The sequence below is a fragment of the Halichoerus grypus genome, chromosome 4, assembly GCF_964656455.1.
Source record: "Halichoerus grypus chromosome 4, mHalGry1.hap1.1, whole genome shotgun sequence".
NCBI lineage: Eukaryota > Metazoa > Chordata > Mammalia > Carnivora > Phocidae > Halichoerus > Halichoerus grypus.
This window is the reverse complement of record NC_135715.1, coordinates 54,662,834-54,807,012: the sequence shown is the minus strand read 5'-3', so window position 1 is coordinate 54,807,012 and position 144,179 is coordinate 54,662,834. Positions and strand designations below refer to the sequence as shown.

General features: G+C 42.7%; 2 protein-coding genes and 1 non-coding gene across 10 annotated transcripts in view; all 3 read left to right on the top strand.

Moving 5' to 3' along the window:
* Nucleotides 1-46,345, top strand: part of NUFIP1 (nuclear FMR1 interacting protein 1) — a 47,387-nt gene extending 1,042 nt beyond the window's left edge. The window contains exons 2-10 of the mRNA XM_036071699.2: nt 1,348-1,430; nt 3,272-3,370; nt 4,115-4,177; nt 4,980-5,056; nt 18,488-18,580; nt 28,380-28,573; nt 37,772-37,888; nt 44,422-44,639; nt 46,050-46,345. Coding sequence (XP_035927592.1) covers nt 1,348-1,430; nt 3,272-3,370; nt 4,115-4,177; nt 4,980-5,056; nt 18,488-18,580; nt 28,380-28,573; nt 37,772-37,888; nt 44,422-44,639; nt 46,050-46,166 — 1,061 coding nt within the window. The 3' untranslated portion in view covers nt 46,167-46,345. The remainder of the gene's footprint in view (nt 1-1,347; nt 1,431-3,271; nt 3,371-4,114; nt 4,178-4,979; nt 5,057-18,487; nt 18,581-28,379; nt 28,574-37,771; nt 37,889-44,421; nt 44,640-46,049) is intronic.
* A 23,879-nt stretch (nt 46,346-70,224) lies between these two features.
* Nucleotides 70,225-132,573, top strand: LOC144381572 (uncharacterized). Of its 8 annotated transcripts, XR_013446952.1 has the most exons (6): nt 70,225-70,624; nt 75,668-75,795; nt 78,471-78,642; nt 97,383-97,501; nt 101,884-101,970; nt 132,314-132,573. XR_013446952.1 is itself a non-coding variant. In XM_078070339.1 (5 exons), the coding sequence occupies exons 1-5, from the start codon at nt 70,506-70,508 to the stop codon at nt 132,344-132,346; spliced, it is 486 nt and encodes a 161-aa protein (XP_077926465.1). In that variant the 5' UTR covers nt 70,225-70,505; the 3' UTR covers nt 132,347-132,573. The 8 variants fall into 8 exon arrangements, 1 of the variants encoding a protein (XP_077926465.1); XR_013446953.1 differs by lacking the exon at nt 78,471-78,642 and having other exon boundaries at nt 70,225-71,023; XR_013446954.1 differs by lacking the exons at nt 78,471-78,642; nt 101,884-101,970; nt 132,314-132,573 and adding exons at nt 123,978-124,083; nt 124,182-125,208.
* On the top strand, nt 70,712-70,783 carry TRNAE-UUC (transfer RNA glutamic acid (anticodon UUC)). Its single transcript has one exon. It is a non-coding gene; the product is annotated as a tRNA-Glu (tRNA).
* Nucleotides 132,574-144,179: the final 11,606 nt, after the last annotated feature.

The window sequence follows — 144,179 nt, the reverse complement described above, 5'->3', positions numbered from 1 at the left end:
TAGCTACTGATGGGAATCCACTTAAAGGGAAACGAATTGAGAAGCTTTTGCAAGGTATCCGAGTGAGAGATACTGGGGGCTTGGACCAGGATGGAGCTCAGGAGGTGATGAGAAGTGTTGGATTCTAGATCTGTTTTGAAGGTAGGGTAGGGCCAACACGATTTGCTGAAGGATCAGATATAAGGTGTGAGGTAAAAATGAGACAAGAATAACTTAAAGTTTTTTGCCAAACAAGCAGAAAGGATGGGAGTGGAATAGATTTGGAAGGAAGACCAGGAGTTGAGTTTGTGTCAAATAGAGATATTGAATAATAGGCTGTTAGTTTGTACTTTCCAGGGGAGATTTGTGGCTGGAGCTGTGAATTTGGGTGTCATCAGCATATAGATCATATTTAAAGCCATGAGATTGTTAACTTAAAACTGTTCTCTAACTGCATAAGATTTAATTTACATTAACTTTAATCCAAATCACTGTTTACTGTGTGCCAAATGCTGGGAATAGGAATGTGCCTAAAACAGTTCTAAGTCAGATGAGATGGGCTCATAAATGTAAATCAACGCATCGTGACTGGTGATGGAGGCATATGAAAGGTGATTTCAGAGTTTAGAGGAAGTTGGGGAAAGCTTTTGGAAGAAGTGTCTTGGGAGATGTTTAGGATTTAGGAAGAGATCCTTTTTAGACGGGGGCAAAGAGATGTGAGTACAAGGTGAGTTCTGAGAATTGCACTGTTCTGGTGTGACTGAAGCAAAGTAAGTGGAGGTATGGGGGGAAGAGTAGGATGAGAAAATAAACCGGGTTCTCATTAAAGGACTCTGGGAATCATTTATAGATTTTCCAGCACGATTGTGACCAGTGGAGGATTATTTTTGTGGTGTCAGTGTGCAGGGTCTGTTGGAAGAGAGGGCTTAGGAACTGGAAGACAATGGGGGAGGCTGTCAGAGTAATCAAGGTGAAAGATAAGGGTTTCAGAGTCGGATCATGGCAGTAATATTTCACAAGGCTCTGTTTTCCTGGTATAAAATTGATGCTGAAAGCACTATATTGGGATTTTATTGTTTACATTTCTAATGTTTGAAAGAACTACAAGAAATTTCATCAGGTTAGAGTGGCTATTCCTTTCTTTACTCTGACACCTAAAGCATGTATGGATATGTAATCTTACCAATTACGTATTCATTTGAAAAATATTTATTTGGTAGACTAGTCTTAATCTTTGTTAATTTGTTTGAACTACTTTTCTTCTTAGAAGAGGTAGTTTTTATTCAAGTATTTGTGACATGTTAGGGTAAATAAAAATTTAAAAATTGTGTATTTGCAAATATTTATGGATTTCTTTTTGTTTTTTAGTTAAACATCCTTATTTTCCACGAAAATATGATCCAAAGTTCACTGATGTCAACTTCCCTCCCAGTAGAAAACAGAAAAAAAAGGTATTTTTAAAGATATTCTTGAATGTGACACTTGGGTCCCTGTGTCACTGTTTCATGCCTTTTGTTTCTATTACAACGGTCTCAGTGTTTTGCATCCGTTTTTGACACAGTGAGGCCTTGCTGTAATAGGATCTTTAAGGATCTTAGCTTTAAGTAAAAACTTTAAGCAAAATCTTTTTGAGAAATAAATGGAGGAATTGTAGAAAAAGAAAGCATTCAGTCCATTTCAGTATATTTTCATGAATAAATATAATTGAGAACTATGATTACTAGTAAATGTAAATGTTATTAAACCTTAGTGAACAAAAAAAATATATATGTATATATATGTACATGTACATTAGCGAATTGGGACAGGAAGGATGGAATTTAGGGAGAAGAATGGAAATCCAAACTCTTCTCTTGTAAAATTGAAAGTATGGAGTTAAGAACAAATTACAATGACACAAACCTTTTATTTTTTACGATTTTTCTTTATGACATGGATCTTTTAGGAACAAATATTTCTGTGATTAAAAAAAGCATTTGCAGGAGTTTTTCTTGAGTCAAATTCAATTAAAATTAAATTTAATGTTAATTTAAAATAGTTTATCTTCTATGCCTGAAGTAATGTCTGAAATTGTTCAGAGTTTTTTTGTGTTATTATTGTTATTTATTATTTATCTTAACTCATTGTAATGCTTCAATTCTTTTCAGTAGTGGATATTTATCATTTTTATGAAAAAAGTTGTTATTTTTTTAAAATCAGGATCAACTCTTGGTTATGCTTCAGAGATCAAATCTTAAAATAGGCTTGTTTTATTCTTTTTTTTTTTTTTTAAGATTTATTTATTTACTTTAGAGAGGGAGAAAGAGAGAGAGAGAGAGCTTGTGCACATGTGTGCACAGGGGGAAGGGACAGAGGGAGAGAGAATCTCAAGCCGACTCCCCACTGAGCACTGAGCAGACCGCGGCGCGATCTCAAGACCCTGAGATCATGACCTGAGCTGAGATCAAGAGTCCTGGACACTGAGCCACCCAGGTGTCCCAGGCTTCTTTTATTCTGATGAAGCTTATAAATGTGGTCTATTTTAAGGTGTATAAATGTCAGGGTGCCTGGCTGGCTCAGTTGGTAGAGCATGTGACTCTTGATCTTGGGGTTGTAAGTTTGAGCCCCACATTGGGTGTAGAGATTACTTAAAATCTTAAAAAACAGTAATGTCATTATTTTAGAATGAGTTGAATAAAGTCTATAGCATGAAATTAGTATCGTTCATTTTGGCATGGCAACTGTGTAGCTAATACTAAGAAAATATTGCGCATATCTAATGTATTAACATAATCCCAACATTAAACAATGGGAGGCCATTTCCTATGTACTCTATCATTGTAGTAATCTTTTTTGTTTTATGTTTAAGCATAAAAATAGCAAATTTGGAATAAATAACTGACCTTTACTAAATGATTGTTTTTTTCCTTTTTGGGGTTTAAAAAAATGTGATATATTTGTTTTTCCTAAAAGTTGAAATGCTGTTTTTACCATGAATATTGACTATTAGATCATTTTGACATATGCTGTACTTTTAATTAGATTACCAATTTGAAATCTACTCACAGATTATATTAGCTGTACTCAGATTTAAAATTTCTTTATCATGCCTGGCTTTTCCTAATATACTTCCTAAAAATAAAATAAAAGAAACAGGATTATCCCTTCATTAGAAATGTATTCAGAAGTTTCTCCCACATGCAGGGGTTATGTGAAAAATCAAAGTACATACCACTGGAAGGATAGTTATATTTTTATTATTGATTAAACATTTTTTATCAAAAGCCTAATGTCTCTCTGTTTTTGTTTGCAGAAAAGAAAGGAACCAGTTTTTCATTGTTTTTGTGATACCTGTGATCGTGGTTTTAAAAATCAAGAAAAGTATGATAAACACATGTCTGAACATATGAAAGTAGGTTTTTCTTGGTTGCCCTGAAATTTATAGAAAAATGGGTATATTTGGTAGAAATTCTGAGCTTTTTTCCTTAAAAGTTTATAGTTCTCATAGAAAAGTTGTTTGATTACTTGACAAATTGAGACCGAGACCCTGGGATGTGCGGTTTGAGGGTGGGGAGCCCACTGCTTCAGGAAGAGGCAAGATGGCAGCAAAGAAGGGAGGTCTGACAGCTGTGTGTGTGCACCTCCCCTGCTTTGTAAGAGTGTTGGGCCTCACCTCCAGCTCCTCTATGCACCTTTGTGTGTTTTTTCCCCTTTAAGGCTGCCCTTGACCATTTAATCACACCGTAATTTGCGTGGCCCATCACTCTCTAAGGATGGTCTGGACCTTATTAAGTACTTTTAAGAAATTTTTAATCAGAATGTTCTTAATTTGGAAAGGTTCTTTTCAGTTAATAGGAATGCCCCTTCAACTTTAGGAATTAAGAAAATTTTATAATGTTGCTGATGTCATGCATTTACTAAGTAGAGAAGTAATTGATATATATTACTGTTCTATATGTTTTGAGGATGTCATTCCTTTTTAAATACAATCCTATTTTGGAGTGCTGTTTGTTTTGCTATGGACGTAAGTATGGGATGATAACACGACGTAGATGGGATAACTATGTAATTCAACCAGATTATGTCTGAATATGTAGTAGTTGGGTAAATTTAATATGGAAAACATTGAATGATCTTTTTTTTTAAACTCTTGCAGTGTCCTGAAGTAGATTGTTCTTTTAGTGCCCATGAGAAGATTGTCCAATTCCATTGGAGAAATGTAAGTTCTTGTGTGGGGTTTTTTTTTTTTTAATTCATGCTCTTTTTATTTCATTGATTTGCTATCTTCACAGCTCTTCATTTACATAGCCTAATAATAAGTAACATTCAAGGAGTACTTTGTACTTTGTATTATTCAATTTTATCCTCACAAACCACTATGTGAAGTAGATAAATATTGGCCAGAGTTAATAGATTAAAAAAAAATGACTGCCCAGGGCCTTAGCACTAACTCTTGCACTTGAGTTTCTTGACCACACATTCTGTACTTGTTTTATTACACTGTGCTGCTTCAAATCGTTCTGTGTATTCATTATTTCTTTAGCTACCTCAGTCAGTTTTGGTTGGTAGGTCATTCATTTGGGTATTTGATGTCAGTTGAGAAACGGTGACATACCTACTTTGTAACCAGAGTTATGTTACTCCTTTTTTTCTTTATCAGTAGCACTAATCTAAATAAGAAATTACTCTTTTTCCTTTAAAGGAGAAGTCATAATAATGGATAGATAAAACCTGCTTACTTTGTTTTAAAATTGTCTCTGCTAGTAAATTTAATGTTGAGTACAGAGTCTCCATTATCCCCCATGATACTGGAAATTTAGTTAGAAACATACAATATGAGGGTGCCTGGCTGGTTCAGTCGGTGTAGCATGTGACTGTTGATCTCAGGGTTGTGAGTTCAAGCCCCATGTGGACATGGAGCCTACTTTAAAAAACAAAAAGTTAAAAAAACAACAACAACAACAAAAATGACCAACACATACAATATGCTTCCTGATGTTCAGCAGGCTTTTTCTCCCTAGATGCATGCTCCTGGTATGAAGAAGATCAAGTTAGACACTCCAGAGGAGATTGCAAGATGGAGGGAAGAAAGAAGGAAGTGAGTCAAGAGTTCAGAACTAGTGAAATAACTTTCTTGTACTGTGGCAAGGCTGAGTACTTCCAAATAATGCCCATTCTGGCCCTAATGAGTAATTTGAAAAAGGAAATATGGTGTTTTTTAACATTGCAAATATTCCTCTGAAAATGACTAGTACTAATTTTGCTGTTCTTCAGAGTTGGTATATAGTGAATTTGAGATTGTTACTTGATGTTTTAAAAATAAGCATACAATTTTTACTAGGGTAGTTTTGATTCATTGAGTTCCCTTACAATGTTGGTACTAGGGAATGTGGCTGTGAGCTATATTATATGAGGTTATTATTGAATAAGTTTTGAGAGGACCTAATACGAACTTTTTGTAAATAACTGGTGTCATAATGGGACCGTACCCTACTCTTTGAGGGGAGCTACTACATGCCAGCTATGTTAGATGTTCAGTGCTCAGACAATCATGAGTGGGTGCTCTTATTAAAAAAAATACATAATACTTTGCTATGTTTTTCTTTTGATTTTTTTTTCCCCCAACAAAAATTTGTTGAATGACTGCAGTATGCTAGGTAGAGAAAGTATAGCAATGATACGTGGGTTTATCCTTAATTAAAAAAAGACCAGGAATTCTTTCCTATGAGTAATGGCTAAGAAAATTGAGCCACAATGTGACTTGTGGCTTTATGCTTATCAGGGAAGAAAGTTTCATAGAGGTCTAGCTAGAATATACTCATGAAAAATCCCAGGAGGACATTGTTTTACTGTCTTCTCAGAAGGGAATATGACAGCTCACCCTGAAGCCAAAACTAGGCAGAATTATTAGAATGGTCAGATGCATTTTAAGTCAGGTGATGTTTTTCTGGAATTAAAAAATGAGGAGAGCCTGAGATGAGAAAGGGGATAGTTATCTTCTGAGGTCAAGAAAAATACTTAAAACTCTTTGGACCGGCAGGTCAAATTTTTGCTTTGTTCAACTTAATTTTTTAGTTTATTTTTAAATTCAACATTTTTATTTATAACGAATAATTTGAGACCGTGTTGACGTTATGAAAAGAGGATGTTAGTAAAATTATGGGTATTTATTATCACCACTGTCATCATCCTCAAAGTCTTGGGTATGTGAGTAAGATAAGCTTGTCAGATGCCCAGCAAACAATAAAACATGACATGGCATGTTTTATTAGTTTGTTAATATGTGCTGTGGGTACAGTGTGAGGTGAGTAAATGTATCAATGAAATACACCCTAGGGTATCTTAATGCTTTTATATAGCACTCACTGTCTCATTTTTAAACCTCTTAAAATACATGTTTTTGTTTTTTTTTAATATTTGAGTATAGTTGGCACATACTGTCATATTGGTTTCAGGTATACAGTGTAGTAATTCAACAAGTCTGTGCGTTATGCTGTGCTCACAAGTGTAGCTACCGTCTGTCACCATACAACACTTATAATACCACTGACTACATTCCTATGCTGTACCTTTTATCCCAGTGACTTTCTCATTCCATAACTGGAAGCCTGTGTCTCCCACTCCCCTTCACCCATTTTGCCCATCCCTCCACCCACCTCCCCTCCAGCAACCATGAGTTTGTTCTCTGTATCTATAGGTTTGACTCTGCTTTTTGTTTATTATTTAATTTGTATTATTTTTCAGATTCCACATATAAATGAGATCATGTGGTATTTGTCTTTCTCTTTCTGACTTATTCCACTTACCATCATTCCCTCTAGGTCCATCCATGGTATCTTAAATTTTTAGTTTAGATCCATTTACATATGTGGTGTTGTGGCAGATATTATACTGTTAGGTGAAAAAGTTAGTGACTGCCCTTTAAAACTATAGAGGTAATTCTGTGGGAAGCCAGCATAAACATAAAGATTTAGAACCAACTGAGAACAAATAGAATTTAGTCAATGTGTATATAAGTATGAGTTATGAATACTGTAAAATGCAGGATGGATGAGGGTGAAGGGACAATCAGAAGAATTTAATTTTTAAGCGATTAGAGTCTAGCCAGTCAGCATGGACTTGGTGGATTTAATAGAATTTTAGTCACATCTTTGGCTAACAAATGAAGGAGTTTAGGCCACCAGGAGTAGAGTATACTAGAATGCCTTTTTCTCTTTATCTCCTTGGCAGAATCTTATTATCTTGAAAGACCTGTTTCAAATGTCCCCTGATTTATCACTCTCTTCTTAATCTTCATTTTCTTTATCTCAGTGCTGCCAGGGTGCTAGTCTGTAATAAGATGAGGCACTTGTATCAGAATGTAAATTGATACATTACTTTTTTTACTGAGAGAAAATCTTTGTAGGAAAAGATGTCAGCTGATTAAATATTTTACTTTGTAACATTGTTGGTTTATATTCTGGCATCAGCATGTGGATTGGCTGCCAGTCCTTGGACCACCCTACCCTAAGGCACTATTTACTACCTCATTTGTGACTAGGTAGCTTATGAATACAACCACAGTAGCATCTGTTGCATTATATCAGTTATCCCTAGTCTTGGAGATCTTTGGTTCTGCTGCACTTCGGGCTGTTCCTGGAATTTAGTATGTGGAGAATAAATAGTTGTGGATTGACTTTCTGTTAAATGGTGCAGGGTAGTAAGACCCAGTCTCAGCATGAAGGGAGCCTAGCCAATTGCATGGTCAAACTTAGAAGTCAGAGTAGTTAGGCCCATGACGTGGTTTGACTTAGTGAAGAATTCTGAAGCATGGCATATTGAAGCACCCTGCTCCATTTAGCTGGCTTCTTTATATATACAATTTTTTTCTCCTCACAACTCCCTAAGTATATGGTTATTTTGTTTTGTTTTTTGCTTTGCTTCTTTGTTTTTATCAGTAGGTTATATGTTTTTATCACTTTACACAGAAAAATAATAAAACAAGAAGAATTAACTCCATTTCCTGTTTGATACTTAGTTTTTGAAGAGCAGATGCTGACGGTGTTGAAGATTGTATCCTGCTAGGTGGGGTGGAAGTGACCTAAGTGCTAAAACAGTAGGCTGTTCCCCTTGCAACTTAGCCCTGACTTTGATCAGTTGGAAGTTAGTGCAGCTTAGTGGTGCCAGGCCCTTTTATAAATGTTTAATTCTTTTGAAGAGGATGACAATGACTGCTAGTCAGCATAGATTATAAAGCAGTTAGGAAGTTAACTAAACTTAGTTGTTGAATCTTGCAAGTTTTGAGTTCACTTAAGTCAGTAGGAAAGGTCTGAGATGAGTTTCTAATTTGCCAGCTTTGCTTTTTTTATCTCTAGTGGCTGTGTAAATTGAATCATGAACTCTGAGAAAATTAGACCACTATTAATAATGGTCACCACTTTCAGTGACTCTGTTCTACAAGTCCAGCTATTTCACTCCCTCACAATCCTTCCCTCCTCAGCATGTAGTCTGGAGGAGTGCAGTGTTTCTTGGCAAAGGGAGGTTGAGCTGAACTCAGATCTAACTAGGAAAAGATGAGGGGAGGCAGGGATAGTATCCAGATGGATTGGCATGTTCAAGGAACTTGAGTATAGGTAAGAGATGATAGAAGTTTTTGGAAGATGGCAGTGATACAGACAGAAAGAACTAGGTGGATATAGAACATTTGGGAGGTAAATGGGCACTGTTTGGAGATTGAATGATAAGAGGTTGAAGAGGAAAGGTTTTGAGGAAACTTCCGGGTTCCTGATGTGAGCCCCTCTGAATAGTGAATCCTGGAAGAGGGTTTGGATGTATTGATTTTGGACATTGTTGAGTATGAGGAGATTCTGAGATATTTATTTGAAGATGTTGCATAGACGTTGGGTCTTGGACCAGACTGGGCTGGAGATATATATTTTTAAATCATAAGGTTATAAATGTAAAGACATAGAGTGAAAGAAGACAGCCTAACAGAGTAAAAATCAGTAAGACTGCCAAGTGAGAGCTGGAGAGGTAGAAGAAAACTAGGAATATGACATGTCATGGAAGCCAGTAGAGGGGAGGATTTCAAGAAGGAAGATGTGATTAGTAGTAGCAGTGTAGTTTGCCGTGGAAAGGTGAAATAAAACAAGAAAAATGACTGATTTTGTGACATGTAGGGCCTACTTGATGTGGATGCAGATGATTGCTTCTTCACCCTTCTTTGAATTTCCTGCCATCTGTCTACACAGCTCTCTGCAGTTCTAACACCCTCCCCAGTGATTCGTAACAAGATGGGTTGCAGTGGGTTGCAGTTACCTTTGCCACCTGCCGGTGGCATATTAGATGCTCCAACAGAAGCGTGTATACTTTGAATTCCCCTGACTTTTTGAGGCTCATACCTTATAATAAATAGTTCATTAGGGCCTTTTTATATTCAGATTTCCTTCACCTTCATGCAATTTTAGCCACTCACTTCCATGATCACAGTCTGGATTTTATACTCTGGATTTTTGCCCTGGAAATTCTAAAGCTAGGCATACTAGTCTTTCTATAAATTAAAAAAAAATTTTTTTTGTTTTGTTTTTAAGTAATTTCTACACCCAATGTGGGGCTTGAACTCACAACCTTGATCAAGAGTCACATGCTCTACTGACTGAGCCAGCCAGGTGCCCTTGGGCATATTCCTCTTTGATCATAACTTCCATTCTATCCAGCTCTCACTGTCACCTCTACCTAGTCTCGCACTAGTTGAGACCTCGCATCCTTTACCCCCTTTACTTTCTTCTGTTATCCCCTCTGTCTTCACCTCCCTACCCAGTTTGTTTATTTATTTATTTAAAAGATTTATTTACTTATTTATTGATTTGTCAGAGAGAGAGAGAGTGAGCACAAGGAGGGGGAATGGCAGGCAGAGGGAGAAGCAGGCTTCCTGCTGAGCATGGAGCCTGATTCGGGACTCGATCCCAGGACACTAAGATATGATCTGAGCCAAAGGCAGATGCTTAAGCGACTGAGCCACCCAGGCATCCCTTTATTTATTTTTAAAAAAGATTCATTTATTTTAGAGAAAACGCGCGCATGCATGCATGAGTTGGGGGAGGGGCAGAGGGAGAGAATCTTCAAGCAGACTCCCCACTGACTGTGGAGCCCCATTTGGGGCTTGATCTCATGACCCATGAGATCATGACCTGAGCCAAAACCAAGAGTCTTACACTCAACCGACTGTGCCACCCAGGCACCTCTCCCTGCCCAGTTTAACTCACTTCAGCTACTCTGGTCAGTATCCCAGCTCCCTTATTCCTTTATCCTTCATTGCACCTACCTGGCAAAATCTCAGCTCTGGCTCAGTTGCTAAGTGCTGTTCAAGAAAATCACACAATTGAAGTGTTCTTTGGAAGCGAATACTCAGCAGTGCTATCACGCTTAAGGAACTGACTTGACTGATGAGAAGGTTATGTTATTTTCTTTGTACTTGTGCAAAATTATATGTTCAATAGGCATATATTTCTTAGTTATATAGGTGTAGAATAAAATATAAAAATAAAGTCGTTAAACTCATTTTATTTGTTTTCGCCAACTAAAATGCCAGTGAAGACAAAGCTCCTTGAAACTGGCAGTCAGGATTCTGTAATGTGGGCTTAACATGTCTTTTCTGATTATTCCTACATTACTTGCTCATAAGAGCTCTTTCTCCTAGCCAGACTTGTTATTTAGCATATCCCAAACAGGGTTTTTGACCTTTCAGCCTCAGTTTTGCTCATGCTCTTGCTTCTAGAATGTCTTACCTTCTCCATCTTTGAGTTTTGCCCTTAGACCAGCTGAAATCCTGATGCTTGAGGGTTTTTTTTTTCACCCAATCTGGCTAGAGGAATATCTTGTCGTCCTTTTCCATCTGCCACTTTGGTATAGATGTCCTTTATGATCCTGTTAATGAACTTCTTTGCATATGTGTCTTTAAAAAAAAACTAAATTATTGTCTTTAGAAATATAAGAATTATTTTTTATGTGACTGTTTATATTCCCTGGTGCCATAGATGTAAGGGATGGTTGTAAATGTTGGTATATGTAAATGTGGCTTGATAATGTTTTTATTATGGGTGTAATTCTATTTTGGTATAACCAAGTAAGTGGTTGTGGATATCTTGCTGAGACTTATGTTTTTAATTCATGTTTCAAACTATACCTTTGTCATTTTAATTTTTAATTTTTTTACCTTTGTTTTTAGTTTTTACTTTTTTAAGATTTTATTTATTTATTTATTTGTCAGAGAGAGAGAGAGAGAGAGTGTGTGCGTGCACAAGCAGGGGGAGCAGCAGGCAGAAGGAGAAGCAGGCTCCCTGCTGAGCAAGGAGCCCGATGCGGGACTCGATCCCAGGACCCTGGGATCATGACCTGAGCCGAGGGCAGACGCTTAACCGACTGAGCTGCCCAGGCATCCTACCTTTGTTGTTTTTAAAGAAATTGGGTAAAAGTGTGTTGATCTGATTAATAATTGTGGTTGGAAATCAGTAATAATAGCTAATGATACTTAAACTGCTGTGGTTTTGAACATTAAATTCTCACCACATAGGACAGAGCATCACTAGACAAACCAAATTAATCTGTGTTTGAATGCATTACTTTCTAGAGTAGCTTTCCCTGTGTGAATATGAACTATGCCCCCTTGTGGTTTTGTGTAAAAAGTGCTTTAAAGGAAAAAAATTACACAGGCTAAAGAAACTTAAGGTCTATTAATATTTGAAGACAAAAACCAGCTTAGGTAGCAAGTGTAAAGGCTCTGGTAGAAGGCTAGTTTGATTTTCTAATGTTAGCAAGAAATCTTAGTAACCTTTGAATTTATATTATGTTAATGTAAATTATGATATGTTAGGATACTTTATGTTAATGTATGTTAGGATACCTTTGGCCAACTTCTTGACAGTCGTTTAGCTTAAAAATTAGAGGTAAACATTTAGTATTTGAAAAGGCAAGGATTTTATTCTATATGGCTGAGGTCACCAAAAACATATAGGAGTAGATACTGACTTGCCTTTAAGACTCTTACCCTAATATGAGATATAAGATAAATATATGTGAGATGGCCATGAGACCACAGGCAACTGAAGCAATAATTTTAACCATGTAGGGATAATAATGTCTGGTCAAGGGGTACTTGGAATCTTTGGAAGGCAGGGCTACTAATTTGTTTTGCAAGACTTCTTGTAGGAGGTATAGTGCCTGCCCACCCATCCTCCCCATTTATTTTAAGATATGTTACACATACAGTGAAATTCATCTTTTTTAATACGTAGTTCTGACAGATGTATATCATCATGTAATCACGGCCACAATCAAGGCATAGGACTATTCTTTTAACCCCCCAAAATTCCCTCATGCCCTTTGTGGTCAGCTTCTACCCCCAGCTCTAGCGCCTGATAACCACTGATCTTTTTCCTGCTCCTATATTCATATCTTTGCAGAACATGATGTAAATGGAATCATTCAGTGTGTGGCTTTTGGAGTCTGACTCTGACTTAGCTATAGTGCATTCGAGATTCATTTATGTTGTTGCATGTAGCAGTAGTCTGTTCCTATTCTGTTCCATTATATGGATGTACCACAGTTTGTTCATTTATTTCCCAGTTGAGGGACATTTGGGATGTTACCCGTATTTGGCGAATATGAGTGAAGCCTTTGTAAACATTATATACAGGTTTTTGTTTTGTTTATACTTTTTTTTTTGACTTGGGTAAATAGCTGGGAGTGGGATTGTTTTGTCGTATAATAAGTATAACTTTATAAGAAGCATATGGTTAACTTTCTAAGAAACTGCTTTTAGGAGGCAAGTTTTTAAATCAAGATATGCCTAGTAGGGCTTGGACAGCATTCTGATTAAAGAGGATGGCTAGGATGCAGTGGTGCTTGCATCAGTTAGGATCCTGTTTCAGTAAATGGAACAGCGACCCTACTACCTTAGCTTAGCACAAAGAGGGCTATTTTTCCCAGGTAGAAAAAAGTCCTGGGCTACTGTATCAGGCACATTTTCTTGCTTGTTGCTTGTTAGTAGGTGGCTTTCATCTTCATGTCCACCAGGAGGTTCCTGCATATCCAAATATTAAGCCCTCATTCTAGGCAGGACGATGAGAAAAAGGCAAAAGGCACACAAAGCTGAATTCGCCTCTTTTCATTGGGACAACAATAGCTTTATTTTTTATATCCAGTGGGGAGACTTCCACATAGCTCTCATTGGCTACAAGTGGGTTGCTTGACCACCTTTAGTGACAACAGAGTTGATGGAATATCCGCAAACAAAATTGGTTTTTTTTTTTAAGATTTTATTTATATATTTGAGAGAGAGAGAATGAGAGAGAGCGAGCACATGGGGGGGAGGGGTCAGAGGAAGAAGCAGACTCCCTGCTGAGCAGGGAGCCCGACGCAGGACTCGATCCAGGGACTCCAGGATCATGACCTGAGCCAAAGGCAGTCGCCCAACCGACTGAGCCACCCAGGTGCCCCGCAAACAAAATTGTTAAGGAAAGGGGGGATAACAGGCAGTTAGTAGTTTGCCTCAGTGCTTGGTGGCAGAGTTTAAAGCTCATTGTATTTCAAAACTCTTTTAAAGATTTTTTTTTAAAGATTTTATTTATTTATTTGATAGAGAGAGAGACAGCGAGAGAGGGAACACAAGCAGGGGGAGTGGGAGAGGGTGAAGCAGGCTTCCCGCGGAGCAGGGAGCCCGATGCGGGGCTCGATCCCAGGACCCTGGGATCATGACCTGAGCCAAAGGCAGACGCTCAACGACTGAGCCACCCAGGCGCCCCTGTATTTCAAAACTCTTTTTTTTTTTTTTAAAGATTTTATTTATTTATTTGAGACAGAGAGAATGAGAGAGAGAGAGCACATGAGAGGGGGGAGGGTCAGAGGGAGAAGCAGGCTCCCTGCCCAGCAGGGAGCCCGATGCGGGACTCGATCCAGGGACTCCAGGATCATGACCTGAGCCGAAGGCAGTTGCTTAACCAACTGAGCCACCTAGGCGCCCTATTTCAAAACTCTTTTAAGTGGTATTTGGAAGCAGGTCTGTCTTGAAAAAGGAATAAACTTGAGCAAGTGTTTAATATGCTTATTGGTGATGATTTTTATGTAAGATAGGTGAGGGCACAGGGGATAGGATAGAGTGTAGTTCAAGTTTCTAGAATGTAGACTGAAGGTATACTGTGATAGTGGACAGAAATGTCTTGGAAGAGGAATGGGCAAAACCTTTGAAGTGAATAAATGAGATTACAGATTTGTGAAATTTAGAGATGGTTAGAGAGAATGAGGAAATTGGGTGAGGATGACTATTTGGGATGAAGTTTATTGGTCCCTGTGATATGACCTTGTTAATACAGTGTTCTGAAATTATCGCTTGGTGCTTGCTGATTCATCTGAGGTTATTCCATATCTTGTTTCTGAAGTTCTTTTGCTGTAACATGCTCATACATTATTTCTATAAATGTACTTTGTTAATAAAAGTATGGGAAACGTTTCTCTTGGCACATTTGATACATTTCTCAAGAATACATTAACATTCTCTCCACTAGCAGTTTCTAAAAAACCTATTATAAAAATATATTTACTTTATAAATTTCTATCGTTCTGAATTTTAAAAAAATGTTCTTTGAAGGCCTGAAAAGAATAAATTTAATGTTGATGTGGCAGAATAGTCCTTATGTCTTGAATTTTCTTTTGAGGGCCACATTCTTTCTGAGGAAGGCACTGTATTCTTTAATATGCAGGAAAGATAAGATCTTTATGTAATTGTTATGTTAGAAAACCTTGTAAAAGACTTTAATATAGCAAGAATTTTAGAGTTGGAAGAAAATGCTAAAGATTTACTTGGTATATTGTCCTTTAAGGAAGGCACATCTTTGCTCTTATTCCTTTATCTAGCCAAACCCAGAGATGCCCACTGTGTTTAATTAAAAACTTTAAGGCTTTCTAATAAGAACTTTCAACCCATCCCTCACCCCTCACTCCACCTCACCCTGCCAGAAGTGATTCTTTCTTTTTTTTTTTTTTTTTTTTAAAGATTTTATTTATTTATTTATTTGAGAGAGAGTGAATGAGAGAGAGAGTGCACACATGAGAGGGGGGAGGGTCAGAGGGAGAAGCAGACTCCCTGCTGAGCAGGGAGCCCGATGCGGGACTCAACCCCGGGACTCCAGGATCATGACCTGAGCCGAAGGCAGTCGCTTAACCAACTGAGCCACCCAGGCATCCCAGAAGTGATTCTTTCTTAATTCCAGATCTGTGAGGTACAAATGCTGTATGATTGGGCATTATAGAAAATACTGGTAGAAGTTTGCTAGAAACATTGAAACGTATTTTACATAGATTGTGAGTCCACTAGGTGGAGTAGTTTTGTGATCTATATTTCAATGGTTACTGTGGTGCTGAGGAAATCCTTCTAAACTGTATCTCCATTTCTTTCAGAATTCCGACAGAGGGGGTTGGCTTCTAAAAAATGCTATGTCTTTTTGAAGTTCAGAAAGACTTTGAAATAAAAATACAGTGGTATGGCTTGTGTTGAAGCAGTTGTGGGTCAGTGCCATTAAAGAGGAATTGTGTTTTTATAGCGAATAGGCTTAGGGGAAAAGTCAATAAGTGGGTGGTGATTTGAGAGGGAGAGTCAGAGGATAATGTAACCAAAATGATATGGGCAAGGGTCAGAGTTGGCACAGTTTTGCCCATTTATTGATGGTAGTGCTTAAGGATTGTCACTGCAGACTTAAGGCTTAGGCAAGGGGAGGGCAAAGAATAGGGAAGACATGAAAGGAGGAGAAGGAGAAGAGACATACAGTTTCAGGGCCAGTTCCTCGTGGAGTATTGGGGAAAGATGGAAGTATAGGGAAAAAGTGATTTTAGCAGGTAAAAGCAGAGAAACCAACTGTGAAAATAGCACTTGTCACAGGCTTTATAAGTTCATAATACCCATTCTCTAACAGGAGACACTGGACTAAGTTTCATCTGTATGTAATTGTGTAACGTAAGACAGTTTGTGATTTTTTTCTCAGCAGTCTTTGGATTTATTTCAAGTGTACTTTAGAAACTTTAACTGTGTTTCATTTTTTTGTTTATCAAAGCTCCAGACTTTCCCTTATTCTTGTATTTCAGTATCATGTTGCTGGAGGGGGCTTTCTGATTTTTTTTTTTTAACATGTAACAAGGTTTTGTGTTTCTGATTTCCTTTTTTTTTGGATCATTTGCTTACCTTTGTTTTTCCTAGTTTTTAGTCTCTAGGTTCTGTGTAAATAAGAATGGTATACATTTTGGAAGAGGGTTTTATTTTAAGCACTGAAAAATGGCATCTTCTAGCTTTGCAAGGGATATTGAAAGATCCCATACCTTTCAGGAAGTGTTACTTTGATCTGCCAGAAAGAGAAAGTGAGCTGTTTGAAAAGACTTCCACCAAAGGAGATTGCACAACATCTTTGATATCTTATTTAAGGAATTCTTTCTCAGATCTCATGTAAAATCTACTTGCTATGACAAACATTGACATTTTTTACCTTTGGGACACACTTAGGTAGCATCTGCTCGCTTGTACATGGTACACTCTAGTACCACATCTTTATTGTTCAGCATATGGCTCAACATGTTAAGGGTCTGCAATACTCAGAAGAAAAATGTTGAAGAGACCCCAGTAGTAAGAATAAGTGCATTTCAGAGATGTGAAGGGTATTGAGTAGCTGTGAGTTATATGCCTAGACAGCGCGGGGCCTGTGAAAGTCATCACTGATTTTCTCACCATTTCTGCTTCTGCATATTTCTGTCTTCAGATTGAGACCAGCTGGCTACCATCCTTTCTGTAAGAGCATTTACTGTCACTTCTCTTCCTCTTTTAGAGGCTGCAAATAGTTCCAGTTCCTTTCATCTTTCCTCAGAGGTTTTAGTTTTCAGCCTGTTAATCATCTTTGAGTCTCTTCTGAATCCCATCCAAGTTTTATTTTTCCTTAACATTCCTTTTCAGTTTAGAAGCACAAAACTGAACACAGTGCCCTGAGAGTTTCTGACCCCTTTCGAGTACTACCAGAGGAAGATTTCACACTTGGACATGGGCCAGACTTCATTTCACATAACCTTAGATGATGTTTGCTTTCCAAAAGTCCAGTCATATGGTGCTGACTGGCTGTCAGATTTTTATCTCTTATGACCTTGATCTTTCCCTCTTATGTTTATTTATAGCTTGTACATTCATCATCTTTTATTTATGGAGTTTACTTTTCTTGGCTGGATAGATCTTGGCTAGATTGCTTTGCACTGTCCTCATGAAATTCATTGCCTCTTTTTCTAATTACTTCACCACTTACTCAGTGTCATTTCCATGCTTATCTTCCAGTGTGGCCAACCCAAAGGCTTCATATTGTCTGTGCTATTCAAGTCATTGATGCAGATGTTAAAAAAAGAAAAAAAAAAGAAGGGAGGGGGAACAATGTCCTAGAAACAATGGCAGAACACGTTGGTGTTTCTTAAAATTTACTCTGATGACTAGCCAAGCTTAGTGGTAGAGGGCTGCCTATGTTTCCCCTCCATTTGTACTTTCATACTCCTAGGATCTCTTCCCCTTACTGCCAGTTTGGTGCTCACATCTCCATACATCTGTGCCAAGGAACAAAGAAAGCTTTGTCAGAGCAGTTCACCTTGCACACTGTTGTCAGATTTAATCTTAATCACTGCCTTGTACGTATCTCTCCCTGTTCATAACTTTCAGTGGCTCCCAATTGTCACTGAATTAAATATAAAATTTCTAATCTGATATTCAAGGCACATTATTTAATGGCCTTAGCCTCCCTTTCTGTCTGATTGCTTGTAACTATACAAAACGAACCACTTGCCATTCCCTGGATATCTTGCACACCTTCTGAGGCCTTGGTTTGTTTGCATTGTTTGCTCTACTTAGAACCCTGAAGCTTTTCCATCTAATTTCTGTTTATTAACACCATGTAAGATCAATTTCTTCCATCTTTCTTTTTGGATTTCTGGATTTCTCCAGCTAGATATGATCTTTTCTTCCCACCTCATCTTTATACTCTTTGGGGCACTTTTATTATGTTTTGATCTTTGTTATAGTTATTTGTGTGCTTTTCTCATCCTTCTACCAGACTACCTTTTTTGAGAACTTTTTCTTCCTCATTTTGGTAACTTTGGGTGTACCTAGTATGTATTTGCATAAGTATTTGCATAGACTTACTTTTTTTTAATAGTATTTATGGGTATATGGCAAATAAATGAACTGTATCAGTTTGAGCACATTTTATGATATTTGATTCAAATTCTAGTGTAAGCTCCTTACCTACTCATAGACTGGTAGCAAAGTTTGCGGACTGACAGCTGGTCTACATTTTGAGTAGTATTGGCACAGTCAACTTTTTTCCCCTTAAAAAAATTCTAGAAAGTATTAAAGTTTTAAAATGATTTATTGTATTAGTCATTAATTAAACAAAAGTTGCTAAATGCAGTAATTGCTTGATTGCATAATTAAATTTGTATTCTAAAAGCCCTTTTATAATTGACTTTTATTGTTTCCTAGAAACTACCCAACTCTGGCCAATATTGAAAGAAAGAAAAAGTTAAAACTTGAAAAGGAAAAGAGAGGAGCAGTTTTGACAACGACACAGTATGGGTAAGTTCCTTAAAATTGCTTGCATTCTCCATGCTTATTTCAAACGAGTATTCTTACAGATAATAAACAAGAACATGTACCAAACAAAATCTTAAAATTTCTGCACTCCTAATTCTGAAATCTTTGCTTTTATAACGTTTTTTACTTCAAAATTTCTTTAAATTATATTTTTAAATAAGTAGTACCCTATATTCATGTGGTTTTCAAAAAGATACAATAAATCTTTTGTCTTTGTCTCCTAACTAAACAGTTCTCCTCCCCAGAGACAACCCATTTTATCCTTCCAGAGATACTTCATGTGTATATAGCACATAAGATAATAGTCTTTTTTTTCCTTTTTGACACTATTCTATACTTTGCTTTTTTTAGCCAAATGATATACTTAGAGATATTAATGCATAACTAGCCTTCTCATTCTTCAAGGATGTGTAGAACCCTAAGGGTGTCCCACAGCGTTGGTTTTTTTTTTTTTAACCAATTTCCTATTGACAGATACTTAAGTTCTTACCAGTCTTTTACTAATAAAAATTTGCCATTACTGCCCTGTACATACATTTTACACATATGCAAGTATTCCTGAGGTTGGATTGCGAGAAGTGGATTTGCTGAGTCAAAAGATAATATGTATATTTGTTTTGTTTTTTTTTAAATAATTTTTAATTTATTTTTTGATTTTTTAATTTATTTTATTTTTTTAATTTATTTATTTGACAGAGAGAGACACAGTGAGAGAGGGAACACAAGCAGGGGGAGTGGGAGAGGGAGAAGCAGGCTTCCCGCAGAGCAGGGAGCCTGATGTGGGGCTCGACACTGAGCCGAAGGCAGATGCTTAACGACTGAGCCACCCAGGGGCCCCTCTTTTTTTTTTTTTTAAATATTTATTTATTTATTAGAGAGGGGGAGAGAGCATGGCAGGGAGGGGCAAAGGGAGGGGGAGAGGAAGAGAATCCCAAACAGACTCCCCACTGAGCGTGGAGTCTGACTTGAGGCTCAGTCCCACGACCCTGAGACCATGACCTGAGCTGCAGTCAAGAGTTGGAAGCTTAACTGACTGAGCCATCTGGGCACCCCATATATATTTGTATTTGTAATATTAATGGCTAATTGCCAAATATCTATCATAGTTAACTCTCCCACCAGCAGTGTGTGAGACACCCTATTTTCCCCAATCCCTCACCTTCATAGAATTTTTTTCAGAATTTTTTCCATTTTTTTACTGAAGTTCATTTTTAATATAAATGAAAGATACAAATCTCAAATGTACAATTCAAATTTATACACATACACACACCTACACACCCATGTAACCTCCACACAGATTAATAATATTCAAAACATCTTCACCTTATAAATTTTTCTTAAGCTCTCCCTAGTTCATTGCCTCCCCACAAAGATGACCTCTTTTCTGATTTCTGTAATCATAGATTTATCTTTCGTGCTCTTGGAACCATATATAAGTAGAATCATATGATGTGTATTCTTTGGTGTGTGATTTCTATGGTTTGGAATTGTTTTGTGGTATTCACCCATATTGTGTGTAGCTCTAAACTGTTCATTCTTGTTGTGTAGAACTCATTTGTGAGAATATCCATTCTACTGTTGGACATTTGGGTTGTTTCCAGTTTGGGTTATTATGAATAAAGCTGCAATGGACATTTTTTTACATGTCTTTTGGGGATATAAGTACTCGTTTTCACTGGTCATACATATATGCTGAATCATTGGGCATCTATATATTTAGTTCTAATAGATAAAGCCAAACGATTTTCCATAAAGGTTGTACCAGTTTACGCTCCTACTGATTGTGCATCTAATTGCTCTGTCTTTGGTTCATGCTTGGTTACACCTTTTCCTTATGTCCTCCCATTTCCCTCTTGACTAATGATGTTGGACACCTTTTTATTTTTTGTTTTTTAATTTTTTAAAAGATTTTATTTATTTATTTGAGAGAGAGAATGAGATAGAGAGAGCATGAGAAGGGGGAGGGTCAGAGGGAGAAGCAGACTCTCCGCCCAGCAGGGAGCCCGACGATCCCCGGACTCCAGGATCATGACCTGAGCTGAAGGCAGTCGCTCAACCAACTGAGCCACCCAGGCGCCCAGTTGGACACCTTTTTATATGCTTATCAGCCATTTTGATATTTCCTTGTGAAGTGCCAGTTCAAGTTTTTGACCAGTTTTTAATTGGGTTGCTTTTCTTGATTTGTAGGAGTGATTTACTTAGACACAAATCCTTTCTTGAGTAGATAGATATATTGCAAATATACCTTCACAGTTTGTGACTTGCCTTTTTACTCTCTTAATGGGTGTCCTTTCCCCCCCCATATAGTAGTAAGTATTAATTGTTCCGACATCTGGGGTCATGTGGGGTTCAGTTAAACATATCTGCTGATCTTGACAAGGCTCAGTCACAGCTGGGGGTTGGTTAGCTGATGGCTAATCTAGCCTGGCTGAAGGCTGAGATACTTACAGTTACCATTTCTGGTACACTTCATTCTTTAGTGTTGATCCACCATCTGATAGCATTTTCCTTTTGCCTAAAAGGAAAGTTTTTCTTTGGCATTTCTTGTAGTGAGGATCTGCTGGAGGTCTAAAAAGGTCTTTTTCTTTTTGAAAGATATTTTTTTTTTTTAATTTTTTTATTGTTATGTTAATCCCCATACATTACATCATTAGTTTTATATATAGTGTTCCATGATTCATTGTTTGTGCATAACACCCAGTGCTCCATGCAGAACGTGCCCTCCTCAATACCCATCACCAGGCTAACCCATCCTCCCACCCCCCTCCCCTCTAGAACCCTCATTTTGTTTTTCAGAGTCCATTGTCTCTCATGGTTCTTCTCCCCCTCCGATTTCCCCCCCTTCATTCTTCCCCTCCTGCTACATTCTTCTTCTTTTTTTCTTTCTTAACATATATTGCATTATTTGTTTCAGAGGTACAGATCTGAGATTCAACAGTCTTGCACAATTCACAGCGCTTACCAGAACACATACCCTCCCCAGTGTCCATCACCCAGTCACCCCATCCCTCCCACCCCACCCCCCACTCCAGCAACCCTCAGTTTGTTTCCTGAGATTAAGAATTCCTCATATCAGTGAGGTCATATGATACATGTCTTTCTCTGTTTGACTTATTTCGCTCAGCATAATACCCTCCAGTTCCATCCACGTCGTTGCAAATGGCAAGATCTTATTCCTTTTGATGGCTGCATAATATTCCATTGTATATATATACCACATCTTCTTTATCCATTCATCTGTCGATGGACATCTTGGCTCTTTCCACAGTTTGGCTATTGTGGACATTGCTGCTATAAACATCGGGGTGCACGTAGCCTTTCAGGTCCCTACTTTTGTATCTTTGGGGTAAATACCCAGTAGTGCAATTGCTGGATCATATGGTAGCTCTATTTTCAACTTTTTGAGGAACCTCCACACTGTTTTCCAGAGTGGCTGCACCAGCTTGCATTCCCACCAACAGTGTAGGAGGGTTCCCCTCTTTTTGAAAGATATTTTTGCTGGTTATGCAATTCTACACTAACAGGTTGTTTTGTTTAGTTTTAGTTTTTTGTTTTTTGTTTTTTAATTTAAGGATTTTGCTCCATTGTGTTTTCACTTGCATTGTTTCCAAAGAAATCTGCTGTTACCATTATTTTGTTCCTATATATAAAATGCTTTTTTTCACTAGCTCCTTTTAATATTTCTTTATTGCTGGCTTAAACAATTTGATAATGTGCCTTTGTATTATTTTCTTCATGTTTCTTGTGCTTGGGATTTGTTGAAATTCTTGGTTTATGGGTTTATAGTTTTTATCAATTTTGGAAAAACTTTGACCATTATTTCTTAAAATATTTTTTTCTTTCTCTGTCCTTCAGAGACTCCATTTAAATGCATATTAGGCTGCTTGAAGTTGTTCCTTAGCTTCCTGATGCTCTTTTCACTTTTTAAAATTCTTTTTCTCTTTGTCTCATTTTGGATAGTTTCTGTTGCTATGTCTTTATGTTCATTAATCTTTTCTAGGCAGTATCTAATCTTCCATTAATCTCTTGGTGTATATTTTGCATCTTTTACCACAAACATTGTGGTTTTCATCTTAAGTTTGACTTGGATCTTTTAAAAATATCTTCCATGTCTCTATTTTAAATTTTTTGAACATTTTGGAGTATAGTTATAATAGCTTTTAATGTCTTTTTTTTGCTAATTCTAATATTTGTGTCTGTTCTAGATTCATTTTGATTGATTTTTCTCTTCATGATGGGTCATATTTTCCTGCCTTTTTTGCATGCCTGGTAATTTTTTATTGGGTAGTAGACATTAGGGACTTTATCTTGTTGGGTATTTTCATATTTCAATAAATATTCTTGAACTTTTTCCTAGGAACACAGCTAAATTACTTAAAAACAGTTTGATCCTTTAGGTATCTTGGTTTCTCTAGGATCTTAACTCTGTTTTCTCAATTCAGGGAGTCTGCCAGATGCAAGGTTCTCTTGCTGCACTGTGATCTGAAACCTTCTAAGGCAGTAAGATAGGGTAGTCATAGGGCTCACTGCTCATTTATTTCTTATTTTCCCCACATTCACTGCTCTTGTTACCTGATGTCCAGTGTCTTAAAAACTGTTGTTTCTGTGTTTTGCCTAGATTTTTGGTTGTTTGAGGTGGGAGAATAAATCTAGCCCCTGTTACTTTATTTTGGCCTTAAACAGAGGTCCCTAATGGTGTCTTTTGATAATAAAAGTTCTTAATTTTCATGAAGTCCAGTTCATAACCAGTGCTGTTTATGTTCTGCTTAAGAAGTCTTTGCTTACAGCAAGGTCATGAAGCTATTCTTCTGTGTTTTCTTTTAGATTTATTTCTTTACTATTCACATTTGTGTCTTGAATTAATTTTTATATACAGCATAGGGATTAAGGTTCTTCTCCCCTCCCCATATGAACTGTGGTTAATCCAGCACCAATTTTGCTATACCATGCAAACAAAAGTAACCTGATACAATGGTATTAATATCAAAGTAGATGTTAAAGAAAGAAGTGTTACTGGAGATACATATGAATATTTTATTTTATTTAAGGTTTTATTTATTTATTTCACAGAGAGAGAGGCAGCGAGAGAGGGAACACAAGCAGGGGGAGTGGGAGAGGGAGAAGCAGGCTTCCCGTTGAGCAGGAAGCCTGACACGGGGCTCGATTCCAGGACCCTGGGATCATGACTTGAGCTGAAGGCAGACGCTTAATGACTGAGCCACCCAGGCGCCCCCATATGGATATTTTGTAATATTAAAAGGAACAGGAAGCAACAGGAAGACAGAATAAGCTGTAAATCTATATGCAGCTAATAACATAACTTTAAAATACATAAAGCAAAAATTATTGACTGCCTCAAAGGAGAACCAGATAAATTCACAGAGTTGAAGATTTTTAACACACCTTTCCCTGTATTTATTAGAAAGTGATCTATAGGATTTTAGAAGATTTGAATACAACCAGTCTAATCTAGAATATTTATATTCCCAACAACTTTTTGTTTATACAAAGAATATACATTGTATCAAGCAGATCACAAAACAAATATCAATAAATTCCAAAGGATTGAAACAATACAAAACAATTTTATTTTGACCAACATAAAAATAAGCTAAAAATCAATAACAAAAAGATAGCTAAAAAAAACTCCAATGCTTAGAAATTAGACATTTATTTACTTAATTTATTTTAAGCAGTACATTTAAAATGTAACTTATTAAACTGACTCCAAAAATCAGAATAGTTTTATATTTGTTAGCAAAACTAAATCCGTAATTAAAAACTTTTTTACAAAAAATTCTGTACATTTATAAAGAACAAATGTCAGTCTTACAAAAAGTTTTCCAGCAAATAGAAAATAAGGGAACACTTCCCAACTCATTTTAAATTTTTAAAATTTTTTCTTTTCAGAGAGAAAGAGCGGGGGGGGGGCAGGGATGGGACAGAGGGAGAGAGAGGGAATCTCAAGCAGGCTCCACATCCAATGCAGAGCCCGACTCAGGGCTTGATCTCACAACCCCAAGATCATGACCTGAGCTGAAATCAAGATTTGGAAGCTTAACCAACTGAGCCACCCAGGCGCCCCTCCAACTCATTTTAAGAGTCCAGTATAGTCTAGATAACAAAACCTGACATTACAATAAAGGAAAATCAGAAGCAAATATCTGTTGAGCAGAGACACAAAAGTCCTAAACAAAATGTTAGCAAATCAGTCTGGAAGTAGGAAAAAAGTATATACATCATTACCAAGTGGGATTTATTCCAGGAGCAAGGTTAGTTTGGTATTTGAAAATCAAAAGTTATTCATCACGTGAACAAAATAGAGTAAAATGATATGATTATCTTAATAAATAACAAAAAAATTTTGATGAAATTCAATATCCAGTTATGAAAAAAACTTTTGACAAACTAGGAATAAAAGATAATTCCCTTAATCTAATAAAAGATATCTACAAACAACCTATAGCCAGATTATACTTAGTAGTGAAATACTGATTGTTTTCCCCCTGAGATTGAGAATAAGACAGAGATGGCCACTATTACCACTTTTATTCAACATTATAATGGAGGTCTTGGACAGTATAATAAAGCCAAAAAAAAAAAAAATAGGACATACAAAATTTGAAAAGGAAGAAGTAACGGTCAGTTGTTAAAAGTTGACATGATTGTGTGTGTAAAAACATATCCAAACAAATCTATAATGAGAGTTAATAAAGTGAACTTAGTGAGGGTGCTGAATACATATAAAATCAATATTTTAAAAAATTAGTTGTATTTTTACATGCTAACAGTAATTAGGAAATGAAAATTTAGGAGATACTATTTATGATAGCATCAAAACATCAAATACCTAGGAATACATCTAATGAAAGACTTGTAAGACCTCTATACTAAAAATTGTGAAGTGTTGCTCAAAAATAAAGGCCTAAATAAATGGAGTTTATTGTTCATGGACTAGAAGACGCTATATGATTTTCTCTCCAAATTTATCCCAATCAAAATGCCAGCAAGTTTTGTTTTGTAGGGTGGTAGAAGCAGTTAGTATTGATAAGCTTTAAAATTTATATGAAAATCCAAAGGATCTAGACAGCTAAGAAAGAGATGAAGGTAGTGTAGCATTGTCCAAGGATAGGTAAACAGAACAGAATACAGTCCACAAAAGATCCTCTGGTCAACAGTCACCTGACTTATGGCTGGTGGCAATATGGTGCAGTGGGGAAAGGAAAGCATTTTCAACCCTTTCTTTTTAAATTTTCGTATCCATATATTTAAAAGTGTATTTCTTAAAGAATATATAATTTGGTCTTATTTTTTATTATCTAGGCCAACAATCTTTATCTTTTAATTACATTTAAAGTAATTACTAATATAGTTGGGTTTCAGTCTACCATTGTCCTGTTTGCTTTTTTTTAATATGTCCTTTTTGTTCTTTTGTTGTTTGTTCCTTGCCTTTTGTTTGTTTGTTTTTTGTTGTTGTTGTAGCCTCCATGCCCAGCCCCAAGAAGGGGCTTGAACTCACGACCCTGAGATCAAGACCTGAGTGGAGATCAAGAGTTGGACACTTAACTGACTGAGCCACTCAGGCGCCCCCCCTTCCTTCTTTTGGATTAATTGAATAATTTTTTAATATTCTACTTCTCCTCTGTTAGCTTTTTAGTTATAATTATTCCTTAATCTCTCTACTCCATGTGTAGCTACATCTTTACTTACATTATACCTTGTGTAAGTATTTTTCAATGTTGATTAAATAAACTTTTTCTTTTAAATGATTGTCAATCAGCAGTGTAAAGGAACTACTTCCTCAAAGGTAGGGGTAGTATAAATACCAGATATACCACTTTCAATGAAGTCATATTGATCTGATCAGGTAAATGTCATTCAAGGGGTGTCTGGCTGGCTTAGTTGGTAGAGCATGAGACTTGATCTTGGGTTTGTGAGTATCTAGCCCCATGTTGAGTGTAGAGATTACTTAGAAAAAATAAAATATTAGGGCACCTGGGTGGCTCAATCGGTTAAGCATCAGCCTTTGGCTCAGGTCATGATCCCAGGGTTCTGGGATTGAGTCCCACATCAGACTCCCTGCTCAGCAGGGAGTCTACTTCTTCCTCTCCCTCTTCACCTCCCCCTGATTTGTTCCGTCTCTCTCTCTCTAATAAAAAAATTAAATCTTTAAAAGAAATAAAATCTCAAAAAAAAAAAAGTCATTCTGACCCATCACTAATGTGAATACCTTAAGATGATCATTTAAAAGCCATCTGTGGTCAGGTGCTATAGGAGCAGGATACAGGGAAGGCATCTGTGAATGGGAGCCTAAGGAAAGTGGCATCTCTTCATTATCCTCATGGGGCCGGTGGGCCGGAGGCCGAAACTACCTGTTTTGCCTGTGATGACACTGTCGAGGCCTGACTTCTGTGGTTGCACATTGGAAATTGGTCCATGGTTTTCTGCAAAATTTGGAGTATATATATGATTTTTTGGAACGAGACTCTGTAAGGATCATGGCGACCCTAAAAGGATTAAGAACCTTTGGATTGCAGAAATATTAACCGAATATGTTGGTTTAGAAAATTATTTAGAAATTGTTAGGGGGCGCCTGGGTGGCTCAAATGGTTGAGCGTCTGCCTTTGGCTCAGGTCATGATCCCAGGGTCCTGGGGTTGAGTCCCGCATTGGGCTCCCTGCTCGGTGCAGAGCCTGCTTCTCCCTCTCCCTCTGCCATTCCCTCTGTTTGTGCTCTTCTGTCTGTCTCTCTGTCAAATAAATAAATAAAATCTTAAAAAAAAAAAAAAAGAGATTGTTATGATAATAACTACCATTTATTAAGGGCTCAATGTGGCACTTTATATTAACTCTATGTCTCTATGATTCCCTTTCTACAAATGGGGGAGTAAACAGACGCAGGGATATCAATATTGTCCAAGAGGCACAGCTAGTAAGTGCAAAATTGGGATTTGAACCCAGATTCCTAATTTCTGTATTCCTAACTGTAGCCTCCATTATTAATGGAAAAAAAAAAAAAAAGAATTCTGCCAATAAATGACAAGTTAGGAAAAACATGTATTTTTGTGAAAACTCAGCCCTACCAAAGGATGCCTTGTATTGTTGTCTATTGAGAATGTATAATGAACCTTTTTTTGAAAATTTGTTCCTACACAGTTTACCTTAGAATATGCTCATACAAGCATTTGTTTTCCTTCTAAGAGGAGTAATTATAGTTGTTGAGAGGGCACTTGATTTGAGGTAGCTGTGAAATTGTGCTCAGTTTATGATCTTTAAGTTTATCCTATAAAGTGAAGAGAATAGTACCTGTCTAATCTACTTTCAAAGAGTTATCGTGAAGATCAAACAAGGCAGTATATTTGTAAATGCATCAGAAACTTGAAGACTCCTGGAGAATGAAGAGACAACAGTTAACACACTTTAAAATCTAAGAAACACTTATTTTATGTACAATCAGAATGAAAGAATTCTGGTTAAATTGACCTGCTGTTGATCATACAACATAGACCATTTTCAGAGGGGTTAAAATATGGGAGGAAATATGCATCTCAGAATTGATAAAGTATAGTATATTGTGGTATATTATTCTTTTAAAGATCTACCATAAAGTTCTCTGTCTTTGGAAGCCATTGAGTTTATTTATTTTGATTTCTTTAATATACTAGGCTACAAATAATTGATATGGCAGCTAAGTTTCTTTTGCATTCAGTACACTCCTTTCGATTTTTCTTGAGAGGTCAGTGCCTTTTATATATAGAATTGCATTTTTCTCACTCCAGCAAGATGAAGGGGATGTCCAGACATTCACAGATGGCAAAGATCAGAAGTCCTGGCAGGCATCACAAGTGGAAAAATGACCGTGTTGGACAGAAAGCAGCCATTGGATCTGGGAATTGCTTGCGTGATTCGAAGCCTGAAGATCCACCTGAGGCAAATGCAGACCCTCTGGGTGTTTTGGTAAACACTGATTCTGGTAAGTTAAAAGGAAAGTAGCATGTTTATAAGTGTATAGATCGTGATGCTGAAGTTGATTCTTCACAGCATTGTTTGTGGAGAATTTAATGGCAAATATGTTAAAAAGAAAAAAAAAGAACAATGCTTTTGTTTTTATTCCTAGGAGGAGTGTCTTGTCAAAACCCTCATTTCAGGACATCTTTTCTGAATCTTGGGGAGTGGGTGCATGAGGCAGGCAGGATGTGGAAGAAAGATGATATTGGGTAATTTTCATAGTATGGTGTAATCTTGGAAATGTTCTTAAGATTGTTCTGTATGGGGGCCCCTGGGTGACTCAGTTGGTTAAACCTCTGACTCTTGATTTTCGGCTCGGGTCATGATCTCAGGGTCATGAGATGGAGCCCCATGTCGGGCTCTGCATTCAGAGGGGAGTCTGCTTGGGATTCTCTCTCTCTCTCCCTCTGCTGCTCCCCCTCCCCCCACGCTCTCACTCTCTCTCTAAAATAAATCTTTAAAAAAAAAAAAAAAAAGATTGTTTTGAATGTATTGATGCTGTAGATTCAAATTTGCTCAATTATGTTAATTTTTCCCCACCTATGAGGTGGGTAATTTCAGTGAAAGCCAGTATTATTTATGCTGCTGAGCATTAATACGATCTCTTTGGGTAAATAATAATATTTCATTGTATTTGATACTATTCTTCCTCAGCACATAGAATATATTTATATTAGCTTTGAATTCCCTGACTCTTGCTTAATAAGTTGAAAAATTAAAGGACCAGAATGCTGCTAACCACACAGAGATATTATCCAGCCTCTGAGACTCCATTTTCCCTTCTGAAAAATGAAAATGTGGATGTAAATATTTCTACCATCTTTCCTTCAAATAACATCATGAGGCTTTATCTTACTGTATGTATTTTCTCTTCTGCAAAGGAGTAGTATTAGTGGTGAACTGATGCTGGTAGGCTCTGTTTAGCTTGGAAGACAATGACTTCTATGATAAGCACATGGCAAATAATTAAACTTATGGGTGGCAAGAAATGGGATAACTAATTCAATGACTGAATTAGGATGGAAAGGATCTTGGCATAGGGAGTGTTGGGCTAAATAATAAGATATAATTTAGTTAGAATAATAGTAATTATTTTAACACCTGCTAACACTTAATTGAGGAAGGTTCTTAAGGTGCTCTACATGCTTTATACGTGTTAACTCTTTTCCTTCTACAATGCAAATGTACTGTTGCTACTTGCATTTTAGAACTGGGAAACACAGGGTAAGTAATTTACCTTAGCCCAGCTGTTAGTTGGCAGCAGTGCCAGAGTTTGAATTTAAGAATCGAATTCCACTAGACACTGCTTCTTTTTTTTTTTTTTTTAAAGATTTTATTTATGTATTTGACAGAGACACAGCGAGAGAGGGAACACAAGCAGGGGGAGTGGGAGACCGAGAAGCAGGCTTCCTGCGGAGCAGGGATCCCAATGTGGGGCTCGATCCCAGGACGCTGGGATCATGACCTGAGCCGAAGGCAGCCGCTTAATGACTGAGCCACCCAGGCACCCCTAGATTAACTGCTTCTTCTAAATGTGAAGTCTGAATTTATCTAAAAAAAAAATATTGTATGAGCCTAGGATAGTTGAGATGTGGAAGAGAGTTTAGAAAAGGCATCTTTTTATCCTTGCTGATAGCAAGGAAAAGGCAGATGATATTTGGGGCCAGCACTGAGTTTACTCTTGGGCACTGATTTTTTTCCTTCAAAAGATGTTAGAGCCCACACACTTCTTCAGATTTAAAATGTGTGACCTTGATGATAAAAACCATCTGTACCCAAATATAAATTTTCATGTCATTAAAATACTTGAAACACAAATACAAACACTACTGTTATAATTAGTAAGTTACTAATCTGAAAATTATGTAATTCTTCACTTCATGCCATTCTCTAAATGAGCATTCAAGGGACTCTGTAATGTTGAATAGTCTTCATTCTGTTAGCTTGAGAGGTCAGTGCCTTTGGTAGATGGGTAGTTCTGTTCTCTTTCTCTCTCTCTTTCTTTCTTTTTTTTTTTTTTTTTGTTAAAGTAATCTCTACACCCAACATGGGGCTTGAACTCATGAACCTGAGATTGAGAGTTGCATGCTCTATGGGCTGAGCCCCCCTCTGTTTTCTCATTTTTATTTTTATTTTTTTAAGATTTTATTTAGAGAGAGAAGGGGGTGGGGAGAGAGGGAGAGCACAGAGGGAGAGGGAGATGCAGGCTCCCTGCTGAGCAGGGAGTCTGTTGTGGGATTCGATCCCAGGACCCTGAGATCATGCCCTGAGCTGAAGGCAGATGATTAACTGAGTGAACCACCCAGGTGCCCCTGTTTTCTCTTATTTATTTATTTATTTATTTATTTTTAAGATTTTATTTATTTATTTGACAGAGAGAGAGACAGCGAGAGAGGGAACACAAGCAGGGGGAGTGGGAGAGGGAGAAGCAGGCTCTCCCCTGAGCAGGGAGCCCGATGCGGCACTCGATCCCAGGACCCTGAGATCATGACCTGAGCTGAAGGCAGACGCTTAAGGACTGAGCCACCCAGGCGCCCCTGTTTTCTCATTTTTAAAGAAGTATTTCAGTATGTGGTAATCTGGCGAAATACCAACAAAAAGATGATTATATATTTTGCTCTATTTAAGCCTGTATCTAGTTCTTTAGGAGATGCTTTAGATGTGAGAAACAGTAGTATCTTTCATCCTCATGGTAGAAAGCGTTTAGTCAGATTCCTAGGTGCAATTGTATGAGAGACCTCAAGTAATTTTGTTTTGGTATAAATGTGGAAACCTTTACCTATACTGAGGGTCAAAGATAGGAATTTACCTATATTGAGGGTCAAAGATGATTATGTAAGTCTTGAATATAAAAATCTTACAAGTAAGTTACAAATTTACAATACTATTCTTTAAGGAAGTCAACCAGTGATCAAGTTAGGGTAACTAAATTTTGTAGGAAGGATTTCATTTAAATTTATGTTATCCTTTACCTGGGATTTCTTCTGGACATTTACATTTTCCAAATCAATGTTTAGACCATTGGTTCTTCAACTTTTCACTCCAGGTATAGCTACAAAAAACTATGTGGACCATTTTTTCACATGCTCATTTCACATTTCTCAGCATGTCTACTCTCTAATCTGTCCGTCTTACACTTGTTTGGAGGCAGCTTCCTTCTCCCTGGGCCAGAGCGAGCCAACCTTAAGATCAGTTGTTGTGCTCATTATTCAGCTTGTCACTGGCGGGGCAGCACTGCAGTGATGTGGCCCTGTTCGTGCTCTCAGGTGGCAGTTAATACTTTTCATCACTAATTTCACTTTTAAAATGAAGATCTCCTGATGCCTTACATTTTCTTCCCTTTTTTTTTTTTTTTTCTTTTTGGCTTGGAACCTTATCTAGATAACAGCATTCATATTTTAAACAAGACAACAGTTCTTGAGGATCTTTACAGACTTCAGATCATGCTTAGAAAATCAGTATTTTTTGTGATAGTTGGTACTGTGTGAACTCTCAGTAATTGTATAGGTGCTTTAAACTGGGGATTAGTATTGTTTCAAAGGGAAAGCCTCTCATTTGGAGTCTCCCAATTTATCAGTTTTGAATATGGCCTGTTTTTACTAGATGTCCTTAATGGCGCCATGTTTTTTTTTAGTTCCTTGTATGTTCTGCTAACTAGTGTCCTCAAGTTGTTGTTGTTGTTTGGGGCACCTGGGTGGCTCAGTCGTTAGGCGTCTGCCTTCGGCTCAGGTCATGATCCCGGGGTCCTGGGATCGAGCCCTGCATAGGGCTCCCTGCTCTGCGGGAAGCCTGCTTCTCCCTCTCCCACTCCCCCAGCTTGTGTTCCCTCTCCCACTGTGTCTCTCTCTGTCAAATAAATAGATAAAATCTTAAAAAAAAAAAAAAAAGAAAAAAGATGTTGTTGTTTTAAATCTTTTTTTGGTATTTCATTAGTTAGCACCATATTTATTTCGTGGCTGTTGTTTAAATGTATCTACATGTTTTATGACTTTCCTGACCTGTGGTTTTAATAAGTGTCGTCTGAGCTAGAAAGAGGAGCTGGTCAGTAATGTGCATCAGGCATCAATGACTGAAGTGCCTCAGCATCCACAAAATGAAGAAGATCCAATTTGTTAGTCATTCGTTATAGTATAAATACAGCTGTTGTCATAGAACACTGGGGAACATCATGTATGCACGGACATTGAGCTAGGTGGGCTTCTGGTGTTTAAAAGGTAGATGTTAAAATAAGAATATAAACTAGCACATCAGCTGTCATGTTAATGTTTGTTTTTGAGAGTTGGATACCATAAAGCAAGGTTTCCATTTTTTAGAGTGACTTTTTCAATATACTGCATTTTCTTTAGGGTACTTAATCTATCTGTAGATGTTTTTGGGGCTAGAGCATGTAATTGTGTTTCGCTTCATAAAGGCAATAAGAAATACTAGGGGGATGAAGAGGGAGAGACAAGTAAAGAAATAAGTTGTAGAAAGAATCCAGATGGGAAGCTTTTACAACTAGTGTTTATACTTATGCAAGACTTAAAAAGGGCAGGTTTTTTTTCTTTTTTCATTTCAGTAGGGATTTACTTGAGGTCCTATATTCTCTTTGTCCATCATTGTAATTCAGAGAAGTTTCTCCCTGACTTCAAGAAATTCATAGTCCAATGATAAATTTTAGATTTATATATATTTACATATATATATATATATATTCAGAGGGCACATGGTATGTATGTATGAGAGAGAGGTGAGATTTACTCTAAGAGAAGTATTGCTAGGGTTTTAACAGTAAGAGAAATTATTTGAGCTGGTATTTTATAATCATTTTGAAGTTTGATTTTATCATCTTCATTGCTCCTATCTTTATACTGGCATTTTTAGTTGAGAGAGGTGTTTTGGCTGTTTTTGTTAAAAAGTGAGTGAATTTTCTTCAGTATTATTTTGTCAGCCAGTACAGTGCTGTCAACATAATCTTTCCAACTGCTGAAAATGCCTATATTCGAACTGCTAGTAGATCCAAGGGACTTTGGGAACAGGCTCCCCGCCCCCCCCCCCCCCCGTTTTTCAGATGAAAAGTCACTATAGAGGGTGTTTTAACAGGGCCAAAAGGACGATACCTCTTTTCAAAGTGTTATTACATGTCATAGATTCCTGAAATATAACTGAGGGAGAACGACCTAGGGGAGCAATTGTTCATTTGTGTGAACTCCTAACTCTTACCCATGGGGAGACATTCAAATATAGTGAACTTTGTGACATTTCTGGTAATGAGTACACCAAGCATCCAGATTGTGGTTTTACCATTCTCCAGTTGAAGAGACCAGGGCCTTTTGGAGAAATGATTGATTGTAGAGCTGGGACAGAGAAAATACAAAGTGAACCTAAGAGCATCTTAATAGTGCCAGAAGGTTAGAAAGTGCTCAGAAAACAATCAGGATTGTGGGCGTGTCAGAAGGATATAGGGACCAACTGGAAAATGCCCCGAATAGCCAAAGTTGGAACAAGTCAAGCCACAAAATAAATAATAATAGATTATAACCCAAAGAATAAAATAAATATCCACAAGTCCATACTGATATAAATAAGAAATGGGGAAGGAGGGACAGATCTTTCGGAAAAACTCTAATTAATAAATGTAGAAGACATGAAGGAAATAAAAAGTCACCATTAAAATACCACAGTAATAATTGTTTCAGGCAAGACCCACTGATGAATGGTAAAATTAGTGACAAAACTTTAAAACAGGGTATTATGTAGTTTCAAAATATCTCCCCCTAAATATTAGTTACTGTGGTAGTTTTAACATGTCTAAATTTCTTTTATATTCCTTACTCTTAAGAGGGGGGAGCTTAATTCCCTTCCCCTTGAATGTGGGCTAGACTTAATGAATCATTAAAAAAAAAAAAAGAACAATGGAAGAGAAAAATCATAACTTTATAGCAAAGAAACCAGGCCGACTACCAAGAGCCCAAGGTTAACATCACTAGTAGTAAGTCATGTTGACGTCATGGACTCCTGGTATGATGTGACGAGAAGGGCACTACCTAAAATCCACAGCCTCCGTGTAATCATCAAAAAATATCAGATAGACGCTAGCCTAAGAGCCATTCTACAATAACTGACCAGTAGTCTTCAAAAGTGTCAAGTTCATTAAAGACAAGGAAATACTGACAGATTGTCACAGATTTAGAGAAGACGCAGATAAGGCGTCATGATGAGTAAATGTATAATGTGATGGATTGGATCCTGAAGCAAGAAAAGGGTATTAGTGAAAAACTAGTGAAATCACAATAGAGTCTGTAGTTTCGGTAGTATTGTACCAGTGTTAATTTGGTAGCTATGTTAATGTGCCCTGGTTATGTAAGGGGGAAGCTAGATGGTAGGGTATATGGAAGTTCTCTGTACTATCTTTGCAACATTTGTATAAATCTAAAATTGTTTCAAATATAAAGTTTTCAAAAAAGGGAAGGCAGGAAAAGGGGCGATATGTAGGCCTATTAAAGCCTTGCCCTCCACTTCTTGAATTGAATTGTGAGGAAATAACTTTCCTCACAATTTTTTTTTCTGATTTTCCTATGTTTTTCTATTATATTCTGATTATAAAAACAGAAAAAACTGAAGATCATTTAAAAAACCTCCGCTTAACTTACAGAGACAGCCACTGCTCACATTTTGTTGTATATCCTTTTAATATTTTTCGTATCACGTGTATATGATTTTTAAAAATAAAATGGAATCATGTTATTAAAGAAAAGAAAGAAAGAAAGAAAAAGGAGCTTTAAATCCAGACAGAACTAGGTTTGTGTTGTGGCTTCACCTTTTCCTAGCCCTGTCGTTCTGTACCTTTGTTTGTTTGTTTTTGTTTAGATTTTTAAAATTTATTTATTTGAGAGAATGAGACAGAGAGAGAGAGCATGAGAGGGGGGAGGATCAGAGGGAGAAGCAGACTCCCTGCTGAGCAGGGAGTCCGATGCGGGACTCGATCCCGGGACTCTAGGATCATGACCTGAGCCGAAGGCAGTCGCTTAACCAACTGAGCCACCCAGGCGCCCCCAGTTAGCCTTTTTGAACTCGTCTTTACTCATTCATGCAACAGTTTGTTCTTCAAATATTTGTTCAGCACTTACGTACTGTTCTAGGCTCAGAGGTTACAGTACTGAACAAAGCCAAACCCTTCCCTCCTGTAGCTTGTACTTGTTTACGTTTGAGTACATCAGATAGTTGTTTAGAGTTTTGCTATAACAGGGAACAGAGAAATGGAACCGTAGCTGGAAGAAGACATTTATTAGCATTATTACTGACCATAGAGACATTTTGGTAGGATGGCTTCATCTTAATAAAAGGACTTTATGTATCTGTAGGAGAGATTCTAGCCCATTAGTTAGAAATTGGGATTTGGATTCAGAGTTTTGCTGTAACAGGGAACAGAGAAACGGAACTATAGCTGGAAGAAGACATTTATTAGCATTATTATTGACCATAGAGACATTTTGGTAGGATGGCTTCATTTTAATATGAGGACTTTATATATCTGTAGGAGAGATTCTAGCCCATTAGTTAAGAATTGGGATTTGGAGTCAGATAGCCCAGATTTAACTTTACTTTGTCCAACTGTTGTATAATTTTGTTACCTGAAGGAAAAGTTACTCAGATTCTCTGAATTTTGGTTTCATCATCTGTAATTAATAGTGAAAATGATGCCTCCTAAGGATTAAATAAGATTGTACTTTTAAAGAGCATTATAGTCAACTGTATTATGCTTTTTAGTATCTCTCTTTGGGTCTTCGAAGGAAATAATAGTTTGGCTTACCATCATTCAGTGAGATGAACAGTCTCCGTATTAATACTGTTGTAGATTTCTGTTTAGTCCACTAGTAATTTGTATGTAGAACTGCATTATTTTTCTTTCCTCTTATCAGTTCATGAGAAAAGATAGTAAGTTAGCTTAAAATCGACAAGGAGCAGTTTGCAGAGGGCGTGGTGCTGGGTAGCGTGGATGGGTGGAGGAGAGGGGATTTAACTTCATCCACCACCAGGCGGTAGGTCTATATTCACATGGAAGTACCCCCATTCCTACTGGCCTGTTTTGTTTTCCCCTGGACTGACTTGGTGAATGTTAAATGCTGTCTTGAAACGTTTCATATTGGTTGTGGGATGAGCTGGTACATTACATAGACAGGTTACTTCCTGTCTTCATTCTTCAGTGAGGCTCTGTTTTTTATTGGTTGTTTAGACTAGATTGAATACATTTTTAGAGCTGCCAAAAACAAATGTAATAGGTGGTATCCTGAGGCTACAACTAGGCTCACTGGGCTCTGATCAAACACTACCTTTGGCAGGCTCTTTGATTCTTGCCAAATTCTCTGGCTTGGCTTGTTTACTTAAGTTCTTAGAAGTTCTAAATGATAAAAACTTTGGGTGAATTCATTTCAGCATAACTCTTTGACTAAACCTTTATATATGGAATGGTTTAAATATTATTTGTGCCCTCAACACCAGTCTTAAAAACAAAAAAGGTAGGGTGCCTGGGTGGCTCAGTCAGTTAAGTGTCTGCCTTCAGCTCAGGTCATGATCCCAGGGTCCTGGGATCGAGTCCCACGTTGGGTTCCCTGCTCCGCAGGGAGTCTACGTCTCCCTCTGCCCCTCCTCCCATTCATTCTCCCAATCTCTCTCTTTCTCTCTCTCTCTCAAATAAATAAAATAAAATAAAAACAAAAAAGGTAGATATTTTTATATTATTTATTCCTAAATCTAATTTTTATAGTCAATCATCCTAATCCAGTGAAGTTAAATGAATTTCTGGCCTTGGCCTTTCTACTACCTTAATAAAATTAATTAATAGCACAATAGCCTAAATAAAAGTAGTAGCAAAGACTGTATAATTAATTTAGAGAAGGCGCAAATTCCATAACCTGTGAAGCATGGTAAGTAACTGAGCTGTGTTATAGCTTCCATTGGCCTCTGTCTTCTCTTTGGGGCAAGTAGCTTCTCTGACCACGGTGGTTTAAACCAAGGGAAAATGTTCAGGTTTCCTGAATTTTGTTTTTGGGGAAGATTAAGGAAATGATCAAAAGTGACTTTTCACTAACATATGAAGGAGTTGGGGGGGCTGTCAGCTTTCTTTTTCATGGTGGTGGATATGTTTGGTATACTGTTTTACTTCTTTCCCGGTCTGTTTCAGAGTCTGATAAAGAGGAGAAACCACCACGTACTGTCATACCTAAGGAAGTGACACCAGCCCTGTGCTCACTGATGAGCAGCTATGGCGACCTTTCAGGGTCAGAGAGTGAGCCAGAAGGTGAGTCAGAGCCTCAGAGCCTCAGTCGTTACAAGGGGGTTTGTTTTGTTTTGTTGCTTTTTGAATTTGATGTATACTGTGCCTCAGGAGCATCCTTTCATGTGTGTCTTTCTGAGGACAAGATGTGTCAAGCACATTCTTTAATCTTCACATTTTTCATTTGATGTTAGCATGGGATAAAGGGAAACTTGAAAAATGAGGAAATGTGTTGCTCAGTTGTGGGAGAAAAAGGCAAAATACTATAAATAATACAATGACAGAATAGAAAGGGGAAGAGATAATATTCCGTTAATGGAATCAAAGAAAATTCTAAAAGATACAGAAAAGAAAGTTAATGTCTTTTTTCTACTCTCAAGAGCCCTTGTCTTAACATGTTTATAGCACCTTTGGTAGGTAAAGAGAGGTCCTTTGTGACAAAGTGGATGACAGAATTCCTTACATGTATATAGAGCATTGTTTTTTTTTATGGAGCACATTTACGTAAATTACCTCATTTGGAGAACACAGTAACCCTCTACACAGTAACCCTCTACTTGTGTCGAATCAGCCTGTGTGTTTTAAAGACTGGATGAAATGGAATCCTTTCAAGGTTCTTTCTGAGTAGCCAATGATGTACAGTTCAGGATATCTGTCTAACCTTTAAAGATGACAACAAACCAGCTTAATCTAGCATCTTTTTTTAGGGTCACCTAAAAGTTGTGAGTATGTTATTGATCTGTAGTAGCGTGGCAATTCTAAACCCAGCATTCATATAGATAATCAGCATATGTTTAGTGAATAAGTCTTTGCTCTTCTGTTATGGAAACCTGGCTCTGCATGGTCAATTTATTTGGGCTTTACCAGCCAGGAGAGAATTCATGTGTCTATGTCTCTGGACAAGATGTGTAATCACAATAAGAGCTGTACTGAAGGTAAGAATACAGGGTTACAAGTGAGTGTGTAGAAAGAAGGGAAGATTTGAGTGTAATTGGATGAAGATGGCGGCACTTTTAATGTTGATTAAGCTAGAGATAATTACTGTTTGTATAGTTGGAAGATGTTGAAGGAGAAGGAGTTGGGATTTAATATGAAGGATAATGTTTAGATGTATCCGTAACATAGAGGTTTTTTTCTTCTTTTTTAATGGACCATGGTTTACTATGGTAGCTGGTTAAAAGCTACTGGAATTTTGAAATATAAACTACTTTGGTTTTATCAGCTATTTCTTAACAGATGGTTGCCTCTTCTTGTTTTTATTTTGATTTTAAGAAAAACAGTATTTATTTCTTTACTCTTTTTTCCAGTACACTGATATGAAGATGGAGTTATTTAAACACGTATTACATTTCCTGCTTATCGCTTGTATTTATGACAGGTGATAGCAATGAAAGCTATTACCAGATTACTACTGAATCTTATAAGAACAAGCTACACTAATGCTCTCTTCTCTCTCTTAAGTTAAAACATTTAATACTTTCATTCTCATGTCTTTATTTGCGTGCACACAAGCAGGGGGGTGGCAGGCAGGCAGAGAAGCAGGCTCCCTGCTGAGCAAGGAGCACATGAGGGACTTGATCCCAGGACACTGGGATCATGACCTGAGCTGAAGGCAGACACTTAACCAGCTGAGCCACCCAGGCGTCCCTCAGGTCTTCATTTTGAGGCGGCCACCATTTTTAAATTAGAAGGAAGAAAGGAAACTGAGAGGCATCTTTGAGGTCCCACTACTTCATTTGTAGAAACTTAAGCTTAAAGAAGACAAGTTTACAAAGCTAGTATGTGGGAGAGCTGATGTAAAGCCTAGGTTTAGGGACTTAAAAATCTAAAAAAAGCCAACTGTATTGCCTTTCATTATAGTCGTTCTCTGTGTTATATTTGCTGTCTTCCTGCACAGAAATGCATAGCCTTTTCTTGTAGATAAGAGAAGATAGTATCTATTAAAAGATAAATTTTATCGTATATGAAGTTTTTACTAATTGTTTAAAATGCCCTGCCTGAAGGAAAAAGCCCTTGCTTTACATTCCTAAGGCTTAAGAATTATTGTGTGCAGTTTGAATTCAGCTTTATTAAGCCATCCAGGTCTCTAGCAAGTTTCCAACTTCCATTGTAAGTTCTGGGTATAGGATAGGCTATTGACACATAGGGACTTTGGAAGAAATAAACCAAAGAAATAAAGTGGGCTTTCTCTGAACCATGAATAGCATCTAGGAGACTGCTTATTTAAGTGGATTCTAAATGGAGAGGAGCAGTTTGATTCCTCACAGATTTTAACAGTTGTATCGTCATAGTTATGATCTGTCTCAACTTAGGAAGTAATACAAAGGTGTATAGAGGATCTTAAACATGACTAGTGCTTTTCCAGAAAGAGTTTTAAACAAGGAGGGGGTCCCTCAAGAAAGACTGAAGCAAAACAAGAGGCTATGCTTGGCTCTGCGGACATCAGAATCATTAAGGTATACACAGGAAAGAAAATTTCAATGAGTAATATTTCCAAGTATTAGTTTGATATCTGTTCCGGATTTTGCATGTTAGTTTTTTGTTTTTGTTTTGCCATGTTAGAAGTTAAGCATAGTTTTGTAGCTCTCCAAAATTGTTTTTTTCAAACTGGTTTGGGCTATGACTGGGGGTCCTCCAAATTGAAAACTCATTTTAAAAGGCCACAAACCAAAAAGTGTGATTTTTAGGTTTGAAAAAATTCAATGGTTTGATAAATATTGCATTAAAATATGATACTAAGCTGGGAAATGTTGTGAGCCTCAAGAAAAATATAAAAAGTCCCAGTTCCTCATTCCTTAGCAGAAAATTGACCATGTAAGCTCTGATTCATTTGACTTTCGTATTTCTGGATTGGAAGATCAGTACTTTTTTTTTTTTTTTTTAAGATTTTATTTATCTGAGAGAGAGAGAGAAAAACCATGAGCAGGGGGAGGGGCAGAGGGTGAAGCAGACTCCCCACTGAGCAGGGAGCCCATTGCAGGGCTCTATCCCGGGACTCCAGGATTGCGACCTGAGCCGAAGGCAGACGCTTAACCAACTGAGCCACCCAGGTGCACAGAAGACTAATACTTGAAGGGGAAGGAAATAATAGAAAGTAGTACCCTGGTTTTTCTTTTTGCCTTTTGTTATTATTCCCATAGTTTTGAACTCTACCAACCACTTTGAATTCTTTGCTCCATTCTTACATGGTTACATTTCTCTAATTTTCTTTTTTCCATCACTTTGAAGGCACATCAAAACCACTGTCATCACAGCAAATTTTTTTTTTTTGTTTTTGAGATAGAGAGCATGCATGCTCATGTGCACTCGAGTGGGGTGGAGGGGGAGAGAGGATCTCAAGCAGGCTCCATGCTCAGCACAGAGCCCATCCTGGGGACTCAGTCTCACAACCCCAAGATCATGACCTGAGCTGAAATCAAGAGTTGGATGCTTAACCAACTGAGCCACCCAGGTGCCCCCATCATAGCAAATTCTTATATAGTGCTTATTCTGTGTCAGGCCCTGTTTTATGTGCTTTACTCATCTAATTATTGCAATAACCTCATGAAGCAGGTGCCATTATTTATAAGAATATTTAGGCAGAGATAAGTAGCTTGGAAGATCACAAGTAGTATGTGATGGAACTAGAACTTGAACTTAACAGTTTGGGACCAGGGTTTGTGCTTCTAACACTTACTCTGTACTTCCCTTCAAACATAATTAACACATTTGGTCCTATGTAACACTTGGGTGTAAAGGTTTTGAGGGATATGATTAGACTCCTACAGTCTTGTCCAGGCAATTGAACCCAGTCTCCAAACTTCTGGAATAGAACTCTTTATATCACATCAGCTTGTCAAAAATATAGAGTAACCATTTTAGGGTTGATAGGAGGGGATCCTTAAAACTTGTGCGTTTTCAATTAATCATACAGTTTTTCTTCTTTATTCTGTTAATATGGTGAAGTACATTGATTTTCAGGTATCAAACCAATCTTGTATTCTTGGAATAAAATCTACTTAGTCATGGTGTATTACCTTTTTAATACATTGCTGGATTTGATTTGCTAATAATTTATTAAAGATTTTTACCTCCATGTTCATGAAGGATTATTGATCTGTGTTTTCTTTTCTTGTAATGGCTTTGTCTGGATTGGGTATGAGTTGGGATCTGTTTCCTCTTCCTCTTTTTTAAGGGCTTGTGTAGGATTGGTACCATTTTTCTTGTTTGTAGAATTCAATAGCGGAGTCATCTGTACCTGGCATTTGGGGGGGGGGGTAGATTTTAAATTATGAATTAAATTTCCTTAATAGGTATAGGATTATTCAGATTTTCTGTTTTTTCTTGTTCAGCTTTGGTAATTTGTTTTTCAAAAAAATTTGTTTCATCTAAGTTGTTAAATTTATTGGCATAAGGTTGCTCACAATATTTTCTTGTGATATTGTAGGATCTATAGTGATGTCCTCTCTTTGATTCCTCATATTATTAAATGGTATTTTTTTCTTTTTTTCTTGATCAATCTTGCTAGCTGTTTATTAATTATGTTAATCTTTTCAGAGTATACCAACTTCTGGCTTTATTGATTTTTTTCTCTATTGGCTGTTTCTAATTCGTTGATTTTCACTCTGTTATTTCTTCCCTTCTCACTCTCTACCTCCTATAGTGGAAGTTCAGATAATTGATTTTAGGCTTATCTTCTTTTTTTTTTTAATTTTAAATTTTAGATTTTTTTCTCTTTTTTCTTAATTTCTAATAAAAGCAATCAAAGCTATAAATTTGCCTCCATGCATTGCTTTAGCTGCATCCTACAAATTTATGTTATGTTTTCATTTTTATTGTTTTAAAAATATTTTCTAATGTCTCTTGTGATTTGTTCTTTAACACATGGGTTATTTAGATGCATATTGTATAGTTTCCAGAGATTTGGAGGTTTTCTACATAGTTTTCTGTTAATGATTTTGCTTTAATCTGTTATGGTCAGAGAGCATATTTTTTACACTTTCAGGGTCTTTTTGTTTTTTGTTTTTCCAGTTTATTGAGACTTGTTTTATAGCCTAACACAAGTGAGTGTTTATGTGAACTTGACAAAAATGTGTATTGGGTTGAGTGTCAGTTGGAGTTGTTAGTGGTACTCAGGTCTTCTATATCCCTCCTCATTTTCTTTCCTTTTTTTAAGATTTTATTCATTTATTTGACCGAGAGAGACACAGTGAGAGAGGGAACACAAGCAGGGGGAGTGGGAGAGGGAGAAGCAGGCTTCCCGCTAAGCAGGGAACCTGATGCGGTTCTCAATCCCAGGACCCTGGGACCATGACCTGAGCCAAAGACAGATGCTTAATGACTCAGCCACCCAGGCGCCCCTCCCTGCTCATTTTCTATTTAATTGTTCTTCAGTTACTGAGAGCAGAGTGTTAAAAGTCTCCAACCTTAATAATGGATTTGTCTATTTCTTGTTTCAGCTCTGGGAGCTTTTGCTACATGTATAGTGAAACTTTGTTATTAGGTGTTACTGTTTTGCTTTCTTGATGAATTGATTTCTTTATTGTTATGAACTGTCCTTCTTTGTCCCTGGTGATAGTCCCTGTTCTGAAGTCTCCTTTGTCTGATATTGATATAGCCAATCCAGCTTTTTTATGATTGGTGTGTGCATGGTATTTTCTTTCCTCCTTTTACTTTTAACCTGTGACTGGTCACAGGCAGTCCTTGCTTTGTACTTCCTTGGTAACTGAGATTTAATCTCAGTTCTGTTTGTGAAAGCAAGAACTGCCTACAATTTAAAGTTGGTTTCTTGTAGACATTATGTAGTTGGTATGTAGTTGGTCTTGTTGTTCCCCACCACCCCACCCCAGTCTGACCACTCACCCTTTTAAGTGGGATGTTTAAACTATTTATATATATTGTAATTATTGATAAGGATTGTTTCTTTTTGTCTCACCTTTTTGTTCTGTTTTCCTTCTTTTCCTGCCTTTGGATTTATGCTGCCTTATTATTAGGGCAGTGCAAATATGGAGATTCATTGAATCTCTTTGTTTTACTTTTTAGGAGTTGGTCTATCTAGAGTTTATAGTATGCAACTTCAGTTTTTCACAGTATACTTTCAGTGATATTATACCACTTTGTATAGGATTTAAGAATTTTATAGCAATATACTTACACTCTCCTCTTCCCTTCCTTTGTGCTATTGTTCCCAGGTTTTCTTACAGATGTTATGAATCCCACATACATTGTTACTATTTTTGCTTAGACTAGTCAGTTATCTTTAAATCAGAAAAAGTGTCTTTTGTATTTATCCACATATTGACTATTTCTGACACTCTTCATTCCTTTGTGAAGTTTCCGTCTGGTATTATTTCCTTCATAGAGATCAGTTTCTGTAACTCTTTGTGGTAATCTCTTCAGTTCTTGGCAGTTATATTTCCGATTTGAAAAATATCATACTACGTTGAAAATGCCTGGTTTTTATTAATAAGTAGCCAGTATTATGGCTGCTTGGGGGAGTATTATGGCTTTTTTGGTTATTTTTAGAAGTTTACCTGTTTTTTGTTGTTAACTTTGTATTTGTGTCTCATTACATTTAGAAACTCCCATTAAGACTGAAGCAGACATTCTGGTGGAGGATGAGGTTCTTCATAGCAATACTCCTAAGAGACCAAGTCCCAGTGTTAAAGTGACTGCTAGAAAGTATGAGAGCAAAAAGAAAAGTTTTAAAAGGACAAACCCTAAGAGAAAAAAGGATTATCACAACTATCAAACGTTATTTGAACCAAGGACACACCATCCATATCTCCTGGAAATGGTAAATGATCTTTCTTACATTCTAATCTTTGTGTTCTTCTCAGATGATGAAGATAGAGCCACTGGGTTTCTGCATGGGTTTATACATGCATGTTTTTAAAGTTTACCAAAGACATTTGCTCCTTGAAGACTCATTTGTGTATCTTAATTTTGAAGCTGCATTTGGAATACAGCTGATGTTCAGTAAATGTGGAACAGTTACACTTTTCAAAACTGCTGAAAATAAAAGAATCTATAGATTTAACTGATTGGTAAGGAAATATGTATTGAGGTGTACTGACGTTTTTAAAGTTTCCATTGAAGTCACAACTAAATACAAAGGCAGACTGAAGGGAGAAAGAGGTTTTTATGTGTTTATTTTGTGCATTATTGGCTTTATTCTTAGCATGATGTGCTGAAAACTCTGTTTCTTCAAATTTTAAAAGAGGAAGCAGCACATCTTTTGATTCTAGGTAATGGACATGAGACCGTTCAAAGATCCAGTTCTTTCATGCTAAAAGTAATAGAATATTCCAAAATTTTTACTAGAGTTGTAGAACTATTGACAATGTGTGTGAAAGTTGTTTTTGCCCTGTCAGCTAAGTGTTTATGCTATAGCTAAAGTGTTCTGTGGCTGCACTCTTTGAGGTCTTACATGCAGACACAGTTGCTTCTTGTTTAAATTGATCTGAAATGGACTATTTTGTAAATTTCAGTGCTTATATAAAGTAAATTGCATTTTTAAAATACTTGTAAGTGGTAAATTAAATTATCTCTTCACTGAACGTTCATTCCTTTGTAGTGTTTCTAAACTACACTAATGACATCAGAAAATAAATTGAGTGATCTTATCCTTTTTGGCAAATCACATATGATTCCTTGGTTGTGTATTTCTTCTAAATACCAGGGATTTTTAGATTTCCTTCAGTTACAATAAGCACAAAAATGAGAAGTTGTGAAAGTCCAGGAATGTTGAGATTTTTTTACTGCTGGTTTCATCATTATTATATTTACTATATCTGCTTATCAGTTTCTGTACTGTTTGTAGGTTTGGGTTTAGGAGGGTCCTCTTTGACATGATTTGTAGATTAAAGAATTGCAGACTTTTAAACCTGTATTTCCTGTCCTTTGTTAGATACTCCTAGAGAGGACCCCAAATGTGAACATTTGTGCTGTTTAAAAAGCTAGATAGTCTTGGTATAAGTTAAAAGGAAATGTTCTTACATTATTTTTTTAACAAAATAATTTAAATATAGTATCTATTTAAATAGGTATTATATTACAAATTTATTATAAATTATAAGTATATAAATATATATATATTTTTATTGTTCTGTGTTCTTTGTATGGGGAAGACACATATAATATTTTAGATTGTGTTTCTTGGATATATTTTATTTACCAGCTAATCATTTTATTTATTATTTTTTAGCTTTTAGCTCCAGACATTCGACATGAAAGAAATGTGATTTTGCAGTGTGTTCGGTACATCATCAAAAAGGACTTTTTTGGACTTAATACTAATTCTCCAAAAACTAAAGATGTATAAGTATTTGATGTTTCAGTACTCATGTGAAATAGTCCCATCCTAACGTTAGTGGAGGAAAACCTTTTTAAAAAACAAAAAACTGGATTAGTAATTAAATTGTAGACCTCATGGGATATTATGTTGGATTTTTAATTCTTTCCTTTGAATCTATGCAAATAAATACATAACTGATTTTTTAAGACTGTGTCTGTATTGTTGGGGTTGTGCATAGTATTTGCTGGCAGAATTATATTTTTTATTTATATTTAATTGTATGTATTGCTGTCAGGTAAGGAAATCTGCTCTGGGGACAGTTAAGAATTGAAGATTCTGGTTTAGTAGTAAAGAAAAAAGTTTTAAAAAAATGTTACATTCAGCTGAGCAAAAGTGTAGGTTAGGGAGAGAAGTACAGTCATTTTGTTTTTAATGCAGGAGAGCAAGAATCATTCTTTAACTGTAGCAAGGGGGATTATTATTATTATTTTTTAATTTAAAGATTTTTATTCATTTATTTAACAGAGAGAGAGAGAGCACAAGTAAGCAGAGCGGCAGCCGGAGGGAGAGGGAGAAGCAGGCTCTCCCCTGAGCAGGGAGCCCGATGCGGGGCTCGATCCCAGGACCCTGGGATCATGACCTGAGCCGAAGGCAGCTGCTTAACTGACTGAGCCACCCAGGTGCCCTGGGATTATTTTAAAAATAAACCATATCAAATTAATATACTCAGAAGGTCTTGAAATTTAAAATTTAAATTTTAAAACTTCCCTGTTTATTTCAAAGGACATTTTGAAATTCACCTATTGGCACTAAATAAGTATTTCAAATATTGAATGTTTGGAATATTAATATAGATAGGCCTTTGTGTATGTTTAGATTCACTGAAAGTGCTTCTTTTTGGTATGGTTCAGAATTGGACCTTTTTAATTTCTCTGTTGAAAACTATATAAAGCATGTTACTTGGACTTGATGAAGTCCATCTAATTTATAGCCAAAACAGTAGTTTGTGAAATAATATAAAACCTTAAAACGAGTTTTAAGATTTAATTAAAATTCATCCTATGAGCATATTAATTGAACCCTTTTTAAATGTTTTAAATAAATAGATCTTTTTGAGTCCTTTAATACCAGAGATTTTGATCTTATGTTCTAGTCACTTGTGCTAGCCAGAGCTGGAGCCCTCCCCTTTTGATGGGGTTTTTAAAAATTAGTCTCTTGTAGTTGAAAAATTGACTTTATCTGACATTGTGATTATTGAAGTCCATGAATCTTGCCTGCAAGAAAAAGGCAAGAAAGCTGATGGCGGCCCTGAGGAAAGACCTCTTGCTCCTATATGTTTGTAAGATCCTATCCAGAATCCTAGAGCACCTGGCATGTAACACTATGATATTACAGACCTGAGATCAAAATTCATATTTAGGTCAGTGTTTCCCAACTTTGTAACCGCCATCCAGACCTTCTTACTCTGTTTCATTCTCCTCCTCCAGTGAATCCCATGTTTTAGAAAATTATCTGTCCAGCACATTACTTAATTCAGTTTATATAACACTGTTGAGTGCTTACTTATGTGCCGCCATTGTAAGCATGGATTGAAAATATAAAAATGAATGAGGCCTTGCCTGACTTTAAGGAACTCAGTTTAATTTTTATATTATTCATAGCTGTGACTCTTACACCAATTCATCTCATCAGGATGAAGTAACCAGTGTTACAAAACTGGGTTGATACTCTAAAATATGATTTAGTCTGTAGTTTTATCGTAGGTTGGCATGCAAATTCCATAGACTTTAAATACATAAAGGAATTCAGACTCCTAGGCTGCTTTCACAGACCCCTGTAACTCCAGGAATGTTCACAATCACTGCTTTAAAGTGCATTGTGCAAAAAGTTTTATTTTCAGTTTCTCTTGCTTTCTAATAAATATATTTAAGACTGAAAATGCTCTTCTGAGTACTGCCTTGGCTATGTCTGGCAGTCTTGAGCTCTGGTGACTGTTTTTTAATTTATTTCATATTTTTAAATATGTTTATATGTATTTTATATTTTAGAATTATATAATATTATGATAATATATAATTCTACCTTATATAAATTATATTTTATATTTTATTTATATTTATATATAAATATATATTTATATATTTTTTATATTTTAATATTTTTATTTATTTTTTTATTTCTAAGTGGATAATTTCAGATTCAGTTGCCTTTATATTTAACCCAGGAATTTTCCAAGTGTGTTTAAAATTTTTAAGCACCTAGAATACAGCCCATGCGGTTTCTACTTTATGGAATACATGGTCAATATTTGTAAATACTCTGTGAGTGTTTTTGGGGGGAGGGGTGCCTATTCTTGGATACAAAGTTTTTTAGATTTAGCTTGTTAATTGTTCATACAGTCTACATTCCTGTCTTACTGTTCATATAATGAATTGATTTCTGAATGTGAAAGAAAGCATTATATGATGACTCATGATGAGTTGTGCCTTTTATAACTGCGAAATACTCTTATTTGTCCTCAGTACTCTCTGCATTGACCTATTTCCCCCAGTTAATGTAGTCAAAACAGCTTTTTGGGAGTTCAGTGTAATAGTCTCTGGGGAATTTAATCCATTTATATTAATTGAAATTGTTGAAATGTTTGGACCGTCCCTACTATCTTATTTTGTATCTTACTTCAGCATTTCAGCAGCATGATTGAGTATTGTTTTTTCTCTTAGTTTTTCTTTCTAGTGCTTTGGAAAGAATTAAACCTATTGCTCTTCCTTTAGTGGTTTTTCTTTTCTCTGAGTTTGCAGATACAGTGGCTGTATCTTCCACTCTTCTCCGTTAGCATTCTTGCACTTACCCACCCGGACCTCTCCTTCTGGTGTAATCATGTGAGATTTGTTTCAGATTAATCTCTGTTATCTTGGTGTATATGTTTGTGTGTTTTAACAGTATGTGTAGTTATTTAGACAACTATAAGTTTAACTGTTTCCTTCTCACTGCTTTTTCTTTCAAGGTTAGTTTTTTGGTTTACTGCAGCATATCATCAATTAATCATCAAGTTGAATCCTCCACTTGAATTTTTTTTTAATTAAGTTTAGGGTGTTAGGTTCAAAATCCTTTCCCTTCAGAATTTTGAAACCCTAACATGATGGTTTGCTAGCATTCAGTATTGCTGATCTAAAAACCAGACACCAATCTGATTCTCTCACCTTCTCTTTTTATTTATTGATAAAACCCTGTTTTTTCAGGTTTATTGAAAAACTTCTGGGTTTTCTTTTTATGCTTTGAGTCCTAAAAGTTTTACCATTGTGTGTGTAGGTATGTGGGAATTTGTTATACCCCATGGTCCTTTCACTCTGAAGAATTGTACCATTCTTGGATGAAGGACAGTTTCTAAAATGATTTCTTTAATGACTTTCCATTTTATCGGTTTCATTTTTCTGGAACTCTTACTGAGTGAGTGTAGGACCTCCTGCCTTGATCCTCTGTCACTGGACATTTATATTTTTTCTTGGTCTTTTTGCTCTATTCTGGAAGACTTCTTCAGATGTTATTGTCCAGATCACTGATTCCCTCTTCAGGCATGTCCATTACATTAGTATTTTAGCTTTTCTATTTCATTTTAAGTTTAGTAATTTTTTTTAAATATTCAAGATTGCTTTCTTGGTCTCGTTGCTTTATTCATAGATGTGGTATACCCTTACATTTCTGGGGATATCAATTGGAATTTTCACGTTATTTTCTATTCCTTCAATTACTCGTGTTCTGTATTGCCAACTGTTTTAATTTGTTCAATTTACTAATTATCTTTACCACTATTTGTTGTCTTTAAAGGATCATTCTTCTCCATGAAAGAGATTCACTTCATTAATGTATTGGTATTGTAGATGTGGATTTTCCCCACATTGGTATAAGCCTTCTTTTCTCTAAAAGACTTTTACCTTGACTGAGAAAAGGGGGCTTGTTCACTCAGTCTTTTTAGAATACATGGATGGGGAGTGGGCAGGAGATCCAGGCTCTTGTCCCATCCTCACCCCCATCACTGGAGAGTCACCGTGTCTCTCTTTGCCAAAATACAGAGACGGCTTGATTCTGAGGATAGAGCTCTTCTCTCCAGGGCAGAACTCTCCCACTCCCACCAACCACTTGGTTTTGGAGGTGGGCAAGGTTAGGACTTGACAGTTGCAGCTGGAGGCCCCCACCTTTCTGTCACTTGTTGATTCAGGGAATCCTTGGGTTTGCTTTTTTTACCCTTTTGATTGTTGTCTCCTGGGCTGGTTGGGGCTGAGGCTCTCCACTCTTGTTTTTTGTCAGTCTGATCAGCTTTGCAGTGGTTCCCCAACTTCAGTGGACATCAGAATCACCTGAAGGGCTTGTTAAATCCAGATTGCAGGGCCCTACCCCTAAAGATTATAAATAAGGAGGTTGGGCTGTGGCCTGTGAATTTCCATTTCTAACAAGTTTACAGGTGATGCTGATGAGGTTTGTCTGGAGGACCACATTTTAAGAACCACTGTGAGGAACTTAAGAGTTTCTCAAAACCACTGGCAGCCCAATATTACCCTTTATTTAGTACTCCCTCCCTGTTGTAAATCTCCAGTTCTTTTAAAAAAAATACCATTTCAAGGAATTTGGAGCATAAGGAGAGGGGTAGTCCACTGTTTTAATCTAGACTTTTAATTTCTTCATTTGTCATATTCCTCAGTTTTAGAGTAAGCCTCTAAAAAAATTTCTCCTTTTCATGGCTTTTTCCTTTTTTAAAGATTTTATTTATTTGTGAGAGAGAGAGAGAAAGGGAGAGCAGGAGCAGGGGGAGAGGGAGAAGCAGACTCCCTGCTGAGCAGAGAGCCCAACGTGGGTCTCAGACGCTTAACTGACTGAGCTACCCAAGCACCCCATTTCCTTTTTATGGCTTTTTAAAAAGCATTTCATTTTGGAAAATGTCAAATCTATGTAAAAGTATAGAGAGTAATGCAGTGACACCCGTCTTCCCAACTGTCATGCGGCTTCGATACTTTATCATCTGATAGTGGCCAGTCTTATTTTCATCCACACCTCACCTATCCCTCCCCACCCCACCTGAGATTATTTTGAAGCAAATGCCCAGGCATCCTCTATTTTTTTTTTTCAAGATTTTATTTATTTATTTGACAGAGAGAGAGACAGCAAGAGAGGGAACACAAGCAGGGGGATTGGGAGAGGGAGAAGCAGGCTTCCCGTGGAGCAGGGAGCCCGATGTGGGTCTCGATCCCAGGACCCTGGGATCATGACCTGAGCCGAAAGCAGACGCTTAATGACTGAGCCACCCAGGCATCCCTCAGGCATCCTATTATTTTATTCCTATATATTTCATTATATATCTCTAGAAGGTAAGGACTTAAAAAAATCCCCACCATATCTTCAAAATTAATAATTCCTTAAGACCATCTACTGTCCAATCAGACAAAGGAAGTTTCTGTCACTTATTAAGATAACATAGTTGAGATCATTCTGTGTATTTCATTTTGTACCTTGTTTATATATCACAAGTGCCAGATTGGAAAAATATATTTTGGACAGATTTAAAATTTGCTCAATTTGCTTATTGTATTTACTACTATTGTCACCTTCCTCTTTTCCATGAAAAAGTAGACATTTAAATTCTGAAATGGACTACGTATCTTCATTTTAAATGCGAAAATGGCAGTGTCAAGCACAGTAGAGCTCACCACTGCTACGGTTTTGAGGGAGAGGAAGATAGGAAAGCCCTGCTGAAGGCATAGGCCAGGGCCGGGGCTTTTGCCACATATTTAATAAGCATTTGAAAGTTGCCCTACTGACTTTGCCCAGTAACGATTTGCCTGATACACAAGGCTGAAATGGACTGAATGGTCACTCTGGGAGAGGAGAAGCCACTTCGACTGGTGGAAGCAGGAGCTTCGGAGGGCAGACTTGTTCCAGAAGAGTCTCCTGTTAGCATAGCTGTGGACTTCTTGGGAGTGGCATAGGAAACGATGATTATTTCAAAACTGGGAGAAGAGAAAACCAGTAAATGTGAGTACATGGAGTAATAGAGAAGACAGATATTCAGAACATACCTGAGTTGAAATTTCCGTTCTTGATCACTGTTGCCTTAGACTGTGTCCCGCAGTGCAGTGCACCCTATGAAACCCTGTGGCTATGGTTTGCAACCCTTTCAGGGTCTTCTGTTGATCTTTTGTACCAGTTGACTGGAATGTGTCTTTGTGCACCCCCAGGACAACCTATAATGTCTTCACTTCGGAACTTTTCATAGGTTGAGTGAGGGTTTCCATATTGTGGTTTCCGGCTGTCTTTATCTGACTATTCAAGGGCAATACCACCATTTCCTGGGTCTAGTATTTGCAAACATATAGCATCTATATGTTTTTCTGGTTATTTTTCTGTTTTTATTTAATTTGTAAAGCTAAACTGTAGGCTTTATTTGTGTTTCTCCAGTCCTCCATCATGTCCTTTTTGATGATTGAGTTCAGGATACCACATTGCATGTCTCTCAGTTACCTTGTTATTCATTTTGTTGTTGTTTTTTTATGACGAGAGTAATACGCTCATTGTAAAAATTCAAATAATCCAGTAGTATATAAAATAAAAAAGTGAGGTTTGTTTTGCCTTATCCTCTTCTCATCAGATTACCCAGAGGTACCACTGTTAACAGTTTGGTGTGTATTTCCAGACTTTTAAGATACATATATTTACAAATATCTAAATATGCTCATATAAATTTTGTTTTTAAATAGAAAAATTATCATAGATAATTTTTAATTATGATTTATTTAGTTATGATTAATGATATCATAGATATAGATATTGCTTTGCAAATTTTTCACTTGACAGTATGTCATGAATATTTATGTATATATGTAAATGTATGCATGTATGCATATATATGCTTTCACTTTTTAAATCATTCCCCTATGGGGAAATTTGTTTCCAATTTTTCTCTATTGTTAATGAGACTACTGCTGAATTTACAGTGATACACACTCTGTGTGTGTGTGTGTGTGTGTGTGTGTGTATGTTTATGAATATTTCTGCAGGAGTCTTGGGCTCAAAGGTCAAATGGCCTTTAAAAGGCTATATCAAATTACATTCTTATTAAAAATATGTTTAGAAGGGGGCACCTGGGTGGCTCAGTTGGTTAAGCCACTGCCTTCAGCTCAGGTCACGATCCTGGAGTCCCAGGATCGAGCCCCGCATCATCGGGCTCCCTGCTCAGCAGGGAGTCTGCTTCTCCCTCTTCTCCCTCTGACCCTCCTCCCTCTCATGCTCTCTGTCTCTCATTCTCTCTCTCTCAAATAAATAAAAATAAAATAAAATAAAATAAAAAATAAAAATATGTTTAGAAAACATATCGAAACTTGAAATAAGGAAAATAGATTCCTGTATGCCCTTTCAGGGTCACACAAGAACAGTGGTTCTCAAAGTGTGTCCCAGGACCTTTCAGGGGACCTGTGAAATTCAAACTATTTTCATAATTCTAGGACATTATTTGCCTTTTTCACACTCATTCTTTTATGAATGGATAGTTTTTCAGAAGCTATATGATATGTGATGCTGTCATCACTATGACAGCTCATGAGAAGTGTCCATGGCTTTTCTTGTGTTGTCTAGAATTTTCTAAAGTGGTAGGTTGAGGATAAACATACATGAGTTTTTAGAGCTTAACTCAGGTTGTTCTCAGTACTCTTACTAGCTATCTTTGGTTTTGCCTGTTATAGTCTTTGTAACCTTGTAATTACTGAATTAATGTCATCAGTAAATTATTATTTTGAAATGCCAGTGATCTGGAAAACTTTAAAATGATGCCACTCAGCTCACTACTATTTTTTTGTGTTAGAAAATAGAGATTAAAAAAATGTTATTTATGTTAATATGTAAATGGTTTGTTGTTTTTAAGTGCATCAGTATGCTTAAATTTTGTTTTAATTTCTAACGCTATGTATATTAATAAATATAACCCACATAAACAAAAGTTCTTGGAGATCTCAGTAATTTTTAAGAGTGTGAAGGAGTCCTAAGACCAAAATGTTCAGAAAGTCACTGTACTAGAGCAAGTATCTAACAAATCCACCTAGTGGTTAACTAACCCTTTTTGTTTGACTGACTGATTAGGGCCCAGACTCTGTAAGGCTGGTGTTAACTTGTACAATACTGATAAGCTGCAAATGATTTTTTATTTGGTAGTGTGACCTGTTCATTTTCTCTAGGAGAAAGGAGGTCATAGTTGTTTAGCTTTGTAGGACATAATCATTTGACTTTGTAATCTTACTCCTCCATTCTCTTCCAGTATCATCTTTTATCATCCTTTGGGATCCTTTGGTAATAAGTTAAAGAAATCTTTTGACCTGTGTTTACTGTGTTTCCAACTTTTGAAAATTATTCTTTGACAAGTTCACAAGAGTTTCTTTTTATCCATGCTCTTACGAACGTATCACAGATCTTTTTACTGGTTTTGCTGATGCATGAAATGTGCCAGGGTGTTGTAAGACTTAAGGACTTAAAAGTTAAAAAAAATTTTTTTAAACATTTCCTCAGAGTTCAATGGGTCTGCTTTCTGTTCAGGGGCCTGAAGAGGATTCGAGACTCTAAGAGAAGGACTAGGTGATCCCACGTGGCGTGGACTGGGGAGGTGTGCGTTTCCTTCGAATACTCCTACCCCGGGAGGCGGTCCTGTCAGCAGCTGTCAGTCCAGAGCAGTAGTAGTAGGTCCTAAGTGTTGGACCTTTCACATGGAACACGCGTTATGTTTAGAAAACCTTGTTGAGGGACAAGAACGTCCCAAAACAGCAAATACAGTAATTTTGTTATTTTGGTTGGGTGAGAGAATGGCATCTTTTTTTGCATTTTCCTGACACTAGTTGATGTGGGAAACAAAGAAGAAAAATTATTAAATTTCCTTACTACCTACAGCCCACTGACAAGTCCTTGAAACAGGCAGAATGACCTTCCTGTAGGGACTCAACTCAATGTTAACACTTTGCTAAAAGGGCCAAAGGCGATCCTAACCCGACCCCCCCCACCCCCGCCAAGATCCTGTAAGTCTATTTTAATATATAAAAATTCCTTTAGAAATTTCCTTTATCTCTAAACCCCCCAAGATACGTGTTGGCAATCACCCCCCAAGCATGTGGCCCATCGATACACATCTGCAGGGTCTCATGACGAAGGTTTTATTAGACAGTAATAAGTGAACCTTTCCCCAACAATAGCTAGTCCCCTCAAGGTCCTGGAAACCTTGCTTCCAAATTCCTTAGAGACCTATGCTATCCCTAACCCCCTCCCAACTTGAAAGTATATAACGGGCCACTCCTCACGACCCCAGTGCAGCTCTTCCTGCCCACGGATCCTGTCCCCATGCTTTCATAAAATCACCTTTTTGCACCAAAGATGTCTCAAGAATTCTTTCTTGGCCTCAGCTGTGAACCGTAAATGTCTTTCCTACATCACTAGTGAGGCCAACCATTTTTCCTATGTTTTTTTTTTTTTGGCCATTGCATTCTGTGAATTGCGTGTTCTAAATCTTTATTTTCCTGTTGGTTGCTTGGTTTTTTCTTTCTGATTTGTATACACACTTTATGGATCTCAATCTTTTGTTAAATATTGCAGTCTCTTGCTAGTATTTTTATTTGGGGGGAAATTCATTCTATTACTTTGATGGCTTCGCGGCTTTGTGTCATCCTAAAATATATATATTTTTTTCTTCTAATACTTTTGTCATATTATATTTTGAATCTTTAATCTGTTTTGCATATAGCATGAGTTAGGCATCTGTTACTTTTTTAATTCCTTATTCTATAAAACTGTAGAAGAGGAACTTAAACTTTTTTGCTGTTCTAATCCCTTTATTTTTACAGGTAAAATGGTTTACCTTCTTGATACCACCTTCTAGTATTTGTGCTCTATAGAAGGGTTTCCGTTTTTCTTTTTTTTTTTTTGAAGATGATACCATATAATAGGAAGTAATCCATTATTATTATATAATTTCACAGTGGTTCCTTTTTAATACCGTAAGGGGCAGCTATTTAATCAAGGCCGTGTTTCCTCCCCATGCTCTTTTCCATGTCTTCAAAACTACTGACATTGTTGCCATGTCTTCCAGGAGTGGTAGCAGCAGCCACTCCCCAAATTTTGATTTTATACAAAGATAGCTGCCTCTAACCACTAAACTATCTGAAGATAACCAATAACTGGAGCCTTTTTTTATGTCACAGTGACCACCGGTTATTTTTGGCCCTTTCTCACTGGACTGTGGCCTTCTTACATCTTGAGGGAAGGAAGTCACATATTATTACCTTGTCTGAGAACACGTAAAATTACCTACAGTAGACCAGTCAGTATTATTTGCAGCTGAGCTGCATAAATCCCAGAATATGTAAGAATTCCAAAATGGGAAAATTCTTGAAAATGTTACTGCTTTAAAATGAATCTATGATGATATCTGTTCTTTCAGCTCTGAAAGTATTTTCTGGTTTTTGTTTTTCGACATAATATTGGCTCAAATTCCTCCCATATTTATTTGTGCATATATATTTAAAACAATGCTGAATCATTGTGATAGAACATCTACTTCCTTGCAGAAGCAGGAAAAAGAAAAAGTTCTGAATTAGATACATATTTGTATTCCAAGGCTGGGTGCTTCTTTGGGGACATTTTCAAGAGCAGGTTTTAGACCACAACTAAAATCACAAGGTTTGAATTTGGTAGGCACTTATAATTATAAGATCTCATACGGTGTTTGGTGGATGTGATGATAGGAAACTGTGAGATGGGAGACAGTCATCAAAAACCATCAAAATAAGAAGAGGTATCAAGTCAAAATAAAAAGGTATCAATCAAATTATGTACTGAGTCAGACTTACAGAGCCTGTGGTATTCATAGCCCTTAATTCCCTAGCAAGGAAAATGGCATTTGAAAATTTAATTTTTCACCATGTCAGTCACTATTATTTGGTATCAACAACCAGTGGCTCCCAAACCAGGCTGATCATCTGAATATAAGTTCCTACCCTGAGATTCTGGGTTTTGTTGATATTAGGATGTAGCTCAGGAATATTTTAACAAGTTCCCCAGGTGAGGTGATGAATGTGGTCTGACAGGTTTGGGAAGCCCTGGTGTCGACCACTGTGTGCAGGGCGTCTTGCTGGTTAAAATACAGATTGCTGGGTCCCCCTCCTCCCAAGTTTCTGACTCACAGGTCTCTGGTTGGGCCCGAGAATTCGCAATTGTACTAAGTTCCCAGGAGACGTTGCTGCTGCTTTTGCTGGTCCAGGGACCACACTTCTGAGTACTCCTGACATAGATCTTCCCTAAGACTTCCCAGTCCCAGACTGGTCACACTCAATAAAGACAACAAACTGGATTCTGTGGCAAGGTCTCGGGTTTCCTTGGCTCAAGTCTTTGCTTTTCTTTTTCATGTTCTACTTGGTGATTTTTCTTCCTTGGGAGTGAGCATTAATTGATGGACCTCTATCCCTAAGCATAGTTTCGAGTGGAAAGAAGATGATGTTTGCTGGTTAGGGTGGCTTGGCAGGGGAATGAAAATAGCTGAGGAGTTGTGCAGATCTGGGCAAAACTCCCTGTGCTTTGACCCTGGTTATATTGTGATCTTGGGCAGGTCCCCTAATCTGCTTTCCAGCCGTGGGAGCTCCAGCCCTGGTGCCTTGCCATGCCTCCCTCCTGCCAAGAGGCCTTTACTCTTCTCCATACCTGGAAAGCTCTTCCCTTTCCCCAATGTCTTGTTATTGCTTGCTTACACTTAGATCACTGCTCAGCAATCACGTCCTCAGAAAGCCTTTCCTGACCTCCCTAAGTAGGTCAGGTCCTTCTTTACACACTCAGCACCATGTACCTGCCCTTCCCAGCATCACCACAGTTGCATTTGTATATTTACTTGTGTCATAACTTGATTTGTCTCTCTCTACTAGACTGTAAGCCCTGGGACTTATGCTGTAAAAAGGTGGATCAGTTTGTGTTTCCTATTGTGGTCCAGCCACAAACACTGTGCCTGACACATAGTAGGTGAACGAATGGGGGCACATATACAAACAGCAGCACGGGCAGGGTGGGCATCCCAAAATTGGCTGCATTCCTGCCTATGGGTTTCTAGAAGACACTTTGTTATTCTTTTTTTTTTTTTTTTTAAGATTTATTTATTTATTTGACAGAGAGAAAGCACAAGCAGGGGGAGCAGGAGAGAGAGAAGCAGGCTTCCCGCGGAGCAGGGAGCCTGATATGGGGCTCGATCCCAGGACCCTGGGATCATGACCTGAGCAGAAGGCAGACGCTTAAGCAACTGAGCCACCCAGGCGCCCCGACACTATTGTGCACAGCTATACTCATTGGTATCTGTTATTTGAACTACAGTTTATTGAGTACTTACATATGTCAGGCACCAGCTAAAGGTAATTTTTAACTACTTGCAAACATGACTGCCCTTTCCATATAGTAGAATCTTAACAATGGGTAGCATCTGGAAAGTGTATTCATTTTATAGAGATGGGATGCTTTAGTTACTGGCCATCACAGAGTAGAGGGTAGAAATAACCAGCACAGGATTTTAATTTTTATTTATTTTTTAAAAGATTTATGTATTTGAGAGAGAGGGGCAAGGGGCGGGGAAGGGACAGAGGGAGAGAATATCCAAGTGGACTCCCGCTGAACGCGGAGCCTGAAGCAGGGCTTGATCCCAGGAGCCATGAGATCAGGACCTGAGCCAAACCCAAGAGTAGGATGCTTAACCGACTGAGCCACCCAAGTACCCCGGCACAGGATTTTTAAAAGCCTGTTTGACTAGAGGTTAGAAAATGGGAGAAGGAATCGCTTATTACCTGGGGGCAGTTGGGCAATTGCCTGAAGAGTCTCCAGCATTAACTTGAACCTAATATCTTTAGGTCAGGGAAGGGAGTAGTCACGGACAGCTAACTTGGACATCCTGTATTATTGCCTAGTACCATGGGCAATTACCTGGCCTATTTTGTGGGGTATGCTGGATGGAGGCAGGAAGAAACATGTTCATATATGATCCAGAGAGATAGGCCCACTGGCAGCTTTATTAGATTGCATACAATTTTATGAGCTTGTCATAGAGCGTGTGCAAATTCCCATGTCTGCCCGCACCCTGATAATGACTGATACCTTTTAAGAGATAGAACACCACAGATGTTTGATTATATTTCACCCATAATTTGTGGTCCACATGACTTCATTGTATATGAGCTGATTTATAAGCTGTAAAGTATAATGCAAACGAGAAGTGGTATTTATTATTTGTATGCTTTCTGGTCATTGGCTGAGTTCCAGGGAGGTTTCTGTATCCAAGAGAGGTTTTCAGAGGAGACAAAGAAAACAGAGAGCAAAGAACTTGCGTAATCAACAGAGCAGTTTTATAGTTTTAAGATTTGGCGTATATAAATGATGGCTCTCCTGAACATTCTTTTTGAAGTCAGAATTTGGACCCAGATAAATTGGACAGATATCTCAATAGAGGGCACTAGTCCATGTATTTTTGCTGTTTTAAAATGGCAGTGACTGACTTTGACTATGTCAGTATCTGAAAGTTTAATAAGACATTTTTTTCAAACTCCCTTTATTTTAATTGAATGGAATTCATTTAGAGTCTGGTACCAGAAACTGGACAAAAGCTCATGCCACACCAGACTTTCATGGTGGATAATGGTAAGGCCTGAGGTGTTGCAGACGACAATCTGGATCTAGGTAATGGGCATTGTTATAACACGGTGCTGGTCTGTCATCCTTTATTATACCTACCCAGTTTATTTTGTTGTTCCGATTAAGAATGTGGAGAGGCCTATTTCGTTGTTATTGCCTTATGACTTTTAGTTTAATAGTTATCATAAGTGAGAATTGAATCGGTAGCTGGATAAGATAGATATATATATATATAATATAATTACTATAATATCTATAATATATATAACGTAATATATATATATAATTACTTCTCAAACAGAGCTGGGAAGCTTTTTTCCCCTAAACATAGAGGAAATGCCTTTGCTATGTTTCTAAATTTAACAAGAAAGAGGGCCTGAGGAGAGAAAGATGCCTCCTGAAGTTAAACAGGTTACCAGAAACCACTCTGACTGGTGGACTGGAATTGCTTCCCACTTTCCTAAGGCAAAGGTCATCAGCCAGCAGAGCCATTCACTGACTACACACCTCTCTGGGTGGGGCACTATCCCAGGCCCTGGGCAGTCCTGGAAAAAAGGACACAGTCACTGCTGTTTATGTTAACACCATACGATAAATACGAGTGCGGGTAAACAAGTAAATGACGTGAACACTTCAGCAAGAAGGGGAACTGGAACCTTCTGGGGAGGCCTGTCATCAGGTGATTTCCAAGTGGTTTTGAGTGTAAAGGAGAGCTCTTGCTCATGCAAGGTAGGAGGGATGGTTCCGGCAAAATGGAGGGAAGAGTCCATGTTGCTGGGCCGTAGGAGAGGGGCCAGTCTGGAAAGCAGAAGGAAGGAGGAAGGAGTAGCTGGATTATGTGTCTTGGCCTGAAGAGGTGCTTTTGAAACTGCTGCAGCTACTAACTAACCCTCTTAGGAATCAGAGATTGAGTGTACAGACCGAACTCTGACCCATACCCTGCAGCAGCCTGCCGGGGAAAACCACGCATGCACTATAATGGGACACCCAGGAAGGCAGCGTGCCACGGGTCAGGCTTGTAGGAAGTCCTTCGGCTATCTCTAGGAACCACCCAGGACGCTAACACTAACCTCTGTAACAATCAGCCCCAAATGGCCAGGACTTGATTAATAACTGACAGCTTCCCTATTTTATCTCCACTTCCAACTAAGGACCCATCAGAGAAAGCTGAATAGGCACTCCCCCCCCCCCCCAATCACATGGATGACCCACTTCCAGTTAGCCTGACTCCGGCTTCCCCACGCCAACAGCCTCCAATCAGGGCACTCTGCTGCCTTCCCTCTGTTTCACCATACAACTTAACCCACTCCTCTGCCTGCGTTTGAATCTCTGCCAAAATGCAAGTGACAGAGGCTGACCACCTTGCAAATAGCCTTTGCTTCTCTCATTGGATTGGTCTTCATTTATTTCCACAGGGGTACTGCTGCTGCTGGTTCGGATTCATCTGCTGCATAGCTTCCGCCTTGCGTTTCTGTTTCTACTTGAACAAGCACCGTTTGTCCTTTGCTTGGCATTTTGCCAAGAGAAATAATAGAAAGAGATAGATTAACAGCAATGCCGATGGGAGTCTGCTTTTTGAGGGTCACTAGGAAATGCTGTTGAGTGTCTCCTTTTACGTAGGGCGGCAAGAACATGGGCTCTAATGGAATCAGCAATGGGAGACAGTGCTGTTCTGATGTGGTCTGAATAGCTTTTTAATTTTCAAGGACTGCTAAGGGGGAATTCAACTCCTCTTGGATCAGTAATCAGTAGATGACTTACCCTGCACTTAGTAGTACATCCCATTCCTCTTTATATAAGTTTTACCACTCTAAGAGTGGCTCCAAAGAAAGCTACCGTGGTTCAGTGGTGGCTAATGGTTGGGAACTGTCTGTCAGCTGCATGGAAGTTAATTATATGTTCTACTGAATGCCCCCTCCGAAAATCACATTTGCTTCAAGATTTGGGGCAATACTTACTTAGCCTGCTTTCTAATTTGCTGAGTCTCAGCCGTATATGCCTAATGGTAGTACAGGAAAATCATAATATAGCGACTGGAAGAAGAATTCCAATTTGTTCTTGAGTTTTCTTTTTATAACTTCAGTATGTGCATTGCTAAAAGCCCTAGTTCCAGCCTCCAGATGTTTGGGTTGAAGCTGCTTTTCTGTGCTTGGGAACAGTAAGTTAACACGTAACACAGGTTCCGCGAATGGTGCAGTAAATATGACTATCTGACTGAGAAGAAATCCTGACATCTACTTTCCTTATGCCCTATCGTCACAGCACGTGTTTGACACGCTGTGGTTGCAGAGCCAACTACGAATATGGTGTGGACAAATCAAGTGGGAAGTAAGGCTCCATGTGGAAGCCTTGGCTTGCATGCGAAGCTTCCTCAACCGCCTCAGCTTAACTTTTTGGCATTATCTTCTTCTGGACTTTCCCTTCCAGGCACACCGTCTTGCATGTCTTTGCTCCCAGGGTTTTGCTCATGTTCCATTCTTCCCCGCTGTGCTCTCCCCACCACCTGTACCTGCCCAGTGGTTTCTGAGCTGGGCTCAGGGGCGCCTGGGTGGCTCAGTCGGTTAAGGGGCTGGCTGCCTTCGGCTCAGGTCCTGATCCCGGGGTCCTGAGATCGAGCCCCCCGTCCGGCTCCCCCCTCAGGGGGAAGCCTGCTTCTCCCTTCCCCTCTGCCTGCCGCTCTGCCTACTTGTGCTCTCTCTGTCAAAAATAAATAAATAAAATAAAAATAAAGGCGCAGCTCAGATTCCACATACTTTTTGACATTTTTGTGATTGCCCTGACAAGAAGCGATCTTTTCCCTCTTAATTCTCATGGTGGTTATTGTCCGGACTACTCAGAGTGCCCTTCAATGCACTCTTCTGTGTAACTGTCTTCATTCGTTCACTTGCTCAATAAGTTTTTACTGAATGCCCACTAAATTCTAAGTTTTGCTCAGAGCAGGGGATCTGTCAGTGATCAAAACAGCAGAAGTGGGGCGCCTGGGTGGCTCAGTCAGTTAAGCGTCTGCCTTCGGCTCAGGTCATGATCCCAGGGTCCTGGGATTGAGCCCCCCATCGGGCTCCCTGCTCGGCGGGAGGCCTGCTTCTCCCTCTCCCGCTCCCCCTGCTGTGTTCCCTCTCTTGCTGTCTCTCTCTCTCTCTCTGTGTCAAACAAATAAAATCTTAAAAAAAAAAAAAGAATTAAAAAAAACAAAATAGCAGAAGTGTTTGCACTCTGGTAGGAAAGGCAGACAATGAGCAAGATAAATAAATACATAAAATACATAGTGTATCAAGTGCCAGTAGGTGCTCATGAGAAAATGTAAAGCAGGAAAAGGCAGGTTACTGAAATTTGTGATAGGGTGGACAGAGAAAGTCTCACTGAGAAGATAATTTCTAACGGATTTGAGAGGGGTCAGGGTGCAAGTTATGAAGGTATTCCTCTGCTAGGGAAAGCTCTCTCCTCCCCACACAAGTGCAAAGGTCCTGAGGTGGCAGCATACCTAGAGGATGTGAAGATGACAGGTGAGTGGTGTGGCTGGAGCCAAATGCACTTGGCCGAGGGGAGGGGATAATTTATGGGAGGAGGTTGTTGCCATGTAGAGCCTTGTAGGTCATTGTCAGGATTTTGATTTCTATTCTTTGTGAGATGGGAAGCCATTGGAGGGTTGTAAAGAGAGAAGTGACATGACCTGATTTGTTTTAAAAGAAGCCCTCTCCCACTCCTCTTGCTTGTGTTCCCTCTCTTGCTGTGTCTCTCTCTGTCAAACAAAACAAAACGAAAAAGGCATTAAGAAGCCCTTAGGGGTGCCTGGGTGGCTCAGTCGGTTAAGTGTCCGACTCTTGATTTCTCAGGGTCATGATCTCAGCGTTGTGAGATCAAGCCCTGTATCGGGTTCTGCGCCCAATGGTGTGTGCTGGAGATCCCCTCCACCTCCATCATGCTCTGTCTTTCGAATAAATAAATAAATCTTTAAAAGAAGCCCTCAGGGGCGCCTGGGTGGCTCAGCCTGTTAAGCGTACAACTCTTGATTTTTCAGGGTCATGGTCTCAGGGTTGTGAGATTGAGCTCTGCATCAGGTTCTGCACTCAATGGAGAGTGTGCTGGAGATCCCCTCCATCTCCATCGTGCTCTGTCTTTCAAATAAATAAATAAATCTTTAAAAGAAGCCCTCGGGCTGCAGGGTTGAGAATAGGCTGCAGGGATGGGGAGCTTGTGGGCTGAAGCAGGAGTGAGACTATTATGGTGGTCCAGGTGAGCGATGATGGGGACTTGGGCCAGAGGGATGGGGAGAGAGGTGATCAGATTCTGGATATATTTTCATGATAGAGCCAATAGGATTTCTCAAGGGACCAGATGGAGAAAAAGAGCGAGAGAATGGAATCAAGGGTGATTCCAGGATTTTTGGCTAGAGCAACTGGGAGGTTGTTGCTGCCATTAACAGAAACGGGGAAGAAGGTAGAAGGTTGCGGGGAGTGGGAGTGATGGATGCTCACGAGCTCAGTTTTTTAAAACATGTTAGGTTTGTGATGCTCCTTAGTCATCCATGCGCAGATGTCAAGTAGGTTGTGGCTTCAGAAGGACAGAATGTTTTATGCCTCATGAATCTTTGTGTCTAGGTTGTTGATTGCATGAATCAACCAATTAATCAACAGTGAACAATAATTCTGAATAGAGGTTTGGGGAAATTTCTCATCCTGGACTGTGAGAGAGGAAAAACATTAATTTGTTTTTGGATAATTGTGAAGGTGGTATGTCTGAAAACGGGAAGATGATGATGAGAGAGCAGGGACCAGGGGTATTGTCCCTGTGCCAACGTCAGCATCTGTGAAGCCTTAGATCATGAAATGTTTATTTTCATTGGTTTAAGAAGAGCCCATAACATCTTTTCTCTCCCCCGAAGATGCCATCAGGCCTCAGGATGTATGTTGTCACTGTTGCTGAAGGCATTGTCATCATTATTATTATTGCCAATGCCAGCCCCCTATTCTATGCACTATGTATAATAGTAGAGTCAGTTTGATATTAAGAGTTCAGCCACCTGGGTGGCTCAGTCGGTTAAGTGTGTGCCTTCCGCTTAGGTCGTGATCCTGGGGTCCTCGCATCGAGCTCCACATCGGGCTCCCTGCTCAGCAGGGAGCTTGCTTCTCCCTCGGCCCCTGCCTCTCTCTCTCTCTCTTTCATGAATAAATAAATAAAATCATTAAAAAAAAGAGTTTAGATTCTGGAATTCTTGAATTCTGCTTCTTCTGTTTATAAGTTGTAAAACTTTTAGCAAGTCACTTAGCCTTCCTGTGTTTCAGTTTTCTAATCTGTAAAATGGGAATAATATTAGTACCTATCTCAGCGAGTCGTTGTGAGAATTAAATTGTTAGTGTATTAAAGTGTTTAGAATGATCTGGCACATAGTGAATCCTATATATGATAGCTATTATTTTTATATCAAGCACCGTCAGATATATACTGGGCGCCATGACGAACATTGAACTTGACATAATTCCTGGCTGTGGATCTACTGATGGTAATTGAGACAGATTATCTCACATGGAAAGAAGAAAATGAGTTTAGAAAGCTCACTCAACTCAGAACTGCTGGTGGGAAGTTCAGAAATGAACCAGAAATAGTTTTAACCTCCCATCCACCTTGATTTCCACCTGGCACTTAAGTGGCAAAGTAAACTCATTGAAGGTCTCAGAGGGCCATAATGCTGGGCACATTTTCTAGATGCCAGGCCACGGAGTACCTGGACTCGTACCACTCTGTGGAGTGTGGTTCTCCAGAAAAATGAGAAAAGCTCCCTCTCTGTCCCAGGGCTAGTCCCTGGTAGGAGGACACATCCAGGGGAGTATGAGGACGGTCTGCCAAGGCTCTCCCTGTCTTCTGTGAGCAGAGCAGATGAAAGGAAGGTATTAGGAGAAAAAGAGAGTATCTGTGAGGTGGGGAAGGATATTAGCAGACAGCGATGTGGTTTCTTGTTCTATGCTGTAGTTGCTCAGATGTTGAAATTATGGTCCCCTTGAGACCTTTAGTCGCCTTGCCATTGACGTGCCACGTGAAAACCAAGACAATTCCTCTGGGACTCACTGATTCCCGAATGAATAAATGAATCAAGTAAGCAAGCAATCCAACACTGACTGAGTATCAGGAAAGATAACCGTGTTGTAGAGATTATTTGTTCCTGACAGAAGACTAGTTTCTTCCTGTTATTTGTTGATTTGAGGAAAAAAGTAACCTTCATACGTGGGTCCCCAAAGAAACAAAGATATTTTAGGAGACTGATTCATTCAGTAAATGGTTCTGTGTGCCAAGCACTGTGCTAGAAGCTGGGAATATGACAGAATAAGAACCGGACTCTGCCATCAGGAGTTTATAGACCACCACAGAGAGGGAAGCAGTGAGTTCGTCCAGCCTCATGATTTAGTGGGGTGCATGCACAGAACAGCACCTAACCCATTTTCAGGAGTTCAAGGGTATTTGCCCTGAGTCATAGGATGAGTAGGAGTTGCTAGATTTGGGGTAGAAGTGAAGGGGCAGAGTTATATAATTTAAACTAGCCCTGAGGAAACTCTGTCATCCCAGGGGCCTCCTGAGCTCAGATCCAATTTTAGAAACTGAACCTAGTGTTAGGCCATGAAGATTAACTCACCCCAACTGGTCAGCAGGGGCAGGTGCTGTTACCCAAAAGAGCTTGGAGGTTAACTTCGTGCCATAGGCTGGGTCTGTGCTGGCCAGAGCTCTCCCTGGGAGAGCAGAATTTAATTCTGGACTCGTATTTTCAGTGCCCTTAGAAAGGGTGACTTCTGGGCCCACTGAAATAGAAACCATCCCAACTCCTAAATGACTGGCAGGCGGGGGACCTGAATCGCACCCAGTGCTTTGGCTAATATAGATGCCCAGCAAGTACAATATGTTTGGGGCTTTTTCCCAGTATCAAATGAGGCGGCCTTAGATGCATGGGAACAGGAGTAGCTGTTCCTTGTGTCAACAAGGAGGCTTTTTTTGTGTGTGTGCAGAACTAAAGAAATGCAGCTCACTTACTGGTCTGGCTAAACTTCAAAAATTTGTGTTGTTTTTTTTTTTTCCTCCTCCCAGGAACATTTTGTTCATGCTGGTGGTTAAAAGGGGGCAGCTTTCACATAGAAGTACAGGAGGAAGTATTTAAGTTGGTTAAAAGGAAGGACTATTTGGTAGAATGATTGAGTGCAGGACTGGGTTCCCAGGGGGATTATGGAGTCCAATTTTTATTCATGGACTTTCCTATTAAATAACTCAAATAATAAGGATGGCAAGGCATTTTAGCCCATGTCACCACTTTTTAAAGGCCTGTGCTTCGGGATGCAGAGGAAACGGGAGTGACTTGTGACCAGGAGGACCCAAGGTGGCTTCATGGGGGTGAGCTGGCCTTGGAGTTGGGGTCAGATGTGGAAAGAAGAGTGGGGAGGGCAGTACACAGAGCAAAGGGATCAGGGCGGAAAAGCATGTGGGACAAGCGGGATGGAGCATAGAGGGTGATTTGGAATGTGGTCTCTGAAGAGGGGCACGGGAGGATAATATTAGCAGGGTATGGGACGGCTGGATTATGGAAAGCATGGAAGGCTTGGCCAGGGAATTTAGATTTTTACCTGTCAATCTAAAATTGTCAGGAGGCAACAATTAAGCAAGAGTGTTTTATTTGGGATCAAAGAATTGCAATTCAGGGTACACAGACTTGGGTAACAACCCAAATTATGTCCCACTAGGGGGCAAAAATCGGGGATTTTTAAGGCAAAAATGGAGTGCTTGTATGCATTGTTCATAAAGAATTTTTGATTGGTGTTGGTGGCAGAAAGCTAGTCTTAGCAGAATATAATTGGTTGCTAAGTCTATCACTAAACAAATTCTCTTATGGTAGCAAGTTTTGCGGGTGTTGGGGCTCAGCCCTTGGAATATTTGCAGTTTGGCTCAGTTCAAAAGTGTGTGGTTCCACCAATTAGGATGTGCATAAAGCTCATCTCCTTAATGGCCTCCTGGCTCCATTTTAAAGCCCCTTGACATAAGTGACCCCATTTCATTTCACTTTTCACATACTCAGTAGGCAACTACAAGCCTTTTTTTTTTTTTTTCAGGTTTTTGAGCAGGAAAGGGAAATGATGGACTTTTAGGGATCATCGTCTTTTAGAGACTTACAGTTTTAGGGAACTTACAGTTATGTCATTCAGTGTTTCTCAAACTCTAGTGGCATTAGAATCATTGCGGGGGGTGGGGGCCTTGTTAAAATTCAGTCTCCCAGGCCCCCGCTCCCAGAAATTCTCGTGTTGAAGTTCTGGGTGGGGATGGGAATCTGCAGATAAACTCTGCCACTGGTGATCCTGGGACCAGTGGTGAAAGACCCACACTGGGAGAACACAGCTGGCCTCCTGGTTGGAACACTGTCTAAGGACCCCAAGCACGGAAGCCTCGGGTGAAGCCACAGAGAACCATTGAGAAAGAGAGTCAGCTTTAGAACACATTCAGGCCCAGAAGGCAGGAAGCCAACTTTTGATATAGTACCAGGCCAGTAGGAACTTTCACTTCTCCATTCTCTTGCCCTCCCTACACTCCAATCTTGGAGGGCCTTGGAGTCTCAAAAGGAAGAAGGCCAAAGAAAGTGAAATAAGAAGTGGATCACACCCCGTTCCCTTGACAGTAGACCTTGGCCCGGTGTTCTGTGGGTAAATATTGAACCAGTGCACCACTGTTTTTTAAGCAGCACACCAGCTCCCGAGGTAAAAAGCCATGCCTTGCAGCATTTGCCTATTCCTGTGGTGGTAACACTCCCAGCATGGCCATCCCAGGCTACAGGCTACCCATGTGATGTCACTGAACACAGAGTGGGAAGAAGCCCACCAGCGTTCCTAGCCTGAAATCATGCTCCAGCTGGGATGAAGGGGCAGAACTATTTAGAAATGAAGATTGATCGTTGAAAAGCATATTGTCCTGCACTGCGCTTTATTATTTAAAGTGCTCATAGGGCTTTCCATTACTGCCCAAGTTTTCACCCAGTGGCAGGGGGAAAAACTGAACAGATTTCAGTTTGGGGACAGAAAGAGACAAAAATAAAATTGCATTTTGGTTATATCCTAAAGATGGTGCCTGTTCAATGTATGGGTTACACTGGGAACTTTTATCTTAAAAACTTGCAAGTTACTTTTTAAACGATTATCACTGGGGCCCCTGGGTGGCTCAGTCGGTAAAGCATCTGCCTTAGGCTAGGGTCATGATCTCGGTGTCCTGGGATGGAGCTCCACATCCGTCTGGCTCCCCACTGAGCGGGGAGTCTGCTTCTCCCTCTCCCTCTGCCCCTCTCCCTGCTCGTGCTCACTCTCTCACTCTCCAATAAATAAATTAAAAAAAAAAGATTATCATCAAATGGAAATACAGAACTGAAATGTACATGAAAAATCATGGCCCTTAATTGAGAACCACAGGATGTAAGGTATTCTGTAATTGATGAGGCTTGTTTTGGAGACTTCTCTTTAGCGTTCCCAGATGTCCCCCAAAGGAAGACAACTGTCTCATTGATTAAAAGACAAACCAATGAAACTGTTCAAAGATGCAAAGATAGTACAGGAAGGACCACCAAAGATTGGGATAAGACCTATCTCACAGGTATAATGTGAGGATTAAGTGAGCAGACATATTTGAATGTGTCTAATACCCATAGTAGATTTGCAGTCAGTAGGTTCTAGTTTTTCTTCGGAGCTTCATGAAGTTCCAGTGATGTTGGGGTATGCTCATTCCCTGTGAGGGAGCTTCATCTGGGTTAATAAATGCTAGGCAGAATAGTTTCTCTTTCGGGTCTCTGGTCGCCCCTCCCCTCTTGCTGCTGAATGTCACAATTGAAGCCTTAGAGGGCCTCAGTTAGTTCGGGGGAGAGCCAGGACCTGCACCGTTCCTTTGGCAGGTGGGGAGTGGGTTTTTCAATGGGCTCCCAAGTGTCTGCCGCTAGCAAAAACAAGTTCTGCGTAGCCTAAGCCACAACGAGGACACCAGAACCATAGCTCTCCCACCCTGGCTATCCCGAATAACTGACTCTTTGTACTTGCCTAATCCAAACAGTAGATCGCTAAGGCATAAACTGCTCCCAATGAAATGCTCCTTCAACCCCAGGACGGGTTTGGAAACCACAAAGAATTTCCACCACCAAGACTGCTTGCAGGAGGGGGCTTGCTCCAGGTTTATAAGCTACTCTTACAAACCACCATCGCCTACTTCGGGTGACACAGATCCTGCCTTTTGCCGTTGAGTCAACACAACCTGGAATGCTGCGGGCTTCCAGGCAGCCCCCGTTCTCGTTTCTGGAGAGGAAAGAGAAACTTTCCCGGGCCGGGCGGGGCCGGGGGCGAGGGCCGGGCCCAGCGCGAGCCGCGCGGCGAGGCGGCGCGGGGCGGCAGGCGGGCAGAGCCCGGCCCGGGGGCGCCGGCGCGCAGCGGGTCCAGACGCAGAGGCCCCAGCGGGGCGGAGGCCGGGCGCGGCGGGCTCCGAACGGCTGCTCCGCGGCTGGAACACCCGCTCCAGGCTGGCCTCCGCTGTGGCGGCGTGAGACTCCCCACGGCACCGGTTTCTTCTTCCCGAGTCTAACCCTCAACACCAGTCCTTTCGCACTCTGCGGGACTTCCTGTGCAGAATTAGGAACAATGACTCATCCAATCTACTCGGGTGGAGACGTGGTGTCTAGAACCAGGGGACTGGATGAGCTCACAAAGGACGCGAGGGTGGAAAGATTCCGCGGCCCTTGGCAAGGAGCGGAGCAGAGCGGGGGCCCGGAAGGGGTTAAGGGCGCCACAGGAGCCCCGCAGACGCAGAAGCAGGTCTGACGCCGGAGGACGGGGGAGGCGGCGGGCGGAAGCCGCGGGGAACGACTCAATTTACCAAGGCTTGCGACAGCCTCCGTTGTCTCCCACATGGTCTAGCGGTTAGGATTCCTGGTTTTCACCCAGGCGGCCCGGGTTCGACTCCCGGTGTGGGAACGCCGAATCTTTTAGGAAAAAGAAAAGCCGATTCAGGCCCTCCTCAGCTCAACCAGAAGGCTGGTGTTTTTAGAAAAACCTATAACCCAATTTCAGAGCAGCAGGGAAGCTTGGGCCTGAAGGGAATCCGGGCGTCCCGCCCCAAACCCGGCGCGGCTGGCGGAAGCAGGCGGAAAGGCAGTAGCTCCGACAGTGAGCAAGTTAGCTTTTGAAGTAGGGGATGGAATCCGAGTGAAGAAGGTGGGTCCGGCGCTAAAATACCTGTTCGGCTGGTACTACTGATGTAATTGCTCCTTGTTCTGTGGCTATGGAGCGGGTGACCGAACGGTGCCCTTCTTTGAAAGAAAAAGAAAAGACGCATGTGGGGACATTATAAGGCTTTTAAGTTGCCTAAAGCCATTTTATTGAGGACAGCAAGATTGCCAGAAAAGACGTATTATTAAGGGCAGAGTAGCTCCGCGTCCGGTCTGTGGGGTTAGCCGTCGGGCGAGCTCACTGAACCCGTTCTGTGGGGAGGGGAGGGAAGAAGGGGAACTTCGGTTATTGTAACTATCGAGGAGCGAGGCACGGGCCGGGAACACCACTTCCTTCTCCAGCCCCAACATGTATTTGACACATTCTGTTTTTAAAACTTCTAGAACCCATGATATGCTGAACTAGAATTAGGAATCTTAGCGTCGATGTGTCACAAGACGGCTTCCAACTGTTACCCCAAGAAGTGTTTCCTCGGCTGTAATCGTTTATCTTGCTTATCGCTCCAAACATTTGCCATTAGGAAAATCCTCAAGGCATTCAGAAGCCACACTCCTTTCCCACTGGTGTTGAATTTTTGGAAGCTTCCCCGGTTGTTCCCAGACTGCCACCAACACTGAGACATGACCGTGAAAAAGACTTGGTGTCCCTGTGACTTTGAAATTTGCTCTCCTTTAAAAGTCCTTTGGGATTCTAAGGGTCACAAAACCAAATGTCATCCTTCATGAGAAAATTACTAGGCGGAAAATATACATTTATTCAAAATCCCTAATAAAGGGCTTGGAGGAGAAATTTATCATCAGCTGATAATCTGCATTTATGGAATCAAGTAGGACAGAACTGATAAGAAGATAAAAAGCCCAATCATAACAATAGGTAATATTTATTGAGCACTTGCTATGAACCAGGCTAAATGCTTTACGTACCCTTTTCAATTTAATCCTTATTTTGTTATTAGATAATATTATTATGCCTCTATCAGCCAGGGGCCCAGTAGGAAACTGATGACAGATTCTTAGCAGAGAATTTAATAAAGGGACTATTGCAGGTTTATTTAGAGTTTAGGGAAACAAAGAATAATGCAGTCAGTCCTGGGGCTCCTAGGTCTAAATGGAGAAGGGGAGGGAGGGTCGCTGATAGAGCGGGCTGCCAGTGAGGAGTTGTGTTTTTTTTTGTTTATTTGTTTCGTTCAAAATTTGCTTTTATCTAGCAGGTGAGTTCTATTCACATGAAGGCTGTCAAATGTACTCAGCCTATGAATAATTCATTTTCATAAAATAGATTTTGGGGCTCACGGATTTGACAAAAGCTTTCTTTAGATGCCTATGATACTTGAGACTCAGAGCATAGTAGATATTTCTAAAGACATGCTTAAAAAAATGAAAGAGTTTAACTTTTTGGGGAAATGGTTGAGTTATATTCGGCATTCTCATAGCCTTGCATTTTTGCAAAACATTTTGCCATAATTTTTATTAATCATTCTCATAATCAGTCTTTAGATTCAATGACTATTTGAGCTGCAAAGGTACTTAGCAGTTATTTAATTGAGCCCCTCTTTTTAGTCATGAAGTCATGGGTCTGGGATTTTATTCCTCTGATTCCTTGGTATTGGACTTTCGATTTACCCATAAAAAATGGAGTCTCTGCATGGTGTCCTGGCCAGACACCACTCTCTCCAAATCCTGGCTTTAGGGAAGGGGCTTGGGTGCAGAAAACATGAATTTTAAAATTTTGTTATATCTGGCTTTTGGTCAGTGTTCACCAAATAGCTACATGAATATAGTCATAACAAATTTTGAGGTTTTTTTTTTTTAATTCACCATATAAACATTTCTAGACAGTGAGGATCTTTATTTGGGATATTTGAACTAGTCACAGGTTCTTGATATGCTTCCATTTTTGCATATGGTCATAAAGTCTGAGGGAGTGTGCATGAAGATTGCTGTATGCCCATCCACGTGTGTATTTATAGTCCTAGAGATTTGTAACTATGTTCCCTCAGAGATATAGGCTGCATGCAAAAAGTATCTTAAATAATCACAGCATTAAAACTTAATACAGGAAAGGGAAGGCAAATACAAAATTTAACACACCCACGTCGTAAAGCTGAATAACTTGGAAAAACACTGAATACTTGGAAAATCACTGGAACAAATAATCAAAAAATCAATTTGCAAACACCTAGAAGACCACAGGGTCCTGGGTAATCATGGCACATTGCTTTGTGAAAAACAAAGCTTATCGGATAAATCTCATTTCCTTCTGTCACAGAGTGACAGGCACGGTGGATGGGGGGAGCGGTCAAAATAATGTATCCCCATTTAAGAAACCCTGGGATTTTGCCCTTTGTTGTGTACTCGTGAAGAAAACGTAGGCTATTGCCATCTGGCAAGGACACGTCAAACCGAAGTTCAAGGCTGGGCTTCCCCCAGATGGGCAACTTACACTCAGTCTATGCAAAAATGACCTCGTCCTTTCCCAAGCCTCTGCTTGATTCCTTCAAGTGTCATTCAGGTGGTGTTGATGCAAATTACTTCATCGGTTCCTCAGTTCCCTGGACTCTAGAAGGGGGGTGATAGTAGGACCCGCGTCATGGCATTGTGGAGATGAGATCTGAAAGTGCACGCAAAGGGCTTGGCCCAGGGCGGGGCTGGTGGCCACTCGTGGCCCTCACCCTTAGTGCGAGCATCACCGTGGTTATCACGTTTGGTTCCTCTTTCTCCTCTACTTCCCATCACAACGTTACATCTGATCATTTCTACCTTTTCAGTGGTGCCCACGTATGTTGGCATCGATTTCCCCTGCTGCTGGGTCAGATCGTCTTGCTCCGTGGACTGTCGGAATAGGTGCCAAACTGGTTTCTCTGTCCCCAACTCACCCATCTCTTCATCTCACATTCTGTTGCTTGTCACATAGCTCAGAGCTGAGCACGCAGCTGCCCTGGGCCTACACCTGCGGGGCTTTGCCTACTGTGAGCTTCCAACCCACCTTTGCAGCCTAATTCCTACCTCTTCCCTCTGTGCGTCACAGATTCCCGTTAATTTCTCCCTGGGTCCTGTATCTGCCTTCACTCCATGTTTCCTCTGTGAAATGCTCTTGTGCCCTTTCTCTAAGTATCTGCGTCTTGCCCATCCTTTAAGGCTTACTTCAAGTGTCATGTCCTTCTCGGAGCTTCCCCTACCTTTCCTGCCACTGGGAACCTCTTCTGATTTCCCTTAGTGTCCTGTGTACCTGCCTTCTGATACTTATTCCTCTCTAACTTCAGGCCTTATCTTAGATGTCATTTCCTCCAAAGGTCTGCCTTGCCCCACTGACAGGTGACATGCTTGGCTCTGCATGTTTCTCTCTCATTGCATTCCCCACACCTGCCATGGTGCCCCAGGATTATGTGCTCCAAGGCCAGGGCCCTGCACATGGTAAATACTTAATAAATGTGTGTTGAGGGAAGGTGTGAGCTGGACAAGGACTGTATTGTCCTGAGGAACACCTTAGGCTCCAAGTTACAGAAAGTCACTGGAACTAGTTAGGGCCCAAGGGAATCATTAGCTTATGTAACCGAACTGTGGGAAGTGGGGGTAGTGGGATTGGCCTCAAGAACCACCAGCCCAGTGTTCTCTCTCTCTCTCTCTCTGTCAGATTTATTCTCATCTTTCATGGGCCAGCTGCTTCCACACGGCAAGGGATCTGGGCCCTGCCAGCTCCATGTTCATTCCGCACAGCTTCCCCAGGCGAGACGGAAGGCCTTTCTTAGTTTCTGTTGGAAAGTGCTGGGGAGGAATTCGGCCTCACCTCGGCCCCGTGCCCTCCTGATGGTTGATGCACGTGGGGTGTTGTGGTTGGCAGCCCTCGTCAGAATCCCATAGGGGAGAGGAAGGAGGAACAGGGATTCAAAGTAAGCCAGATAAATTAAATAGTGGTGATGGTCGCACCATTTTGTGAATGTACGAGAAACCTCTCAGTTGTGAAAGACTGAATTTTATGGTATGTGAGTTATATCCCAATAAAAAAATAATAATGAAAAGGTAAGCCAGAAATAAAATCTTGCTGGCAAAATAAACATTTTTATATTCCCTTTATTCGAGCCATTCATTTATTCAGCCAACATTTATAGTGTGCCTATGATGTGATGACCACTGATCTAGATTGACAGTTTAGTTGGGGAATCACACACACACACACACACATCAGCTAAGAAACTTGGATTTCATTCTCAGTGTGATGGGAAACCTCTGGAGGGTTAAGCATGGAGACAGTTCCACCCCAGGATGAGACTCCCTGGATTCGAGGGCCTGGCCCTCTGCTTGTGGTCGGCACTAACCACACTTTTGTTCGAAGAGGAGAATGTTTTGGCAGGTCTCGCGAGATGGCTTTATAACCTCATTTTCAGAATTTGGCAATTTTGTCATAAAATAAAGTTTCCTTTTGGGGTAACCCAGATCACATCATACTTTGTTTTCAGCCCATTTGCCCAAAGTTAACCAAACTGCAGAGTTTGAAGGCGCAGTTGCCAAGTCTGCCCTCACTTTGGACACCGACTGCGAGTTTGGGGGGCTTGCCAAAACCACCCTCAGGTTTGATGCTCTGCTAGAAGGACCCACAGAACTCACTGAAAGCTGTTATGGTTTATTACAGGGTAAGGATGCAGAATGAAATCATTCAAAGGAAGAGACACAGAGGGCAGCGTCTGGAGTGTTCCAAATGCCAAACTTCCATTGCCTTCTCTCTCCATGGAATCAGGATGCATTACCCTCCCAGTATTGGTATGTGACAATATGCATTGAATATTGCCCACCAGAGAAGCTCATCTTAGTTTTTATTGGGGCTTTATTATGTAGGCATGATTGATTGATCACCCACGTGGTTGAACTCAGTCTCTAGGTTGACTGATAACAAGCGACCCAGAGCCCTGACCCTAAATCACATGGTCTTCCTGACATGGCCAGCTTGCCCCTAAAACTATCAGGTGTGTCCAACACCTGTCCTAAGGAAAGATACTCCTATCAGGTATGACATAGATTACTTCCCAGAGGCTGAGGGCAAAGGCCAGACCTCTTTCCGGGCAAGTTCAAATTCTTTACTATGCATCATTTTTTTTTTTCTAATTTTCTCCTCATTAGATATAGAGGAGAGAGGATTGGTTATTGCCACAAACTGCCAAAACATGGGTAAGTGCTCGGGACAGCAGCTCACCCTGGCTCTGGCCGCCCTCCCAGCTTCTCTCCAGACTTCCCTAGGGGAAGTTCCAAAAAGAGGGGTTTGGAGGGGCTGTGGGGAATAGCAGTCTTTCTCCGAGGCCCACGCTCTTTGGCTGGCTGCCTCACAGCCCCGGGCTCTGATTTTAAAATGGAAACAGTGGGCCGTTGGGGTGTGTTTGATGCTTCATCAGAACCCCAGGTTAGTTTGAGGAACGTCACCTGCATTAGGATTTCCACTGGAAGCTCAAAAGCAAAAGTTACAGAATTGCATGTGGAAAATGGAGGCCTTATAAGGAATTTGTCCAGATCTGGCAGCATTTGAGAGTGGACCTGGGGAGCTCCCCCTGCCCCATACCCCCACCCCCAGGGGGTCTTGGCTACGTTGGCTGACATCTGCAGGAGTCTGGGTGCATCACCTTCCACCCTGACCTTCTCACTGTGTATAAACTTAGCGAGCCTGTTTGCCAAAGGCAGTGACCCCCACCATTTATTTCTTGCCTCTGGGTGCTTTCTGGTCTAGTGCTATTTTCCACTCTAAGCTCTAATATAGACAAATTGGAAGTGGGGGAATGGAGAGGAAGGTAGGAGATTTTGTAAGCATCAAATGTGTTCATTGAGTGGAGGTGGAGACAGTGAACCTGACAGTTATCAGAAGCCAGAGTAATTTTCCATAACCTGTGCTTGTTAATGTCCTGATTGGGGTTAATGGATTCAAGGGAGGCAGAGAGAGTGGCGCAAGGAGGGAAGGAAAGGAGGAATAATCAGGAGCTGGCAACAGCTCAGCGGTGGGGTGTGAAAGGAAGGGATGATTTGTTGACAACCCCAAGATGATAAGCATCCCCAGAGAGATGGAGAAGTGGGGCAGAGAGAATGAGATTTGTCTCCTCTGACAAATTCGAGGCCGGGACCTCTAAATGGAGCAACCTAAGAGCACAGGCCATTGAGGGGGTTCCAGACACCTAGCAGATGCCTAGGGGGCAATTGTCATTTTCAGGCAAATAGGAGACTGAGGGGTTTTCTTGTGGATGGCGGGGGGGGGGGGGGGGGGGGGGGGGAGGGCGGGCTGTTGCCGGCGGCCGGTGGTAGGAAGGGAGGAGATGGAGGAGCGTGTGCATGGGAGCGTGGCTGGGGTTCTGTTGCGTAGCTGACCTGCTGTGACAGACCTCTCAGGAGCACCAACTGTGCCCTGCACAGCTCCATGGGCCTCTGGTCCCATTGCAGCCGGCATAGATTTGATGTTTCGGGTGATGATTTTCTGGCAGATGGCAGCAACGTGTTTTGAGGAAGATGTGACTTTCCTAATTTGCACAAAGGTACTACATGAGCTGGCAGAGGCTCTGCGGTACTTGTTAGGTTATTTTTTATAAGTCTTGCAAATTTCCCCGTCCCTTCTGATCTTGCTACACTATGTGAGGAATCAGTCAAAGCCCCTGTGCCGCTAATTATTTTGTAAGTTGGGCACGTTCGTGTTGGCACATAGCTTCTTCAACACGCTTTGTGTGTGATTGTGGGACACACGGGAAAGGTGAGTTGTGCAAATTACATGCAATGCTGCTTAGCATATAACACACAGCAAGAGCCAAAAACATGGTTCTTCCTTTCACCTGGTAATTCTACTTCCAGAAATCAACTTTGAGGGAAGAATCAGAGAAGAGCAAAGAAATAGATTTATGAACGAGGATAGATTTATGAGCAAGGATATTTTTCCTTACAGCATCATCTATCATTAAAAATGTGGGAAGCAATAAAATGATAAAAATAGGAGAATGAATGAACAAATGGTATATCCATATGATGGAATATTGTGCAGCTGGTGTTATTTACGGTCAAGATTATTTTAGGATACAGAAGAAAGCAGGATCCCAAACTATATGTGTAGTGTGGGTCCAACTTTGTATCCCATATTAATATGTTTATATAAGTAAACACACACACATAAAAACTGGAAAGAAATATACTAAAAAGTTAACAGTGGCTATTTCTGGATGGTAGAATTACAAGTGATTTTTGTCCTTTTATGCTTATTTTAACTTTCCAACTTCTTTGAAATGAGTATATATTGCTTTTATAGTCACAAACATTTTTCCCTGAAATATATCTATACATCTCGGTAGTCTATGTTGAGTGTTAGGAAAGGTCCTTTCTTGGGCTCTCAGTCCACCCCCCAACCCCCCAGCACAAGGAGAGTTCAGGGCCATCCAACCTTCTGTCAGCCTTTACTTGCTCTTCTTACCTTCCAGACTCGGGGTTCCGGGCTGACCCGTTCAGTGGGCAGTGCGGGCAGTGAAGGGACAAGGCTCCAGGCCCTGCTACACCAGCCCCCCACGTCCTCCCCCAGGGTGGGGTGGGCAGTCCATCTTCTCATCCAGAAACAAAACCTGGATGCCCTAGGCCTCACATAGGAAATGCCAGGTGAGTTGTATGTGAGAGTCTTTGAGTAAACCAGTTACCTGGTAACCCTTCACGAGAGGCTCTTCTCCAGAGTTTAAAGACTGTTTAAGCGCACAACTTGGATCTCGTTAGATTTTCTTCATCTGGTAACTTCCTCTTGTCAGGGCGCTGCCTTGCCTTATTGCTCTGTTGCAAATGAAAATCAAAGTCGTTTTTTCCTTTTAAAATTATTTTCAGGTTGAATTTTGATCCATTACTCCTTCGCTGGTTGTGGAAGGCCCTGGGGAGATTTATCAAAATGAATTTCTATTTGAGTTCTTATCTGAGGGTTAGCAGAAACAACTGGTATTTTCACAAGCTGGAAAGAGGCCAGTGTCAGGTGTCACAAATACGACAATAAAAAGGGAAAATAGAATTCATTCCCTTTGAGGCTCTGCAATGATAAAAACATAACGAAAAACTTGGATATTTATTTATTTATTTTTTAAGATTTTATTTATTTATTTGACAGAGAGAGACACAGCGAGAGAGGGAACACAAGCATGGGGAGTGGGAGAGGGAGAAGCAGGCTTCCCGTGGAGCACGGAGGCCTATGTGGGGCTCGATCCCGGGACCCTGAGATCATGACCTGAGCCGAAGGCAGACGCTTAATGACTGAGCCACCCAGGCGCCCCAAAACTTGGATATTTAAAGAGAGCTCTCTACCTTTTAAACTTGATCTTCTGATGACATGATATAAATATACGTCTATGCATATGCATATATACATAGAAAATCATTCTGCTTCCAAGAAAGTTAGACCCCAAGGGTTCATAAATTTCCAGTCTCCTATCCAATTACTCCTTTGCTCAGGTGGTGTCCGCCACAGGGCCAAGAGACTTCTAGGAAAGGGGGACAGAGCAAGTAAGTCTACAGCTCTTCCCTCAGGTAAATTATGATTCAATTTGAAATGTTTTGCAACTTCTGGTGAGTCTATAACTATTTCAAAGTAAGTTTAAAGAAGGGCGCCTGGGTGGCTCAGTTGGTTAAGCATTTGCCTTCGGCTCAGGTCAGGATCCCAGGGTCCCTGCTCAGTGGGGGCGTCTGTTTCTCCCTATACCCCTCCCCCTGCTCATACTCTCTCTCTCAAATAAATAAATAAAAAATCTTAAAAAAAAAGAAAAGTTAAAAGAAGTTAAGTGAGAAGGATAAACATAAGGAGCCAGGGGATTATGTAGATTCAACGCACCGATTGCAAGTCTGCCACCATCTCTAGATCCGTGACCCAGAGGTAAATGTAGATGCTGGTGAGTGGAGGGTAACGGGCTTACAAGTAGAGGGTAGAGTGTGTGCAGAGACACCGGAAGTGAAAAACGCGGTTCTACCTTTCCACCACCAGACTAAGGAAGCAACACTTGTATTTTCCTTGAACACTTTTTGGGGTTAGTTTGGGGAAACGGACGTTGCTAGCGTTGGTTGTGTGGGGTTATTTTTTGTTTTGTTGTTGTTGTTGTTGACTTTTTGATGGCTCGGTGTAGATGTCTGTCCCTGGCGTTGCAGCTGAATTCCAGTGTGGACACTCGAGTTCCTTTCCTCACCACTGACTTGCCCAATGCCCAGGGCTGAGTTGGGTCAAACAAGTGCAACAACTCTGAGGGATCAAGTGTGCAGCCAACGGAGGATTCTTTCTTAAGTTCATGTCATGAATTCGTGCACCAGCCTCTGCTTGGGCCACCAGCCACTGACGAGTAAAATGACCTCAGCGACCAGATGCCAAGCAGAAGGCCTTGCCCTTGGGACAATGTTGCTTCACTGGTTCTGCCTGCCCCGGATGCTGAAGCTAGACCAAACTTTTTCGGGCAAGATTCTCGACCAGCCAAAACTTTGCAAAAGCCAACATTTCTGGTCAGGGAACCTTGGCTACTTCCACGAGCCTTTTAGAAGCACAAAAGCTGGTCCCCCACAGCGAGTGGTTGCCCGGCACACAGCTCTGAATGGAGTGCTTGGCAAATCCCTTTCGCTTCACCCTGTAACGGGAGCTCAGGCTCCCTCTCTGGCAAGAACACACTGGAAAATTCCCCGGACGTAGAGAGCTGGCTCTATTTCCTAGCAATTCTACGAAGTTCTCTCTCTGTGATGGTAAAAATGGAGCAGCCTACACATCTTCAGATCACTGGGATCTAAAACAAAGAGTCCCCAGGACATTCTGACAAGAAACAGGCAGGGCCCTACTTTTCAGCCTGGAGCTTTCAGAATTTAGAATCAGTCTGGCCTCCAAGGTTCGGTCACAGTGACTACTTCAACTCGGGGCCTGCTGGGACGTTAGTGGGTCCCCGAATATTTTGAATTTCTTGGCAAAGCTGTCCCAGACCGTGTAACCTTCGTCATCTGAAAGCAAAGACAAATAGCTACTAGGTTTACAGAGGAATAAAGCTGGGGGGCGGGTGAGGGGAATCAAGCAGCCCTGGGAGCACAGCTTCAAGTTCGACAGACTCGGAATAGATTCTGCCGATGTGTGACCTCAGGGGCAAATTCTGTATTTTCTTTAAATCCTAGTTCTTCATCTGAAAAGCAATAGAAAACGCAGTGCCTACGTGGTAAGGTCAACATGAGGATGGCTAAATAAACACGCAAAGTGCCCAGGAGGCACTCCCAGATTCTTAGCCTTCTCTCTTTCCTCCTGCTCTCCACCCCCTTCTCTGGTCTCCAGAGCTATGATTTTCAAACTATTTTAACTGCTGGAACTTTTTTTTTTTTAAATGTTTAAAAACATTTTATTCATTTGTCAGAGAGAGCACACACAAGCAGGGCGGGTGGCAGGCAGAGAGAAACAGGCTTGAGACCGATGCGGGACTCGACCCCAGGACTCTGCAACATGGCCCGAGCCGAAGGCAGACACTTAACCTACTGAGCTACCCAGGCGTCCCTCACTGCTGGAACTTTAAAAAAAAATTTCAAATGAATGTGTAGGTAGAAGCCCAACATAGAAAACAGATAAATGCCCCAAGCGGCTGCCAAGGAAGGCCTTGCTTTGTCCCCTCTTCTCCTCTGTGGAAGCTTCCTGCAGTTTCGGTGCCATCGGGCTGGTCTTTCTCGTTTGCTGGGAGACCCTGGGGGAATACGGGCACTGTTGATTGCTGCCCTTTGTGCTGCTTCCCACCTTCCACTGCTCCCACTCCTCCCAGATCCGGGCAACTGGAATCTTCCCGTGGAGGGCTCTGGTGTGTCTTGGGTTTAAATGAAAGCACTTTGGGTCAGAGTTCTTTCTATGCTGGTGAACGCACTTTTTGGAGGGACAGTGCGACTACCGTCTGAGAGCTCTTGCTGAGCCCGGGGCGTGATTGTTCTCATGCAGGAGTTTGGTGAGAGCTGTGTGAGTTCTTGTTTTGTGCTCATGTGTCAGAAATGGGGGAAGTGCTTGGTGCCCACCATCCTTACTCGGGTTGGTGTGCTTACCAGATTTTTCTTGGCACATGAGAAGGACGGATGGAATTAGTCATGTCGGTGCAAGAAGAGGGTCAGAGGGTAAATCACAAGACGCTTCGTTGTGAACTAAGCTCCAGTGTGACCCGGGCTGTTGTAGGGCCCGGGTCTGCTGTACGTGCCTCTACCTCTGGAGGTAGGCTCCGCACGAGGCTGTTCCTATAGGGACTGCCACAGAGCATGCCCAGCTGGGTGGGGAAGCCCCAGGGCCATGAGGGCTCTGGCAGGTGCGGCCCCCACCCCACCCCCACAGCTTGCCCTACTTCTGCCTCCTTCTTGGGTTGCCCACCATTTCCTTTCCCGCAGGATCATCTATTTGGGGCGCTTGTGAGAAGGGGCACCGTCCTCCCTCCGAGGGAGGAGGAATATTTGAGGGCTGGGAAAAGGGCTTCTTTTCCTCTCTGTGTCTCTGATTATAGATTGCTGGGTCTGGAGGACAAGGACAGCCTGGAGTCCTGCCCTGAGCCGGGAGTTGGAATGTACAGTAGTGCTTTCAAGACCTTAGTCATCAGTAAACAAAGCTATTATGCTCTGTGTCTCATGTGCTCTCTCTTCTGCTGGGTCGCCTGTGGTTGCCATGGATATGGCTTTGTCTTTGGAGGCCTATAACCAAGGAGGATTTAAGTAAATCCTCGTGGGTCAATATTTCCATACCCCACCCCACCTCACTGCACACCCCCCCACCCCCCAAGAAACTAGAGAGAGAGAGAAGGAAAAAGAAAATAAGGCCACCCTTAAACAACTCCAAGAAATCCTAAACAGTTCTGCAGTCATCACCAAAACAACAACAGACACTCCAGGCTTTAATTGCGGGACTTAAAGGCACACATTTTTAAACAGTACTCAGAATTAGAAAGATGAGGTGCATTAATGGTTCTGATTGCAGCAAGTGCAAATGATGGTATTTCCCGGTTGAGTGTTTTGGACAATATAAAGTTACATTTTGTTTTCTTGCCAGTGCTTAGTTTTTAGAATGCTTCTTGATCTGCTGTTTCTAAGATGTGTCATATTCCCGCATATAAACGAACCTGTGTTTCAAGCAAACAGTAGTTGTTTCTGACACGGAGGATTCGGTGACACTTGGGAATGACTACGGAAGATGGGTAGATTGATTGAAGAAGGCTAAAAAAGGAAAGAAGCCTGGGTCCTGGGCAGGAATCGAAGAGCTCCAGTGTCTTTGTTTGAAAACACATGCACACTATCCCGGGATTGCTCATAAGTCACTCCAGAGAGAGGTGCTGTCACCTGGTAAAGCAGAGGTCAGAGGCTGAGAGCTGGGATGCAGCCACAGCCCTCCGTGCTTCGGTTCTTCACTCAAGGGCTGCATCCTTTTTTTTTTTTTTTTTAAAGATTTTATTTATTTATTTGACAGAGAGAGGCACAGTGAGACAGGGAACACAAGCAGGGGGAGCGGGAGAGGGAGAAGCAGGCTTCCCGCTGAGCAGGGAGCCCGATGCGGGGCTTGATGCCAGGACCCTGGGATCATGACCTGAGCCGAAGGCAGACATTTAACAACTGAGCCACCCAGGCGCCCCAAGGGCTGCATCCTTTTTAATGGGATGCCCTCCACGTATGTCTCTTCGTGTGTGTTTCCAGGGCCCACACTGCCTCGGCCAGAGAGGCAGGCTGTGGACGCAGTGTGGAAGGGGCTGCGTCCATAGCAGTGTGCAGGCTGCCATCACCAAGCTGCCCCCTTTCCTTATGGTAACAACCTGGGGTTTGGTCGTCCATCCCGCTGGCTTCCCTGGTCACTGTCATTGGCAGCAAGACACTTCCAATGAAGAAGTTGAGTCCGAGCTGCCGTTACCCAGTGACCTCTTCCACTGAAGGGGGAAAAAGTGATGTTCATTTCCTTTCTGTGGGCTTGAGTTTTCACGTGTTTGTACTTAAACTCTGGATTAATCCACAGCCTCTCCTTGCTTGCCTTCCGCAGCTCGCCCCAATCTCTGCCCACCGTGTTACCTGGCAACCGCTGGACCTTCCCGAGTGGAGGATTATGACTCTCCTGCTTTGACTCCAAGTGACCCGGTGCAAAGCCCCCTGTGATTGTCAGGAACAGAGAGGGTGATAACGCTGCTGGCTATTGGGGTCAGTGGTGGCCTGCCTGGACAAAGAAGGGAAGCTCACGCTTGAGCTGCCTCTGGGGGGCGCTAGGAGAAATGGCCTGCCTCCTAGACCGGGTGTGAGTTGGCTTCCACCTGGCTCCCATCCTGCCTCCAACTGCCTGGGAGGCTGAGGCAGTGGTCTAGAGTGGCGGGCCAGCAAACAGAAGCCCAGCTTCTGGGTTTGATGAGGTCTATGGGAGGTGTGTCTGGGAGGCCCAAGACAACTTTGGGATGTCCCCAGATAAACAGCTACTGGGTTGGCTGAGCTGCCCTATCAGACTCTCGATGAAATTCTGGTCCTCTAGGCTTCCATAATAGTTCTTCCGGGGTCACCGCCAAATGGGATAGATTTCATGGAAAAGCTGAGGGGTATGCTGATCCTTCCTTGGCATCAGGCTGAGAGAGGCAATTTTGATCTGGGTTAAAAGGAGTTTTCTGATTTTCCAAGTTGGTAGGATGGAATGGGGGGATGTCTGGGGGGTTTGGATTTGAGGGTGACTTAAAAGGACCCAGGAAGGTTATGAACCTTTAAATAACATCCTGTCTGTACCATTACAAAAAAATCACGAGAAAGAAAAGGCGAAAGCAGCCAACGAACGTGGTGTAGAGGGAAAGCCACCATAGCTCGGATTTTAAATGAACACAAACAAAAGATGGAAGGCGGGGCATGTAATGAAGGGTGTCACAAAAGAATAGCAGGAATCTGTATATTAGTGTCAGGAAAACTGAAGTCCAGAATATGCTAAGACTTGTGAAATAGCAGCTGACATGAGAATAATGCTCTGTAGTTTGCAAAGCATTTTCATGTAAATGATCACATGGATCCTCATAATAATCCTGCGGGGTGGTAGGGGGTGGTGGTGGGGGGGAGGAGTTATTATCCTCAGAGTGTGTGGGGACTTCTCAGAGGCAAAGCTGGGATTTGAGCCCAGATCATCTTGGGCCAAATGCTGGGTCTTTCCACCACACCACATCACTTTCTGTTACATGCTCTGAAGTATATTTAGAGAAAGATGGGGCGGGGCCATGATTCAGGAGACTGTGTACTGCTGGCAGGTGATAGAAAGCAAAACTAGTTGCTTCTATAGTTTTTTCAATTCATCACGAAGCAACACAATCTTCGGAGGATAGAATAAATTTCTTAAGACGGATGAGACCTTCAAGGAGAGTTGATTTCTCCAACCCCAGGGCTGGTCATTGTGGATGGCTGTTTCCAAAGGGACCTGAGTCTCTCTTGTATGGTGCTTACTCCAGAAATTACTCGCTCGGTATCTGTGTTCCCTACTAGGCTTAGTGTCTTGAAGGTGGGTACTATGGCCATCCTGTCCATCATGGTATCCCCTTTGGCTGCCCAGGCAATGAATAAATCACTAACCACAGACCCACCATGGAAGGTATGCCACAGAGAGAGGCAGAAGTCCTCATGATTTACCAAAAAAGAGAAAAGGTAGATTCTAGAGTCTACTTGCCAATGAGCTGACATTAGTCTCTAAAGTATTTATGTTCATTTCAATGATAAAACTGAGGCCCAAATATATAAACTGAGTCACATGAGCTCATCTCAGTCATCCCAGAGGCCTGATCAAAACCTCTATTTTGGGTCAGTCAAGGCTGAGATTAGGCCTTCGGGGCTGCAATGTCATAAACGCAGGAAAGAAAGGGTTTCAAAGCAAGAATCTTTTGTTTTAGACTCAAGGCTCTGCTTTTAGAATGAGTTGTTCTATTAAGTATTCAGGCTTAGTAGAAGAAGTTTTACTTTCTGCTTGGCTAGAAGGTACATATTTTAGAGAAGGTGGGAGAAGATGCATTTTTTTTAAGATTTTATTTATTTATTTGAGAGAGAGCAGGAGAGAGACCAAGTGGGGTGAAGGGCAGAGGGAGAAGCAGACTCCCCGCTGAGCAGGGAGCCTGATGCAGGACTCGATCCCGGGACTTCGGGATCATGACCTGAGCAGAAGGCAGAAGCTCAACTGACTGAGCTCAACTGACTGAGCCACCCAGGACACGTTTAACACCAAAGCTAAGCGAGACTGTCAGTTATCAATACTTACCATTGTGACCACAGGCACTGCTCACACGAGTGTGAACACAGGCAGAATGCTCTCTAGAAGAGATTGGGCTCAGCGGAAGCCAGATTTCCAGAGATTTCTTAAGCTCCTCTCTTCTCAGGAAGGACATTAGTTAAGATTAAGCTTCTCATCTCTTTTCCTGACCTCCAGGCACACCTTTCCAGCTCCATGCACGAACTTTCGTGGGGCTGGAAGGACCTTGTGCTGAGTCCGTCTCAAGGCTTCTTCTCCTTTATTTCCTGACAGTCACAGGGGTCTTCCCTTTACCCCTCAACACATCCGGGTGTTCCCACCCCAGAGCCTTGGCACCTGCTGTTTCCTCTCCCGGGACCCTTCTCTAGATTGTTATCCTCACCACTGGCTCGGTGTTATTCAGGCCTCAGCTCAGAATCTCCCGGCAGAGACCTGCCTGACCCATTCCCCTTGTATTTTCCTCATAGCGCTTTCATCACGATACAAAATTGTTTAATTTCTCTTCTCTCCCTTCTCCCTTCCCTTCTCCTCTCTCCCTCCTTCCTTGTGCCGCCTCTTTTTCCTTGTTTGTCTCCTCCACTAAAATGGGAGCTCCGCGAGGCAGCCCCTTATCTGTCTTGCTCGCAGATGTATCTCAGGGCCTGGGATGGCACCTGAGCAGGTGCTCAACATACATTGGTTGTGCGAATACGTTGACTTGCCCCACCTTCTTCCTTGGCTGCTTCCATTTAGAGCACTTGCGGACAGTACGATCATCTATTTTCAACAAAGGGTAAACGAGGGAAGGGAAATGGAGATCATTTGAAAGCACTTTGATATCAGTAAATAGTCTTAATGTTCGAGGGGTCTCTGATAACCTGAAAACAATCCACAGGGACAGGCCCAGATCATCAGTTCTGGAGACCTCTCTAAGGCAGAAGGAACTGTGCTTCTGTCTTGCAGTAAATGACACCTCAGGGAAAGCTGAGGAAAGGGAATGGGGTGAGTCCATCTGGGAACGAAAAAAACACTGCTGGCAGGAGATAAGCCTGCTCAGGGTCTCTCAAAATATCCTTTCTTCAGATCATGCTGTGCCACCTGATCGGTGTCCATGGGCAAAATCAAGGTTGGAAGGAGGAGAAGGCCAAGGATAGGCAGTGAAAGAGAAGCTTGGGTGGCCAAGGAAGCTGAGGAAAACATGTCCCAGCAGGTACTGACTTAAAGCTAAGCATTTCCGCTGATTTTAGTGCCCAGTGTGGGCACGCCCCCTCTTAACCTCGGTTTGACCAAACGGGTTGGGGGTGTTACTGCTGACTTTCTTAGTGGGGAAGGAAGGAAGCCGTGAGGCTATCAGCCATCTTTTGGAACAAGATCCCAACTAACAGTCAATTAAACGAAATTCTGAACTTCAATGCAGGGCTGCACAGCAGCTAGGATGTCATTGATCCACTTGCCTTTTCCTCGTTGTTCTGCCATTTTGGACATTGCCCTCATCTGGACTATCACGTCCATACTTAAGCCAGAAGAGGAAAAGAAGGGGAAGGCACTCAGCTTTCAAGCTCACCATGAAGAAGGCGCACACATATTCTCCATTCATATCCCATGGGCCAGCACTTTGTCCATGGATGTACCTCGGTGCAAAGGAGTCTGGGAAATGTGGTCTTGAACTGGGTGGCCACACCCCAGCTAAAAATTGTACAACCATGAAAGAGGAGGAAAAGATGTATCCGGAAGCAGCATCTCTGCTACAGGTGACTGGAGGAAATGATGGCAAAATGCCTTGTGAATACGGTGATGGTTTTCCTTTGTAACTGGCCTAGGGAGGAAAATCAATTAGAAATTGAGAGGCTCTCTGCCAGGTCTTTGTACAGCAAACTATAGATTTTGATAAACGGACCAATGAAAATTTCTCCCTAGCAAGAATATAAAGCCCAGTGATAATAAAGCATACAAGTGCCATAAAACATATGTGTAACAAGTCTGAGGTCTTCGTCAGAATGCAGCACCTACCAGGTAATTTACCTAATTACCTTACCAGGTAAATTACCTGGTCAGAATACCGCTTCCTGCTTCCACCATCAACCATTTGGAATTACTATAAAGCAGGTCTGCTGTGGAGTCTAAATCTAGAAATACTAGAATGTAAGCTCCAGAGATATTAAATCTGAGGCAGGCAATTATTCATTCCACGTGTAACTACTAGGTATCGAACGCATCATGCTGTACTATTGGGGTGGGGCAGCTGTGCTCTTGAGAAGGACAGAGATGCACCTCAAGAGTTCAGTAACAGAAGACCTGCATATGAATGAGGGCATTCATTCATTCAACAAATATTTATTGAGCACCTACTTAAAAAAAAAGATTTTATTTATTTATTTGAGAGAGAGCATGAGCAGGAGAAGGGGCAGAGGGAGAATCTCAAGCCGACTCCATGCTGAGTGCAGAGCCTGACGTGGGGCTCAATCTCACCACCCTGAGATCATGACTTGAGCAGAAATCAAGAGTCCCATGCTTAACCGACTGAGCCACCCAGGTGTCCCTTGAACACCTACTTTGAGTCAGACTCATGGTATTATGACAAGGCTGGGACATATTGATGAACAAGCTAGACAGGGTTCCTGCCTCAGAGTGTATATTCTAGTGTGAGGAACAAGGCAGGAAAGAAGAAAGCAAGCAGGTGAACAGACAGGATACTATATAGTGATAAACACCATGAAGGAACCAAATAGAGTGATGATGGAGAACTTGGGGAGTGAATAGGAGGGTCAGTGAGGGCCTTTCTGAGGTGATGGTTGAAACCTAAAGGATGAGAAGCCAGCCACATAGGGAGCCAGGAGCAGGGAGGTGGGAAAGAGCTTATGTGTTAGTGGGACAGCAAGGAGACCAGTGTGGCTGGAGTGTGTTGAGTGAGGGGACACTGATTGAGATTGACAGGGGAGGGCTGGTCCCAGAGAGTTTCTGGAAGGGGTGGAGCTTGAGCTGATCATGGCCCAACAGGTAAGGCTTGAGTCTGAGAGAGGGAAACGTTCGCAAAGTAGGATGAGCTGTGAAGGGCTTGAGCCAGGTATGTGCTGGCCCAAGGTGGTGGGTAAGAAGGGTTCATAAGTGGGAGTACTGAGAGAAAAGTCTGGAAAGGCAACCTCGGGAAAATTCTGGAAGGTCTAATAGGCCAAGGAGCTTGAATTCTCAAGAACAATGTGCAGCCATTTGGGCAGGAGAGAGACATGCTCAAAGCGTGGTTTTAGAAAGATTTTCTATAAGCTAGTTAGTGGCTTCTCAATCTTAGCACTGTTACTGTTTTGGGCTGGATCATTCTTTGTTGTGAAAGACTTTCCTGTGCATTGCAGGATGTTTAGCAACATCCCTGGTCTCTAGATGCCAATAGCTGCCCTCTTAGTCATGACAACTAAACATGTCTCCAGATCTGGCCAAACGTCCTGGGGGGTGGGGGAAGGGCAAAATCACTTCTGGTTGAAACCAATACTTTTTTTTTTTAATTGGTTTTGTTTATCTTTATTTTATTATTATTTTTTTTGAAATCAGATTTTGGACTTGAAATATCTTGATAATTGACTGTTTTCTTTCACTATGGTTGTGTGGACATAGGAACTGCACATTTAAATAGGAAGGCAACCTTAGTTCTAGTTGCTGAATATTTTTTTACTTAAATTTTAAGAAAAGTTTATACAAAGCTTATACAAGTAAGTTTTAATTCACTCCAAAATGAGGCTTTGAAAGGCCTGAGGGATCTTTCTTCTGTACATCCATCCCTTGACATTTCTGGTCTTTTTCCAGTGTGTCTTTCTCTCCTCAGCCTCTGAATCTGGGAGATGGGGGAGGTGAGGCACAGAAGGACGGGCCATTTTCCAGTGAGGAGATGTGGACCCTGAGCTGAAAAAACATTAAGGAGGATTGTTTTGAATTTTTTTTTCAGGTCCCTACATTTAAATTAGCTTTGTGGGAACTCTTTGGGATTAACTCCCCCTCAAAACACCTCCTAAAATATATCCTTTCAGTGCTTCCCTTCTCTAGATGATATTTGAAAGATACACAATATGAAGAAATCCAGAGAAAATTTATTTTTAAAATCTATTTATTTTCTTATGTCTTTTCAATAGCGAACGGGGTTGAGTCCCCTCTCGTGCCCCCCACCCCCCAATTCATGTCCACTTGGAACTTCAGATTTGGAAATAGTCTTTGCAGATGTAATTAGTTAAGGTGAGATCATACTGGATGAATGTGGATCCTAAACCCAAAGAATGGTGGGCTTAAAAGAAGAGGAGGGGAGGGACGCCTGCGTGGCTCATTCTGTTAAGCGTCTGCCTTCAGCTCAGGTCATGATCCCAGGGTCCTGGGTCCGAGTCCTGCATCGGGCTCCTTCCTCTGCGGGAAGCCTGCTTCTCCCTCTCCCACTCCCCCTGCTTGTGTTTCCTCTCTCGCTATGTCTCTCTCTGTCAAATAAATAAATAAAATCTTTAAAAAAAAAAAAGAAGAAGAGGAGGGAACACGGAGAGACACACTGGGAAGGAGGCCATGTGAAGAAGGAGGCAGAGGTGGGAGTGAGTCAGTACAAGCCAGAGAACACCAAGGATTGTGGGGAGCCACCCAAAGCTGGGAAGAGGCAAGGAAGTATCTTCCCCTACAGCCACCTGACACCTTGGTTTTGGATGTGTAGCCTCCAGAACCCTGACAGAATCGATCTCTGTTGTTTTAGGCCATGCAGTTTGTGGTAATTTGCAGTAATTACAGCCCTAGGAAACCAATACAAATGGTTATTTTATAATCGGGTTTAGTTTTTTATTAACACATGGGCTTGCTAGTTTCTGCTTCAGACTCCTTGCTTTTCGGAGCTAGCATGAACCTGCAAGGAAAGGTTAACCTTTGGCCACATGCTTCACCGCAGCTGGATTGGCTTTCAACACGACCGCTGCAAGTTCATTCCCACGGCACCCAAACCACAGCCCGAATTCTGTGCGACAAACAGGTTTCCTGTCGGAAGGCTGCACGTGGCAGTAATGCTTCCTTGAGACCAAATTCCAAGACCTGGGAGAGCTGGGCAGTCCTCTGCGGTGGGTGGTGGTGGGTCATGGCTCCAGTCTTCTAACTAGAGGAGAGGATCCAGCAACCCTAAATTAAAAGGGAAAGGGGGAGGCATCTGGTCAGATCCCAGAGAAAAACAGTGGGAGGTGAGTCAATGGATAACGGGTGTGGGAATAGGAGGGAGAAGCAAAGGGTGAAGGGGTTGGGGGGGCGGAAGAGTGGAATGTCAGGGGGTGGCAGGGGGAGTGGGGGAAGAGAACGAGAAGCAGGACAGCTGAATCCTTTCAAGAGGAGAGGAAAATGGTCTTAATTTGCCATAGGCAAAAACAAAAAAGGAAGATTACACAACATTTTTAATGACAGTATTTCTGTCACTCACCCTGATAGTAGTAATTATGTCTATTATGCAGATTTGATGGTGAAGGTGCTGTCCTGCTAGCCGGGGCTACGGAGGGGATTCATGGAGGAGGTTTTGTCTCTACCAAATAGAGCCTGGGAGGTCTGGACATTCTCATTTATGATTCTGCAAATACACAGTTTCTTAGGAAATAAGCTCTTCAAATGAACTAAAACAGGTAGACATTTTCTCCTCCTTTAAGCTGTGTTCTTACTCCGTCCTGTGTTTATTTTTCTGCTGTTGGAGGGGGGTAGACACTTGCCTGGCTTGATCTTTAGCCAAAAGAAATAATTTGCACACATGTTTTTAGAGGAGAAGTAAGTGGATATATTGCTTGTCTGGAAAACAACTCAGAAATTCATCTCAACTTTAGGTGAGGAATGAGAGGTGGTGTGGGGGGTGTTGGGTGGGAGCTCACGGTCCCCAGGGCAGCCAGAGCAAACATGGCCTGCTCTTGGCATTGGACAATTTTACCTCATTTAGAAACATTTATTCAGCACTTTTTTTTTTTAAAGATTTTATTTATTTATTTGACAAAGAGAGAGAGAGCGAGAGCAGGAACACAAGCAGGGGGAGTGGGAGACGGAGAAGCAGGCTTCCTGCCGAGCAGGGAGCCCGATATGGGGCTTAATCCCAGGACCCTGGGATCATGACCTGAGCCGAAGGCAGATGCTTAATGACTGAGCCACCCAGGCGCCCTATTCAGCACTTTTGTGTGTCAGGCGCTGGAATAGGGGTTTTGGATATAAAAATGGCTTTTAAGAAGGGGTCTAGTGTTTAGTAGAAAGACTGATGATTAAATCATTCATTCATTCGTTCATTCATTCATTCATTCATTCTTGACTCCCTTCCATGTGCCAGAGACCGTTCTAGCACTCAGGGTACAAGGGTAAGCTGAGCAGATGAAGGCCTAAAATCGAGGAGGTATGTGTTGAGCGGATGGAGGAGACCTCCATTGGGCCTGGGGGAGTCAGAAGCTTTCCCAGCACATCTGACAAAGCCTGGAAGGTGCTGAGGACTGCTGGCTCCCCTTTTAGCTGAGACTTTAATGCGCTGTTTCAAAATTTATATGTGATATATCACATTTGTACTTCCTAATCACTGAAAAGGGAACTGGCAGAGACAACCCAGCATCTTCAACAGAGGACGAACCTTAAGATGAGGTGTTTTTTTCTTTTTATGAAGTCTTTTAAAGGTTTTTATTTATTTATTTGAGAGAATGAGAGAGAGAGAGAGAGCATGAGAGAGGGGAGGGTCAGAGGGAGAAGCAGACTCCCCGCTGAGCAGGGAGCCCGATGGGGGACTCGATCCTGGGACTCCAGGATCATGACCTGAGCCAAAGACAGTCGCTTAACCAACTGAGCCACCCAGGTGCCCAAGATGAGATTTTTTTGTTATTCATCTGCTCACGCCTGCTATCCAGACTTGTCCACCCTGCAAGTACTATCTCCCTGTGGCTGATGACCCCAAAGGCATGATCCCTGAGCTCCAGGTTCTCTGTCCACTTGCTAGCTGCATGTGGCCACCTCCCAACCTCGGTGACTGGCATCTTCCAGACATCTTACTAGCCTGGGGCCACCTGGCATTCCTCTTCTCGCTCTCCTCATGCTGGATTGTTCCCTGAACTGTCTCCTCCTCACCACTGCTTGGGACTGACTTGCCCTGTGCATATGACCAGGGAGCTTGTGTATTTGCCCAGGATGTGAGGAGCCAGGGAGGGCCTGGGTGGCTCCCCAACAGCCTCCGGGCCTTCCCTTTACAGGCAGGGCGTGCAGTCCCCGGCGCATGGCCCATGGCCCATGGCGCGGGCAGAGAGAGGAGGAAGCTCCTTTCCCTGATTACTCCCTGGAGGGTTTCTTGAGCTTTCCTACCACCCTTACTACGAAAAGCAGGTGGGTTCTCTCCAGCTCAGGTGGGTTTCACATTCTTAGGCTGTGAGGATCCATTAGAGACTCCCTCCAAGGACTCAGGACAGAAGAAACATTTTGACAGCAGCTGTGCTAGGCCTGAGAGTACCAGGGAGAGGTGGGGAGGGGGGCCCCTGCCTGACAAACTCCCTCGTGCCTTCAGAGGTCATGGGCTCCTGGTGGGGGGGAGGTCAGGCTACTCTGTCATCTCGGTAGGGTCACCACTCCTGCTGCGGGGCCCCTCTTTTTGACCTTAGTGTTGGTATTTTTCTGGCTGGGAGACAGAAGGAGGCAGGGTTGGCCGTGTGTGCCCTGGTGGTGTGGGAGGCTCAGCGTTTGCTCCACGACTCCTGCTAAATGAATCATGTTAACCTAATACTTGGAAGCAGCCTCCTTCTGCACCATGGCTACACCCAAAACCAGGCGAGGAGGACCTTCTGAGCCAGGCTCCCTGTTCCTTGGCAGGGCCTCACTCCGGGTCCCACCTCCTGCCTTCTGTACGGACGCTGTCACCCCTGAAACGGAGACATCCAAGGGCCATCACTAATTCACTAGGTGTCTTCCTTCAGCCTGGGCATGCATTTTTAATTAACTTTTATATCAAGACTCAGGTAACACAGCCCTACCCCCTTCTTTGTCCTCATGGAGCATAGCTGCAGTCAGCTGTGAGCTGTTTTTCCACACAGAGGAGCTCTCTCCTCCCTGCAAAGGAGCACCTGCTACTTATTTGAAGCCTATTTTAAATATTTCATGGAATTAATTTCAGATTTAGTGCCTTCCCTCAGCTTGCTAGAAGAGTACTTGTAGATTAGTAAGTCCAGGCCTCTAATTTTATAGTTGAAAAGAATGAGATTCAGAGATGTTAAATCATTTTCCCAAGGTCACACAGCAAGTCTGTGGTAGGGCCCAAATTAAAACCTAGGTCATCTGAATCCCAAGCATAAGCCCCTTCATCATATTATGAGGGGTCTAAGATGATACATTTAAATCCAGGCAGTGGCCTGAACCCTCTCAACCCCCAATTCCAAATGAAATCATGAAACAAATCTCTAAAATGACCAAATCTCCAAGAGAAACAGTGAAGTATGGTCATCCATGGAGAGTGAGTAATAGTCATTATGTTATTTGGTTCTTTGTTGTTTGGGATCTGTAGTGATAAAAGGGATTAAACTCTCAAAGCAGAAACCAAAGGCACAGGGAGAAAAAGAGAAAATATACAATAAAACCTCAAAGAAAACAGAACCTGGAATATAGATCGTAAGTTATGATAGCTTGCATGCAAAACGCCGTCAGAAGTGGGGTACAGAGCGGCCGCAGGGCCCCTCGGAAAAGATAGACAACGATTTCGAATTTCAGTTTTAAGCCTTTACTAAGTGTAATTTGGGGGCAGTTCATTTCCCAGAGTTTCAGTTTCCTCCTTTGTAAAATGGATCTAACATCTATATTGGAGTATGGATGTGGCGACTGAGTGAGAAAAAGTGCATGCAGGTACCCAGTGGTGTCTTGCATGCAGCAGGCGCTCAGAATGTGCTGGGAGGTGTGATGACATCTAACTTGACTTGCAGGGGAGACCCTGGCATGCTGAGGCTAGACCCAGCCCCGAGCAAAAGTTTTAGAGCAGGACTAGAAGATCTCTGGCTCTGTCTGATCTCTGTCTCTATAGCCCAGTTCTGCTCGGGAGTCCAGCTATGCAGGCCCCAGAGCTGTGGAGGGGCCCGGCTGGACCAGGTGACTCAGGTTTGTCCTTCCTGGTGAGGATTTAGAGCGCTTCCTCTCTGTTCTCAAGCCTTCTAATAGGCTGGTTTTTACCTGTCGGTGCCCAGGAGCAGTTTTGTCTCCAGGGGACATTTGGCAATTTCTTTCTTTTCCTTCTTACCTTCCTTCCTTCCTTCCCTCTTTCTTTCTTTCTTTCTTTCTTTTTCTTTTCTTTTTTTAAAAAATATTTTATTTATTTATTTATTTGAGAGAGAAGGAGAGCACACAAGCAGGGGGAGGGGCAGAGGGAGAGGAAGAAGCAGGCTTCCCGCTGAGCAGGGAGCCCAACGTGGGACTCAATCCCAGGACCCTGAGATCATGACCTGAACTGAAGGCAGACGCTCGACCAACTGAGCCACCCAGGCCCCCCCATTTTAGCAATTTCTGGAGACATTTTTAGTTTCATAACTGGGGGTAGGGTGGAGACCAGGATGCTGCTAAACATTCCACAATGTCCAGAACAGACCTCCCACAACAAAGAACGATCCAGCCCCAAATGTCAACAGTTGAGGTTGAGAAACCCTGTTTTACTACATCAGATGGTGTTTATCCTTTTTAGACAAACATTCAGGTCTGTCTTGGGGATGCAAAGCTAAGCTTCACAGAGGATGGGAGAAAGAGATCTGATTTAGGGGGGCTTGTTTATTTAGTTCGGATTGTATGGTGATTTTTTTCAACCTCTTCAACCTAACCTATGGGTGTCCTAGGCCAGGGCATCAATTTGACCCTTTGATAGACCCCTCTTGTTGCCTATCCTCCTCCCTCTCATAGCAGGATCCTAATTTCCCTTGTGAAACTGCCGTCCTGTACTCACTGTCCCTGTGGTTTGGGTGGAGCTGACTGCAGGTGTGGGAATGTGACCATTGTACCATCTGCCCACCGTGGCTGGTTCAGCAAAGGACATGGACCAGTTAATGCCAGAGGTTCCATGAATGGTGGAGGAAGGACTCTCAGTTTCCTCTGGGTACACTGAGCAGAAAGGATACATGCCTCAGGATGCAGAAGCTATCATGCATACAGGGAGATCCATAGTGATAACGGAGGGCCTTCCAGGGAAAGCAGAACAGAGAAATAGCCCCAGTGACAACATTCAAGCCGCACCCAAATATGTCTGTACTATTTACTTATTTGAGCCAATAATTCTCCTCCATTTTAAAAAGCACAAAAGAGTTTTAATTATGTTTCTGTCCTTTGTAACTGAGAGTCCCGATTAAGACAAACCAGGAGGTCGGATGTAGCAAGCTGGGGGGAAGCAGTAGCCCTCTGAGAGCACTTCTCAAACCTGAGAGTTTCCATAGAACCATACTGCTCTAGAAGCATTTTTCTTCCTGGAGGACACTTTGCAGCTTTTATTTTATATTATTATTATTATTATTATTTTGCCTGCCCAACATCTGAACCTCTTTCCTGTAGGAGTCATAGTGGGACTAGAGTTGTTGGAACAGCCAGATATATCCCCCCTTCCCAAGAAGACCAGGCTTAGGTACTTCATCTAGAGGTGGCCAATCAGATTCTCTGGCTCAGACTTAGACTCTGGATCGAGAGAGGCAAGGAAGTGAGGATGGGGGAAGGGTGGGACTTTGTTCCAGCAGCAGCAACCATGGATTCCAGAGCGGCCATGGCCACGGTCACCCCAGTGACCGAGTGTGTCTCCAGGTGGTTGCTGGGGTGTAATTTTGGGCCCTGGGTTCAGTTGCCCAACGTCCCTTTCTCCTGCCTATTTTCCAGAGGCTGCCTCTCCAGCCTTCTCTTGATTCTGTCAGCAACTCACTCTTCTCTCGATAGAATATTTAACCTGGTCTGCCATTTCCTGTTGCCAGAACCATGGAAAGGCCTGAGAGAAGTTGCCCATGCTACTCGCATCAGCAGATATTGCTGCGTGACAGTATGACTCAGCGGCTTGAAACAATGGATATTTATTATTGCTCAATAATTTGGTGGCTGGAGGATAGAATTTAATTTCTTTCTCAGATAATGGTATGAGGTAAATATCCCAGATTGGCATGTGGGTTTGCTCCACGCAGTCATTCAAGGATTTACACTTCTTTCGTTTCACTTGTCTGCCATCCCCTAGGGTGTGGCCCTCATCTGCGTGGTTCAAGTTTGGTTGCCTCCTTGCCAATGTCCAGCCAGCAAGAAAGGAAAAGTGTGCAAGGGAGACACACCCGTGGTCTTGGGACTTACGCCAGCATGGTATGTGTCCACTCTTCACATTCCACTGCTAACTGCAGGGAAGGGGGGCTAGGTAATATGGAGGGGAACGTGGAAACTGGTGGACAATTAGCAGTCTCTTCCATAATATCATTTTGAAGGAATGAATCAGATAGGGGAAATTTGAAGCACAGTGATAGGTAGGTGGAAAATCTTTTTTTTAAAAAAGATTTTATTTATTTATTTGAGAGAGTGAGAGAGAGAGAGATCATGAGCCGGGGGAGGGGTAGAGGGAGAAGCAGACTCCCTGCTAAGCAGGGAGCCAGACGTGGGGCTCCATCCCAGGACCCTGGGATTATGACCTGAGCCGAAGGCAGACACCTAACCGACTGAGCCACCCAGGCCCCCCCCATTTTTTTGATGATAAAGGTGATTCAAAGCCTTTCAATTTTTTGGGGGGTACATAATTTGAACTAGACAAAGGGAACAAGCCAGTGTGGGGAGACTTGGCTTTGCATTTAGGCTCTGGTGTATTCTAACTTTCCATTTCTCTTGGCCTGAGTTTCTTTGTTTATAAGATGGGGATTGTAATAGTTGTCCAGGACAAGATTATTGCAAGGATTCAATGAGATAAATGATGTGCCCAGAACTGTCCCTGGCACCTATTGAATGCTTGGTCATAATTGAGATTATTACCTTACAGATCAGTGTGCTAGAGCATGAATAAGAGATGAGGAGTTTATTCTTCTGCTACTTGCTGGCTCTGGGAATTTGGGAAAGAGTCCCTTAACTTCTTCAGGTCTTGGGAGCTTTGTCTGTAAAAGGGACGATAACTTTTTTTTTTTAAAGATTTATTTCTCTATTTTAGAGATTGAGAGAGAGAGCACAGCAGGAGGGGCAGGGGGAGGGATAGAGAGTCTCAAGCAGACTGAGCACAGAATGCAGAGCCCAACATGGGGCTCCATCCCAGGACCCTGAGACCATGACCTGAGCCGAAACCAAGAGTCGGACGCTTAGCCGCCTGCGTCACCGAGGCGCCCCAAGGCATGATACATTTTTATCTGACATCTGTGGTTTCTTTAAGAACCTATAAGGTTATGGAATTTGTCCATATCATATTTCATATTTTGAATATCGCATTTAATCCCTCCGCTCTCTCGTAGGAAGTGTTGGCGTGGCCACGCACCATCTGTAACAACACTGGGCAATTTATTTAACCTTTCTAAGTCGGCTTTTCCACTGTGGTGAATTATGAATCATTTCTGTTTTGAAAGATTGTTACAAACATTAATTGGGGTCACATATGTGAAAAAGTATTCACCAAGAGACTCAAAAGGTATTAGGTATTATTGTTTTTATTAAATGTGAGAATCGAGAGGATGCTCTGTTTTGTGTCTTGAAGAACAAATTTGCCAGAAACACTGACGTGGAAACAGGATCTTTCCTCTCCACTGCGTCTTCCTCAAAGAGTTATAATCCTTTGTTTGCGACACCACAATTAGTTGCCACTGGAGAGGATTCTAATGTCACAGATAGAAGATTAGGGCTTCGAGTGAGATGTAAATGGGAGCCGGTGACCATTTTCAAGTGGTTTGGTTTATTGGATTTGTTAACGATATTTTCCCTCGCCCTGCCATTCTAGTGACAGCCAGTTAAAGAGAGGTGGCAGTCTGAAGGTCTTGCAAAAAGAGTCTGGAGAAACTTCTAGTCTCCGGTCTTCGCAAACGTTATGCCATGTGAATGTTGCATAGAAACACTAGTATATATGTTACGGAAGTGCAAGGTGGAATGCCACGAGGTGCTATGATGAGCCCTCACTTGTGCTTCTGTTTGGGCGCACCCCAAGAACAGGCTACCAGCCATCCCTCTGCAGCCTTATTCAAATCCTATGTGATAGGAAGAATAGCTTAGGGCAAAGTCCTCTAGGTTTATAGGTAAAACTCAAAGAGAAAACCTTGTGTACAGTGCAAGGATCAAAGTCCTGGGAGTCTGGGAACTTGGGTCTAATCCCAGCTCTGCCATTAATTAGCTGTGTCCTTGGACAAGTTTTGGAAATTCTCTCAGTATTTGTTCTGCTGCTTGTAAGAGAGGGGCGGGACTAGACTTGCACCATCTCTAGATGATCTCTTAGGTCCTTCTGGTCCCAAATTCTGTTGCTAGGGCTGCCTTTTCAGATCCCAGCAGACCTGGTTTGTTTGGGGCTTGGTGAGGCTAAGTGCCCTGCTTACTAACCTTGGAAACCTTTATTCCAACACTGGAATAAAAACAGCCCTGTGAGAACACATTGTGCAAAGGAACAACAGGGATCGGAGAGAAGAAAACAAATTGTTTCCCTACAGGCAGTACATTTATGCTCAGAGATCAGACATGAATGCTTAGCCGCTGGAACAGGGGAGAAATTTCCGTTCAATGCATGTTGATCGAGTGACTTAACATGGGAGAGACTGAACGGAGGTCTGATGACCAAGAACCCAAGGCCCTGTCCAGCCCCGGTCCTTGAAGGGCTGGCCCAGGTTAGGGAGACCAGGCACGGCCACACGTGCTGCATGTGCGCAGAAGCACACACACGCTCACACACATGATAATTAGTAGACATGCTACCTCCCCAAGCACTGACCAGGTATAATGCTGGACGCTAGCCAGGCTACCATGGTGAAAAATGTCCCGGCCCTCAAGAAACTTCAGTAAGGCAAGTACCTAAAAGAGGAAAAGAGAAAAGGCAGAGGGAGAGGAGAGCCACAAATGGTAATAATAAATAATACAACATATTTACACTGGGTTTTACTAAGTCCTTTTGTACACAGTGCACGTCCTCTCTCCCGGGTGGCATTTAGACCATCCCTTCTGGTTTGGCTTCTACTTCCCTGGCCGTCTTCCTCAGTCTCCTCTGTGTGACCTTTTCCTCAGCTTGTCCCAGACGACGTTCCCCGGGAGACTTGGTGCACACCCGTGACCTCAGGCGTCACGTATCTGCTGTTGATGCTTGCTGGAACGCGAGCTCCCTGAGGACACAAATCTTGCCTATTGGGCTTCTCCATAGTTATCTCCAGTAATTCGCACAGTGCCTTGCCCATTATAAATCTTAAAAAAATACATATAGTTAACTAAATCACTATCTCTAGTTCAGAGCTCTTCCCCATTTGTTGTCCTAAAAAACCAGCTGCCCACTTACAACCCCATGTTGCATGCTCATGATACCTTATACTCAAAGCGTCCAGAAAGAACGGCTTACTTCCAAGTAACCCTCCCCCAGACTCATTTTTTCCTTGGGATATCCCTATCTCGGTGAGTCGTACTTCTGTCTGCCCCAGTCACCTAAGCCAGAAACATAAGAACTTTCTCAGACTTCTACTGTACCCTACTCTTTCCTTTATTCTTCACATTTAGTCAGTCAACAAACCCTAACGGATCCATCCGCTCATGTCCCTTCCCACCCTCACCTGTATTATTTCCACAATTTCTTAGCTGCTCTCCCCTCCTTCTATTAAGTGTTCATGATCTTGCAGCATGACTTGTGAGTTCCAACCTCATCCTTATTTTAACTAAACATGTTTTTCTATTGTTGTTTTCTCTTGGGCTTAATTTCCTCAGTTTTTAAAAAACATTTTTATCTTGCTGCATAGTATGTGTGTATTTTTATAAGCAGCCTAAAATACCACTGAACAAAGTGGTAAATAATACATACACACTATGTTATTTTGAAATCTTTTGATTCCAAGTGAAGGAAAACTCAAACCAGCTTAAATAAAAAAGGAGGACATTTTTGGCTCATGCAGTTGGGCAGCCCAAGAATGATTTCACCTTCAAACATAGCCAAATAGACAGCACAAACACGGTCATCATGGCTCTCTCTGGTTCATCACCTCTTGGCTCTGATTTCCTCTGTCAAATCAGAGATCTTACCTTGATGAGTAATCTTTACTAGTGATTTAAAAAATATAATCAAACAGCATAAGCAAATTGCATTTTTTCAAGAAGGCTATAATCAGACCTCCCATTTTCCATGCTGCCCTTGTGATATGACTTTGTCACTTTTCCCCTCAAGGGGTGGAGTCTAGATTCCCTTTTATTGCATCCAGACAGGCTTGTGAATGTTGCAAAGTGATGCTGTATCATCTTTTTTTTTTTTTTTTAAGATTTTATTTATTTATGTGAGTGAGAGAGAACGCGCGCTTGGGGGAGAGAGAGAGTGAGCACAAGCAGGGGGAAGGGGCAGAGGCAGAGGGACAAGCAGACTCCCCCCTGAGCAGGGAGCTCGATGAGAGCTCAATCCCAGGACCCTGGGATCATGACCTGGGCCGAAGGCAGACCCTTAACCAACTGAACCACCCAGGTGCCCCTGCTATATGACTTTTGAGTCTAGGTCATAAAAGGTGATATGGCTTCTGTCTATTCCTCTTGGGATGCTTTCTCTTGGAACCCAGCCATCAAGCCACGAGGAAGCCGAGCAAGCTATGGAGGGGAACCCCACGTTGGTGACGGCTGATTCCCCAGACAGCACAGATCTTCAGGTAGGTGAGTGAATGAGGCTCCAGGTGATTCCAGCACTAGCCACTAAATTCCCCTCCAGTTTTTGAATCCTCCCAGCGGTGCTGCCCACCCCGCATCCCATAAGACTTTATGGAGCAGAGATATGTTGACCCTGTTGCACCCTGCCCAACTTCCTGGCCCACAGAGAACATCAGAGATAATAATATGATGTTTTAAACCACTACATTTTGAGGGAATTTGTTACACAGTAATAGATAAATGAATACACAGAAAAGCATCCCATGTGGACATCCCATGTGGCTCCCCAGGTCCTTCCTTCCTGCTTAAGACATGCTTTTAGTAAAACGAGGTCTATAAGTAATATTTATACCCATCCTACATGGCAGGGAGCGTTCATGTTATGAATGTCTCCATTTTACATCAAGATCATTACTGAGCTTATGTGACATTTTCCAGGGAGCCATGCCTCAGATATCCGTAGATTCTAGAGTCGTTTACCACAAGCAAGCCAAAACCAGGGACATCCTGCTAAGATAATTCCATAGATAAGGACTTTTCTTCCTGAAACGTTGTTAACAATTATCAGGAGGTCAGTTAACACATTTACAGAGAGACTAGGCCATGCCGATTACTTTTTCTTCCCTAGGGGTCCCTCTAGTCATTGGGGGAGAAATGGATCACAGACTGTTTTAACTCTTTCTTCCTCCACCATTCCACTCAGCAATTTCTCCCCCAATAGAGGCAAGATGTCTGCCTTGAGCCCTAGTCCCACTATTTACCCTGTCAGTAACCCAACAAAAAAAGAGAATGCCTTTCTCTCTCTTCTAGAAAAAGTCTCAGTATAGCACTGGTTGGCTCTGATTGTCCAAACCAACCTTTAGGACAATGGTGACTCAGTCCCACTTAAACTACCTGGATCGAGGAAAATTAGGGTGTTGTTACAAGAAGGGGGAAATGCTGGGCCTGTAAAAATGAAAATAATAGCTGATATATATACAATGTAATTATAAAAATATATTACCATGCATTTAAAATATATATATATAAAATTATATACCAGACTTCTTTCTGAACTGGTCTCACTTCGGTCTCTTCTCCCTCCCGTTGCTGGAAAGAGATTTCTAAAATGCAAGTCTAAACATTCTGATATATTAGCATCTTGGGGATAGAGCCTATATCTTGTTCATTGTAAGAGTTAGAGGGATGTCACCTGCTGTAACGATCTCCCATGTTTTAGTGGCTTAACACAGCAGACATTCATTTCTCAATCACATAATAGATACTCCTGGTTGATGGGTGGTTTTCCTCTATGTGGCTATCCAGGGACTCTGACTCCTGCCTTTATATGGATCTTCCATGCCTTAAGTCTTGAGAATCCTGTATCCAGCCACTGGATAAGGGAAGAGAGGGTGAGGAAGCCGTACTTCTTAACGTTTTGGCTCCAAAATGACACACATTACTTCTGCTCACTTTCCATAGTTGAGAAATGGTCACATAGTCCCATGTAAATGCAGGAGCACGGGGAAGACATTGTTCCGGGTTAGGAAGTCAGTTCTCTGTGACAACTTTATGAAGGGGCCGGGGTGGGGGGGGCTGGGAGGAGAGGACACACACAAAAAATGTGGCGGTCAGCTAGCTATCCCGGACATATTTACCTTTGTGTTCCTAGCTCCTAACCCAGTGTCTGACACCAAAGTTGATGTTTAGGAGGCCTGTGGAGTCAATGATTTTGTCTGAGCCTTAGACGGCCATCGGGTCCAGGGCAAGTGTGATGGTGTGGCATACAAAAGAGTAGATGACAAATATCAAATGTGGCCCTTGGAGCGGGCACAAAAAGCTGGGCAGAGATGGGATTTGGGCTGATCATGAAGCTCCCCGTCCTTGGCCATGTGCTGGGAAGAAGCACCCTTCTTTCAGAGCCCTCTGGGGGAAAGTGCAATTTAATGGCTGTTCTTTGGAACCCTTTTGGGAGGGGTCAAAGGTGGGGAAAAGATCATTTCTGCACTCTCAATGGTTTTCAGTCATGCAAAAGGTAGGGTCTTGACTATAGCTTTGATAGAAACTGTTCTCTTTTAGGAAAGCCCACCCGAACTTATTTATTTGACAGAGAGACAGCGAGAGAGGGAACACAAGCAAGGGGAGCGGGAGAGGGAGAAGCAGGCTTCCTGCTGAGCAGGGAATCTGATGTGGGGCTCGATCCCAGGATCCTGAGATCATGGCCTGAGCTGAAGGCAGACCCTTAACGACTGAGCCACTCAGGCGCCCCTGCAATTTTCTATATGTATCCATAAAGACTTTATAAAATTAAAAAAGGAGCTGACCATTTTGGGGTGATTTTTGGTAATTTAGGGAGATAGAGATATATACCGCTCATCTCAGCCACTGCACGGGTATTAATTAGCCTGAGAAAGGCTTGACAGGGAGGAGGGGTCTCCACTGAAGGGAGTGGACTTTTCACCTGGGAAGAGGCAGTCTGGGGCCTGGAAATGGGAATTTGCTAGGCGGGCCTTTTATGGAGTGAGAGGAACTTTCTCCCTCTCTTAGGCCCTGAGCTCTGAGACATTTTGGTAATCCAGGCTGGTGGCTTTTAGCCAGACAGGAAAGTCTCGTGTAGAGGAGTGTTTATCAACCCCTTAAAAAAATAGTCTTTGCCCTATTTGATAAACATAAAAGTCTCATCCAAGAGAGAAGAATGGTCTGAACGGATATCCAGAGCCTGAAAAGTTGAGATGAACTGAACGTGGAGTGGCTTAGCTGTAGTGCAGCCGGGTGCGGGCTCCTGGAGTAGATTTCTAGAAAGGGCACAGGGGCACGTTCCTCCACGTGCACTGCCCGTCTCCTTACATTGCAATCATCTGTTATTTGTCAGTCTCTCCCTCTAGCTCACAAGCGCCCTGAGGGCAGGCACGGAGTCTATGGCTCCTATCACAGTGCTTGGGCTTGATAAGTGCTCAGTGAGTATCTACTGAACACACACCTGAGCCTCTGGGCTCACCTGTTGTGGGGTGTGTTCCCCTAGAGAGCCACCTCTGTATCCCCAAGGGCCTGGCACAAATTCAGGGCTGTGTAGACGTCCGGGGGAGGCTAACGGAGTGATGAACTCATCACTGATAATACCCTCTGTCACTGCTATCACTCCTCTATCACTGAAACAAGAAAAAAGCCTTAAGAAGAGTCCCAGGCACTCAAAAATCAACGCAGAGTGGGACCGTTGAGTGTCAAGAAGTAGGTACATCAGCTTATGACAAGTTATAAACACACGGGGCCATGTCATAAGCCTACGTAGTCATTCACAAGCGTCCTCCTTGAGGCTGAAACACTGAGTCTGAAAGAAAAGGATTAGTGGGGTAAAGAATAAGAGATTCTCTTTCAGGATGAGTTCATTTCTCTTCTGCCAGAACTGACTCACTCTTGGGGGTGCTGGTGAGCACCGGGGGCCCTGGAGTGAAGAAGGAAACATGTGGTGCTAATTTTACTACTTGATTATATTTTTGTTTCAGGTGATTTTGCCAAGTTTTTTTATTTGCTCATAGCAGTGTTAAAATAGAAGCAGTTGATATATTTAAGGATTTAGAGCCCTCTCTGAGTGTCAAACCATCCTGTTTTCCCAGAGAAACACGATACTCCTGGGGGCACAGAGTTTGGTGGCGCAATAACCACAGAAGCTTCTATTTATGGAGAATTTATTTTGTGCCAGACTATGGGCTAACCATGGCATTGAATGATCTCATTGGATATATTGATTTCCCCTTTTATTTATTTATTTATTTATTTATTTTTCAACTTCCCCTTCTTCGGATAAAGAAACCGAGGCTGAGGTTGTTTGGGAGGGTCACAGAAGCTTGCAGAAGGTGACAAAGCCAGGAGGTGGCAGGCCTGGGACCGGAACACAGGCTGCCTGCAAACTGGTGAGGCTTCATTGTTGACTGCCTCCCCAGGAGGAGGGAACTGTGATCTCGCTGGGTCCCCATGGTGGAGGACATGGACTATGAATCAGAGCATAGCACCTTCTGAGAAGCCCCGGAGGCCTGTGAAATGCCATTCACTCCCCAGACTTAGAATGTGCTTACTGTCCCTTCCATCTGCCTCCGAGCGTCTGGCTCTTTCACGTGGTGCGGGCTGTGGCCGAGACACTGGGCTCGAGGTGCCCCAGTGTGCAGCTGCAGATAGCCGCTCCCATCCTGTCCTCCCCACTCTTCCCATGGCTGGTGTTTCCCATCCTCTTGGCCTTGCCCGTCTCTTGTCCCAGTGGACAAGCCCCCGGCACCTGGGCTCCAGTTGACTTCCCATGGGCCCAACAGTGCTTTGTCTATGTGCACACTGGTCACCTCTCATCTCCCCGCTCGGGCACCTCGGTGGATGCCTCCATGAGACCTGCCTGATGCCCACCATGTGCAAGCTGGAAGTGGGTGGGGGCAGGGGGAGTCCTGTGGGAGTGAACCTTCAGCCAATGGGAGGCAAGAGCTGGTGGGTTAATTACTCCCTCCCCACCCACTATGCGGTGAGGACAGGCACCGACTCTACAGCTTTTTGCGTAATACCTGGGGTTTAATGAGTATTAAAGAAATATATTGTGAACGGATGCCCACATATGTAGCCAGCATTTGCACTTAGTGGAGGTAGGCAGCTCAGTGACTAGCTTCCTTGGATTGGTTCTCCTTCCTTCTCTGCTTTCCTCCCCTTCTTCCTCACTCCTGCTCCCTGTGATCTTTAGGGGATTATATTCCCTAGTGAACTTTTGAATCCTATGAGCCCTCTGCCTCAGATTCTCCTTTCTGGGAAATCCAGGCTAAGACAGGTGGCCAGGTCTGAATGATCTTATATTCATATGATCTGCTGGGACATACCTGGTGCGCATTGTCTCTGAGTTTTTGGGTTAAGGGCGGGACACACTACAATAGAGTGGAAAGCCCTAGGTCTATGACCTGAGGCAGGGGGGCAAATTGTAGAGCATTGCCTTCATCTTACTTCAGATAGTTTTCCATTTAATTTGCCAGATCCATTTCCTTCTCCCCACTTAAAACTCACCATTAAGTGGCTTCCCTGCATAACTGAGAAATATAAAAAATACTGAAGGCTAGCCCAGCCCACTTGGTCTCTTCTTGGGCACTTTGTGCCACGTTAGGGAAGAAAGGTGGTGACATTTGTCTTCATGCTTCTCTGATTGAAACCTGATTTCCTGGTCCCCAAGTGAACCAGGACCAGTTTCCCTCTTTGCACAGACACACATCATCCCAGGAAGATGCTAGAAAGCAGCAAAAGACATCTGCGGTCCTCCTGAGACGCTGTGGAGAGAAACATGAGAACCTTCAGCCAAAGAGCAGACTTGGGGCTCACAGTTTCGTATCACCTCAGGCCACGTAGGTGGTCACAGGGCTGAAGAGAAGAGGTCTGATAGTACCTAGTATCCAGTGGGGTCCTGGGGATATTGGGTCCTTTGCCACCCGGTCAGGAGAGGAACAGTACTTTTCCAGCAGTGTGTATCCCGTTGCTGCTGGCTGCCCTAGAGAGATGCCATGAGACCTTCTGTAAAACTGGGGCCACTTGAGGGTAGCCCTGACACTGAGAAGCCAGAAATGCAATACAAGTAACCCATAAATCAGTACAGAGACAAGCCATTCACGAGCTTACACACATAGCAATTGTGAGAGAGATGGAAATGAATGTAACTGATGGGAGCTTCTGCATAAGCTTGGGGCACAGGGTTAAAGATCCCAGGGCCTTATGTAAAGAGACCGAAGGGCTTCAGTCCTGGGTCTGCAGACTGGAGCAAGAGACCTTAAATGGACACTCTCGCAGTTGCATTGGCTGCCACATGGTGTCGCTGTTGGAGACGAGTCTTGCATGGTTTGAGTCTCCACAGAGATGGTTCCAGGCTGGTCCTCATCCTGCACAGGCTTCAGGGGTGACTGGAAAGATGGCAGCCCCACTCCTCGTTCGGAGCCGTGCTCAGCCAAGGTGTACTATATGGGCTGCCCATGTTCTTCAGTGCACACGTCTGTGCTCACTCGTATGCCCCAAGCAGGGCGGCTGTGCAGGGTGGCTGGGTCCTGGGAGGGTTAGCTCCAGAACCCTGTTGATACCAGGGGTGCCCCCAGCCTGACTGAACACCCTTCCACCCTTGGGCTGAGCCCACATCCTCACCCACACTTCCCTGGCTTTCCTGCTGAGCACCATTTTGAAGCATGCTGTCACATTTGCCATTTTGCCTGCTGTGGTGAAATATGAAAGCTGGCTCACTGTGTCCCTAGGGAAGCGCCGGTCATATCATTTGGTCTTTGTTGTTCAGAGCCCTGTGTCTGACTGACCACAGAGGTACCACTGTCCCCTTCCCTCTGGGCAGCAGATGCTTTCTGGGTCGATGTGTGTAACTTACATAACTAAGAAGAGACCCCAGATACGATTCTCAGTGTGGGGAGGGGATAATGATTCCCCTTGAGGTGACCTGGAGCTCTCCCCAGGCATGGGATGGCTGCCGTAATTTATACCGAGGCAGGTACCTATTAATCTCTGCCTCAACAGGTACCATGTTGCATTAAGAACTACATCCAGCAGAAAAGTAGACTTCAAACTCCTGAAATTACACCAGTTGGAAAACCAAATCCCTGTTTCTTATCATCTGTATCAAACATTTAAAACCATTCTGATAAAAGTCAACAAAGTGCCTGTTCATGTGTTTCTCTGTTGTTTGTGTTTACGAAGCCTTGCTGGTCTAGTTGTAAGGAGTAAGCTCGCAGTCCTGGAATTCTTGAAAACGTGCAGAAGAGAAGGAATTGTTGTCCTCAAGGGGCCTGGAAAGCCTGAGGTCTCATTTCTTCCTTTCTAATTTGTCCTACTGGGCTATTCTGCCTTGAGGCATTTCTTTTGTAGCACTTGGCATGGTGACAAGGGAGAGTTTAGTTGGAAGTTGCTAACTTCCTTGTGGACCGGGGCTGTGCTGAAGACCCACAGAAGTGACGCTATCTGAGCAGGCCGCCTCTGGTCCTCATTAGAGAGTCTTGGCTAGTTCACATTTATTCTTGAGGCCACAACCGTCCAGCTGTAAACTGAGACTCTCTCCTCTCTGCCTTCCTTCCCTTCAAGGCTGGCAATGAGAAGACTTTGAACTAAACTCTCGGCACAAAGGGCATCAACCCCTCTCACAGCCCCCTCTGCTCCATAGTGTCAGAGGAATCCCCCCAAGGAAGCGGGAGAAAACCGAGGACCAGTCTTGAATTGATTATGTGTTAGATGGGTATTTCAGGGTTAGCTTCTCGAGCAAAAAACTTCCACCCAGCTGGGTTCCACATGTAGAAAAGAAGGGCCCTTTTATAAAATATCCAATACAAGATGTTGACCTTTCGAAATCCTTTGGGCAGACCATTTCAAAGCGTGGATATTGTCAAAGGTCACCTAAGTAGAAAATGGTAAATAGAGTTTAATTGAGAAGGGCTGGAAGGACACCCTCTAACCAAGCTGAGGTGATAGACAAGGCCAGGACTATGTCAAATCTCCAGCTTTCACCTCTGACTCACACCCCGAGAAGCAACTGTTCATCTGAGCCCTAGGGGGTCAGGGGTACCTTGCATTCACATGTTCTGCCCAAGCTCTGATATTTTGAGCAGTAGTCCAGGCTCTTGTCAGCTGCACCACCCAAACCATGAACCATACACCAATGGTTTTGGGGTTTTTAGCTGAGGTCAAGTTGCCCAAAGGCTGCCCTTCGATGTTTATTTCTGTGACTGCTTTGCCAGCCCCTCCCCGAGTACACGTTCACCCTCAGAAGCAGGCAGATGACTAAGAGCTACAGGATACTTTGCAATTTCTTTTCCATTCAATTCAACGATTATTTACCGAACACCTACTATGCATCAGAGACCAGGTTCCAGGAATATAGATATTCCTTAGGCTGGGAAACCAAGACACAGTTCAGTCTCAGAGCAGTGCTAAAAACAAACTGAATAAAATAAATCGCCACAACAAAAGCCACATTCTAGCCACCAAAAATGTAATTTCAAGGAAATGTGTATATATGTGATTCTTGGACATCCCTAAGTGGGATTCTGGTCCTTATCTCTGAACACCCTCTTCTCTCTCCTCCACACCCCACAGTTGTTCCGTACCTCTTCCCAATTCCCTGAAAACCTCTTCCTTGGGACTTGCCTTCAGTCTGATTCTGCTTGTCCCTGTCCCTGCTTTCAGCTCTGTGGCTCACGAGTCCCAAGGGCCAGCTAGGTCAAGGCAGAGCGCCAGTGGGTAGAGCCAGAGTTCCCTGCAGAGCTCTTGTCAGCTCGTCTCCAGACGGGACAGGCGTGAGCTGAGGCAGGATGTTCTGCGCTTTGGTCCTGCCCCACACAAATGACAGAGATTTAGCCCTTGTCCCAGAGAAGGCCATCGCAACTGGAAACATCAGCACCAGACAGGCAACCACAATTCAGCGTGACAGGTGAGGGGCTATGGGATCCTGGAGAGATCCAAGATGGCCCAGGGAGAGAGCTCTAGCTAAGGCTTGAAGGATGAATCTGGGTTCAAACCCAACCTCTGTGGATTTTGGATAAGTTACTTAGCTACTCTGTGTCTGTGTCCTCATCGGTAGCATGGGAATTATATATTATATAGTTGTTGTAAGACTGTAAAGATTTAATAAAAGTGAATTCTTGGAATAATGTTCAGTAGTGCTCAGCAAACATATAATGAGAACATCAATACACTGAGTCACAAATTCCTGGGCTGTAGTCACAAAGCAGCTTTGTTTTTCTCCCCCATAGCCCCATGCATCTGGAGGAAACATCTCCAGACTTCCCCGGGTGCTCTGAGGAAAGTTGTAGAGTCATTTTCACATCTAAGTCAGGATGTGCGCTCTCATACGCCGGTGGATATTCCAGTCTTTCTGTCTCTGCTCTGGAGGGGGCTGGCTGCCTGGGCAGGGCAGAGAGAGGATCCCTTCTTTCTCCTTCTTGCTCAGCTCCTCCCATACTCCCCAGCGGTGGTTCCTGGCCTCCTGGGGATGGGGTGCAGGGAGGGGGCAATGAGGGGAGTGGGAACGCTCTCTTGCATCTGGCACCCACTGTCCTAAACCTAAAGCAGCAGTCCTCTGTGCAAACCCTCTGTCCCAGGGCTCCCTTGCCCCCCAGGGGGTTGGGGAGTTTGACTCTCCGCAGTTTGAGGCCACACTCCCTTTGCCAGGGCTCCAGGATGGTTCCTCTCACAACACAATCTCGTGTCTTTATCTTTGTCTCAGTGTTGCAGCTCCAACCTCCTTTCTAACTTCCTCCACGACTGTTAGCCACCATCATGTCTCTGGGCGCTACGAGGGAATGGTGAGCTGGTAGGTGGCACCTGTCGGGAGGGTGGCAGATGAGATGGCAAAGGTGGGCAGGGACTTCTTCATCCAGGTAGCTTATGACTGTGACTCTTGTCTCCCAGGTCCTGCCTGGAACAAGGGTGCAGAAGGCTAGGTCCCGTCTCCCTATGGGAATGACAAACATGTGTTTACGGCTATACAATACAGGGTGTCTTTCATATTCATGTTCTCATTGAAAACTGACAGTCCAATCAGATCTTTATTATATTCTTTCCATTTTTATAGATAAGGACACAAGTTCAGGAAGCTAAGTACTGCCCAAGGTCACACAGCTAGGAGGTCGCAGATTCCAATGTAGTGATTTGATTTCTGTTTTGTTCCTTCCATAATATGTGGAGTGGGGGAAGTGGGTCGGGGGAGCGCTGTTCTGGAGGCTTGGCCTTGGGCAGGGTGTTGTCCTCGGGGAGGAGGCACCTGTGGGAGCCACCTGTGCCAGGCCTGGCCTGCTGCGCTCCCAGCCGCAGTGGGCACCGCGTCCTCCACACCCACCTGCCAAACAGAACTGGCCACGCTGGGCAAACACAGGCAGTGACTTCACTCTCCCCAGGACCCAAAGGTGTCCATGTCCTAGTCTCTGGAACCTATGAGTGTGTTAAATTTTGTGGTAAGGGAGAAGGTTGCTAATCAGCTGGTTAAGATAGGGAGATCATCCTGAATTATCCGGTAGGCCCCATGTAATTGCAAGGGTCCTTAAAAGTGGAACAGGGAGGTAGGAGAGGGGAACAGGAGAGATGGCGGCATGGGAAGGACCCAGCCTACCATAGTTGGCTTTGAAGGTGGAGGAAGGAAGCCATCTGCTGAGGAATACAGGAGGCCTTTAGAATCTGGAAAAGACAAGAGCATGGGTTCTCCCTTAGAGCCTCCAGAAGGAGCACTGCTCTGCTGACACTCTGAGTTTAGCCCAGAGAGACCCATTTTAGACCTCTGACCTCCAGAGCTGGATGATAATAATTGTGTTATGCCACCATTGAAGTAATTTTTTTACAGCAGAGATAAGACACCCCTTTTATCCCCTGTTACCTGCTGGTTTTAGCTGTTTGCTGCCTTGACATATGATTTCTTGAGGAGTTCTAAAAGGCGACTGGGAATTCGATGTTAATTCGCCACGATAGTAGTAATTACGTCTGCTTAGTTTACCACTAAACGGTGAGGGCCTGGCATATAGTAGATACTCAATACATGTTTGGTACATCAATAAGGAACAAAATTCTTTAAAATGTGCTAAAATGTTTTAGACGATGCACTATTATTCTCTTTCTACGTTGCCCAGATGATAATCTGGACAAGTGAGGAGTAGAAATCAGTTGATACCTCAGAAGAAAGAAATTCACCTGATTGGCCTCATTTCACCCACATGATCCACCCTGAGAAAATGACTCCAGAAATGCGGAGCCATTGCTCTGCTCCCTGTAGACAGATCCAGAAAAAGATGGTGGCTGGATAGCGTGTAAAGAACTTGCCAGCACGTGGAGTATTGAAAGAATGGGGTAGCCATCGGGGCAAAGGGATGAAAACATGGTTAGCCTGGCTCAGCTACGAGAAGTGGCCAATGTCATCAGGAAAAAGACAAGCACTTCCTTCAGGCTGCTTCACGCTAAAGAATCCGAAGGACCCCGGGGCCCCACTGGGCACCTGGAGGGTCAGGCACAGTTGCTCCAAATTGGAGCTGGGACCGATGGGGCAGGGGCACCCGAGGGGTCTTGGGAGAGGACAGGAAGGAGGGAGAACAGAGCAGAAAGAGACCCCTGGCTGCTCCCTGCAAGTAAGTCTGAGTGGACAAGGGCAGCCTGATGGGCAAGAGACCCGTTTCGTCTGGTCTTTGAGGCACCTTGTGTACACAGTCGGGTCAGCGCCTAGGAAGTCCATCACCCCCTGGGAAGGGACGGTGTTAGTACCTCAGCCTGGCCTCAGGGGCAGGGATACTCAGATCAGTCATGAGGATCCTGTGCAAGGTTGCGTGGGGTCTTCTCTGCAGCCTCAAGGTCAGACAATTCAGGCTGTAAAGTAAATTTGGGGCAGGAATTCTGATCTGGGCTGTCCCAGGTTGTGGTCTCTGAAGGGCAGGGGCATAACAGTGCTGGGGATGCCCAGGCTAAGGACCCCTGCAGGACCGTGACTTTCAGGGGGGGGGGGACCTCGGGATGGCCCAGCAGACACTTTTCTTTTTCCTCTTTTCTTCCTCTCCCCGCCTCCACCTCTAATAATGCACTCAGGGTGGCGGTGGTTTTTTAAGGAGTTGTGCAACTAAGGGTATGTGTCACTGCTAGGGGCATTTGAGAGGACTGACTTGAAGTTTCTAGCACGAGAGCCAGGGAGTGAGGTGCATTTAGGCAGCAAGTGATCTCTGAGCCACCTCCACGCCAGTCCTCTGGGTACTGCTCTTCTCCCTCCGAATTGTAACATTTGCCTTGTTCCGTAGCAGAGAGCTCCAGATCATGCACCTTCCCCGCCCTCCCTTCTCTGACTTTCATTTTTAGTGGGTTGTGGTGCTCTGAAAAACTCCCTCCACTTATTCTTACCAAAAAATGCTTATTGCAGAAGAGGACATGTGACAAAAGCAGGGCCAGTAAGAATCCTTCTGGGAGATTGATTTATTTACACACTCTTGGTATTGTCTTCCCACTGGCGTTTCTAAGCTGGGAGCTTGTGATCTAGAACAGCCAATAGTCATTTTCTCATAGCTGTTGAAGAACACTGCTGCACTAGGAGAGAATAATTCTTTTTTTTTTTTTTAATTCAGAGGAAAGGAGAACCTTTGTGACTCGGTTGAGTGTCTGACTCTTGAATTCGGCTCAGGTAATGATCTCGGGATTGTGAGATGGAGCCTTGCATTGGGCTCTGAGCTTAGTGGGGAGTCCACTTGAGATTCTGTGTCTCCCTCTCCCTCTAACCCTTACTCCACTGTCTCTCTCTCTCAGATAAATAAATCTTGAAAAAATAAAAAAATAAAATAAACTTCAGAGGAAAGTCAAGATGAGAAATGAAGATCCTGAGTGTAAGAGTCCTGACAACCTTGTTTTGGCACCTGCATCCAGCCCTTCCTGAAGCTCGGATCCATTCATTCATAAATATCCCAGATTCATAAGGCAACACACAGCCATTTTGCTTAAATAGTCTGAGTTTCCGTCATTTGTATCTTGACTAAGGCAGTCACTTAAACTTGCCCTACAGAAAGTCAGTCTTATACTATCCTTCATCTGGTAATAAAGGTTACTTTTAATCACATCTGTTCCACTGCCATAATTCTCTTATTATGAGGATTCGTTTAGTCATGTAAATTTTTTTGGTAAAATGTCTATTGTCTTAGGAATTCTGGGAACCACCACTAAATATAAAATCAATTGGAAATCATGCAGCTATAAGGAAAAATATTCAAGGGAGGAAACTTGACAGGAAATTCCAATTCGGGTGGAACATTTTGGACTTAAAAGTGAGGTTGCATTCATAATTGCTGCCTTGGATATTCTTGTAATTTCAATTTTTTCAAAACAAAATTTTTAATAGCCCCCAATACATTTAAAAGATAACGAAAAGACAAGAAACAAAAAAGGAAGGTCTGAGCAGACTCCTGCCCCAGTCCTATTGGAATCATTACAGATCCAGGTCAAATGACCACCCGAGCAGATATTCCTTCCTTCTCCTATTCAGACGTCAGGTCTGTTGGATGAATAGAATCTTAGAGAGGAACCACTGGACTAGAGCAGTGACAAATGGGATATGTTGTAGGAGGATTTCAACTGGAGTCCTGATATCTGTCAGGAGGGCTTAATTAGGATAAACGGCAGGGAATTTGCGGAGTGCAAGGCATACCCACCTAAGAGCTGCATATGGAGGGCTTGCAGGGCGAGGGCAGTGGGATATGAGAAGAAATCACATAAATTCCACCTTGTTAAGAGCGAGCGAGCAAGGGAGGGTTGATACCTTTTTCTTGGGGGTGCAATGGGACAGTGAAAGCTTGTGGGAGGGATTATAAACTCCTAGGTTTCTAACCCCAGGACTCCTCAGGAATCTTCAGAATGACGTCCTTAGAGCCCCAGTGCTCCTGTCCTGTGATAAAAGTTCAAGGACTGTACATTTGCGCTGGGCTCAGCCTCACTGTCCTCCCTCACCTTTTGCCTGATGGGGAGTCTTTCCAGGAAGCAAGGAGACTGATTCATGTTTTGATGAGAGTATTTGATAAGACTCTGCCTAATTCTTTTATACTCATTCCTCTGTCATGGAAACAAGACGTGTCTCTCCAGGTACTGATCTCTGGATGAGGCTCCGGATAACCTGGAAATGGGTGTAGCTGCTGCTGGCCCACCCCGCCGCACCCTGCTCTGACCCTGTGCTCCCAGTGGGGCTGCTCTCAGCTGCTCTGCAGACTCGGCACTCCCCTCTGAGGCTCTTCCCTTTCTCTTCCTTCTTTCCTTCCTTCCTTCCTTCCTTCCTTCCTTCCTTCCTTCCTTCCTACTTCCTTCCTTTCTTCCTCCCTCCTTCCTTCCTTCCTCCCTCCCTCCCTTCCTCCCTTCCTCCCTCCCTCCTTCCTTCCTTCCTCCCTCCTTCCTTCCTCCTTCCTTCTTTCCTTCTTTCCGCTTCCTTCCCTCCTTCCTTCCTTCTTTCCCTCGCTCCCTCCCTCCCCCCTCCCTCCTTCACCCCATCCCTCCCTCCCTCCCTCCCTCCCTTCCTTCCTTCCTTCCTTCTTCCCTCCCTTCCTTCCTTCCTCCCTTCCTTCCTCCTTCCTTCTTTCCTTCTTTCCGCTTCCTTCCCTCCTTCCTTCCTTCTTTCTCTCGCTCCCTCCCTCCCCCCTCCCTCCTTCACCCCCATCCCTCCCTCCCTCCCTCCCTTCCTTCCTTCCCATTTAAAGTTGGTTTTTTGCTTTTTTTTTAATGGAGTGCCTGTATTTCTTTAGAAGTCAAGCGTTTGATTCAGCGAATAATGAATGCGCCAGTGAGGGAAGGAGGGAAGATGAGTGAATCTGTCAGAATCTCACGCTGAGAGCACAGCTTGAGCAGGAAAAAATCTGGCTGTGCTTGCTGCTTACTGTGGTCCTTCCACAACCGGGGGTCACATTAGTCAGTTGGTTCTAACACTAAAAGGAATATTAAAGAGTGAAACCCTAAGAACTATTTTTCTGTATGATATATACACATGTACTTGTAGGTGTGAGCATAAAATAAGGTGAAAAACAAAACGTAGGTGGCCATAGCTTCCTGAACATCTCTGAGAGGAGCAGATGCTTGCTGGCTGACTTAGTGGGCAAGGCTTTGTGTTTGCACGATTACGCTAAGAAAATAAAATATATACTCAAACAATTAATAACCTAATGGGAAGAATAAGATCACTTATTCGTTTATTCTTTCTTCCATTTATCCATAAAGTATTCATTCAGAGCCTAGTGTGTGTGGGCTCCATGCTGGGTCCTGGGGATAGTAAGAGGGAAAGGTGTGCTTCTGCCCTGTGGGGTCTGTGATCTAGCTGAGGAAACCTTCCCAAAGGAAGCCAAGTGGGCTGAGTGTTTCTGGGGAGGCCCACGGGGTGATGGCTATTCTGTCCAGCCCCATCCCCCTAGTCACGCATGGCTATTGAATCCTGGAAAAGCTGCCAGTGTGACTGAAGAGTTGAAAATTTAATATTATTTCATTTTAATTAATTTAAGTTCAAATTTAAGAAGACTGGGCACAAGTACCAGTGGACTTTTTAGCATGTTTGGAACAACTTGGGTGCATGAATCTTTTGTAATTTAGACTTTATGAGATCTAAGCACAGATCGTGTGTTTTCTGTGAAAATTTAGGATCCTAAGTGAGAGGTTCTGTAAGTATAAAATGCACCCTGGATTTAGAAGATGTGGTACCCCCCAAAAAATAGAAGATGTGGTACCCCCCGAAAAAACACAACCCAGAAAAATAATTCATTGATAATTTTAGGTTTGTTACATGTTAAAGTAATAATATTTTGGATGTACTGGGTTAAATAAAATGTATTATTGAAATTTATTTCATTTGTTTTTATTTTATTTTATTTTTTTATTTTTTTAAAGATTTTATTTATTTATTTGACAGAGACAGAGATAGCAAGAGCAGGAACACAAGCAGGGGGAGTGGGAGAGGGAGAAGCAAGCTTCCCGCTGAGCAGGGAGCCTGATGCGGGGCTCGATCCCAGAACCCTGGGATCATGACCCGAGCTGAAGGCAGCCGCTTAACGACTGAGCCACCCAGGCGCCCCATTTGTTTGTTTGTTTGTTTTTTTAATATGACTCCTGGAAAACTTTAAGTTTCATATGTGGCTTGTATTTATTCCTCTTAGACAGTGTTGGTCTAGGGGGTTTTGAAGGAGAGAGAAAGCCTATCATGAAAGATGTGGGTTTTGGACATTAACTTTCCAGAACTGGATCTGTTGGGTAGGGAGGGCAGAGGGTGTCCCTGGGAGGGGAGACCGGGCCCTGGGCTGACTGTGAGAATGCCTGGGATGCTGGGTGTGTAGGGGAGCCCTGGGCATCGTGTTTGGGGAACAGCAGTGGGACAGGCTGATCAGGATGATGGAGGCCATGGTGTGGGTTGCCTTGAGCTGCCATGCTGAGTGGGTGGTGCTCAGTCTAGTTGGCCTAGAGGGAGCTAGGAGGCTTTTGAGCAGGAGCAGAGTGGTAAGAACAGCTTTCGTGATATTTATCTGGCTGCAGGGTATAAATTGAGAGGCGGTGGGGAGAGCCAGAAACAGAGAGAGATGTTTTGAAGCCCCCAGCAGTAATTCTGGAAGTACCCTGTGGGGCAGGAGTGCTTCCTTTTAGTCAAGAATTCAAAAACAAAGAAACAAATATATAAACACATGATAAAACTTCGCACAGTTCTTATACAAATAAACATAGGCCTTATTCACCCTCCATTTCCTACAAATTACCCTGTGTGGTAATTTCTTCCACTTTAAGTTTTTAATGTTTTTTTCTTTTAACTCCTGTGCAGCAATAATGTAACTTGGACATTGTCCTGGAGTCTGGGATGGAATTCTGTTAGTCACTTGTAAGTGGACCTGTTCACTTTGCTTATCACAAATCTCCAAAAAATGTGATTCCCTTGGAGCCAAGAGTCATAGGAAATAAAGATTTCGCGAAAGGAATACTGATGACTACAGAGGATCTGTAAAGTTCATGGATCCTAGAATTGTAGGACAGAAAGGGCCTCCAGGTCTCATCCAATTCCATCTCTCACTTCACTGAGGAATCAGCCCAGAGAGGTCCCAGACCCGGCCACGACCACACAGCTAGTTAGCAGCAGAACAGCGACTAGAATCCAAGCTCCAGGTTTTCAGGCACCTTCCACCCCGCCACATATTGGAATTCTGTCTGCTAGGAACGTTAAGCCTCTAATGAATCCAGAAAGAGGAGATGAAACCACAAAGAAGTGGGAAAAGTAACAGTTGGGGCTACTGTAGGGAGAGAGGTTACATGAGTACATGCAGCCCTGTGAATAAAAGGCCCAGGGCCCCTCTCCTCCGCGCTGTAGTCCTCGGAGCATCATTGGTTGATCCCCCATTAGTGGCTCAGGGACAGCTGCCCAGCATTGGGACACCCGGGAGGAACACTTAATCCCCCCTAAGGAGGGGCTGTAGGGTGGAGGGCCAGGCCTACCACCACCCCGGGGAAGGTTTTCAGTGCCCGGGCCTCTTCCTTTCCACGTTTGCAGGGAAGAAAGAAGCATTGGAGGACTAAAGAGGGGGAGACATTGAGAAAAGGTGGGAGAGGCAGAGTGTCCAGGGGTCAGCCGAAGGTCTGGCTCGAACATCGACGTGCGGAACGTTACAAAGGCTCTTGAAATAGCGCTGTCACAGGTGAAGGTGGTGACAGAGGACGGCCTCCCTGTGCTGCAGGGAGCTAAGTAAATGAGCACAGACGTCAAATGTCCAGAGCTGGGTGGGGGCTGGGCTAGACTAAGAACTCCGCAGAAAGTACCAGAATGTTTTTGGTTTTAATCGCCGAGCACTGTTCTATTAGATGGCACCTGTGGAGCTGCTCACATTTCAGGAAATGTTTTCTGCTTGGGGATCTTTCAGAGGAAAACATAAAAACCCAGCCTCAACTCTGAACCAGTCCAGAGTCCGAGCCACAATTACAGCTTAGGAATGAATAGCTTGGGCTTTCTTGAGTCCTCAGGCCGTCCAATGAATTTGCTTACAGGCATGTGTTTTATACTTTTCCTTGAAAATGAAAACCCAACGATAATCATTGAATAATTGAAGTATTCATACTATGAAAACCAACCCGTGACCCCTGGTAAAAAGCCACACAAACCGGCATCCTCCCAACTCTGTTGTGTTCTTCTGTCCACGAGTAGACAAGTGGGCATAAAGCAAGAGCAGAAACACCAGCAAACATTTGGCTTTTGGTTAGACATTAAAGCTCAGACAGTCATTGAACTTCTTGAACTCTGTGGCTTCAGTCCAGGTTGGAAAGCAGGTCAAGCGAGTAAAGCTGAGGGTAGAGTGTGTGTTCTTTTGTTCCTGCAGGCTTTGAAGATTGTTTCAGGGTTAATGTTTGACTTTAGGTCTTAACTATTTTATGCTTTGGTTTGCTCACATGAAACAAAACATAAATCTTGCAATGAAGGAAGATCTCACTTTTTCATCAATGTGAAGAGTATAAACTCTTTTTTTTTTTTTGGAGGGTAAAGCAGAATGATAAAGTGCTCAGGGTCTGGAGCAGTGTGGTCCAATAGAGGTATAATGTAAGCCACACGTGCAGGCCGCACATGACGTGCTGACTTTTCTAGAAGCCACGTTAACAAAAAGTAGAGGAAACAGGTAAAACGAACTTTGGTAACATTTCATTTTATCCAGTATATTCAAAATATTATTTCAACATGTAATCAATATTTTAAAAATTATTAGTGAGATATTTTATATTCTTTTCTTCATACTAAGTCACCAAAATATAGTGTATATTTTATTCTTAACTGCACACCTCAATTCCAACTAGGCACGTCTCAAGTATGCAGTAGCTGTATGTGGCTAGTGGCTACAATATTGGGCAGGACAGCTCTAGAGTCAGATTGTATGGACTTAGAAACTGCCTGACTTTGAGCAAGTTACTTAGGTGTCCTGTGCCTCAGTTTCCCCATCGGTAAAATGAGAATAATAATAGGATCTGCCTTATTGGGTTTGTCGTGCAGATAACATGAGTAAATACACTTAAAGCCCTTCATGCAGTGCCTGGCCTATATTTGATCAATCTGTGGCAACTAACATTATTAGTTTTGACAAAAGTACACAAGGGAAAGGTGTTTGTGTTTCTCCAAAATATAGTACTTCCAAACCAAGTGAAATTGAATTAAATTTAGAGCTTACATCTTTTTTTGGGCAGTGGGTGGTGGTGGGGATTATTTATCAGCCCAAACCAGGAACACATACTCAAAGTACTCTCATTTTTTATTTCCTCAAACCAGCAAAATGTAAAATGGCCTTCCATCTACCCCTATGGCAAGAGAAAGCAAGAATAGTTCAACTAATTACCTATGGGTTGTTTCCCACCTTGTCAGTAATAAAGGCAGCTGAATAGTTTTGTGTGTTTGTAAAAGTGCGTGCATTTAGGTTTTGAGGGGCAGAATTTAGATATTGGAGCTTTTAAAGTAATAGAACATTCTGTGTTAAGCTGGAATTCCTCACCTTGTTTTCTAAAGCAGTTTTGCCTCGGAGTGACAGTCACATCCTGGGTGACTTCTGCATTGTCCCTGATCTCAGGGCTTCATTTTGGTGCTCAGAGGCACACCAAAGGAGTGGAACATTTGCTTTGTGGTCACAGGGGCCGATTTGTTGTATGAATTTTTTCTTAATCCCTTCTTTGGCACCTGTGAATGAGCATAAGAGAGATATAAGATTGGACGGGGCCAAGTGCTGAGGGCTTATGTGCACGTGGCCAAGACCGAGGAGTGTTGCTCTCACCGGCTGCTTGGTAGTAGGAAGACCCACAGGGAGTCAGGAAACTGGCATTCAGGGCCCATTTGCCAAACATCTCCGTGACATTTGCTCAAAGAACATTTGTATCTTTTGTAGGAGGTTTGAGGGGTTTGGGTCTGATCATGGAAAAAGATATGACCATGACAGGCAGTAACAAAAGCTTTATTGGGCCATGCTTGGGCAGGGTTGTATGAAAGGAAGACTCTCTCACAACACGAGACTGTCCAGAGGCTCCAGGAGGCCAACATCCAGAAGGGGAGGAGGGTAGGGAGCTCCTACCCGCAGAGACGGGTGTGTGGGGGGTGGGGCTCAGCACTTGGTGGGTGGCGTCTGGGTCAGAGAGCTCTGAAGGGTCTTGCAGTTACAAGTCTCTATCTTATCAATGGCCAGTGGGCACTGGGTGAGGTTTCAAGGGGTATGCAAACTCTAGAGGTGGGCTCTAAATCGCTAAAGTATCTGCTTGTTGGGCTATTTTAAAAATAACCTGATGGGGGCGCTTGGGTGGCTCAGTTGGTTAAGACTCCCACTCTTGATTTTGGCTCAGGTCTTGATCTCAGGGTCATGAGATGGAGCTCCAAGTCAGACTCAGCGCTCAGCAGGGTCTCTGCTTGAGATCCTCTCTCTCTCCCTCTCCTCCTGCCCCCCACCCACCATCCCTCACCTCGTGCACACGTGCGCTCTCTCTCTCTAAAAAGATAAAATAAAATAAAAACCCAATGTGTAAATATTTACGTTGGATGCCAGTGGGCTTTTGAATGAACGAGTCTCAGCTTACAGTGGAAAAATACACAGCCTAGAGGCCAAAACACAGAAGCCATCTCTGACTGATTTATATCACAGTCTTACATTCCCCATGGGAACAGTGTGGTCTGGCGGAAAGAGCACGGGGGCAAACCTTGGGGTCAGGTGGCGGCTGTGCCCCTCCCTAGCTGTACCTTCAGTGGTCACTCGGTCTGTCGGGCCTCACTGCCTTCATCCATAAGATGAGGGGTGGGACAGATGGACTCTGAGTTTCCAGCTTTAAGTATTTATTACTCTCAGGTTCTTGAAACATCCTCATGGTGGTAGACAGGATCTGTTTTATTATTTCCATTTGTCGGATGAGGGACCTGAGGCACAGAGTTAGTAAATGCTGAGCGTTTTATCAAATCTCACCCGGTTACCGGCAGAGAACTGGATTAGAATTCACGTTTGGGGATGCATTGCTTCTTTGTGCGCAAGATAAAGGAATGAAATTAGCTCCGGAAATGAAATTAAAATTCTGCCACTGTAGCCCCAGCAAGAGATAACCCAGATTGAAGATTTATAGGCACGCCATCATATGATCCTTCTATTTTCTTTACATATTTACATTTATAAACATTTAGAAGTCCAGCACCTCTTCCTTCGTTGCTGTCTATAAAATTGCAGAGTGGATGAGAGGTGATTCCTGAAGACCCCACACCTGGTGATGATGCGTACAGGTGTCCGCATTTCCCCCACACCCATGGGGCTCTTACCATCCTGTGTTGATTTGTTAGGGGTGTGCTCTGAACCCTCACTTCTAACACAGATATTCTCTGTCATGATAATTACTATGAAGATTGGTTACTATTTTTTTTTTTTTTTTTGGTTTTATTTATTTATAGAGAGAGAGAGAGGCAGAGGCAGAGGGAGAAGCAGGCTCCCAGCGGAGCAGGGAGCCCGATGCGGGACCCGATCCCAGGACCCTGAGATCATGACCTGAGCCGAAGGCAGACGTTTAACCGACTGAGCCACCCAGGCGTCCCGGTTACTATTTTTAATAAAGCATATCAGTTGCTTACCTGAATCAGTCTCAGGGGCTGTGCTTGAGAAATTCACTCTGTTTTACTCACCATTGTTGGTTCTATACAGAGAGTTTGACTCCTTATGGTCAACAGCTAGGGAGCATCCCTTTCTGTAAGGAGCGAGGTTTACCTAAAAATAAACGAGTTTTAAAATCCTTATGCTGAGACTTGGCTAAATTGAAAAAATAAATCACTCAGGAGTTTCAGTGAATTTTTTGGCCCCCAAAGGTTCTCTCTTTGACTGTCCCAGAATGCTGTGTTCTCTGTGAAGCTATGTCCATTGGTTTCTGGCTCCAACATTTCAGAGGACTTTGTGACCCTGTTTTCCAGACCTGAGTTTAATTGGAGAGTTAATTATCTGAGCAAGAACACGTAAGCCAAGTCGAGTTTGGGGGTGAAGCCTGAGATCTCTGTTCCACCTCGGCAGACAAGAAAGTCTTTGTGAAGCCTTGTTGATTCTATTTTTACATAAGCAGATGTTCCATATAGCAGAGGCAAGAAACCACGGAGAGGAGCCTGCAACCAGATCGTGTTTAGCTAAGATGAAGACAAAAGCTCCTTTATCTGCTGCAATAACAGCCTAGGAAGACCTGAGGCCTGAGCTGGGAGGTCCTCGTTTCGGTTCCAAGCAGGCATTTGAGCTAAACAGGAAGGAATGAAGGTTCATTTGCTTGGCCTGAGCCTTCAGTCATGATTTCTGATTAGCATGTGCTTCTCAGATGAGATTCATAAGCACCTCGAATAATTTATCCTTTCTCTCATTCCAGGAATTTTTTAGTTCGGTATTTTCAAAAGTTTCTTTCTTTTAAATTCACTTGAATCAGGCTACTGGACCGCCTTCACTAGATCATGGTTTCCCTGGCAACCAACTGAAGGATCCATTCAAGTCTGTCCACAATGACCTTAATGAAAATGATGTAACAATACTTAAAATAGGTGTCCCTTCTCTAGAGCACAGTCGGATTCCTCAAGCTTCTGATGGCTGTCTCTGCAAGAATCCTTCCCTCTGCATTCCAAGTGCTGCCCGTTTCGGTTCCCTCCAGATTCCTCTACCTCAGTAAGTTATTGTCTTACTACAGGGGACCCACATGTACAAACCTCAGTCTCCTCATCTCGGAAATGGGAATAATAGTAACAGTCCCACTTATCTCATAGGACTGGTTCAAGAATAAGACGGTGATGTGAAGGTGTCTGCAATGCTGTAGAACAGCACACAGCGTGGGTTACACACGCCTGCTGAGACCAAGCAGGTAACGTGAACGAGAGCAGGAGACCAGGTCTAAGAAAAGTCATGGTCACATCCCAGCGAGAAATGGCAAGTGACACCGGGAGACATTATCCAGCTTGTGGACTGTGGGAATGGAAGGCCCAGGCCCACTGATGGAAGCAGCTGCCACTTAATTTCGGCCAGTTGGGTTTTGGGGATAGGGGCCCAGGGTTACTAATTCTTCTGATTTCATTGTTGAAGAACAACCAGAAATCCAAACCCTCAAAAACATCTCCTAACTTTTGAATTTTGGCAATGAATTCATAGGAAACAGACACATGTGTGCACACAGGCACGCACACATGGAGTGGAACACAGACTGTGGATCTGTTGTCCGGAGGCAACCTGCAGGTCCCCGGTTTGAGACCCGTGCTGGAGGACATTCTTAGAGCCATATGTAAATCTGGAAGGGGCTAGGTAGCGACCTCTGCTTTTATAATCTTGCCACAGAAAACAGGTTACACTCAGATTTACAAAATTTTTTTTTTTTTAGAGAGAGAGAGAGAGAGCATGCACGTGAGTGGGTGGGGGAGGGGCAGAGGGAGAGAGAATCCTGAAGCAGACTCCCCACTGAGTGGGGAACCCGATGCAGGGCTCCATTCCAGGACTCTGAGATCATAACCTGAGCTGAAACCAAGATTTGGTCACCCCCAGATTTACAGATATGTTAAGAATTTATTAAGAACCACTGGAGAATGGCAAGAGGTGAAATGTACAAGGAGGTTATGTTGGCTCAATGTTGGGAGGAATTTATTGAGAATCAGAGCTGCTGAAAACAGTATGAAGATGTGCCAACCAAATGCAATACATGAACCTTGAGAAGATCCCAGATTTGGGGAGAAAAAAGAAGCAAGAAAAAAAGATTATTTTCAGGGCGATTGCAGAAATTTAAATAAAGGCTGTATGTCAGGTGGCATGATTTGATTAATGCTAATGTCTTAGATGTGTGTGATAATAGCACTGTGGTTATAGAGGAGAATGTCTGTTTTCCTAGGAGATGCATGCGGAAGTACTTAGATGAAGTGTCAGGGTATACAACTTTGTTTCAAAGGTTTAGCTGAGGGTGGGCGTGGGAGATTTCAAGACGGAGACAAAGAGGGAGAAACGGCAAATGTTGCAGCAAAAGTGGTTAATCAAGGTGAGGTATATTTATTGCACTCTTCTTTCAACTTTGCTGTAGATTTTATTTTATTTTTTTAAAGTAAGTCAAAAATAAGATAGGCTTTCAGATGAGGTGCGTTGTGAGCTTCCGGTCCTAGGAACCATTCACGTGGCTTTGGTTTGGAGTATTGCTGCAATGGCTGGCTACCTGGACCTTGCTATATGACTCTCAAGTCCCTTATTAGGGATCTACTAAGGGCAGGACCCAAAGATGTAAATCTAGGATGATTGACTGATTGATTTATGAGAGAGAGAGAGAGCAAGGCAGGGTGGGGCAGAGGGAGAGGAAGAGAGAGAATCTCAAGCAGGCCCCATGTCCTGTGTAGAACCTGACCCAGGGCTTGATCTCATGACCCTTAGATCATGACCTGAGCCAAAATCAAGAATCAGATGCTTAAGGAACTGAGCCACCCAGGTACCCCTGGAATGCTTTTAATTGCTCAATTCCTCAAGCCATCCATTGTTGTCTCCTTACTTAAATGAGGTAATTTATATAAGCCAACAAGCACAGTTCTGGACACATGATAGGTGTGTACCATCAAATATCATGTTTCTTTTAGTTTTTTTTTTTTATTTACCTATGGCTATACTTTGAAACAAGTATTGCATCTCAAACTATCAACACTTCACTAAAAATCATACTGGGAGTCAATTCCAGGGTAGGGGAAGTATTTTGGACTCCTAGCCTTATATAACCTATCCAGGTGAGTTTTCATATTTAAACCCAAGAAATAATTTCATACTGACACTTGAAGAAAGGATTTGAGGTTCTCATTTCAGGGATGCCCTTGTCCTCAGCTCCTGCTTAAGAAGAAATAAAAAATATTCTACCTCAAAAGTTTCAGAACGATCATCACACAAAGACATACCAGAACAAAACTAAACACTTTACACAGATAAGTCAACATCTTTGGGAATTCATAGCTACAAGCTAGAGTTCCAGATATAGACTCCTCTACTCAGATGCTGAAGAGCCTCCCCTCTGGTGGGCCCCTCCAAACATTGGGCCCCTTGTGGGCTCCCTAACCACAGCCCTCTTCGAGCTCACTCATACACAGAGTGGTCTGCTGTCCTCACAGGTCAGCTCCAAATGGGCACATATCTAGGGTCCATAGTCGAAACCTCATTTATTTGGCCTTCTAAAAGTTTTTTCTGGACTCTGAAGCACTATTCCCAGTTTGTCTGCCTTGAGAGTTGTGTCCATTTTGACTGTTCCTCCCACCTCCCTAGAAACTATTCTCTCCAGGTGAGTTTACCTTAATGCATCTCCTTGGGACGTGGCTCTGCTCTCCAGAGATACACAGCATGGCCCACCTTAGAGTCAGGCCTGCTATAACATTGGTGGGGATTGGGCAAGAGTCGAAATGGAGGCCATATACCACATGTCTACTTTTTAAACATTATAAAGCAAGTTTATGAACTTTTGAATAAACTATGTTCTGTCCTCCTACCTTGACAAATATATCTCCTGTCAGTGCCATCCAGGCAGAGACCCCCAGGAACATACCTGTGGTGGAACAAAGTTGGGAGGATTGACTCACAACAATGAGGGAGACACCACACCCTGTGGGGAACCAAGGGAAATCTCAGTCAGTATCAGCAAGGGCCTAGTAGAGATCTGGACTTATGATGCGTGATTGGGGGCGAGTTCAAGAAGGTATGGCTTTCCTCTGGGTTAAATGGATGTTCTAAAGAAGTGGGAGTAGTCCTGAGATTGGATATCTTAACAAAGTGGGTAAGAGCTGTGATTGGTAAAACAACAACAACAACAACCCCCCCCCCCCAAAACAACAAAAAAAACCAGTCTCATTAGCCAGGGTAGGGGGATAGTGGTCATGTTGTTGTTTGAATAAGGTCCTCGATTTTTTTTTCTTTAGATTTATTTATTTCTTTTTAGAGACAGAGAGAGAATCTCAAGCAGACTCCCCACTGAGAGTGGAGCCCGACCTGGGGCTCCATCTCACAACCCTGAAATCCTGACCCAAGCCAAAATCAAGAGCTGGAGGCTTAATGGACTGAGCCACCCAGGCACCCCAGTAATATTCTCGATTTGGTCTGTGCTCACACATGCATACAAGGAGGTCTTGGTTTTCTCTTACTCTATCATGGTCACATTGTTGTCTGTCTGTTTTTTTGTTCTGTGAGATTGTTTATGCTCCATTGGAGGACACCCCCGCTCACTGGGATGCCACGGCCAGTTCTTGGTGATACCAAGCCTAGCTGATGGGGCTCTGTTGCCTTTCTTTTTCTCTTCTCTTCCTCGACAAGGAGAACCAGGTTTGAACATAGACATCCCGGACTCCTCAGTGTTCTGTGCCACAGCGTGGTGGGGGTGGGGTGGGGATGGGGTGGAGCCATCTCCACTCCCCTTCTCCTCCCATTCCTGGCTTCTTCCCAGCCCTGTACTGATCTTCTGCTGTGAGCATGCACGTCCCATCCCACACATCCGCACTGACCCGTGGCCACCACTTGGGCCTAGCCGTCTGTGTGCTGGCAGGGAGGTGCATCCTCAGGAGGGTGAACTCAGAGAAGAGCCCTCCCCGCCCCCAGGCCTGGGAAGCAGGGAATATGTGTTTTAGCTTCTTTTACCTTTTTAGACTTCATCTGTTGTTTTAGGGTTACTTTCTTCCCATTTTATGACGTCTTAGATTTCCCTCCCATTTTTCTTGTAGTTCTTCGTGCCTTCAACTGATGGCCACTCTAAAGTCTCATCGGTTCATTTTATTTTTCTGTTCCATCAGTCACTGAAATACTAACATTTGTTTAATCTCCAAAATGGTCTTTGGTCTTTTCTTTCACACTAAATCATTCCCCTTGCTATATGATGCTTTTGCTAGGATTTAGCTAACTTTTAAGGTGCTCTTGGCCAAGATATCAAAATTGACATTACAATAAAAAATGTCACATGCTTTTGAAGAACACTCTTTGCTGAGCTTAAATAAATAATTTCTATTGGGTATTTCAATGGGGCCCAAGATAACTCAGATACTTGAAATGAACTTAGATACTGGTTCAAAACTACCTATGTCAGATATATTAGAAAACCATCACTTTTAATCCTAATTTTGATATCTCCACCCACCATACTTCCCAACAGTGATAACAGAAGTTAACAGATCTTGTACACTTTTAATGTGCTCAATGCTTTACTGACTGAATGTGAACACCATTTCATTTAGTTCTTGTTAAAAACCTACAAGGTGGATATACTTATTGTCCCCTTTTTACAGATTAGATTTTGAGCGTTTTGGCGCTCTGCCCGGTGTCATACGCTAATATGCGACATGACAGGAATCAAGCCCTCACTGCGCTCTGTGGCCACGTAGCCTTGAAGTCATAAAGGAGTAAGTGAAGCGGAAGCTGGAGATGTTGGCTAGCAGTCAGGATGGCAGTGTGAATCCTTTTTTTTTTTTTTTTTTAAAGATTTATTTATTTGTTTTAGAGAGAGTGATAGAGAGCTAACAAGTGAGTGGGGGGAGGGGCAGAGGGAGAGGGAGGGAGAACCTCAAGCAGACTCCCCAGTGAGCGCAAAGCCCGATGCAGAGCTCAATCTCACGACTCTGAGATCTTGACCTGAGCCAAAACCAAGGGTCGGACGCTTAAATGACTGAGCCACCAGGCTCCCCAGCAGCGGGATTTGTCGCTCTTCTGAGATTCTTTATTCCAATGTCCCGTCACTCATGTTAGCTAGAACAAAATGCAGCTCATTCCTTTCTGCTGACATGCAGCATCTCCAGGCCAATTAATTTTTTTAGAGTGATATTAGTATTGTGTTTAAGATTTGTAAAATGTGTCCTTACTTTGAAGACCTGCATGTTGAAATGATGTAATGTCTGGGATTGGCTTCAGAATAGTTCCTTCTGGTGGGATCTATAAAGAAAACAAGATTGCCCATGATGGTTGTAATGGGGCATCTATTAAAGTAGATGGTGTTCATTCTGCTATACTCTATATTTTTCTGTGTATTGGAAACTTATCATGATAAAATGTTGAAAACATTTCTGAGTTACTTTACTCGCCTCCTGCAAGGACATCATTGCTCCCCAATTTCCCTGGTGAATTATATTTCATTTTCTTTATTAGAAGCTCATATAAAGATCACCAGTCATTTAAGAGAGGCATTTATTTAGGCTTCTTCCTTGTGGACCTTCCTTTCATTTTTCTGTGATAAGACTTTTAAAAAACTTGATTATTATAATGTATATTTTCCTTAATCCTCCACCCATCCATTTTCTTGTGAAAGCAGAATTTGACTGCTGACACAATCTGTTTCCCCATGGGTCTCTTCTCTTCAATTCTCTAACACACTTTTTTCTTTACAAGTAGATTCTGTTTGTGCAGTTAGTTATGGCATGATTTTGGTACATTTTTTCGGCAGGAATCCTTTTTGAGAAAGACTGCAGTGCTCCAAGTTTTAGATGCATGTTAATTCTTTTTCACTGTTATGAGACCCAAGTGATATGAATTTTCTTCATTATGACACAGACTTATATTAAATAAGTTTTATTTAAACACAGCTCAGGTTGAATGACAGTTTTGCCTGTTTATTTGTGCTTCACTCGCTAGTTTATCAATAAAAAAATTACTAAGTTCCTACACATCTTCAGTATTACAAAGAACAATTTACTGCCTTAAATACTAATGTTTTTGTAGGGATTTTATAAAATATTATTTTTTAAAAAATTGTGTTATACTAAAACTTAATTTGGAGCATAGCCAACATTGACTGAATTGTATTCTTTAGGGATTATGAAGTTCTAATTTCTTTTTATATAGTATGCACTAAATGGTATGATTAGGAGGAGAGGATTTATTTGTTCATTCATTCACTCAACAAATATTTATTGAGGGCCTAGCGTGTGCAAATATTCTTCCAAGTCTATTTGCCAAATAGATGAATTTCCCGGTCCTCTTGTAGCTTATATTCTAGCAGAGGAGACAGATAACAAAGAAAATAAAGTTTATTCAAAGCGTATGAGATAGTAACAATTGGGCAGAAGGGAAGTAGGGAAGGGAAGAGGAAGCGTGGGTTACAATGTTAGACAAAGCAAGCAGAAAAGCCTCCTCTGAAAGGTGGCTTTTGAGTGAGAACTGACCCCTGGGGGTGACTTGGGGCCAGAGCAGGATGCCGGAGCTGCCTGGCTGGGGTCGCCACAGCAATTCTTCTTTTTTTTTTTTTTTTAAATACACCAAAAAGCATTGAGTCAAGTGAAAAGTAATAAATGGAGTAATAAAAAAAACACTCAAAGCAAAATATTTTCCACTGGAAGCATGTGAACATGAATACGAGGTTTCGGGGTCATCTTACTGCGATTACTTTAGGTATTACTAGCGTACATACCCCATGTTCCCGTAACCATGCAGGTGTGAATGGAAGTTCACGGGGGCAGTGTGGCTGGGGCCGAGCCATGCAAGGCAGAAAGGCAGGCAGTGAGCTGGAGGGGCGGGAGGGGGGGTGGTGTGGCTGGAGCACAGTGTGTCGGCGGCGGGGTCAAGTGAGGATTTGGCTCTCACTCTAAGATGAGAAAAAAAACTTGCACTTCAACAGAATCACTCCGGCTGCTGTGTTAAGATTGTGGGAGAGCCCGCAAGGTTGACCCTTTAGGTTTCCAAAATAGGAATTAAGGTGAGAGGAGGACAGTGAGAAGTGGTTGGACTCTGGATGCTTTTTGGGAGTAGGGCTGACATTATTTGCTGATGGGTGGGATGGGGGGTGGGAGTGAGAGTGGAGTCAGGGATGCCACTAGAGTATTTGGCCAGGGTAGCTGAAAGCGGGAGTCACCATTCACTGAGCCAGGGAGGCCTGGAGAGGAGTGGCTTTGAGAATGATCAGGAGAGTGGCTTGGACGTGTTAAGTTGGCGAGATCTATCAGACACCCAAGTGGAGATGTCAATCAGATCTATGGTTTAAAGTTCAGGGGGGAAACTGGATTGGATAAAAATGTGGGAGTCTCTTTTGCCACCCGTGGCTTCTAGAATGTTTATAAATTAAATGAGGGCCCCCAGGTAAAAACCTCAGAAACATCCTTCATAGCCTCTGTTAATTGCCGAAAGTCCTATTGCTGTTTTTTTTTAAAGATTTAATTTATTTATTTGAGAAAGAGAGAGAATGAGCAGTGGGGAGGGAGAGAGTAAGAGAGAGAGAAGCAGACTCCCTGCTGAGCAGAGAACCCTATGTGAGGCTTGATCCCAGGACCCTGAGATCATGACCTGAGCTAAAGGCGGATGCTTAACCGACTGAGCCACCCAGGCACTCCTCTATTGCTGTTTAGAATCAGAAAAGGATGGAAAGGGAAAAAAAAAAGAGAAAAGAAAAAGCCTTTGACATCAGACAGACCTGTTGGAATCCTGCTCTACCACATTATAATATGGCTGGGTGACTGTGAGCAAGTTACTCAACTTCTCTGATTGTCCCCCTTAGAAAAATGGAGATTAGGCTGTATTATCTCCAGAGTTGTGTGAAGCTAAAAATCTGTTAATGGGTAAACTCGTACAGAGCTGAATGACATTAGCTCTTCTCCTTGATACTGACCGCTTAAATGGTATTTATGGCAAAGTGGCTCACCAGTGATGAGGAGGTTATCCCTGGGGAGTGGGGGCCGTGCGCTCTGGTGTGAGGAGGGTGCTCCAGGAGAGTGCGGAGGGCAGAGCTGGTCCCCCACTTCCCACACTCTGCACAGTGTGTTGCCACGGCCCACCATGTATGTGTTAAGTTGCATTCGTCCCCATTTGGTGTAACTTGGCTATTTAAATGTAGGGACTGTTTTTGGCATTTTAAATATTTAAAATTATACATGGTTTCTAGGGAAATCCCAAAGGCATTAAAGGTTTTTTTTTTTTTTTTTTTTTGGCATTAAAGGTTTTGCTTGCAGAGATGAGTCCTGAATATTGATGAGCATCTTTCGTCAGAAACTATGATATTGCAGAGTCCAGCCAGCGGTGGTAAAGGATTACAGTCAAGACCCTGGAACCAGAGTATTCCATCCCATTAATTTAATACGGAGATCTCTTTATTGGCTAGGAGTAAAATCTCATATTAACGTAAAAACACTGCATTTGTTTTCCTTACGTGAACTTGAAGTTTAGCAGTCTTGAGTCTCTAAGTGGCGTGACTGCTGACTGAGGGGTCCACACAGTGGAAGCAGATGGAGAGGGGGTGGGATGTGTTTACCCAACCCCCAGAGTGGTTCTCTCTCTGATGGCATCCCTTTTTTGGCAAAATCACATGGGTCCTGTCACTCTGCCTGCTTCTCAGCCTCTTTCTCAAGCTCCAGGAACACCGTGTGCTCTGAACCTAGAAAGAACCTTCCCTCCATCTTGTCCCCTCTGAACAGGTTCTCCCAGCTGGTAGAGTTCTGACTCTATTTATTTTTTAAAATTTTATTTTATTTAAATTCAATTAATTAACATACAGTATATTATTAGTTTCAGAGGTAGAGTTCAGCGATTCATCAGTTGTACATAACACCCAGTGCTCATTACATCACGTGCCCTCCTTAATGTCCATCACCCAGTTACCCCAGCCCCCCCACCTCCCGTCCAGTAACCCTCAGTTTGTTTCCTATAGTTGAGAGTCTCTTATGGTTTGTCTCCCTCTCTGATTTCATCTTATTTTATTTCTCCCTCCCTTTCCCTATGATCCTCTGTTTTGTTTCTTAAATTCCACGTATCAGTGAGATCACATGATAATTGTCTTTCTCTGATTGACTGATTTTGCTTAGCATAATACCCTCTAGTTCCATCCACATCATTGCAAATGATAAGATTTCATGTTTTTGATGGCTGAGTAGTATTCCATTGTGTGTGTGGGTGCACATCTTCTTTATCCATTCATCTGTCGATGGACATCTGGGTTCTTTCCATAGTTTGGCTATTGTGGACATTGCTTCTATAAATGTTGGGGTGCAGGTCCCCTTTGGATCACTATGTTTGTATCCTTTGGGTAAATATGTAGTAATGCAATTGCTGGATCATAGGGTAGCTCTATTTTCAACTTTTTGAGGAACCTCCATATTGTTTCCAGAGTGGCTGCACCGGCTTGCATTCCCACCAACAGTGTAGGAGGGTTCCCCTTTCTCTGCATCCCCGCCAACATCTGTCGTTTCCTGACTTGTTAATTTTAGCCATTCTGACTGGTGTGAGGTGGTATCTCATTGTGGTTTTGATTTGTGTTTCCCTGATGCCGAGAGAAGTTGAGCATTTTTTTCATGTGTCTGTTGGCCATTTGGATGTCTTCTTTGTAGAAATGTCTGTTCATGTCGTCTGCCCATTTCTTGACTGAATTATTTTTTTTTGGGTGTTGAGTTTGGTAAGTTCTGTATAGATCTTGGATACTAGCCCTTTATCTGATAAGACATTTGCAACTATCTTCTCCCATTCTGTCGGTTGTCTTTTGGTTTTGTTGACTGTTTCCTTTGCTGTGCAAAAGCTTTTTATCTTGATGAAGTCCCAATAGTTCATTTTTGCTTCTGTTTCCCTTGCTTTTGTTTAACAACACCCTGCGCCCAGACGCCCACCAGCTGAGTGACCCTAGGAAAGGATGGGTTTACAATGGATTTTTTCCTGTCCTCTGGAGGGCGCCTACCCTAAAGCCATGGCCTGTATGGACAGCGCTGTGTGCCCAGAGAAATCTGTGCCTTGTTCCACTGGATCCTGCGAGTGCCCCCCCGGGTCACGTGACATTTTCATTGCGGTGACTGACTGTGGGACATGATCTCCAGAGACTCAGTGGCTGTTTTCCTTGGGGCTCTAGCACTGTACAAGGGGAGGCACGTTCATGATTTTAAAAAGACATTTCTAAAAATCATGATTACCTTTTTCTGACTATAAAAGGAATGTTTGTGCATCTAGGCAGATCTAGGTTTTCTGGGTCCTAAAGCATACCAATTTAGGGGTACATCTTTAAGGAAAAGAATAAAAAATTATGAACACAGAATTACTAATGACTTGATTCTGAAGGGGCCCACGCAAGTGAGAAGGCCAAAGTTCACACTTAACATGGCATCGAATCTGCCCCTGAGGCTCCCTCCAGAAAATTGAGAAGCCAAACCACTTTCAACCCCACTTCCTCAGAGGGTGTGTTAACACTTTTTTGTTTTTATTTTTTTATTTTATTTTATTTTTTATTTTTTAAAGATTTTATTTATTTATTTGAGAGAGAGAAAGAATGAGAGACAGAGAGCATGAGAGGGAAGAGGATCAGAGGGAGAAGCAGACTCCCCGCTGAGCAGGGAGCCTGATGCGGGACTCGATCCCGGGACTCCAGGATCATGACCTGAGCTGAAGGCAGTTGCTTAACCAACTGAGCCACCCAGGCGCCCCACTTTTTTGTTTTTAAATGACAGCTTTATTGAGATATAGCTCACATACCATACCATTCACCTAACGTATACAACTTAGTGGTTTTTGTGTTTCCACAGTTTTGCAACCATCACTACAATCCATTTTAGAACATTTTTATCACCCCAAAGAGAAACCTTGTACCCATTAGCAGTCACTAGCCACTTCCCCCAACATACCTAGGCTGAGGCATTACTTTCCCTCTCAGTAGACTTACCTGTTCTGGGTATTTTCTATAAATAGAATCACACAGTATGTGGTCTTTTGTGACTGGCTTCTCTCACTTAGCATAATGTTTTCAAGATTCATTCACGTTATAGCTTGTATCAAAACTGCATTTTTTATTGTTCAGTAATATTCCACTGTATGGACATACCGTATTTTTTATCCATTCAGCAGTTGATGGGTGAATTCTTTAAATCCCCTGGAGGCCCAACTGATGAAGTCCCTAAAGAAGGGGAAAATCCAGCCTTTTAAATGCCATCCTTAGCCTTCCCTCTCCAGTTTCTCCACTTTCTTCCCCCCTCTCCAGGTTCTGGAGATTAAGAAAGAGGCAGAGCTGGTGAACGGGGAGTCTTTATTATCACTGTGACAAATGTTACCTGCAGTTCATAGCTCATGGGCACACGACAGGCCCTGCCTGTGGGGGGATGGGCTGGGAAGCAGTCACCATTCCCCTGCTGCAGGTGGGATTTGCCCAAGGGCATGGGCCAGCCCCAGGCCATTCCTGGCGGCCACAGCCTCTTTTTGCAGAAGTTCTAATTCTGGGCAGAGAAGACTACATGCCCGGAGGAATGCTTGACAGGCAGCTGGCTTGCAGTTGGGCTCCCTCTTTGGCTCCACTGCTGAACCTCAAATTTAGGCCCCTGGCTTGAGGGCTGGGGTGGGGAATCCAGCCTAGCCTGGAGCTCAGGGCTCACTGGAGCGTGCTGCTACTATTATGACAAGGCCCGTGGGCCAGAGGTTGCTGACTCAGACCGCCTCCCTGGCCTGACAAACCCTGGGGCACTCTGAGCGCTGACTTCTTGCTGTTACAGCATAGAAAAGGCTTTTCCTCTCCTCTCTTAGTACTACAGATCTCTCTGTCCTAGTGGCTAACTCAGGAAATGCTGCCCCAGCCAACTGCTCTGTCCTGGGGAATCCTGAGGGGGCTGGACAAATCCTGAGCACAGCCCCCGGCTGGTTGCTGAACAAACTCGAATACACTTGTCACAAGAGAAGCCGATAACTCAAGAGGTGGTGGTTTGGAAAAGAGAAAAGGGAGAAATTTATTTGGGCAGCCGGGGGAGGTGGCAGCTCGAGCCTTAACAACCGACCTCTCAGCCCGCAAGGTGGACACTGGAGTTTTATAGGGAGAGGTCCAGGGGTACGTGCAAGGGAGCAGGCAGAGGGCATGTGATCATGGGTAGGGGTGGCGGTGTGGCTGGCGAGGGATCATGGGCAGGAAAGGGGACATCTGGGGTGTTTGGCCTTCTAGGTAATTCTGCCTCCATCAGGGCTTTTCTGGCCCGGTCATCGTAAACCATCTTCATCAATACTTCAAGAAAATGTGGTAAGAAATAAGGACAATGGGTTTCAGTTGGAGCATGAGTTAAGCGGGCTTGTCTATTCCTGGTTTTAACTGTTGGGGTCTATTGTTGAGTAACGGGCTCACTGACATTAGGTCTGGGCTGGGCCTGAGAAATACATTAACCAAAGACAGATCAACAGGAGAAAAACATACAGATTTCATTTGATGTTAATAATTTACATGGCAGGGGAGCCATCAGAGGAAAGGCATGAAGACCCAAAGAAGCAGATGGCTTATGTAGCAATTCCACAAAGAATGATAAATCGTGGCTGTGCCAAGACGAAGTTTGGGTTAGGGGCGATAAATTGTGGGAAAATGACTGGAAATATGTGGGGGGAACTAATGGAAGATTATTTTAGTAAGTTTGTTTGTACAGATTTATTTCAGCGTCGATTCCCAGTCTCTGGTGGTAAGAATGTTCTCCTCCTGGGCGATGGAAGGCACTTTTCTGATGGGAAATTTTGTGCTGATTTGAGGTAGAAAGGATAGGGTCAGAGAGGCCTTCCTGCATGTGTTGTTTCTCAAGTGTCTTCAGCTCAAAATAATCAATATGCCAAAGTGACATATTTTGGGGTAGCATCTCCTGGTCCCCTACATTACCAAGGAAGGTTGTGGGCACTGTGGAGAACTGAGCGCCTACTATGTGCCAGGCACAATTCTAGGCCCTGGGAAAGAACAGAGTGATGGTCAAGGACGGTTCTGTAGTAACGGAAGGGGGCTGGACGTGCTGGGGGACATCGGGGAGCTCTCTTCTGAGGGTTTTAGGTCTCTCAGTGAAACAAGAGTACCAGGCAAGAGGGAGGGGTTGGAGAGGGTGGGAGATTGGATAGGAGAGAGCACAGCGGGAGAGGAGGGACCAGTAGAGCGTGGTTGGATGGTCATGTGGAGGACACATTGGAGCATGGCCATTGTCCCAGTATGTGCTTTTCTCCAGCCCGATGGCAGTTTTCAAGTAAGTAGAGAGTTGGGGTTTACCAGAAGTGGAGACTTGTCAACTAAGATTAGTTGAAAGAGAGGGAAGGTAACTGATAGGGCATGTGAGGGAGTGATCTTGACTGACCATAGATTTTAATGATTGGCCATGGGATTTAATAAAGGTAAAAGGATAAGTGGATGTGAGGAGTGATGGCAATGAAAAAATGGTAAGATCAATGAATTTTATTTATTTTTATTTTTATAAGTTTTTATTTATTTATTTGACAGAGAGAGAGAGCACAAGCAGGGGGAGTGGCAGAGGGAGAGGTAGAAGCAGGCTCTCCACTGAGCAGGGAGCCTGATGTGGGGCTCGATCCCAGGACCCCCGGGATCATGACCTGAGCTGAAGGCAGATGCTTAACCGACTGAGCCACCCAGGTGCCCCAAGATCAATGGATTTTAAACTTCAATGCAGATACTAAAATGTAGTAGTGTTCTGTTTGTTTTGGGCTCTTCGAGGAATCAGCATAGTTGAAAAAGTGTGGAAGTTAGAGCCACACAAGTATGAGTTCAGCTTTTCAGCTTGGCAACTTAAGGGAGTCTAACCAAGTCTCATGTCTTCATCTGTAAAACAAGGCCCTCGTTCTTCCCTAACCAAGGTTATGTGAGGTGTCATTTAGAAGACGCCTGGGAAGGGCTACAGTGCGTGGCACTTGCCCGTGGGGGTCCTAGTATTCTTTCTAGGCTGGATGCTCCCCATTCCTTCTGAAACAAGCTTCCATGTCCTCACCAGCCAGCAGTGAAAATATGCAAACGATTATTTAAATCATTTAATGAATCAAATTATTATTCACATTAATAATTATTCATTGTTAATTGATTAGTCACATAAAGCACACCCTGAAAAGAGTGATTGATGAGAAGCTAGTTTTATTATTTTTTTTTTTTTAAAGATTTTATTCATTTATCTGACAGAGAAGGAGAGTGAGAGCACACAAGCAGAGGCAGAAGGAGAGGGAGAAGCAGACTCCCCACCGAGCAGGGAGCCCGATGCGGGACTCGATCCCAGGACCCTGGGATCATGACCTGAGCCGAAGGCAGACGCTTAACGACTGAGCCACCCAGGCGCCCCTGATGAGAAGCTAGTTTTAAAATAATAAAAAGGGAGCGCTTGGGTGGCTCAGTCAGTGAAGCGTCTGCCTTCAGCTCAGGTCATGATCCCGGGGTCCTAAGATCGAGCCCCACCTCGGGCTCCCTGGTCAGTGGGGAGCCTGCTTCTCCCTCTGCCTCTGCCCCTCCCCCTGCTCTCTCTCTCTCTCTTGCTCACTCTCTCTCTCTCCAATAATAAATAAATAAAAGCTTTAAAATAATAAAAAGAAGTATAAGGAGAAGGAAGGATACGGGGGAGGGGGGAGGAAGACAAGAAAAAAAAAAACGTTCAAAGGAGATAAAAGTTAATGAAGACGAAGGGGGGAGGTGTTGAGAAAATGAGATGTAGCTTCCCCCAAGGAAGCTTGCTTGTCAAGTCCTGTCATTAATTTCTGTGACTCCATTTTCCCTCCCCTTTACCTCTGGGACCTCCCTCCATTTAGTCTGAATGGATAAGAGGCAGGACTCAGGCATCAGGGCTTGTCATCAGGTGTTGGGCTTCATTCTGCTGTGGGGGATAATGGATTTGACCTGAAGACAAGGTCCTTCTTAAATAAAGGGAGGGGGGGGAAAAAAATGCAGGCACAGCAGGGAGTCGTTTGCTCTGGAGGCAGCTGCGGTTTGAATGGTGTCTGCAGGCAGGTGTAGATTAGATTTGCCCCTGGGGCCACCGGCCAGGTGGAGAGGTATGGAGGGCCTAGGGGTACAGAGGCTGGGCTGGGGGGGCAGTTAGTGGGCACTAAGTGGCAGGAGGAGGGGGAATTGTTTGCCATCTGAGGTATTTGGAGTCAGTTTGGTCCTGTCATTCTGCTCCTTTTTCCTTCTTCCCCCTTTATTCCTGGTTTCGCTCAGGGCCTGAGCGTCGTGTGCCTCTTGAAGGCCTGAGTAAATCCCCACAGAAGATGAAGCCTGGGAAGGTGTGTGGTAGGGATGCTGGTGGCATTCCAGGGAAGGAGAGGCAGCCGTGTTCCATAATAGCAGCAAGATGGGCACGTGCCACCCCTCCTCAACCCACCTGCCAAGCCCTCCCCATCCCCTTGTCACCTTCCCTACCCAGCTAGAGCCAGATGCCTGGGTCCCTGTGGCCTGATGTTCCTACATCTGGCAGACTACAGTACGTATGCGGTCATTGGCTTACAGCCCCCACCCCTGCAGGGCCTGCTCTGGACTGAACTCTGTGTCTCTGGAACTTAGCACAGTGTCTGTCACTTGGGTCAAGTCAGTTTCAGATTTGTCTTGAATCCGAAGGGCTCTCTAGTCTGCACCAGGTTCATGAACTATCCCCATCTTCAGTAATCCGGATCTTTTAAAAATGATGCGTTTCAGGGCCTCTCAGTTTGAAGATAACCAGAGTGTTTACCAGGGAGGATGTCACAGCATAAAGCTATGTCCCTGGGTTAGACGTACCAGCGCCCTGGTTACATTCTTCTGTCTCAGCCTGGACGTCACCTACAGCTTTAGTGAGGGATTCTCAGCCACTCCTGAGATAGCCACCCTCCAGAATGGCTCCCAGGGGATCTCTTGTTGGTATTCTTGCCTAGTGTAACTCCTTCCCCCTAAGTGTGGGATGGACTTAGTGACTTATTTCTAATGCACAGAATCCAACAGAAATGATGGGATGTCACTTCTGAGGTGAGGTTACAAATACTGTGACGGCTGTCATGCTTGCCCTCTCTTGCTCGCTTTGAGGGAAGCCTGCTGCCATGCTGTGAGCTGTCCCAGGGAGGGCCCACGTGGCAGGAGGCCTCTGACCAACAGCTAGCAAGGACCTGAGGCCCTCAGTCCTTCAAGCTGTGAGGAATTGAATCCTGCCAACAACCACTGAGCGAGCCTGGAAGCCAGTCCCCAAACTGAACCTTTAGGTACCTGAGACTCCAGCTGAAACCTTACTTTACTCTTATAAGAGACCTGAGCAGAGTCCCCAGCTCAGCTGCACCTGGATTCCCAGCCCACAGAGACTGGGGATATGACAAATGTGTGTTGTTTTAAGCCACTGAATTTGGGGGAAATCTGTTGTGCTGCCATAGATAACGAATGCAAGTCATCTGTTCTGCTCTAACACCAGCCTGCTTCTCCCTGATGGAGGGCATTCTCTGGTCACAGAAATATGCTCGGCCACAGAAGTGGCAGCCGGGAAGTGCCCTGGAGTTCATGTCATGCCGGTGATATCAACCTAGGAGTTATGGAAGTCAATGGACAGATGTTCCAGCTGCCTCCTCCCTGGGGCACCATTCTAAGATGTGTTCTACACAGTCTCTCAGAGGACCCCGGGGGAACTGAGCCACTGTCCCCGCAGAGGTAACCCCTTCACTGCAAGTCTTTACTGGCTTTCTTCCCTTCCCTGTCTTATTTCCCCTACTGCTTACCAAGCTCCCTGGGATCACCACTCAAACAAACTACTAGCATCCAAATCCTTTTTCAGGATCTATATTTGGAGGAACCCAAACACAGATAAAACCTCTATACGGTATGTTCCAAAAGTTTTGCTAAGGAAGTCAAATAGCTAACAACCTCCAAAAGTTGTGTGCAATCCCACTATTTAAGGCAATGACAGATCTCCTCTTGCTCAGGGTGAATCAGAGCAGGATTTGCCTGGGCACTTCTGCAACACTTTATATCTCTTCTCATTTCATAAATCTGCACGGTTCTAGGAGTCCTGGGACTTGGGACAATGACAACCACGCACAAGGCATGTTTTGGAGCAATCAAATAGCGAAGCTGTGCGATTGGTCCCAAAGGATCCTGCGGATGCTGAGGCCAAAAGCGAGAGAGTGGCTGGTGGGCTCTCCTCACCGCCGAGTCCTCCACAGGCTACCCCACTGGCCACCTCGGGGCCAGCCACAGACCTGTTACCTAGCTGTCCTGCCTACCAAAATTGGACTTTTTTTTTTTCTCCTCAAGTCATTTCTGGGTTCCTTTCTTGAGGGTTATTTAAAAATAAACTTACTGGCAGGATCATGTAACATAAGCAAAGGTTGGAAATACTTTCTGGAATGAACTGATGGGGAATGTGTAGAGGAAACACTGGAAATCCGTTGCTTCTTTTAAAAGAGTGACTGGATATAACACTAGCCCAGTGGTTCTCAGTTGGGAGTGACTGTGTCCCCCTCCCTCAGGACATCTGGTAATATCTGGAGACATTTTTGATGGTTACAACCTGGGGGGAGGCAGGTCGTAGGTAGAGGCCAGGGATGCTGCTAAACAGCTTGCAATATACCAGACAGAGCCACAGTCGAGGACTATCCAGCCCCCGGTGCCCAGAGGGCTCAGGTTGAGAAACCCTGACCATTACAGCAATCTCTGAAAATAAGAGTGGAAGGATATGGGTTTATACGTAATGTGGTTGACAAATGAAATCAGTTTAGAAGTTAAAGAGCAAAGCTTTTTAAAAGGGCAGAAGCCCGGAAGCCTGTTGTCTTTCGGGGAGGCCGCGGAACGCAGTGGTTCATGGCCCGGACGTAAAGTCAAATGGGCGGGGGCTGGACTCCAGGGTCTGGACTTTCTTGCTCTGTGACCTTGAGCAAATGACTTGACCTCTCTAAGCATCAGTGTCCTCATTTGTAAAATGGGCCAGCCTCATTGACTTGTGAGAATTAAATGAGGGGAGCATGAAAAGCGTCTGGCATAAAGCATAGCATTCAGTAAGCACCCAGTACAGGTCTACTGGGAGCTACTGTGGGTTTCGTTCCAACCACCACAATAGCAAATAATGCAAGGATGGGAGTCAAATGAATGTTTTGGTTTCCCAGTACATATAAAAGTTACGTTGATACCATACTGTAGTCTCTTAAGTGTGCAATAGTATTAGCTCTAAAACAAACAAACAAAAAACAATGCACATACCTTAATTAAAAAGTGAGCAAATGCTTGGGATGGATGTGCTCAACACAGGATTTCCATGTGCAAACAGTGTGCTGTCTGCGAAGTGTCATAAAATGAGGTATGCCTGTCATTGGAAGCAAGCTGGTGCAGCCGCAGGGAAGAGCGGGGGCCCGGAATCCAAGCCCAGAGCAGTGAGCAAGGCGAGTGGTGTTCCAGTCCCCAAATGATTCACTATTTGCATGGAATCCTCTCTGAAATCGTGTGTGAAATCATCACAGAATCTTCCCTACCACCCAGAATTTTGCTGTCTAAATTCCTACTGGTTTTGGTTTTCATTTTTCCAGATTTATTTCTCGAATGCAAATAAACAGTCCCTGGCTGGGGCCTGTGGAGGCCATCACACGAATGGCAGCCTTCTCATCGGCGGTGGTAGCTCAGACAAGGAGGCTGGAGAGCTTGCCTCCCGCCCCACCATCCCCTGTGCTCCTTGAGAGGACGCTTCGGGTTACCTCAGGAAAACAGCCTGTGCAAATAAAGCGGCCCAAGCCAAATAAACACTGCCCCTTCTTGGTCTAATATGGAAGGCATGAGGCCTCAGGAGGAGAACGAGGCCTCACAGGCAGGGAGGTCTCCTGGACGCATCTGGTAGCTGGCTCCTGAGAGGGACACACACACACACACACACACACACACACACACACACACACACACACACGGGAATGGGGTAGCGGGGGTGAAGAGGAGGGCAGGAGGGGGAGAGAATGTACATGCAAGAGGGAAGTCGTATAGTCTTTCACCGTCTCATCTTGGAGGTGTCATCCCATCACGTCTGGCAAGTTCTACCTATTGGAAGCAAGTCACAGGGCCCAGCCCACACTCCAGGGCGGGGGATCCCACCAGGGCATGAAGGGCAGGAGCCATTTTAAGAACAGCTTACCCCGAGTGTGGAATGTGGGACAGGGGCGCTGCGCAGGCCCCGGCAGTCAGGATGGAGGAAAACAGGCCCCTCCGTGCCCGCAGGGCCTTGCATCCCTGCATGTCTGGGAGCTTGTGGGCTAACCTACTTTTTCAGAGGATTTACACTGGAGAGAAAGAATGGTTCTGGTCTGGAAGGCTGGAAACGATGCCTGGGAATATGGAGTCTCTCTAACCCATTCGTCTGGCCCACTGTATCTCAAAGCTCCTGTAGCTAGTTTCCCATGGCTGTAGTAAATGAACACAAACTTGGTGACTTAAAGCAACACAGACTGAGTCTCTTCCAGTTCTGGTAGCCAGAAGTCTGAAATCGGTTTCAATGGGCTGAAGTCAGGTTATTGGCAAGGCCGGTCCCTTCTGGAAGCTCTCGAGAAGAATCTGTTTCCTTGCCTTTCCACTTTCTAGAAACTGTCTGTATTCCTTGGCTTGTGGCCCTTCCAGCTCTTATCAGGACCCTGTGTGTCCATTAGTCCAGGATAAGCACCCGTGTGAAGAGCCTCAATGCAGTCACAGCTGCGAAGTCTTTTTGCCATTTAAAGTTACATTCACACGTCCCAAGGAGCAGGTTTGGGTATCTTCCGGGGGCCATTCTTCAGCCTGCCACACTTACATAACTGAAATAGCCAATTAACAGGTCTTACTGTCACCATCCAGTGCCAAGACCCTTACATTCTACCTCAGCAACCCCAGCTATGGCCCCCATGGCTGACTGAATACAGCCCATTCCTATAACCTGATTGTGCTGTTACTTGCCTGATTGATTGCTCCCAGATCCGTTCTTGCCCTTTCCCTGCAAATTGCCTTTCCCAGGCTCCCTTGCCAACGAGGCTGGGTTTGACCGGTGCACTGGTGAGAGAGTGGAGGGCAGGAGGAAGCAGCCAAGGTGCATCTAACTCAAGCGGGTTAGATGGACCCAGCTCAGGCAGCGTCTCTGTAGTGACCGTGCTCTCCCTGT

Coding starts and splice junctions, on each gene's coding strand:
- LOC144381572 (XM_078070339.1), top strand. CDS start 70,506: ATGAGCTCACAAAGGACGCGAGGGTGGAAAGATTCCGCGGCCCTTGGC. Junction 70,625..75,667: donor CCCCGCAGACGCAGAAGCAG/GTCTGACGCCGG, acceptor GGTTTATTACAG/GGTAAGGATGCAGAATGAAA. Junction 75,796..97,382: donor GCATTACCCTCCCAGTATTG/GTATGTGACAAT, acceptor GCCATCCCCTAG/GGTGTGGCCCTCATCTGCGT.